Here is a 144,179-nt window from a genome sequence, read left to right as displayed (position 1 = left end):
AATCTCAAGTATTTTAATGTGTTTTTAAAATATAGAAGTCTAAGTGATAGCAAGATGATGAGTGTCTGTCTGGAGAGTGACACCCTCATGCTGTTAGGAAAGATTTTTTAAAACTTGGCAGATGTTTATGGAGAAAAGAAAAGTGGTATCCTACAGTGCCCATGAACCCTCCCTGACATGAAGAACATAAAACAGAAAGACTTCTTTATCTCAACTGATAGGCAAGAAATCTATCCACAAACTCATCTAGCTCAGAATCTGAAAAGGGCAAATTCTATATTGCCACTATATAATGTATTCAATCACATTTCCGTTTCTGAGAGCAGACGAAAAGTGTGATGTCTGGGATTCTAAATTAATTCCTTTTATTCCTTTTCAAGACATAGCTTCTGTGCTGTAGAAGGGTATCACTGCTCCCTTCACATTTCTTATTTATAAGTCAAACTTTCTGTCCTAATCAGCTCCAGTTCTTCCCCAAAGCTAAACAGTCTCAAAGAAACTGAAGTTTGACATTTCTTTTGCAGTATGCCTACTGCTTCTCTGCTTAAGTACTCATATTTACTTTGCAGTTAAACATAAAGTAAGTAAAATTAGTATTTCAAGGGTAACTCCATATCCCCACCACTTTATCTGAATCTGCTTGCTAATCCAATATAGTCATTGAAATTGAGCTTTTTGATTTGAAACAATGGAAATCCAACCCAAAGTAGTTTGTCTGAAAGGGAGATATAATAAAACTACAAAAGGAAAGTGGCCAGCCTCAGGAATGACTGGATTCAAAACCCCTCCAACATCTTCTTGTGTGTGTATGTGTCTGTGTGTCTGAGTGTCTGCGTGTCTGAGTGTTTTCTTTTCTCTTCTCTGTTTTTAGGTCTATTCTTCCCTATTACTTATAGGGCATTTTTCACAAGTCCATGCATATAGTAATAAGAAACTCTAGGCTTATATTCTTCTGCTAATAATCAGAGAAGCAAGAATGCTTCCTTCCCACCTTCACTTTAAAAGATGTCAAGAAAGGACCCTACCAAGAGTCTAAGGTGTTAAAATTTTCAGGCTCCACTAAAATCACATGGTTTAGGTGAGGAAAGAGGAAAAAAGGAGAAGAAAAGAGAAGATGAAAAGGCAGAATAGGAAGAGGAAGAGGAGAGGGGGAGAGAGTTAGTAAATATAGAACCACTATAAGAATAGTCAGAAATTAGAAATTAGTGTACTGCTGTCATCAACCACTTTATTAACACACATGTTCTCAAAACTCACTCACATTACTTGTATATTTAGATTTGCTTTCTCACAGGTTTTGAACAGCACCAGTGTTAACACTAATATTTGAACACGCTGCCTTCAGTAATAGCAGGTGTCTTAACTGCATATCTACATAAAAAGAGCTCAACCACACAGTTTAACTTGAACTACAGATCACAGTTCTCTTCTTAACCATTCTAAAAGTAATAACACCAAGATTTTGATATAGATAATCCATAGATCTTAAGTTTCAATCCTTACATGAAATTTGGTACTCCCATGTAACTTCTTCATTATTAGTATTCTGAGACTTCTGTCTCCTTTTATAAAATCTATTTGTCTTATCATCCTAAGAAGCATCTTAAACCAGGTCAAATGCCCACCTACACCTTCTTTTACTTTATAATTTCAAAGAGCTTCTCTCATATTTACCTTTATGTCTCAAAACCTTGGAGTTTGAATAGCAATTTTTCAAAATATTCTTTCACCTAGAGTAAATATATAAAGTGTTCTTCAAAGTGATGGATCAGGACTTTTTCTCTGTCTCAGTCATGGGAAGAATGTGATCAGATGAGAAAAGGATGTCCTCTGTGCTCACATTTGAAAAACACACAAGAAATTCAAACTCCACAAATGTAACCTTATATATTATAATCACCTAATGGGAATTTCATCATATGTAGAATGAGAACTTCCTTCCCCAAGTGGCATATCCAGTAGATGATGCTCTAGCATGGATCAAGAATTGAAAAAAGGAGCCTGCACTGTGACATAGTAGGTAAAGCTGCCGCCTATAGTGCTACCATATAGGCACCTGTTCAAGTCCTGGCTGCTCCACTTCCAATCCATGGGTAGGCAGAAGATGGCTGGAGTGCTTGGGCCTTGCACCCACGTGGGAGACCCAGAAGAAACTCCTGGCTCTTGGCTTTGGATTGGTGCAGCTTTGGCCATTGTGGCCATCTGGGAAATGAACCAGAGGTTGGAGGACTGACCTCTCTCTCTCTCCCTGTCTCTCTTCCCCTCTCTCCCCCCATCTGCCTTTCAAATAAATAAATAATCCTTTTCTTTTTTCACAGGCAGAGTGGACAGTGAGAGAGAGAGAGACAGAGAGAAAGGTCTTCCTTTACCGTTGGTTCACCCTCCAATGGCCACCGCAGCTGGTGCGCTGCAGCCAGCGCACTGCGCTGATCCGAAGCCAGTAGCCAGGTGCTTCTCCTGGTCTCCCATGGGGTGCAGGGCCCAAGCACTTGGGCCATCCTCCAGTGCCTTTCCGGGCCACAGCAGAGAGCTGGTCTGGAAGAGGAGCAACCGGGGCAGAATCCGATGCCCAGACAAGGACTAGAACCCAGTGTGCTGGCGCCAGAGGTGGAGGATTAGCCTATTGAGCCATGGCGCCGGCCCTAAATAATCCTTTAAAAAAAAGAATTGAAACAAAATTTTGCTACCTCTTGTGAAAGATAGTCCTAGATAGTCTATGAACTTCTGTAAATTATATCAGCAGGAAAGAGCTATATGTTGTGCTCATAAACACCTGTAATCCCTTCCATCAGAAATTCTCTTACTAATATTTACTCCTATGTTAAAATGTTTCCTATGAAAAACTAAAAATACAAAAAAAAGAGCACATTTTGAGACAATTATGTATGTCAGCTATTTTCCTTTGACATTATAAGCATTTTTCATGTAATTAAATATGAGTGTGAGGACTATATTGGCTGCAAACTGATCCAGACACACTAATGTACTATAATTTAATCACCATTATTCAATATGCATTTCCATGTTTTTCCTATTATAAATAAGATTATTAAATATCCATATCCATAAATCTTCCTACAGCATTGATTACTTTTGGAAGAGTCCCTGGAAATGGAATTCTAGATTGAAGGCGATAAGCCAAGTTTTCAAAGATTTATTTTATTTATTTGAAAGGCAGAGTTACATAGAAAGAGGGAAAGACAAAGACAAAAAGAAATATTCCATATACTCATTCACTCCCCACATGATGATAACAGCTGGGCCTAGCTCATGCCAAAGCCAGGAGACAGGGACTCTATCCAGGCCTCCTACTTAGGTGGCAGGGGCCCAAAGACTTGGGCCATCTTCCACTTCTTTCCCAGGTACATTAACAGGGAGCTGGATCAGAAGTGGAACAACTGAGGCTCATCAAATAGGGTTAATATCTGTGGTTTTTTAATAAAAAGAGATAGGAAAATATTTGTACTATAATTCATGCTTCTTTTTAAAAACTATGTATGTTTATATATAATATATACATATATTAATATATGTACAGATTACTTTAAAAACTTTGTAGGAAAATGGAATTAAAAGGTTTATTTTAATGTGAAAACCACATCCATTCATAATTTTTTCATAATTTGTCTTTTTCATGACCTCTTTGAAGATCTTTCAAATGCATGATTTTCAAAATTTTTACTGAAAAATAAATTTATTTTAATTCAATTTTCTAGGAACTTTCTGAGGTTCTTTTGTATGTGTGTTTCAGTATTCCTATAAATATAAAAGGTCCAAGGACATAAACACCAAATCACTATGAATAGTCTTAACCTAGGAGAGTTTTTGTTGATGGGAAGGAGTTTCTTGAAACGGAAACTTCAACTTGGATTTCATTACAATGAGCATATCTTACTTGTGCAGTGATGCCCTACTGACAGTAAATACAGCATTACTATAGAATTAATAGGTTTTTTTTTTTACTATTTACAAAGAAAATTGTATTTTACGGATTTGAAGCCATGAAAAAATTTCAGAGGGGTATGGGAGGGCATACTAGAATTTTATTTGATCTTAAATTAATACTATTTGGTATCTTGGAATGTAAAGAAAAGCATCAACTAAGAGTCGGTGAGCTTAAAAGGCTTCCATAGCCTTGGCAACTCATGACAAGAGCCTAGGGTGATTACTGATGCCATAAACAAGAGTGTCAATTTGTGAAGTCAACAACAGGAGTCACTGTGCACTTACTCCTCATGTAGAATCTGTCCTTAATGTGCTGTACATTGTGATTTAATGCTATAACTAGTACTCAAACAGTATTTTTCACTTTGTGTTTCTATGTGGGTGCAAACTGTTGAAATCTTTACTTAATGTATGCTAAACTGATCTTCTGTATATAAGAGAAATGAAAATGAATCTCAATGTTAATTGAAGGGGAGAGGGAGTGGGAAAGGGGAGGGTTGCGGGTGGAAGGGAAGTTATGGGCGGGGGAAAGCCATTGTAATCCATAAGCTGTACTTTGGAAATTTATATTCATTAAATAAAAGTTAAAAAAAAAAAGAAAAGCATCAACAACAAAAAAGTCAAGACAAAAATATGTTTGATTTAGAGTATACCCCCCAACAAGGGAAGAAGGTCAAGTGTCATTAGAAATGTGTAACTCTGACTTTCAAATAAATAAATCTTTAAAAAACAAAAAAGAGGTATGGAAGTGGGTCAGCTGAATTCCATACATATTCCTTCCTGCTCATTTTGTATGACAGCAAACTCACCTCCTAAGCTCACTTAGTTGCCAACTGGTCCCTAGACATAAGGAAACCGAAGTGCCCAGGAGACTGCTATGGTTCTCATTCACTACAATGCTTTCTAATGTCTCCATGTGAGAGTACACCCCTTTGGGAATCAGGGGGAGCCCAGAGTTTTGGGAATAGAAAGACAGTCTCCTGGTATGTCACTGGGTATAAATTCCTCACACTAGAAATGCAGCATCACATACAGGTCTCTGATTCAATGAGTATAGTATGTTATGGACAGTGGTGTTCCCACCCTGGCAAAAGTTGTTGTTCTCCCAAGAAACATGAGAGGCCCATAGAGAACTGTCACCCAACATAGCTCAGGTCTCCTTATCTCCAACCCTCCTTTTTCCTTTCATGGCCCCCAGTTGGCCAAGACATCTGTATATGCATTCTAACTGTACACTCTACCTTTAGGATACTTCTCTTTCACACTAAATGGATGGTCAGGTTAACATCCAAAACTCTGCCCACTGGGAAGACTGTCCTTGCCACTATCTTTAAAGGCACAGAAGGGACAATTCATGTTGGTTTACAATGCCTGAGGAGACTCAAAAGCTTCTACAGCTTCAATGAAGTCGCATATCTGCAGCAGGTGTGGCATCATGGCTGTGCTGACTCAATAATAAAAATTCTCCTTTCCGGTTTGGTTCTCTGTTGATGTCACCTTGAAGCTCTGAACAATTATTTTAACAAGGCCCTCACATTTACATTTAGCACTTGGTCCCTCACAAAAAAAAAAAAAAAATGAAGTGTCATGTTTCCTAATTTTCCATTTCTCCCAAGGGAAAGATATACAAATCTATACTAACAATGCAACTAAGGGTAGAGGGCATCCTAGGAAGGAAGCCAGAATGTGAGTGGGCACAAATTAGTTCCCACATTGAATCCTTAGTGAATGGAAGCTTCCTTGGGAATACAGGCAGCATTAACACTACCATCCATTCCTTTGTTAACTCTGTGAGTGACAATGACTTTGACAAATCAAATACATTTTTTTTTTTTTTTTTTTTGGCTACAGGCCAGCTTCACCAGCCAGTTTTCATCCACAATAAGATTCTGGCATGAGCACTATAAGGTTTACATGGTCACATGAAATAAATGCTTGTGGTGATCATTCCCACATACCAAGAATGGAAAACAACTTCTAAATCCACACACAATATCTCTATTGCATTTACTGTCTCTTTGGTAGAGGAATACCACACTATCCTCGGAGTTCATGTGTCCTTTCCCATACACATGTTGCATACAACCACCTGCTCATTCTATTGTCTTCTCCATCCTCCCAAGCCCAGAAGAGAACTCCTGTATCTCTAAGCCTACTCTACTGCTTTTCCTGCTAAAGGCTTACTACACTTTCACTTGTTCTGTATACGAATCTTGATGCTATAGTCTACTCAGCTTTCCTTTATTTCTCATATCCAAAATGAATTGTATCTCACAACTCATCTCAGATTGGCACCTACTTTCTGCTCCCACTACAGTTAAGGTCCTTATTGAGATCCACATTCCTCTCACCCTTGGTAGTTTCCTAAAAAATCTTTTACCTCCAAATCACCCTCTGGCTCCTTCAATTGAAGTGATTTAGCAGTTTGGTCTCCAGGACTTTTAACAGATTTTCAATACCCATAGAGTTAAATTTTAGTTGCTTACCATGCCATTCAAGGACCCATACAATGTGCTGCTCTGTGAATCTTCCAGCATCACTGCCAAACAGATGTGCCTTTACTTCCCACTCCATGCTATATCCCGCTTAACCAATCCATATTCCTCTAAACTTCCCCTGAGTGTTTTGTCTCTGACTTTGTTTTGACAATTGATGGAGACTCTAGTTTCTCTAACTTAGGAAGTATTTTTTTCCTGAAAAACATAAGAACAGAGGAGAAAGCAGAGTGTAACTTAAATCCAATTGTAAAGCACAGAAGCTGATTTTTTTAATTTAAATTCAAAATTCAATGAAATTTTTAAAAAGGTTATAAGTGTGTTTCCAAATATTCTTTCCACCACCAGTACCCTGGCAGTTTGTGGTCATTCCTCTTTGTCTTCAGAAGTCCTATAATGGACATTTTTAAGAAGCACTGCTGTAGGTGAAAATTTTCCAACCTCTCTTTTTATTTTTGGTAATATGTGCCTGTTAAGAGCCAACTCCAGAACTTTCTTCTGTACAAAGCTTTTCATATCTTTCCAAGTTAGAAAAACTCCCTTCCTTCCCTTCCTTTACTCCCATGGTATATAGTAACTATTTCAAACTCACACCAAACTTACGCAGGCTTTCGTGATTCCTAGTCCCTGCGCACAAGGTAATGCATCTCAGTAGAGAGACAACTTGGATGCTATGATTGTTAGTGGCTTCTTCATGCCAGCATACTATCTTACCAAGGGGTGGTAACATAAAACTTACCAAAATTTCTCAGTGCTTCTGTATTAGGGCATAGCCTCCTGAGTGACAAAAACATATGCTACAAAACATAAATCTTGCTTTTATTTCTCCTGGAAACATTTCCACATTTCATAAGTATTAGATCTGTAGCCAAAAATCAAATTGTTTCATCCCTTGATGGATATCTAGTTAAGCCCAGAATGTGACTGAGGATGGGTATAAGTACCTGTCTTACCATGATTTGACTTAATGATTTTTAGACTTCATGATGTTACAACACACATTCAGTAGAAACCAAATTTGGAATTCTGAATTTTGATCTTTTCCTGCACTAGTCATTTGCTGTAGGGCACTCATTCACAGATGCCAGGCAGTGACAGTGATCCACAGCTCACAGTTTGCTCTGTGTTCATAAGGGTAAGTAACCAATACTCCACAGCGTCATGTGCTATTAAGCTTTGCTGTTCCCTAGCGTAGGTGTGTTAAATGAATTTTCAGTTCGAGCTATTTCTAGTATACAATGGTTTATCAGGTCCTAACCTGATAAAAGTGGAAGAACAATTGTATTTCCATTTCAAAGAGGAATGTGCTAGAGCTCCAAGTCTCAAAAGCCTAGGGTCAAGGGGCTATGAGATTCCTGGAGAGATTTTTATTTGCATTTTATTGGACTTGAATCAGGAAGAAACTCTTCAGGAACGATAGAGGATAGCTGCCTGCTTCCCCTTCTGAAGCAGAGAAAAATCAGCTTTGCTCATCCCTTGCTTAAGTGTTATCCAGCTACTTACCTACTTGGGTAATCCAGTTAACATAGTTCTCATTATGTCACCCAATAAGCGAGGGTGGCATTCTTATTATTCATTGTTAGAGGTTTAGTAAGGAACCTGCCTCTGAAACAGATCTTTCATATGAATGTTCAAGCCAAAAGTGATACAGGCAAATATTATAAACCCAAAGTAAAGCCTTTAGAAGCTTCACTGTGCCTATTATTTGTTTTTGTACTGTTCATGTTGCTCATTCTCCTACTTCATATATTCATGGAAATTCTCATACCTACTTAACATATTCATGAAACTTAGAATTCTTTTAAAGTAGTTATGAAACTTGCTCATTTTCAGTCTCAGGGTGGTCACAAAAGATACTACACACACATAAAGTAGGAAAGGTGATGTGAGACCAGAGTATTTACACCTCCCTGCATGGTGTTAGTATCTAGCTGGAGCAGAGACTGTGACTAATGAATTTTTACTTCTCCAAACATCTAATACCATTGTTCACACACAATAAAATTTTATGAGATTAAACATTTATTGAATCAAGTCATTACTAAAAACAAATGTGACCAATAGAGGATGAACTAAATACTGTCAATGAAAAAATAGTGCTCTTCAAAAACAGTAAATGTTCACAGTGTTAGGGGTGCTGGTAATTACATATACACAGTTATTGGCCACATAAATTTATTCTTCCTCTTTGGAGAATTGATCCAGCAATTAAACTTTTGAAAATTCATCTTATAAATATCTGTAAATGTACTCATATATTGAAAAGGAATGTGGACAGATAAATATTTGCTCTAATTTTTGGAGCAGGAACAGGTATTGGGTGCTGCAGTTGGGTCCCTGTTTATGATGACTTTGTCCCATGTCAGAGTGCCTTTGTTTTAGTCATGGCAATATTTTCCATTCCATTTTCCTGATAATGTGCACCCTGAGAGGAAGTATTTGATGGCTGAACAACTTGGATTCTTGTCACCCATGAAAAAGACCCAGATTGAATTATGGGCTCCTGACTTGTGCCTTGGCCCAGTAATGATTGATATGTGCATATGGGTAGGAACCAGTGGATGGGAGAGCTCTGTCTTTCAAATAGATCAAACAAATAAATTCTTAAATGTAAAAGAACAATAACTTATATTCCCATTAGTGGAGTATCAATTAAATACAAAAATGATACAACTTCCTTTTAGTTGGAATTTAATTCAGTTATTTCTATGTCTTTGACATTAACCAAATATGGCAGATGCATATGCCCTGATATGGAAAGCTCCTCAAAATAAATTGGTCTGTGGGAGAAAATCCATTAAGATGTTAGACAATGTGTTTAGAATAATGCCCTACCTTATTGTATGAAACACACACACATGCACACAGATAGCATGGAAGATCCTTGAAATAATACATGAGAGTAGTTACTCAGGAACCGTAACTCAGGACAGTAAGTAGTTACTAGTAATACAACATAGTAGTTAACTAAGTATCTGGATGAGAGGGACCCACATGTCATGGCCAATCTACTGTTTAAATTTTTTTTCTGTATCTGTATTTTCTTTATCTTAAGTAAAAATTTAAGAACAGAAAGCAAGTCATAGTATTCCAAGGTAGAAGGAACATTAGTGATCATTAGCTCAAAAAGGACAAGTGACAAGTGACATATTTAAGGTCACACAATTGTTTGGTGGTAGAGCTACCATTATGACCAGGTCCTCTGACCCCTACTTCAAACTTATCCAGATTTTTTAAGTGCTATGCATTTTGTCAGACACATTATAGATAGTATATCTAATTCTTACAAAACCCCTCCAAGGTAGGGGCTGAAATTATGTTATTCAACCTTTGAAACTTTTTTTTTTACAGCATTAAGCAAATATTGTTCCTTTTCTGTTAACATTCTATTCAAAAATCACATTATTGTCCAATTATATCATCTCAGATGTTACACTGCCATGAACTTTTTTCTCTGATTTCTCAACCAAAATCTTCTGTCACCAGCATTGCCACTAAACATGAAAACTGCAGTTTAGTGAAGAGAGATAAATCTAATAAATTTCATTCACAATATCTGCAAAATTAATCAAATACTTAGTAATAAAGTTAACTGAAGAAGAAAACTATTTATACAATGCAATTATAAAACATTAATGAAAAATCATCAAGAACACAAAAAAATCAAAAGATATTCCTTACTCATGGATTGGGTACGGTGAGAAGAATCACTATGTTTCTAAAGTTGTATTTACGAAATGCATGATGTCTGTAGTCCTTAAATAAAAGGTTTCTAAGGGGAAAAATGTCTATACTACCTAAAGCAGTGCACAGATGCAATGAAACCCACATGCAAATACTAATGGCATTCTTTACAGAATTAGAAAAGACATCCTAAAATTCATAAAGAATCACAAAAGACCCAGGATAGCCAAAGTGATCTGGAGGGGGAAAAAAATCAAACTGGAGGCATCACAATACCTAACTTCAAAGCATTCTACAAAGCTGTAGTACATAAAACAGCATGGAACTTGCTTAAACAACAATGAACAGAAAAGAGAGTCCAGAAATTAATCCATATACTTAGAATGAACTAATTTCTGATAAAAGTACCAAGAACATGCATTGGAGAAAGAACATTATTTTCAAAAAATGATGCCAGCAAAATGGATGTGTATATGTAGAATAATGAAATTGGATTTCTTTCTTTCTTTCTTTCTTTTTTTTTTTTTTTTTTTTTTTTTTTTTTTTTTTTTGGACAGGCAGTGTTAAACAGTGAGAGAGAGAGACAGAGAGAAAGGTCTTCCTTTTCCGCTGGTTCACCCCCAAAATGTCCGCTGTGGCCGGCGCTGCGATGATTCAAAGCCAGGAGCAAGGCGCTTCCTCCTGGTCTCCCAAGTGCAGGGCCCAAGCACTTGGGCCATCCTCCACTGCCTTCCTGGGCCACAGCAGAGAGCTGACTGGAAAAGGAGCAACCGGGACAGAACCGGCGCCCCAACTGGGACTAGAACTTGGGGTGCTGATGCCGCAGGCGGAGGATTAGCCTAGTAAGCCACGGTGCCGGCCATGAAATTAGATTTCTATCTCTCACCATATACAAAAATCAACTCAAGATGGAACAAAGACCTAAACTTAATACCTGAGACTACAAAATGCCAAAAGAAAACACAGGGGATGCACTTCAAGGTGTAGCTGGTGACTCCCTAGATCAGACACCCAAAGCTCAGGCAACAAAGGCACAACTAATGGGATTATATCAAATTCAGAAGCTTTTACACAAAAAAGGAAAAAATCAATAGAATGAAGAGACATCCAACAGAACGTGAGAATATATCTGCAAGTTACTTACCCAACAAAAGATTAATATCCAGAATATATCAGAAATTAAAAAAATCAAGAACAAAAACAACCAAACCAGTTCAAGGATATGAGTAGACAATTCTCAAAAGAAAAAACACAAATGGCCAACAAATATATAAAAAGACTCTGAATATCACTAGCCATAAGGAAAATGCAAATCAAAATCTTACCTCTATTATCAAAAAAATAGAATAGCAAATGCTGAATATGATTTGAAAAGAGGGAAACACTTATATACTGTTGGCGGGAATGTAAATTAGTACAACCACTGTGGAAAACATGAGGGAGAGGTCTTTAAAAACTAGAAATAGATATGCCATATGATCCAGCAATCCTACTATTGAGTATATAACCAAAAGATATGAAGTAATTTCATCAGAGATACCTGTTCTACCTTATTTACAGAAGCACTGGTCACAATACCAAGTTGTCCATCATCAGATGAATGGATAAAGAAATGGTGGTATAGATGCACATTGGAATACTTTTCAATAATAAAGAAGAATGAAATCTTGCAATCCTGTCATTTGCAAGAAAATGGATGGAAATGGAGAACATCATGTTGAGTGAAATAACCCAGACTCAGACAAATACTTCATGTTCTCCCATATGTACAGGAACAGAAATTAAAAAACAACCTCATCACAGAATGTTCACCACTAGAGGCTGGTAGGGAATGAGGCTAAAGGAATTTGTATTAAAAAAAGAGGAAAGTTGGGTGTTGTTCATTTGTTGTTATAAAGATACTAATAGGAAATACTAATAGGTAGAATGTGGTAAGGGATATGTGAGAACTCCTATTACTACTTCACAACTTTTGTTTTGTAAATTTAAAATTAATTTTAAAAAGCACTACAGAATCTAAATCAAATTCCACCTTCCATACCTAGTTCTCCTATTTGGAAGGTATTGCAAAAATCACAAAAGTCAGTGTTACAAACTAATTACTGTACATTTGCCACAATAATTACTATGTTCAGCACTTCACAATTACAATTCAATTCCTTTATAATTGGGCTCCACACAGCTCATGGTGACAGCTATTCTAGTTTCAAAACTTAAAATTCAACTCAACAATTTTGTTCATCATTAACATTATGAAAATGCATGATTTCAACTATACATATGAACAAAGTTTCAATAGGAGCCAAGTTTTCAGCTCCTAGAATCTACATTTTTGAGGGGGGCTTCCATTTTTGGTTCTGGAATCCTACTGTTATGACTTAGTCTTATTTTGATAGATATCTCTAAACAATGAAAATATTTCTAAATATGGTTAAATTTCTGTTTTGCCTAACATATTTCTCATCTTTTTTAAAAAAGATTTTATTTATTTATTTGAGAGGTAGAGTTACAGACAATGAGCGGGAGAGACAGAGAGAAATGTCTTCCGTCCATTGGTTCACTCCCCAATGGCCCCAACAGTCGGAGCTGCGCTGATCCGAAGCCAGGAGCCTCTTTCCGGTCTCCCACGTGGGTGCAGGGGTCCAAGCACTTGAGCCATCTTCTACTGTTTTCCCAGGCCACAGCAAAGAGCTGGATTGGAAGAGGGGAAGCCAGGACTAGAACCGGCGCCCTTATGGGATGCCGGCACCGCAGGCGGAGGATTAACCCACCATTCCGTGGTGCTGGCCCCACATATTTCTCATCTTAAGCATGGATACAAATAATGAATTTTTTCATGAAAGTTATCGAAAATCAGCTACACTGAGACACAATCAATATAGTAAGAGGCACATATTTACATTATAAGATTGATATCACATGTATATACCTTTGAAACCATGACCACAATCAAACTAATAAACACATATATTATAACCAGTGAAACCCTCATGGATCTTTGCAATCTTGTTTCCTACCATTTCCAGTTGCAGGCAACTACTGATCAGTTTTCTGTCACTCTAGTTTAACTGGACTTATCTAGAATTCTATATAAATAGAGTCAAATGTTACATATTTCTTTGGTCTGGCTACCCTCACTGAACATGATTATTTTGAATTCATCCTTGTTGTCATGCATATAAACAGTTAATTCCTTTTTACTTCTGGATACTGTTCCACTATATGTGAACAACACAAATGATCCAGTAAGTTACATATTCATGACGAGGTTGTTTCCAGTTTACTGCTCCTAAGAACAAAACTACTGTGGAAATCCTTGTATAAATCTGCATAAGATATGTGTTTTTATTCTCTTGGGTAAATACTTAGAAGTGGAATGACTGAGTCATATGTTAGGTTTATTATAACTTTTAAGGAACTGCCACACTGTTTTCCAAAAATGGTTATAACATTTTACATTACCACCAGTAATGTATCAGAGTTATAGTTCCTCCATATCCTTGCCAATACTTGGTATGATCAGCCTTTTTTACTTTTAATCATTTTCATTACTGAATTTTGAATGTAGTTCACATATTCTGAATGAAAATTCTTCAACAGATATATGATTTGCAAATATCTTTTCCCAGTCTGTGGCTTATTTAATTCCTTTAACTACATCTTTAAAAGAGCAAAAAATTTTAATGAGTAAAGTCAAATATAACTGTCCAATGTAAATTTTTTTCTTGTCATATGGATCATGGTTTTGGTATTACATCTAAAAAAGTTATATGAACCCAACCAATGTTATGATATTTTTTCTAGAAACCTTGTTGCTTTAGATTTTATATTTGTGATTTTGAGTTGATTTTTTATATGGCATGAAGTACAAATTGAAGTTCAATTTGTTCCACCACTATTTGTTGAAAACACTGCTCTTTTTCCACTGGATTGATTTTGCACATATTTCAAAACTTGATTGTCCATATGTGTATAAGTGTTTCTAGACTCACTATTCTTTTTTTTTTTTTTTTTTTTTTTTTGACAAGCAGAGTTAAGACAGTGAGAGAGAGAGAAAGGTCTTCCTTTTTCCATTGGTTCACCCCCCAAATGGCTGCTACGGCCAGCGTGCTGCACTGATTCGAAGCCAGGAGCCAGGTGATTCTCCTGGTCTCCCATGTGGGTGCAGGGCCCAAGCACTTGGGCCATCCTCCACTGTACTCCCAGGCCACAGCAGACAGCTGAACTGGAAGAGGAGCAACCGGGACAGAACCGGCGCCCCAACCGGGGTTAGAAACCTGGGTGCTGGCGCCGCAGGCAGAGGATTAGCCAAGTGAGCCATGGTGCCAGCCTATTCTATTTTATTGATATATGTTTTAATCTTTCTATGCTTTGTTCCTCTATACATTATATTTCTTAGCTTTATAATAGTAACCAACATGTATCTATATTTAAAACACACTTTTACAGATGACACAGTGCGCCATCTTTATTCAATATGACAACTTCTACCTCTTAAGTAGTATATTTAGGGGCCAGCGCTGTGGTTCACTTGGGTAATCCTCTGCCTGCGGCACTGGAATCCCATATGGGTGCCAGGTTCTAGTCCTGGTTGCTCCTCTTCCAGTCCAGCTCTCTGCTGTGGCCCGGGAAGGCAGTGGAGGATGGCCCAAGTGTTTGGGCACCTGCACCCACATGGGAGACCAGGAAGAAGCACCTGGCTCCTGGCTTCAGATCAGCGCAGCCCCAGCCGTAGCAGGCCATTTAGGGGGTGAACCAATGGAAGGAACCTCTTTCTCTCTCTCTCACTGTCTAATTCTATCTGGCAAATAAATTTTTAAAAAGTATATTTAGATCATTTATATTTAAACTGATTACTAATATGGTTAGGTTTGATCTTGCTACTTATTCCATATATTCTTTGTTACATTTTTTCTTTCTTTCTGTATTTTTCTGGAATGATATTTATATGATTACATTCCATCTATATTGCTGATTTTTTAGCTATTATTTGGGGACTTTGTTTTGTTTGTGGAGTTTCTTAGTAATTGTTTTAGGAATATTGATATACATCTTTTACTTATCACAGTATACCTTCATATAACATTATGCCACTTCATTCATAATATACTTCCATTTCTCTCCTACAGGCCTCTGTACTATTATTGTCATATATTTTATCTACATTATAAACTCTATATTATATAGTTTTAATTTTGGTTTTAACTATTAAAAAATACAAATAATAACCTTTTAAAGATCTCCATAGTAAGAAAACAAATTTATATGTGAAGGCTCACATCATGCTCATAGGCTATATGTATATATGACGTGGTATAGGATAAGTGAGGAAATATAAGCCAGGAAGCCTAGATTCAAATCTCAGCCATGCTTCCCCTCCTGTTTAGTAACTGTGAAATGGTAAGGCAATATTTGATCCCTCAATGTCTCTACTTCATATCCCTAAAATGGAGCTGTTGGTGGTTCTTTCAAGATTATTGTGAAAATTTTGAGGCAATACACAAAGTACTTACTGCTCATCATATAATAAATATTAGTAATCAGAACAGATTCTCTACCTCTTTTGATCACCACTGCTTCCTGGTACACAGTACATTCTCAATTAATGTTTAGTGATTAGCAGTAAAAAAAAAAAAGTTCTATTTGTTAGATCTAAAAAACCAAGATGGGTAATACACTAACAAACCATTTCTCATCTCTGCGTAGAAAATAATTTGTCTATAATCCAAGTATTTACCCTACAGAAGGAACTACCTCAGCAACCTGCCAAGAAACATGCCCGGGGAAGAGCTAGCTATCTTATGTACAGCTACAGGAGTAGGGAAACCCATGGGGAAAATGGAGAAATTAATTATTTTAATCTCAACAGCCTTATCGGATTATCAGTTACATTTAAAATACTTGGGGATTAGAACTTTTTATAATTGATCCTTATTCATTCTGTTTTCTTTGAGGAAATTTGCTAACAGCTTTTCAACTAGTTCTTTGTATTCCTAATAAAAAGAAAAATGACCTATAAATGATTCATTATCAAAGACTTCACATTATTGCTCTACAAAAGCCAACATGAGCAGGGACCAAACTGAGACTAATGGAACTCTGTGATATTCTAAGCATTTTACCTCACCTTCTTCTTCACAGCCATCCTGCCCCTCGGGGCAACCCAGATCCCTAGTCTAAATTTGTAAAGCCTGCTAGGACTTTTGAGCTACATGGAGCCAAAAGAGTGGAGAAAGAGATGCCTGAAAAGTTTTAAAGCAGAGATATTACATGATTAACATTCATAATTTAAAAAAAAAAAGCAAATAAAACATTTTGTGTTCACTTTTTACTGACCAAGGAAAATTATTTTTCATTCATGTATTTAAAAGCAATATGGTATAAGTTAACCATGATTTTGACTTTTTTCTTAAGCAAGAGTCAATCACAAACAAGATCCTCTAAGAAAAATCCCTCATATAGTCAGTTACCTGCTCCATTTTGTTCTTCTCACAAGAGCTCATGCTAAACCTTCGATAAACATGTATTGATTGAATGGCTGAGGAGAATTTTAAGACTGAATTTGTTTAGGAGAACTGAAAATAATTCAGAATGGCTGAACCACAGAGTGAGAAAGGGTCAAGAAAGGAAACTGAAGCACAGACCCTAAAGGGCTTTACCATATTTTGCCCAAAGCAAAAAGAGGTAGTTCAAAAGGACAGCAGAAGAGTATGCTGGTTTATAATTCCATGAACTCAAGTATCTCCTATGTTAAATCCTACTGTTCATTTTATGGTGCTTTATTAACATTTGTTTTTTGTCCTTAAGCAAATATTTACTATGAGTTCATTCTAAAAATTGTAAAAGTTCAGAGATTCCAAGATGACACTATAGGGAACAACATACTGCACTAGGCTAGGGATAAATTAAAAAAAAAAAAAAGTAGGAAGTGCACTCTCAGGGGAGAAGTAGAGAGAAAACCACACTGGAAATTCCACAAAAGGAAGAGAAATGCCATGGACCTGTGTGGAAAGTGCAGATGTGCAGCATGAATGTGGACACATTACATGACTGTAGCAGCCAAGAGCCAGAACAGACAGCAGCTTGGAGACTGAGATGAGAATAGACTACAGCAGCCTGTTGTGATATAGCCGAAGTGAGAATGTGGCATGAGTCTGAACTGGAGGCCTAGGGGCTATGGTTACTAGCAGTTATCCGCAGACAGAGTGGAAATAAAGAGGACACGTTTATTTCACCCCATGCTCCCCACAACTGTGCTAGCAGTCCAGCTGAGAAAGCACAGTACTCTCCTCCCCCCTCTTCTTCAGATGGCAAGTGAAATTTTGTTTCTATGTGGATAATTACCCAAAAGAAATGGATGACTTTGTTAATAGCTTAACTTTAGATTGCCAATTTTTCAGTGGGAGTGAGGTAGGGCATATTTTGAGATAGGGTACTTACTCATATCTGCACACTGGTAATTTGTACCACAGAAGCAGTTAACATTTAACTTACCATTGTTGCCATTCAATCATTTAACCAACCTGTTGCTGCAGGACTGCCTGCATTTGACAGGAGCTATCCTAGTAACTGAGAAGCAAAATGATTTGGACATCCAGAAGATGGCATATAAGGGCTGTTCCCAACATGTTAGATTCTTTTTTGACTATCACATTCACTACTATTATTGTTAGCTCTGTTATGGTCTTCTCTCTTCTCTTCTTGGACAAGGGATTGTTCTCAGATGAGATTGACACAGTGAGCTTTATAACATTGAATGTTATGTTATATGAAACACTTTGCTTAATATTCAATGAATCATTCTCTGGTATGGCATACTGATATTCTAGATAGTCATTTGGAACATGACTGGAGTCTTTCAAACCAAACTAATGAGACTTAATTTACACTTACCTAGGGATTTTTCCCTTAGGTTCCCTAACACACCTCAAGTTATCTCTATTCCCTTCCTGAAGTTTATCTTTAATAGAGAAGCAACAATCATCGTAGGAAGAATGAGTTTTTGTTGTCAAGGTAAATCAAGTCATGAAAGTGAAAGGCCGGCGCCATGGCTCACTTGGCTAATCCTCTGCCTGCAGCACTGGCACCCTGGATTCTAGTCCTGGTTGGCGCACCAGATTCTGTCCCGGTTGCTCCTCTTCCAGTCCAGCTCTCTGCTATGGCCCCGGGAAGGCAGTGGAGGATGGTCCAAGTCCTTGGGCCCTGCACCTGCATGGGAGACCAGGAAGAAGCACCTGGCTCCTGGCTTCGGATCGGCGCAGCGCACCTGCCATAGCAGCCATTTGGGGGGTGAACCAACGGAAGAAAGACCTTTCTCTCTCTAACTCTGCCTGTCAAAAAAAAAAAAAAAAAAAAAAAAAGTGAAAACAGGGAAGAGAATCCAGAAAGTAATGGGGAAATATGAGTGCTTTTGAACATCTCTGCTAGTTGTCACCAACCCAATGTCCACCTTCCACACAATCAATTTTCTTCCAGATGACACAGACTCAACTTTGCTTGACTCAGCTTTAAACATGGTCTCCATCTGTGTGGACACGTACCAGAGCTTTAAGTTCCATTTACTTTGGCAAAGCCTACACAGATAACTGGAAAATGTCAATAAGTCAGTTACTGCCTTCGGATATGGCCTGGCCTATGGTCCCCTCCACTGATTTACTACTGAAATATAACTGCTCCTAGGTAACAGTGAAGCAGAAAGTTTTGTTCAAATGACCTACCATTCACTATCACACTATTTCTTACATGTATTCCATAAAACTACAAAAAATATCAAAGAAATCAAAGAAATGAGGTGGAGTCTTTGTCTTTTCTCCTTGAATTGTGACTTACCTGTGACTCCAATGGAACGTTGTAGGACAGAATCTTTAAGACGGTTAGGTCTCGGCCAGCGCCGCGGCTCACTAGGCTAATCCTCCACCTTGCGGCGCCAGCACACCGGGTTCTAGTCCTGGTCAGGGCACCGGATTCTGTCCCGGTTGCTCCTCTTCCAGGCCAGCTCTCTGCTGTGGCCAGGGAGTGCAGTGGAGGATGGCCCAAGTGCCTGGGCCCTGCACCCCATAGGAGACCAGGATAAGTACCTGGCTCCTGCCATCGGATCAGCGTGGGGCGGGCGCCGGTCGCAGCACGCCAGCCGCGGTGGCCATTGGAGGGTGAACCAACGGCAAAAAGGAAGACCTTTCTCTCTGTCTCTCTCTCTCTCTCACTGTCCACTCTGCCTGTCAAAAAAAAAAAAAAAAAAAAAAAAAAAAAGACGGTTAGGTCTCAGAAATACAGCTTCAGCTTTTTCACTGGAATAGTCAACTTTGGAGCTGTAGACACCATGCAAGGACTTCAACTTATTTGAGTCTACTGTAGTCTTACAAAGTCCAGGTCACATGGAGAGGCTACATGTAGGTATTCTGGTGCACAGTACCAGCTGATGTCTTAACTGATGGCCAACACCAACCACCAGATACGTGAGTGAAGGTAACTCCTTCTGAGTCTAGCAGCAGCCATAAAGGCAGTGAGACAAGACATTACCACTATGAGTTGTCTGGAATTCCTGACACACAGAATACAATGCCATATAAAATGGTAGTTTAATCTTCTAAATTTTGCATTAATTTGTAAGCAGCAGTAGTAACTGAAGAAAATAATGTGACATAGTATTTAAATTCAAACAGGCCTGCATTTAAATTCCAACTCTATCCCTTGCCTGAAGTTAGCATTCCACTCAACCACTCAGCCTGTTTCAGATCTGGGGCCTGTGTTTCACTGCAGGTCTGTTAAGATGGTCTTGCTTATTGAGCTTGGTAATAGAAATAGGAATTCTAGATAAAGGCAGAAAACCTATGGGCATTATAAGCCGGGGAGGACAAATGAACTTGATGAACTTGAGGGCTTTTTTTTTCTCACTGGAGACCAAGACTAGAGGTTAACATGTAAAAGGGAGAAATTAAATAGAACACAAATCAGGATTTATGAGGATTAGATGCAAGATGGCAGCATGCTGTGCAACCTCTCAATGGCAAAGAGAAAAGGGGCAGCAAACAGTCTCATTTATATCAAGATTGTGTGTGCGTCTTTCATTTACTCAGCATCTTAAGTTTTACGAACAGATCTAAGCTAGCTGAAGACAAGAGGATTAATTATAAAGAATCAAGAGTACTTCATGGAATGCAGTGACAGGAAACACAGCTGAGCCTCATGAAAACTGGGAAGTCTGTGAGCTTCTGGCCCCTTTGTCTAGCCAGCTGTCTCTCTGGGGCCACAAAGTATCTTGTCTCTGCTGGAAAATTATTACATTCCCTTCTCTCTGTCCTTCTGTCACCAGGGACAGACCCCTTAAAAGTCTCATCTGGGATACCATATGATATCAGAATATGGGGTGCCATTTATATTACCATGTGCTTATTAATAAATTCCAAATATTAATAAGGCTCTGTGGGTTCTTGCCTAATATTAGAGAAGAATTCTGAATACTAACATAAATGAATGAGGCAGCATAAGTTTTTAAGCTTTTTATTCAGTGGGAGAAATGCATAGGAGAGTGAGGATCCTATCTAAAAGAGAGAGGGAAATCTGGGTTCATACTGAGTACCAGGAGCCAGCCACATGGAGGAGCATGTAGACCAGGAAGCATGGGGCGGGTGGCCCAATGCCCATGCACCCCAGAGGCACAGGGGGAGGAAGGGCCCAGCACAGAAATGAAAAGGGCCAAAAAGGGGACCAAAAGGCCAGGCCCACCGTGACCCAGGCCTTTCATCTGCTTCTAAAGGGGAGTGGTTAATTAGTCTGGCCATTGGGCACACAGGTGTGGCCAGCTAGGGGCACAAAGTCACACAGGGGCATGGTGAAGGCATGGTCTTCCAGCTCACAAACCTGATCAGTTTTATCCTATATGCCTGCCTACAACACTTCCTCTCTCCCCCTTACCTTGTGCCCCTTTGTCTGCAAGACCCTTCTTCCTGAAGGGTCATAACATCCATTTACATGAGGCTCTGCATTTCCACTGTGCTAACTGTACTGGCAACATGGGCTTCTAGCTCCGCTGCTCATTACCATCAGACAACAGCTGTACCTCTTTGTTAAAGTTGAAGAGAAAATTTGACATTCTGTTCAGAGTCAGTTATGACAAAGTTACCTCATCCAAACATCTTTCCATCTTTTTGGAGTCTGAAGTAGCTGTGGGGTTTGGGGAGATACTTCAAAGCAGAAAGCCTGACCTTAGTAGACTCCCAAAATATATCTACCTGAGGGAATGGGGAGAGAAAGAGACAGGATGGACTCTAGCCTAAAACCCCAAAGTAGCATAAATAGAACAAAAAATTTCCAAATATCTGCTCAAGTGCTCATATTCTATGGTTGTTCTCCTTTTTTTGTACAAATGACCTTTATATATAAAATACAAGTCTTGCTCTATAACTATCAGACTCAAACCTGGATTCAGGTGCTAGCTGTGTGTCTCCCGGACTTCTCTTTCTTTATTAGTTAATAAAATCAGTAAGACAATAACTTTTCTCCCTGGCTTTCTAGAATTGTGTGCATTTGGTATCAAGTTCTGAGTTCAGCTCTAGAGACACGGCTTATACACAAGGAGGCTAGTATAATTGCAAGGGAAATAGACCAGGAAACAGAAATATTATTCCACTGAATTTTTCAATGTTTGGCCAATAACTCTCTTCACCATAGAGAAATATTCAAAAAGTCATGGAAATACTTATTATAAAAATAATATGCATGGCCAGCACCGCGGCTCACTAGGCTAATCCTCTGCCTGCAGTGCCGGCACACCAGGTTCTAGCCCCGGTTGGGGTGCCGGTTCTGTCCCGGTTGCTCCTCTTCCAAGCCAGCTCTCTGCTGTGGCCCGGGAGTGCAGTGGAGGATGGCCCAAGTGCTTGGGCCCTGCGCGCTCGTGGGAGACCAGGAGGAAGCGCCTGGCTCCTGGCTTCGGATCAGCGTGGTGTGCTGGCTGCAGTGGCCATTGGGGGGTTAACCAACGGAAAAGGAAGACCTTTGTCTCTCTCTCTCACTGTCTAATTCTGCCTGTCAAAAAATAAAATAAAATTTAAAAAATAATATGCATGATTTCAAATTTTTTGGTACTAAAAGAAACTTGCTTTTAGATCTTTTAGAAGTACTCTCATAGGATAACTCATATGGGACATCAACATAAGGATACATGAGAATCTCCCAAGTTTCTGCTTAAAATATAGATGTCTTCGGCTCACTTTAAATATACTGATTCAGAAGCTCTGGGGTCGGAGCCCAGAAAAATGTCCTTTAACCATCTCCCAGATAATCCTGGGAGTGCAATGTTGGAGAACCACTGCTTTACTTCATAAGAAGTGTTACAGTTGAGACCCTGTTGTAGCAATAGAGAAGAGTGGCTCTCTGCATAAAGGAATGACCTATTATTTCCCCAAGAAATGATCGAGTGTGTTTACCAAGAAAAGAATGGGATCCACAGAACTCTAGGCAGATAGAAAAGCAAACACCAAGAAAACCATAGCATGCTCTGAAGGAAAAGAGAATGGACTCATCTGATTGGAATATGGAATATTTATAGACAGAATGGCAAGTTGTAGGAACTGGACTGGGAAGGGTCAATGTACAATGCTAAAATAGATAGATAGATAGATAGATAGATAGATAGATAGATAGATAGATAGATAAGATTAGATAAATAGCCCCCGAGGTCCTTCAACACAGTTTCTTTTACTTAAATTTTTCTTTAATACCTTTTCTCTGGAATTCACTTCTACCACTGCCCTGGCACATGAAAGGCCTCCATAATCTCAAAGTGGTTACTCACCCAACAAAATTGTTGAAATAAATACAGAGAACCTGGAACCAATTACATCAAATGCCACTCACTAGAAGAAGAATGGGATAACATTGAAGATCTGTCAGTTCCCAGATCCACTTTCCACAGAGAAGGAACAGGACCAAGGAAAACAAAGCCCCTAGTTCTGTTTCCAAAAACATCAAGCAGATGAAGCATTGTCTTAGCCAGAATCATCCCTCCTATGCTAACTGAGGTCTAGGAGCTGTTTTGTGTTTACCCTCCCCCTCGACAATAAAGTCTGGAAATCTCCAAAGATCATCACACCAGGACTCTCAGCTGACCTGAAGCCCAACTTGCCTCTGCTTCTCTTCTTCTTAAGACCTGGCATTTTTATTTATAAAGTATTCCAAACAGCCATGCAGAGTAAGGATAAGGGCAAAAACCAACACCCAGAAATGCTCTTTCTTCTTTTAATATCAACAAGGACAATTTGCTTTTAAAATAGTCACCTGAGGTGTGATTGATAGGAAATCACTACTTGTCATTTCCGGCTCCACAGGAAATGCCATTCAGTCAAACTTAACTAAGCCTTTTATTTCCCATATTTGCTCCCTCATGAATTGGGGCCTGTCAGCTGCCCATTTGAGAAACAGCAGAGAGCCTGTGTCCTGTGGTATTTTTCAGAGAGCAATTCCTCCAGCCTAGCAGATCAAATTTCCAGGTCTCTTTGTTCTCTTTCCTTTAAAAGTTACCCCTCCCAGAGCACCACGTCCAACCTTATTTAGGTACTATTTAGAACAAAGCCTAAGAGCTTAATTTTCCTCTTTTCTCTTTCCACACCTCTTCTATTCACCTCCTCCACCCAAGGACACCACAGGAAACCAGGCTTCCTAATAGAAGCAATTTCCTGAAGACCAATGTTTTCTCTCACTGTTACAGGCTTCAGGATAGTTCTCCATGGTCAGCCTGGAGATGTGCATGGCCCAGGTCAGGGTTCAATGTTCTGGGGCCCACACGAATGACAGGAGCTTTAGAATCAAAATGACCAAGACTTACTCTAATTCTCCCAAATACTAGCTATTTCATCTTGATCAATATATTTTCCTAATGAAACTTCAATTTTCCCACCTATAATAGTGAAATAATGGCACAGTCCAGTTTTAATGTCAGAAGTAAATAAATTAATTGAGGCAGACATAGTTGGTTGCCATTCTCTATTTCATTAGGACCTTCTTCCTCACAGACAGGGAGGAACTAACAATTTCCTGGCTTTCACTCAAACATCACCAAGCTGTGGCATTTGCTCCTGTAAAGTGGTGGATAATGATACCTATTTTGTAGGGGTTTTATAAGAATGACATAAAGTGACACATCTATTGCACTTAGAGAAGTGACTGACCAATAGTAAACTCTCAAGAAATTCTTCTTTCCGCTTTTGTTTGTGAACAACAGAAATTTAATGCCCATCCCTTCCACTGGACATTTAATTTCAAAAAGGCAGAGGCCCAGTCTGCTTAATTCATGCCATATGCCCTGTACCTGGTGCAACACACTGAAACCTGAGGTTTTTTCCTCAATAACTTCCTATTCCATTTTCAGCAGCTATAACAAAATCCTGAGCCTGGGTAACATATAAAGTCAAGAGGTTTGTTTGTTTCATGCTTCTTATGGTTGAAAGTCTAAATAATACTGCACTGGCAACCTAGTAAGGGTCCCCACCTGTCTAGCAACATGGCAAAGAAGCAGACAGGAAACTGGCAATGTGAAGGGTGGCCAAGCATGTGGGGTAGCCTCATTTTACAATAACTTGTTTTTGAAAGAATTTAGCAAGTCCTGGAAGAACTACATAACTCTCTTCAGAGAGTGGTATCCCCATGACTTAAGCACCTGCTACTGTGGGGAGCAACTCGGACTATACTGTTACTGGAATTAAGACTTATTCTATGCATCTGCTCTCCCACAATATGGCGCTGGGAGAAGAGGAAACAGCTTCTACACAGCTGCCTCCAGTTCAACCAATAAACAGCAGGACCTGCTCCTGATTGGAGGAGAGCAGCGTACTCGGCCTGTGGGTAGCAGAGTTGGGATTGGTGGAAGAGGACTATAAAGGAGGAGAGAGACAACATGCACCAGGAACATCTATCTGAAGGAACACCTGTGCAGCCCCCGAGAGAGCCGGCCGGTGGTGTGCCGCTCCCCCGAGGAAGTGGGGAAAGTGGCAGGGGGAACCGCCCTTCCATGGAGGTGGAAGGGACGGTAGCCAACCTGGGAAGAACCAGCAGGAAACCCGGGGAGGGCCGAGCAGACAAAAGAACAGCGCAGGGTCCTGTGTCGTTCCTCCACGAAGATGGGGAGCAACATGCTACCAAGCCCCACTTTTAAAAGATTCATTGCCTTTGAATTAGTCAACTGCTTGTTAATTTAAAATTTCTGAGAGGAGCTTCTTCCAAAAGAAAGCATTTATCTCAGTTCACTGTTTGTGGGTTCACAGTGCAAGACCAAATGATCTCATTAGTCTGGCATCTGGTAGAGGTTGACAATGACAGAGTGTGGGTGGAGGAATGATCACTGGGTGAGCCAGAAAGCCAAGGGACACTGAGACCGTATTTTTCTACTCACTCTGGGGGGTCTCTCCTTTTTAAGTAATCATGTGATTGGATTAAAATGGAGGAGTGGGGAGGGAGTTTGCTGCTCAAGTCTAGGAGAAGATAGTTTTAAAAAAGTGGAAAGAGTGCAGACTCAGGCAAGAATTAGGGAGAAAACAGCAGAAGAAACTCTACATAAATTGCAGGAACACAGTGGACCCATGTGGAGGGCAAAGATGTGCACAACTTCAGACCCCAGCAGCTGCGAGCCTCTGCACCTATGCTGGACAGTGAGATGAGACTAGACTGCAGCAGCCCAAGATGCTGGTGAAAAAGCTGCAGGAAGACCTAGAGGGAATAATGCAGCATGGAGCCCCGTGGGGAATGGTTTACCTGCCAAACTAGAAAAAAACAAATGGTGGGGGAGGGGGCTTTTTCTCTCTCCCCTATCATCCTGCAATGGTGTCCTGTAACAAGTTGCCAGAGAGCAGGTGCCATTTTGGACATGTGTAACAACTGTGCCAGCTTGTGTCCATGCTCAGCAACCAGCCAAGCAGAAACTCCTGAGTCTGATGGGGAGAAAAGACAGGGGCTGGGTGCTTGTGACTGTGGGAGGCTTCTGTGCTGGAACTGTGAAAACAGAGGCTGCATGGGAGGACTCAGGGTGTGCCTGAGACATTGGGCAGTCACTGTGGAGGCTACACATAACCAGGGCTTCACGGTTACCTGCTGGGGAATCTGAGCTTACATTGAAGACTACACAGATTCTTTGCGTGGTCCTTGTAGCAGAGCAGACAAATAATATACTCACTGGGGGCTAACACCCAAGCACTGTTCTCCTTCAAGGAAAGGATCTCAGCAGAGTCTACACCAACAGAGAAATAGAAACCTCCCCTCTGATTTAAAAAAAAAAAAAAAAAAGGAGATTTACAATGCCAAACCTGGGTGTGTCACCTCAGACATGCCCTCCAACCTGGAGCACCCAACAGGACTCCCTGGCCACACCCACCACATGCCTCTAGATACTCCCTGAAAGTCAACATTCCACTAATCTGCTCAGACATAGTCCAAAGATAAAAGCCTCCACAGCAAAAAAAAAAAAAAAAAAAAAAAAAGAAGAAACAAAGAAACCACATGTCCACACATGCTAAATAACAAATGCATCAATTCAAGAAACAAGAATAAGGAAGACAACATGACAGCCCCAAAAGAACAATGACAGCCCCAAAAGAACACACACTTCAATACTAATTGTTAAGATTATGAGATTGAAGAAATGCCAGATGGAATTCAAATAATTGCTCATAGGATTATTTAGAAGTAATTAGAAGCAAATGCACAAACCAATGAAATTCACACATGACATGAAAGAAAATTTGTCCCACAAAATTGAGACCTTAAAGAGAAAAGAAAATGAAATCTTGGAAATGAAGAATTCAACAGAACAATAAAAAATACAGTGGAAAGTCTTAAAAACAGAATCAGTGAAGCAGAAGTAAGAATACCCAACGTAGAAGATAAAGCATAGGAAATTATACAGTCAGACCAAACACAAGAAGAAGAAATTAGAAAACTACAAAAACACTGTTGGGAATCTATAGGATACTAAAAAATGACTCAACATACAGGTTCTAGGAGTTCCTGAAGGCTTGAAAAGAGAGAAAGGATTAGAAGGCCTATTTAATGAAATAATAACAGAAAATTTCCCCAATTTGGAGAAAGAAAGGGACATCCAAGTGCAGAAAGCATATAGAACTTTTAATAGACATGACCAGAAAAGATCTTCACCACAACACATTGTAATCAAACTCTCCATAGTAAAACAAAGTTTCTAAAATGTGCATGAGGAAAATGCCAGATTACTTTCAGAGGATCTCCAATTAGACTCAAAATGCACTTTTCATCAGAAACCCTACAGACTAGGAGAGAATGACAAAACATATTCTAAGTCTAAAGAGAAAAAAAAAACCTTTAAACTCAGAATATTATATCCTGCAAAGCTCTCATTTATGAACAAAGGTGAAATAAAGGCCTTTTATGACAAACAGAAACTGAAAGAACTTAGCACCACCCATCCAATCCTGCAGAAAATGCTTAAGGATGTGCTACACACATACAAACACAAAAACATGGTCATCACTACAAAAGAACATAAAGGAAGGAAATCTCCCAGTAAAAGTACAAAGGAAACCCAAAATAAAAAATAGGAATATTTATGAAAAAAACAGAGAAAAGTCATTACTTATCTGTAGTCACCTTGAATGTAAATGAGTTTACTATCCAGTTAAAAAACACAACTGGATGAATGGATTAAAACACAAAACCCATCTATTTGCTGCCCACAAGAAACACATCTTACCAACAAAGATGCATGCAGATTAAAAGTAAAAAGGTGGAAAAAGATATTCCATGCTAACAAAAACCAAAAAAGAGCTGGTGTAGCCATCCTAATATCAGACAAAATAGACTTTAACACAAAAACTATTAAAAGAGACAAAGAAGGATACTGTGTAATGATTAAGGGATCGATTCAACAGGAAGGTATAACTATTATAAATGTATATGTACCTAATTACAAAGCACCAGGCTATTCAAAATAAATGTTAATAGACCTAAAGGGAGACATAGACTCCAATACATTAGTAATGGGGGATTTCAATACTCCACTTTCTGCAATGAACAGATCAATCAGAAAATCAGCAAAGAAAGAGCAGAATTATTTGACAGGATAGACCAAATGGGTCTAAAAGATGGCTACAGAATGTTTCATCCTACAGTTGCAGAATGCACATTCTTCTCAGCAGTGCATGGAACCTGCTCTAGGACTGACCACATGTTAGGCCATAAAGCAAGTCTCAGCAAATTCAAAAAAATCAAAATCATATCATACATCTTCTCAGAACACAATGCAATGAAGCTGGAAATCAGCAACTCAGGAATCTCTAGAACACATGCACTGTGTTTACATGAAGACTGAGCAACATGTTCCTAACTGAACAGTGGGTCATAGAAGAAATCAAAAGAGAAATCAAAAATTTCTGGAAACAAAGGAAGCTGACAATACAACAAATAAAAACTTATGGAAAACAGGGATACAGCTAAAGCAGTGTTAACTGGAAAGTTTATAGCAATTGATACCTACATCAAGAAACTGGGAAGACATCAAATAAATGAGCTATCAATGCATCTCAAGGAACTAGAAAAACATCAAACCAAACCCAAACTTGTGGGATAAAAGAAATTAAAATTAGAGAAGAAATCAACAAAATAGAAACCAAAAAAAAATACAAATGATCAAGAAAATGAAGAGTTTTTTTTTTGAAAAAATATACAAAATTGACATACCATTAGCCCAAATAACCAAAAAAGGAGAGAAAAGACCCAAATCAATAACATTAGAGATGAAAAAGGAAATATAACACTACAGAAATAAAAGGAATCATCAGAAATTACTGCAATGAGCTATATGCCAACAAACTGGGCAACCTAGAAGGAATGGATAGCCTCCTAGACACATACAACCTACCTAAATTGAGCCATGAATACATAGAAAACCTAAACATACCCATAACCAAGGCAGAAATTGAATCAGTAATAACAGCCCTCCTAACAAAGAAAAGCCCAGTACCTGATGGCTTCTCTGCTAAATTCTTCCAGATATTTAAAGAAGTACTTCTTAAGTTATTCAAAGCAGTTGAAAAGGAGGGAACCTTTCCAAATTCTTTCAATGAATCCAGCAGCACCTTAATTCCTAAACTTGGAAAAGACACAACAGAGAAAGAGAACTACAAACCAATTTCCCTGATGAACATAGACACAAAAATCCTCAACAAAATTCTTGCCAGTTGAATACAACAACACATCAGAAAGATCATTTACCTGGACCAAGTGGGATTAATCCCTGGTATGCAAGGATGGTTCAACATTCACAAATCAATCAGTGTGAAACATCACATTAACAAAATGAAGAAAAAAAAAACATGATTATCTCAATAGAGGCAGAGAAAGCATTTGATAAAAAACAATACCCTTTCATGATGAAAACTCTAAGCACATTGGGTATAGAAGGAACATTCTTCAACACAATCAAGGCAATTTATGACAAACCCACTGCCAGTGCCATATTGAATGGTGAAAAATTGGAAGCATTCCCACTGAGATCCAGAACTAGAAAAGGATGTCCACTCTCTCCATGCCTATTCAATATAGTCCTGGAAGCTTTAGTCAGAGCCATTAGGCAAGAAAAAGAAATCAAAGGGATTCAAGTTGGGAAAGAGAAAGTTAAACTATCTCTATCTGCAGATGATGTGATTCTATATATAGGGGATCCAAAAGACTCCACCAAGAGATTTTGGAACTCATAGCATAGCTTGTAAAGTAGCAGGATATAAAATCAATACACAAAAATCAACAGCCTTTGTATACAAAGACAATGCCATTGTTGAGAAAGAACTTCTAAGTCAATACCATTCACAGTAGCAAAAAAAAAAATCAAATACCTTGAAATAAATTTAGCTAAGAATGTCAAAGAACTCTAATATGAAAATTACAAAATGTTAAATAAATAGAAGACAATAAAATGGAAAAATCATCCTTGTTCATGGATTTTAAGAATCAATATCATCAAAATGTCTATTCTTTCAAAAGCAATTTACAGATTCAATGCAATACCAATCAAAATACCAAAGACATTCTTCTCAGATAGAAAAAAAATGATGCTGAAATTCATTTGGAAACACAGGAGACCTCCAATAACTAAAGCAATCTTATACAACAAAAACAAAGCTGGAGGCATCACAATACCAGATTTCAAGGCAACTACAAGGCAATTATAATCAAAATAACCTGGTACTGGTACAAAAACAGATTTATAGACCAATGGAACAGAATAGAAACACCAAAAGTCAATCCAAAAAGCTATAACCAACTTATATTTGATCATGGAGTTAAACCAATCCCTGGAGCAAGGACAGTCTGTTAAACAAATGGTGCTAAGAAAACTGGATTTCCAACTGATGCCGTAGCTCATTAGGTTAATCCTCTGCCTGCAGCACTGGCACGCTGGGTTCTAGTCCCAGCTGGGGCACCGTATTCTGTCCTGGTTGCTCTTCTCCCAGTCCAGCTCTCTGCTGTAGCCCGGGAAGGCAGTGGAGGATGGCCCAAGTGTTTGGGCCCTGCATCTGCATGGGACACCAGGAAGAAGTGCCTGGCTCCTGGCTTCAGATCAGTGTAGGGCACCGGCTGTAGTGGCCATTTGGGGGGTGAACCAACGGAAGGAAGACCTTTCTATCTCTCTAACTCTGCCTGTCAAAAAAAAAAAAAAAAAACTGGATTTCCACATGCAGAAGTATGAAGCAGGACCCCTACCTTTTATCTTACATAAAAATCCACTCAAAATTATTAAAAACCTAAATCTATGACCTGAAACCATCAAATTGTTAGAGAACATTGGGGAAACCCTGCAAGACATTGGCACAGGCAAAGACTTCTTGGAAAAGACCCCAGAGGTACAGGCAGTCAAAGCCAAAATTAACAAATGGGATTATATCAAATTGAGAAGCCTCTGTACTGCAAAGGAACACTCAGCAAAGTGAAGAGGCAATCAAAAGAATGGGAAATCATTTGCAAACTATGCAACTGATAAAGGATTTATAACTAGAATATATAAAGAGATCAAGAAATTCCACAACAACAAAACAAACAACCCAGTGAAGAAATGGGCAAAGGACTTAAACAGACTTTTTCTAAAAGAGGAAATCCAAATGGCCAACAGACACATGAAGAAATGTTTAGAATCACTAGCCATCAGGGAAAAGCAAATCAAAACCACAATGAGGCTTCACCTCACCCTATTTAGAATGACTTACATACTGAAATCAACAAGCAACCAATGCTGGCAAGGATGTGGGGAAAAAGTTATCCTAATCCCACTGTTGGTGGAAATGTAAACTTGTAAAACCACTATGAAAGAAAGAATGGATATACCTCAAAATCTGAATATAGACCTATCATATGACTCAGCAATCCCACTTCTGGGAATTTATTCAAGGGAAAACAGTAAATAAAAGAGTTATCTGCACCCCCCAAGTTTATTGCAGCTAAGTTCATAATAGCTAAAACATGGAATCAAACTAAATGCCAAACAACTGAAGACTAAAGTAATTATTGGATATGTATTCTATGGAATACATGAAATCCAGTCATTTGCAACAAAATGGGAGAATCTGGAAAACATCAAACTTAGTGAAATAAGCCAGTCCCAAAGGGATAAATATCATATGTTCTCTGTTATTTGTGATAACTAATAGAGCACCTAAAAGGAAATCTGTAGAAGTGAAATTGACACTTTGAGAAGCAATGACTTGAATAGCCCTTGTCTTGACTGTTGAGGAACAGTTTATTTTTTTCTTAATGGATAATGGGACAGGGAATGGGAGAGGGAGGAAGAAGTGGGGTGGGAGGGCAGGTATGGTGGGAAGAATCACGATATTCCTAAAGTTGTACTTAAGAAATTTGTACTCATTAAATAAAAGGTTTCTTTGGGGAAAAAAGTAATCAAGATTCAATCATGGGCTCCACCCTAGCAACCTAATTCAACCCAATCATTTCCCAGAGGCCCTTCCTATAGACACTATAATGGATCAAGCTTCTACCCTAATCCATCAGCTATTAGTGTTAATCCATTAACCATTAACACTTCTGGATTTAAGCATCTACATGAGTTTGGAGAGCCAAGTCCTGTTCAATCTATAACAAGCTTTCAATACCATTACATTGATGAAAACAAGCCACATTCAAGCCACAACAATAGGTGTGTTGTAAAGATTAAAGGCAATAATGTCAACAGTCAACACTAAAGCAATTAGTGTAGGGCTGAGTATGTGGGCAAGTGTTTAACTGATATTATTATTATTAATCCAAATGCAGTAAGCACAATGTTCAAAAGTAATATAGTAAAGGTCAAAAGTAATATAGTAAAGGAAGTAATTTTACCTGGGAACAGGGAAGGTGTTACCTAGGAAAGGGATGGCTTGGCTGAGCAGGGTTTTAAAAGATGAAAGAGATGAGCCAATCAGATTACATCAACAGATGAACTACTGTCAGCTTCCACAAAGTGAAAAGCTCTGTGCTCACTTGTGGATATTTACAAATAAGTATAAACCAGTCCCTGCTCTCCAAGGGCTTACAGTATGGAGGAGAACATCTATAGTCCATAGTTTTTGGGGGCTGTACAATGAGCAATCCCTAAACTAGGATTTCAGGTCAGAAAGGCTTCCAGGGGGAGGTAATGTATCGTAGTAATGTGAAGAGATAACCAAGCTATAAAACCAGAAGAACATCCAGGCAAAATGATGGCAAGTGAGAGTGGGAATGCTGGAGAACTGAAGCATCCCATTAGTTTAGATTTTGAGTATTTGAATAGGATTGGAAAGATCTAAACTGGAGGGGCTGGCATTGTGACCCAGCAGGTATGCTACTGCCTGCAATTCTGGCATCCCAAAGGGAATCAGTTTGAGTCCCGGCTGCTCCACTTCGGAGCCAGCTCCCTACTAATGGGCCTGGGAAAGCAGCAGAACAAGGCCAAAGTCTGTGGGCCTCTGCACCCACATGGGAGGTCTGGACGGAGTTCCAAGTTCCTGGCTTTGGCCTGGTCCATCCCTGGCCAATTTGAGGAGTGAATCAGTGGATAGAAATCTGTCTTTTTCTGTCTCTCTCTCTCTGTAACTCTGCCTTTCAAACAAATACATCTTTCTTAAAAGAAATAATGAAACTGGAGAGTGATATCAAGAGCCAGGTAAGGAAAAGCCTTTCAAGCCTTGCTGAAGAATTTGAGTTTAATTCAGTGGCCTATAAGACTAGCTGAAGGATTTCAAAGAGGTGGAGGGAGTAACATGTTCACATTCACATTGTAGATGGGTCATTCCAGGACAGCTAGCAAGTCTGCAATCAGTCAAAAGGCATTTGAAAGAGTCTAGACAGATGAAGGTGATGGCTTGATTTAATTCAGTAGAGAAAGAGAACTGAATGAAATTGAAATATAGTTAGGAAATTTAATTGCAGGGCATACAGACTAATTTGATGCAGGAATCCACAAAAAGCAAGCAATCCAAGATCTGGCTTGAGTGAACAGTTGGATAATGTGACAATTCACTGACTCAAAGATAACGAGAAAAAGAGCAGTTTTCAAATGGAAAGGGACCACCACAGTTTTATACATGTTCCTTTTGGGCTCTCTCTGAAGCCCATCTTAATCATGATCCTTACTATCATGTAACGTATCATTTCCTCGTGGCCAGGCCAATTGCAGGTTTGCAAGTCATCCTAAACCTTTGTCTTTCAGTTTCTAACAGATCACACATTAATCTAACATTGTCATTGGTTCTCTCCAGCTTCCCAACCTTTCATCAGTCAATCTTCCTTCTGTAGAATTTCACTGGTCCACCAACCCCACCAAGAGGATGACTCAGGCTTATGGGCAACCAAATCTCCTGCCAGAAGTTTCATGAATGCAGCTGGAGCTCAAGGCAGAGATCCGGGCCAGAAGTATTTGTTTGAGCATAATCAGCATAGTATTTATGTAAGGATAGCACTGTGAAAAGATTAACTCAACCAAAGAAACTTACAAGAGGTAAGAAGATTTGAATCCAATGGAAGTCTAAGAAAGAACTATTAAGAGGAGATCAAGAACCAAGGTGAAGAACTGACAAAGGCAAATAAGGAGAAGCCAGAGACCTAGGAAGGAAACCATGAGAAATCCAAGGCAGGAGGGAATTGGACAAACAGTGTTCAAGGACATCAAGGGCCACAGAGACATCAAGAAAATTCAGGGCTGGCACCGTGGCTCACTAGCCTAATCCTCCACCTTGCAGCGCCAGCACACCAGGTTCTAGTCCCGGTCGGGGCACCGGATCCTGTCCCGGTTGCCCCTCTTCCAGGCCAGCTCTCTGCTGTGGCCAGGGAGTGCAGTGGAGGATGGCCCAAGTACTTGGGCCCTGCACCCCATGGGAGACCAGGATAAGTACCCGGCTCCTGCCATCGGATCAGCGTGGTGCGCCAGCCGCAGCGCGCCAGCCATTGGAGGGTGAACCAACGGCAAAGGAAGACCTTTCTCTCTGTCTCTCTCTCTCACTGTCCACTCTGCCTGTCAAAAAAAAAAGAAAAAAGAAAATTCAGGACTGAAATCTCAATGAAGGATGGGTGCCTGGGTTTCAGCAGATTTGTGGAAGTGGTTGAAGATGAAGAAACAGAAATCACATTTTGTAATAACAGCTCTCAAGAAATATGTGAGAAGGAAATAGGAAAGTAGCTGAAAGTTGCAAGAAAGGCTTTGGAGTTTTTGCTTTGAATATATGTGTAGGAAATGAAACAGCTTGTGTAAGGCGTATACGGTAGTCATCAAGACTCAGGTTCTGGAGTCGGGCTGTAAGGTTGACTCCCAGGGCCACACAGAAGCCGTAGGCAGCTAGGTATGTTCCCTGACTACTCATCTGTAAGGTGGAGATAAGAACAACTTAACTCTACAGTGACTAAGCCATCATAAATACTTGATAAATATTAGCTGCTCCTGTGTTGGGTGTTCCTGTGTTGGATGTGGCCATTAAAAGGTAAATACTGAGGATAAACAAACAATAAAGTTTATGGGATAAAGTTCTTGATTGGCCTGGAAGAAATGGAGCAGAGCACTGAGGGAACCTTCAGCCTGCATCAGGAGCAGGGATCACTCTCCTCATTCCCACTGGCAGAAAGTCAGAGGAAAGCACCACTGGAGTTAGATTCGGGTGTGTGCATCTTGGAGAAGCAGGATACAAGAAGTGGAGAGTATTTCCCTCTGTGAACTAGGAAACAAGTTATCTGCTCAGAATGGAGAAGGAAGTGGTACAATGGGGAAGGTCTGACATTGCTAGTGTGGAGGGTGAAGTCAGACCACGTTAGGTTGAGGTGTGGTTCTGGGGAGGGATCTGAGATCCCAAACCCATCCCAGACAATAATGGATGCATGTATTATTTCCTTGGTGTTCTCAACAGCTTGTGAAGGAGGATCCAAGAAGGCTATCACAAATCACAGAAAGGTAAAGGGACAGAGACATTGAGAGTAGCAAAGTAGTGGACCAGGAAGTCCAGACTGGAAGAGGGAGATGTAAAGCCAGGAAAGGGGAAAAAAATACACCAAAGGAACTGAGTTCTCAACAATTAGGTGCACTGAAATAAGGGAATGGCAGATGGAAGGAAAGGAGCTGGTGACCAGAGCAGTCAACAACAGTGCATGTGAATATCAGTTGTATTTGCCAACTTGACTGGGTCACCGGTCACCCAGACTGCAGGTTAAATATTATTTCTGTGTGTGCCTATGGCAGTAGCAAAAGCAAAGCTATCCCAAGAAACATACTCAGCCACTATTTAAATTGAGTGTCTGATGTTGTCCTAGGTGATCATGCAAGAAACTTGAAATGATAAATTACATTTCTTTAAAACGGTATTCTTAAATATAGATGTCCTATTACTCAACTAATTCTACTGCCTCCCCCTCAACCCCCATGTATTGCCACATATAGTCGTGTTTCTCTTTCTTGTGACGAAAAATATCCAACAAGTGTTTTGAATTAGCATCTGCTATGTACCAGGCTCAAGGTTAGGTGTAGGACTTAAATTTGTGTTAAATAATGTCCAACTTTATCAACACTTAAGATAGGCCAGGCCCTGTGCTATGTGCTTTACAAGCCTTATGTTGAAACAATAATATGAGGGAGATACTGTTTCAGGTGCTGGTTCTGGTTCTGGAAGAACCAGACCACTATAATATAGAAAGTGAATTGTTGCAGAGACTTGATTTTATGCAATTGTGAGAGCTGGTTTTCATCAGATATGATGCTGGAGTGTGAAGTCCTCAGAGCAGGCTGTCAAGAAGAGAAGATGGGTGTAGTTTAGAAACAGCAAGATTAAGCTGGAACTGTAAGGATGGACAAAATCCTCTGTCAAATTTCTGTTTCCAATCTAGGTGGTATGAGTGACCTGCAGAAGCTAGGGCCCTTCTTCCTAAAGCTAAATAGACACACCTGGCCCAGGGGTTAGAGAAGCCAAAGGGCAATCCAGAGGAAGGTGGAGCAGTTGCAGGCCTGATCTCTATCCCATCCCCCGGTAAGGTGAGCCAGCAGATAAGCAACCATGTGTGTGAACTACAAAACAGCTGCCGCCTCACCTGTGCCTTGGAATTGCTCCTGTGGCCCACACCCTCTAACTGGACACATGTAGGGAAGAGAATTTCTAGAAATGTAGGTTAGCCTTGATGAACCAGCATGTCAAAAACCGTCTCTGAAACTCTTCAAACAGCACTAACGGGCATGTGCTGTCACCACCTGAATGTCAACAAATGTGGAAACTGTCTCTGGTCACAAAGACCCCAATCTGATAACAAAGCCTGTGTGTGAACCCTCACAAAGCAGCTGTCTTCAGGAAATGTCAAACTGCGGAGAGACAGGAAAAAGGCCTTGAGCATTTCCACCCACTTGGCCCAGGGTTGGCTAGTGTCATCTGCCAGTCTCTACAGACACAGGACGCATGGTCTTCTGGCTTTTTGAAGTTCCCCCCCTTACAAAAAAAAAGTTTTAAGACTTGATGTTAAAAATATATTGCCAACAAAATAAAAAAACCTCAAAATCAAAATTAATAAACTTAATTATATGCCTGTAAATTTTCAACTAAAGAACAACTTCCTACATGAAATCTAAATAAATTATATAAATTATAAATATATGAATTATATAACATTTAAGATTTAGATGGATGAGTATGTCTGAGATAGTGAAATGACAGCTTCAAAACAAAGCATACCTAGGGCCTACCAAGTTTCTTCTGGACAGAGTAAAATTTAAGGAGGTCTAGTGTTGTTCAAATCCATTTCAGAGACCCCATTTCTGGCAGATAACACAGTCTCTTCTCTTTCCAAAATGTAGAATTGCAGATATGGAGAGAAAAAGAAAACACTACCTGAAATTCACCAGGGATATATATAAAATGAAGCAGAAATGGGCAGCCTTGGTCTTGGCACACTGCCCACCTTGGTGATGTGTCGGGAGCATTTTAAACATATCACTGCAGGTGGCAAATGAGAACAGAAACCAGAAATGTACAGATTAAATTTAGCAGCAGATTGAATCGCACTCACCAAGATGTTTGCCTCCCTGCCTGTTCCGTTCCTCCTCTCAGCTCGGGCTGCAGGACACCTAATCACAGAAGGCAGCCTTCTAAAGAATTCAATTAGCCAGAGAGTTGCCTTGCGTGGGTTAATGGATAAGAGAAATGGAAACAGACATAGCTTATTCACAGAAATGGCCAGCAGTGAGGGAAGGACTCAGCGCTGGGTCAGACAAGATTTTCCCTTTTCTTGGAGCCAGATATTCTCACAAGCATGGCAGCTCCATGTGCCAAACTGGGTAGAGAGAAAGCACTTAGTTCTGAGAAAGAACCGGGCTCTTCTGATTAAGTTCCTGCCTTTAGAGAACTTTATGAGAATGTACAAGTGCCAGTGTCCTGATGTTGGTGTCTGCATAGCATTTGCTCTGAATGCTTGAAATACTCTCAAAGGGTGGTGATGGACAGCTGTCCTGGATTGAGCACTTACCATGTGTCAGGCTTTCTGACTTTATAGCTCTCTTGCTCTTAAACTGTATGATAGACAATATGACCTGAGACTGTCACTCTACCACCATTACCAACTACCAGGAACTTACTGTTTCCCCAGCACAAGGCACCCTGCTTGAGTTTATTTTTGTTAAAGATATATTTATTTATTTGAAAGTCAGAGTTACACAGAGCGGAAAAGCGGGGGGGGGGGGGGTCCTTCCATCTGATGGTTCACTCCCCAGATGGCTACAACAGCCAGAGCTGCGCGATCTGAAGCCAGGAGCCAGGAGCTTCTTCCGGGTCTCCCACACAGGTGCAGAGGTCCAAGGACTTGGGCCATCTTCTTACTGTTTTCCCAGGCCATAGCAGAGACCTGGATCAGAAGTAGAGCAGCTGGGACTAGAACCAGCGTCCATATGGGATGCTGGCACTTTAGGCCAGGGTGTTAACCTGCTGCACCACAGCGCCAGCCAACCCCCCCCCCACCCGACTTGAGTTTAAACCCCTGCATCAGGGGAACTTGTCCTGCTCCCTCCTCTCTTCTAGACACCCACGTTCTAAGGTATAATAATGTCTGCCTAATGGCCTAGATACTCCCTCACCTTATCTAAAAGTGTCCTCCTTTCTCTTGGACCCTAGACAGGGCATACCCATTAATCTCTATTTACATTGAATGAAAATGATATATTGAGTAGCAGTATTGGTTAAGATGTGATTTTTAGAGCTATACATCCTGAGTTTGAATCCATTCCTTATTTATGGTTTGGTATTTAAAATCTTTAGTAAGGTACTTAAAATTCCCTGTTACTCTCAGTTTTCTCATCTCTAAAATGGTTATAATAGTGGTATCTACTTTATAGGATGTTGTGAAGAATAAAAAAAAAAGTATATAAAATGCTTAGTGCAATATGCAGCCCATAGTCAGTGCTCAACAAATAGTAGTAGTTTTAATTGTAACTGTGTGCTAGTAAATGTACTTGTCAATGAGTAAGACTCTATCCCCAGGCTTTAGTAGCTGACAGTGCAATAGAAGAAGCAGTTATGAAAATATATCACCCTACTAGAATAGGATGAGTACTAGAAGAAAAAAAAGAAATGTCTGTGTGTATCAGTATTGCCGCAAATATAATTCTGTAAAACGTTTTTTTATACTTTTGTCAAACCAATAATTAAGAATGTTATACTATGATAGTTTTCATGATCTGTGATTACTTTAAAAATTATTGAATATATGAACTGGCCATTTTTCTAATTATTGTTTATGGCTGCTATCTATATTCCCACTAAACTAGGCTCTTTGTTTTTTTATTTGTTAAACTTCTTGACAAAGTATTAAGCCTTTTTACTTTAATGTAAATTTAAAATATGTTATCTAAAAACTAAAAAAAAAATTAAAAAGCAGTAAAGAGAGAAGGAAGGAGGGTGGAAGGGAAGTGGGGGAGGGAGGGAGAAAGGAATATTACTATGTTCTTAGAAATTATATCTACAAAATACATTGAATCTGTAAAAAACTAAAATTAAAATAAAAAAAAAAACAAATAAAATGTTAAGGAAAAGAAGTCTAGATATATAGTAGCTCGTAATCTACTTTCTGCCCCTAAACTCCTGAGGAATAATGTGAATTCTTACCAGGGCCATGTCTCACTCAGGGTAAGTCATGAGGGGTGTCTACCACAGTGGAGTATATGAGAGGCTACCTATGCCCCGTTTTCCAATCTCCAGTCAGCTGGTGACAGGATATGGGAGATGATAGTCCATCATTTCTTTAAAAGAACATTCAATAAACACAAATGTACAAAACTCTTACAAGCATTGCCTAGTATTTGCAGTCTAGCCAGAAAGACAACACTGAACACGAAACTTCAAGTGTGGAGCAGACATTTGACTCAGCAGTTCAGATTCTGCTTAGGACACCCATGTCTCATATCACAGTGCTTGGGTTCAAAGTTCTAGCTCTGTTCCCAACTCCAGTTTCCTACTAACTCACATCTTGGGAAACAGCAAGTGATGTTCAAGTCATTATATTCCTGCCAAGCAGGTGGGAGATCTGGATTAAGTTTCCAGATCCTGGTTTAGAGCCTCCAGTTGACACAGTCATTTGAGATGACTGTCATTCATCTCATTTGTTATTTTCTCATTCCTCATTTGAGGAATGAACTAAGGAATATTAAAAATATGATTATCATAAAGAGACCTTACCCAAAATTATTATCCATATATCCTTAAGGTGAAGACATATAAAGCTGATCCAGAACCCCTTAAGATGCAGATTGAGAATCAGATTCTAGCTCATTCATAATAGTATGAGAAACTATTTTAGGAATAAAACTAATAACTAAAATACTAAAAGATACTATTGTAGCCTTTGATGTGGATAAGGAAAATAGTAGATAGTTATAAGTCAGGATATAGCTATCAACACATTTGGGTGTAATTTGAATCATTCATAAGAATATAGAACAAACATGTAGGCAGATATGCACACTACATCTTGGATCTCTTCCTCTGCTCCTAGAATTTCTCCTACAGTTGGAAATGAACACTCTCATCTCATGAATTATCAGATCATCACCTTATATATTCTCTCTGTATGTAACAAATCCATAAACTAAATAAAGTTGCCAGCTTCCTTTTCCTTCTAGACCGAAGCCTTCTTTCGTGAGCAGCCACTGCAATTGAAATTCCAGGCATGTCCTCTGGCTGTCTTCACTGTCTGTTAAGAAATGCTGTCTGGGGCAGTCACATCCTCCCTCACAGTCTGGGAGATTAATGGACTCATTGCAGGACAGGTCAGAGGCAGCCTGGCAAGGAGACTCTTCATAGTCTCTGAGTTACTTACAAAGGGAGTGAGAACAAGTTTAAACATGAAATACCTGCCAAAATGGTTGAATTAGACAAAAAGAGAGTTGACTAAACAAAGGGGCTCCTACCCATGATTCTGTGAGGACAGGTGTGCACAGAGAGACAGCATACACAGTGGCATTTAGGAAGATCAAGGGCACAAGCAGATATCAGAGTCACATGTCAACAGAAGCAATCAAAGCAGCATGGGTTGAATTTAACCCATGACAGGATCCCTGCACAGGTCACTGTTTCTATGGCCTGGTTTCACAACTAAAAAGAAGAAATGAACAACATCTCTCTCATAAGATGGTGTTAAAGATACTAAAGCAGATATTCAAGTTCAGTGAGTCCTGAGTAAAAACTGAGTCAAAAACCCCAACTCAAACTATTTTAAGGGAGGAATAATGAAGGAATATATAGATCACCTGTGGAGGAAGTGCAAGGAAAGATTAGGTCTCAGGGACTCACACATTGTCAAGACTGTTTTCTCATGCTTGTTGACGACACTCTCGCCTGCTATAGATGGTTTCCTCTGTGTAGCAGTGAGGAGAGGAAGTAAAATGGCCACAGGATGATAAACTCCCAGCAGAAAAGACAGCCTCTTTCATCCAAGTTCCACACATACATTTCAACAAAGGACTCCTATTGGTCTATCTTGCATCCTGTGCTCATTCTAGTAACAGCCACTATGTCCAGTAGTGTGTAAGTCACTAGGATGAGCTAAACCAATTTCAAGTATACCCTGAAGGAGGGATGGAATTCCCAAATTCCAAAACAGATTAGTACAATCTGTAAAGTACTTGAACTTACTAGTCTTTCACCATTTGAAAAGTGTAACCATGATCATACTAAGAAAAGGAGAAATGCAGTACTGAGAAACAATAAACCCCTTGATACATCAAACTGCTCAATAAATGTGAAGACATTCACCTGAATGCCATGATTTCCACTGTAAAATAATTACCATCAAGTAACCAAACATACCAAGTCAAAGTTTCCTATCATGAGTCATTCTTTTATGCCTATTTTTTTTATTTCATGTATTTACTCATTCACCACAGGAAAGAGAGACAGACACAAGAGACCTTCCATCTGCTGATTTACTCCTCTAAGGCTCACAACAGCCAGGACTGAGCCATGCCAGAATCTGGAAACTCAATCTCTCACTTGGGTGGTAGGGACCCAAGTTCTTGAGCCATTGCCCGCTGCCTCCTTTGGCATGCATTGACAGGAAGCAGGAATCAGCAGCTGAGCCAGGACTCAAACCCAGACACTGTGACAGATGATGTGGTTGTCCCAACCTGAATCTAATTATGAGGCTAACCATCTTCTGCCCATTTGTTCATTTATCTATCATTTACTGAGAATTTATCTGCCAAATGCTCTGCTAACCATTTTTTGTCCATTATATCTGGTCTTCACAATGACCTTATAAGCCACTGTTATGAACTGCATTACATAATAAGCAAACTGAGGCCCAGAGATGTTAAATAATTTACTCAGTATTTCACAGAAGTGGACTAGAACACAAGTCAAATCAAATTGCCTGCTCTTACCCTCTGTGTTGCCTCTTGGTAAATCACAGGAAAAAAGTGATTTTGTCCCAGGGAAGTCTCCACAGGGGAGAAGTGACATTTGAATTCCATCTTAAAAGACAAGTTAGAATTTGCCCAGCAGGGAATATGATAAAGGGCATTTGAAGCAGGGGAAAGATGGTGCACAGAGGCACTATATGCACAGCAAATGCTGTAGTTCAATGTTTCGAGTCAAAAATTCAATGAATCCTATTAGCTCAAACTACTGGACAGCTTGAATTATTCAAAGATATGAACTGTGTTCAACTATAAACAAAAATAAATGGAGTCTTATTATATTTAGTATGCTTGCAATCATACTAAATTTCTAAATTGAAAAAAAAAATTGTCAAGAGATCTACCTGTTTAGTTTCAGTACAAACTGTCTTTGCCCTCATAAACATCAGGGAATAGACCCGACCCTCACTGAGCCATCTTATTAGGCACAACACAACCTTTCCCTCTAGGAATTCTCCCAACTGCCTTTCCCAGCCTAGTTATTAGAAGGTCATTCCATCTGTTAACCTGCTATTGAAGACCTCTGTTAGTTAAGGCATCACCCATTTCAGATATTATAAATGAAGGTTTATTTTGATTGTGAGTTTTTAAATCAAAAGTGACAATTACTTTTGAAAACTAATCAGAGAAAATGTTTAAATAACAATGGGTAGTAAAATATAAAGATTAAATTTCCTATTTCCCCAAATAAACTGCCCTATACCTCAGTAAATTAGACCACAATGTATCAGTTTGTCAAGTAAGGAACTGAAGCAACATTACTGCTTATACCCTCATTCCTTTCCCATCTCCCTCCACATAATCCCCCAGTTAGATGATCTCTGCCTCCTTTGTGTCTTTGACCCCATCTGTCCTCACTATTCCTTTTGTCACCGCATCAGTCCAGGACTGATCACACCCTGCTGTTCTCATACCCATCCTCTGAGGTGAGCTTTTTCATACCCACTCTGTCGGCAGTGATTGGTCTGAGCAAAGCCAATCAAAGTCTTTCCCTAGAACAATAACACAGATGCTGAGAAATTAGACTTCTTTCCATAGCTTCTGCCATGTGGGAAAGGCTGTGTATAGCAAGAGAGGCTGTGGCTGGATTCGGAGAAGAGGGATAAGCAATGAAGGATCCTGGCAATGTCAAGTCTTTAGTTCTCATCCCTGAATGCTTATAGTCACCCTGTATCCTTTTCAACTTTAGAAGCCAGTAAATTATTTTTTTCTTTAAATTTAAAACATAAATTAACAAAAATCATTGATGTCCATCCCTGGGTCTTCATTACCTTGAAAAGGCAATACAAGCTCATTAGCCCAGTAAATGTATCCCTGATGGTATGCCTTGTGTCTCCCATTATCGCACCACACTGGAAGTTCAAAGTTCCATCCCTATGGAGCTGTGCTTTGTTGTTGTTGATACTGTTGCTCCAATTGTTGCTGCTGCTGATGAAGTGACTTCACCATACTCTTTTGTGCTAGAAGTCTGCACAGCACATAACCAGGCCTTGATCTACATGGCTAAATCGTATCAGTCCTTCAAAAACACTCTTGTGGACTGCACCTTCTCTCTTCAACTCTCACATCTAAACACAGTTCTGCTATTGAAAAATAAACACTTCTTTCAAGTCTCTGTTTACTTTTCTGGCTCCTCATACTCAATGAAAGCAAGGAAGTGTTGCTGTGGATTTGTTCTGAGAGAAGAGGAGGAGCACAGTGGGGGCAAGAGGCACAGAATCACCACACAGACCCTGGGAGTCGGGAGAAAGTGGGCCAGAAGCAAGCAGCCCGCAGACTCATTTATTTCAGTTGGTACAGCAGCTTATATAGCCAAGGCAGCCAATCTGGTCAAGGGGTGGTATATGCCCTAACCAATCACAGCCTGTTGCCAGGCAGGCTCCTTTGCCATGTGGTTTCCGAAGCCATTCCTGAGTAACTGATGCTGGCTTGCCAGCAGCCATTTTCACATGGCCTTCTCATTCTACCACATTTCCCCTTTTTCATTTATTTTTGAGCAATGGGAGGCATGATTCTTGGTCATACCATTGTTGACCCCGTTTCCATGTGGTCTCTGTATGCAGATGGGTATCTGTCTTAGGTTGTTCCCCAGGGGATCTTACCCGTTGTTGACTAACCAGCACTCAAAACTGGAGACCACAGGATTGCTTGCTCAGATAGGGGTAGGAATGAGGAACAATGGTAATCAGGAATAGCATGACTGTACGCAGACTGAGGGGAGTTTGAGTGGCTGATCAGAGCTAAGTAGGGTATAAAACAGTAATGGATATGGCTGTGGGCAGTTCCTCAGGGCAGGATGATAGGGCAGCAACTTGATAATCGGTAGCAGGTGCATCCGCTAACAAGGCAGACTCTCAGTCTTGTTCTGCTGGCTCTGGTTGACTGAGTTTCAGGCTTGATGTTTCTGGCTTGTACTCAAATGGGCTGTCCCACATTCTCTAGAAAGACATAAGCATATCCTTGACCCTTGGTTAGCAGAGGGTGTGGTCCCTTCCATTCTTCTGTCAGGGAGTCTTTCCACCTTTCCACCTAATCATAGGGGCTGGGGTCTGGGATGGAAAGGATCCCCAGTGTTTATAAGCTGGGCTGACCCTTTGGGAATCAAAAGTAAGAAAATTAATAGTGAAAAGGACCTCAAAGCAAGCTGTGGGTCTAGGGGCATATGATTGTTTTTCTTTGTAAGAGAGCTTTAATTATCCTATGAGTTCTTTCCATGATTGCCTGTCCTTATGGGTTGTATGGGATACCTGTAGCAGACTATGTTCCAGGACCTCAGGAAGGAATTAAATTCCTGTGATGTATACACTGGCCTATTATCAGTTATTGTCCAGGGGACACCGAGTACCAACATGGCTGACTTAACCGCCTTTATCACATTACTAGCCTTTTCTCCACATTGTGCTGTTGCAAATACAGCCTTTGAATAAGTATCTACCACCACATGGGCAAACTTAAGTTTACCAAAGGAGTTAATGTGGGTGACATCCACTTGCCAGAGCTTATTAGGAGCAAGGCCTCACAGGTTCACTCCTGCTTGTTGCAGTGAGCCTAACAAGGGGGGGTGGGGCACAATTCTTGCAAGAGCATATTAGGTGTTTGCATTGGCTCATTGTTAGCTCCAGGAAAAGCAATTTTATGTTGCTTGCTGACATATGAAATTTTTGGTGTAGAATACGGGCTTGTTCTAGGTGTCCAATGGAAGCCATGTTGCTGGAGATAAGAAGATCAACCTTTTCATTGCCTTGGAAAATAAAGCCAGGTAACTCAGTATGTGATCTTATGTGTGCGATATACCATGGGTGTTTTCTATTCTCAGCTCTTTAAGTGTTGTGAACATCTGGTCAATTGGCTTATTGGTCAGGTTAAAGGGATTGTCTTTGATACTTGTACTGAGTATTTGCTGTCAGAAAATATATCTGCCGGCCCATTCTGGCTAAGGAGTAGAACCTTGACTATTGCCCTTATTTCTCCCAACTGTACTGATCCCCTGTGGGGTTCTACATGGATCTTATCTTTTTCTGTTGAGAATTTGATCACTATTCCAAACAGTGACTTGTTGGTGTCCATGAACACACATGGTGCCATGGGTATAGGTTGATTAGCAGGGAAAGCATGTTTTAGATAGTCTATTTCTCAGGTTTGTAATGTCTGGAGTAGCCTGTCCACTGGCAGGTATTATCAACCTGTCCTGGGAAATTCATCATTAAAGTTTGGAAGAGCATGCTATTCTACATCAATGACATACATCAGTTTCAACATCTTGGAAATTATTTTCTACAACCTTGTTTTAGAAAATACTAAAACATGTACAAAAATATTACTCCCATATCCCTGAAAATAATATGCATATATTCAACTCATAGGTTAAATTTTCTTGCAATTGTACTGATTCTCTTAAAGAGTTTAATATTAGCTTTTAATTACATCCTGCCATCCAACTAGTTCTTTAATAAATGCAATAGGAAAAAACTGCTCTGCATAGCAACAGAGTTGAATTCAATTCAATAATTCTATTTAATTAAGCATTTTTGTGCTCTATTAATCAAATTGCTAGAGGAGATGTCATTTCCATAAACTTGTTGATAGAGAATGCTGAACAATTACTTGAATACCTTTCAGAGGTTTCCTGTTTCAAGGGGTTTCAAACCATTCCAAAGGCAAACGGGTTCCTCGATGCCTTCTCAAGGGCTCTCTGAATTCTCTCATTCCCCTTCCCAAAAGCACTAGTCTTGGAGTTTAGGGACTTCTTTCATCCTGCCTCCCCTTACTCCTCTGCACTATATACCCACCTCCTTACCTCCAATTTAAACAGTCCTAGAGTGGGTGTTTGGTGCAGGGGTGAAGACACCACTTGGGATGCCCAAAGCGCAGATTGGAGCATATAGATTTGAATCCCTAAACTATGCTTCCAATTCCAGCTTCCTGCTAATAAACACCCTGAGAGGTACAGGTGATGATGGTTAAAGTAGTTTGGTCCCTGCCACCCATCTGGAAGACCTGATTTGCATTCTCCATTCCTGGTTTCTGCCTGGCCCAGCCTTTGGGAAGTGAACCAGGAGATGGAGTTTTCTCTGTTTCTGTCTTTCTGTCTCTCTGCCTTTCAACTAATTTTTTAAAAAATTTAAATACTAACACATATCATTATTTGAAAAATATACATGGTATCCTCTCAAAGCTCAAACCAGAAGTTACTTCCTCCTTAAAGCCTGCCCAGACTTACCAGAAATTGGCCTGAATTGATCAAATCAACTTGCTGTGGTGTGTTAAGGCATGATTGTCAGGGTAATTTAATCCAGCTGATAACCTCAGTGAACTGAGCAGATTCTCTTAATTCACCTCCTTGAACTGCAGGAGAAAGAAATCTGAACTTGGAGTTAGGGAAACTCTTGGGCAAACACTAGGTCTGCCAAACGGCTGCACAATTTAAGCATCTTTCTGAATCTGTTTTTGTGTCTGTAGAGTGGAGAAAATCTTGCCATTTTATAAGTTGTGGAGAGGATTCATGGCCTGACATGCACGAAAGTTCAATCGCTGTTCAAATCACTATTTACAGCCATGGCACGTGGAACTGAAAAAGCCCTCTGGTAGTCACACTAAAGAGGACATCCGATTATAGACACATTCAATTGTCCCTGGACAGTCACCACTCTGTGATTCTTACCACGTGGAATGGACTAAGTCTCTGACATACTATCCATGTGACTCTCTAACAACCCTGTGAGGCAAACATTATGAATATCTCCATTTTACACAGGAAGTACAAAGAGCTTGAATGACTTTGCTACTCCACAGCACTGCTGGACCTAACCAGAGATCTGTCTGACTCCAAGCTCTGATCTAAGCATCTGGGGATTGTGGCATTGTTCAATTCTACGAGCCTCCATTTCTTAATCTACAAAAACAATTTTACTGTTTTGAAGAGTGAGGTGAGAGGTTGGGAAGGCCACACAGCCATCAATAAGCATCATTGTATAATATTGGTAAATGATTCCACTGAACTGTGACATGTAGGAAAGAGTAGACATTTCCAGAGAAAAGTTGAAAGCCAGATTTACCTCTTTAAGAAGATGCGTGGGGCAGGTGTTGTGGTACAGCAGATTAAGCCACTGTTTGGGACACCCACATCCAATATCAGAGTGCTGGGATTGAGTCCCTCCTCTGCTTCCAATCCAGTTTCTTATTAATGCACACCTTGGGAGGAGGGGGGACAGCAGGTGATGGCTAAAGCTGTCAGGTCTCTGCCACCCAGGTGGGAGCATTGGCTTGGGTTGCTGGCTCCTGGCTTCCACCTGGCTGTTTGGGAATTCAGAGGTGAACTACTGGAAGAAAGATCTCTTTCTCTCTCCCTTCCAAATAAATAAAATCAGTAAACTTTGAAAGAAAAAAAAAGATAATGCCTTAATTAAGATTTATAAATTACTTATTGACAGCATACTTTGCCATTCCCTTTTTTATTAACTCTTGGAAAATGATTAAATGTGTATTCTAAGTAGAAAGGACCCATAAATTAATGAAGTGATTTAAAGTTGAGAAGGTAGATGCACAGAACACCTTGTGAAGGGGCGATGTGACGACACCTGTACAATCTCCCCCACAGAAATGTGATTCTGGACATTCCTCACTCCATGGCATACACAGGTTCCAAATCCTGCTGCTCGCCCTCCCTGGGGAATAATCTGTAAAAACCCTTTCCCCAGTGTGCCTCCTGCTGAAGGTCAGCGGCAGCTACTAGGTGTCTCCACGATTCCCATTTGTTCTCACCAGCTACTATGGCATTCCATCGAGTTGTAGACCACAGTGCCCCCTGTGGGGCAGGAACTTCCATGCTAGCTAGTGCAGGCAAGAAGGCAAACAGGTTGTATTGGTTACAGTTTCCCATCATCCCCAACTTTGGGTTTTGCAATTTGATCATTTCAAGCCCACTTATGAGTCTGAAACAGCACAAAACAGCTTGTGAATTGCCGTTAACACTATGAATACTACACATATTCGCACACTCAGAAGAGTGTGAGAATGCGTTAGGCAGCACCTGAAGCTCCACAGTTGAGACTGAGACCAAAACCCTGTGGCTGTGAATCCCACTGTGTTAAGTACTATGCCTTCCTGCTTTTTGAGAGAATACAGCAAACATAAAGTTCAGATTTTAGAGAAAAAAAGATCATAGAGATTTATAGAATCAAATACACACATTTTATTTGATATTGAATAAGAGCCAGAGCAAAATTTCTAACCATAGCCATCACCCTGAGTGGTGAAAAGACCTGGGTGGATTGGAACTCCCATTCTGTCTCAAGTTGTGTGGACTTGGGCATATCACTGAGTTTCTGTGAGCAACAACTTGTTTTTGACATGGAAGTTCTCTTTGGAATGCTGGAAAAGTAGTCTGTTCCTATAAATCCGTGCCAGACTGAGAGGAGTTGTACATAAATTTCCTATGACAATATCACAAAATATATGCTCAACAAATGGTAACATTTATGTTTTATGTTTCTCTGTGTTTGCACATGTTTTCCTATTACCTCCTGTGTATCACAAACTGCTATTTATCCTTTAAGACAGCAACTTGTGAAATAGACCCTCTGTGAATCCTGCCCCTCTCTCCATCTCTATTTCCTGGCAAAAGTTATCATTCCTGTCTTGGAACCATGACGGCATCTGGATGTAGCGGCAGGGCTCAGTAATAGAGAAGGAACATGCTCTGGGGACAGGCCCTCATCCAAAATGAAAAGTTAGGAAAATGAGATTATAGAAAAAGTATAATGATTCATTCAGCATTTATTGAGCACTTGTCACATGCCAGACATATTACCAACCTCTGAGGAAACAGTGCTGAACACCATGTAGTCTCAGGACTGGGTAGAGTTAAATGCTAGTGGAGGAAAAAGAGCAACTTCTGAATTATGTTCAGGGTAATATGTGTGAAGTCACACTGCAGGTCAGGAAAGTCTGAAGAACCTTAGGACTGCACTTTGGAAGATAGGAAAGAGTTTGCCATGAAAAGAATTTGTTGAACTATTTAGTGGAGCATTAAGCCTGTGATTATAAAGTAAATCAAAAATATGCTATTGCAAAACTTAAACAAGATAAAAAGAAGGCAAGGAAGGAGGGGGAACTATCATTATATTCTTTGAATTGTATCTATGAAATACATGAAATCTGTTCTCTTTATAGTAATTGTAAAAAAATAAAAGGAAACAAAAGGCCAGCAGGGAAATCCTTGCAGTGGAATGGCATGTTTGAGAAATTGTGCCTCCAGAGTGACCTCCATAAAGCATGAGTACGACAAACTGTACCCCAGCCTTTACCCTAAAAGTGGGAATCTCACAGGAGAGTACAATAGTGAGATTTGCTTCTAGGTAAGGGTGATAGCCTTCACGCCATCCTGGATAACTCTACATTTAGCCACGCATCATTAAGACAACATTTCTCCCAACTCTCCTTTTGAGATTTCTGTTACTTTCAGTCTCTCAGATACTGCTGAGGACCAGTCTTGCCTAACAAAGTAGAGATTAATTTAGTCTAACCCCACAGCTCCAATTACACAGAAAAATGTGATAAAGTGGTGATGAAAGCTGGAAAGGATTTTTTTCTAAAAATGGGAAATATCAAGACACTTGGAAAAATCTACTTTATCATTCTATGTTCTTATCAGACAGATAGAGCCAGGTCTCCCACCCTAGAGCCCTTTCCACCACTGGTACAGTGAATGGTTTGCAATCAATCAAGGAGGTGGCACTTGAATTCTGGAGGTCCCATCTCTGACTGTCTCCTCCCCATGTGAATTACAAAGACTGTAATACAGGGCCGTTTAGTAGGAGCAAGATGTTGATACTTCTTTCTGTGATAAAGCAGCCAGAGTCTGCTTTGTAACAATGCTGGGATCAAGATACCTACATCTTCAAGCTTAACATAAAGACTTACAATCAACAGAACTATTTATCTAAAGGAAAGGCAATTCTCCTAAAAAGTTCCTCATCTGGATATCTTCATTTTTTTAACTTTTATTTAATGAATATAAATTTCCAAAGTACAGCTTATGGATTACAATGGCTTCCCCCCTCCACAACTTCCCTCCCACCGCAACCCTCCCCTTTCCCACTCTCTCTCCCCTTCCATTCACATCAAGATTCATTTTCAATTCTCTTTATATACAGAAGATCAGTTTAGCATATATTAAGTAAAGATTTCAACAGTTTGCACCCACACAGAAACACAAAGTGAAAAATACTGTTTGAGTACTAGTTATAGCATTAAATCACAATGTACAGCACATTAAGGACAGAGATCCTACATGAGGAGTAAGTGTACAGTGACTCCTGTTGTTGACGTAACAAATTGACACTCTTGTTTATGGCGTCAGTAATCACCCGAGGCTCTTGTCATGAGTTGCCAAGGCTATGGAAGCCTTTTGAGTTTACCCACTCTGATCATTTTTAGACAAGGTCATAGTCAAAGTGGAAGTTCTCTCCTCCCTTCAGAGAAAGGTACCTCCTTCTTTGATGACCTGTTCTTTCCACTGGGATCTCACTCGTGGAGGTCTTTCATTTAGGTCATTTTTTTTTAACACCTGCTTTCTTCTTTATCTCTTCAACTTGGTTTTTGCCTTGCTAGTTCACAGACATTATTATTTCTATAGTCAACACTAAACTCATTTGCCACAATGGTGTCTTAATAACATCTTATCATTAAGTAGCTGTCTATTATTTAGAAAATTCTTTCACTCGCATTACCTGGTTTCCACACCAAATGGTGTCTCTGATAACAATTATCTTGATTTATTCACTGCATTTGACAATTCTGGTAAGCTTTAACTTTTTTACTCTCTTAGAAGATACTAATAATTCCTGATCTTGCATCTCAGGGCTAGATCTGTCCATGCACTTGCCAGTTTATTGTATCTGTGAGCTTTCACTAGGTAGTGTTATGGTAACAGTTAATCATGTATCTCAGTAGCTTAAAACACAGTTTTCTTTCTCAATCATACTGCATGTCAGCTATAGCTCTACTCCATTTGTGTTCTTTCTTGAACCCAACCTGAAGGATAAGAATTATCTGGGACATACTATGCTTGTATAGTGGAGAAAGAAATGATGGCAGAACCATGTAATATATCTTAATGATTTTGCTCCATATATATATATCATCTACCTACATGTCATTGGCCAAAGTAAATCACAAAATCCAGCCTAATGTCAATGGGATGCAGAAGTGTCAAACAGTCTTTTCACAGGATACGTATCAAATAATTGTAAAGGGTAATGTAATCTACTATATTTGGAAGGCCTTAGTGATAGTCACTGCTGAGTTGCTCTCCAAAGATAATACTCCCTGAAGTCCACCCTGTACTGTGTCTTTGTTTTTTACCTCCTCTGTGGAATCTGCTTATGATGATTCAGAAATTGAATTAGTGGTCACTGGTAACTGCAAGAGATTTCTAAAAGCTAATTATGGCAGAAGTGTCTTATTTATTTTGTGAGGTTATTGGGTTGGATTAGGAGATGAGCTGTATTAGAATATTGGAGCTAGAAAAGATTTAAATCAAATCCTGAGACCCAGAGAAGTATATTTATTGCCAGTGTGCACAAACCTAGAGAACTATAAAGCAAAGACTACAGCTCAGATTTTTTTTTAAGATATCAAGGCCCTTTATATCAACTCAAGGCACTAGATCTGCTGCAGACAAACTTCAATAAGAGCTTTCCCTTTATGCCTCATAATACACTGTGAAGAAGATGAGAAATGTTGGGGACAGCATTGTGGCACAGTGGATTAAGCCAACACCTGAGACTCTGGCATCCCATATGAGCACCAGTTTGAGTCCCACCTGCTCCACTTCCAATCCAGCTCCCTGGCAATGTACCTGGGAAAGGCAACAGAAATTGGCCTAAGTACTAAGGTCCATGTCATCCATGTAGGAAACCTGGGTGGAGTTTCAGCTCCTGAATTCAGCATGGTCCAGCTCTGGCCTTTGCAGCCATTTAGGGAGTACCAAATCGAGGATTCTTTCTCTCCTCTCTCTCTCTCTCTCTCTCTCTCTCTCTTTCTCTTTTCCTCTTTCTCTCTCTCCCCTCTCTTATTCCCTCTATCTTTCAAACAAATAAATGTTTTAAAAAAAGAAAAGAAGAGTGATTCAGTTTACAGTACACTGAAGTGAAAATTAACCTTGTTGAAAATATACCTAAAGACTCCTGATTAATGCATCCATACCCACCTTAAAAGAAATCTCTAGCAGTATACTATAGGAAAATTCTCTAGGTATTATCTTAGTACAAATTTTTTTCTGAATTACTGTGTCAAAAAACATAACAAAATGCTACAAAAGTCACTGGCACTGCTCACAAAGTATCTCTGAGAACAGGATACAATTGCTACATATTCCCTGTCTTCTGTTACATATAACCACTCCCATTATCCATATCCCACATCTGAGTGGTATATTTGTTACAATAGATGAACCTGTATTAATATTATCACCCAAGGTACATATATAACATTAGGATTTCTTTTGATGTTGTTTCTTCTTTCAATTTGTTTTTAGGTTCATTTTTTATCATGATTTTTTAAAATTTTTTAAAATCTAGCAATTAGCATTTTGCAACATTTACTTCAAATGTAGACATTATATACAAACACATACATACTATTTTTTCTTGAAAACATAAATGCTAGCATCGCAAAGTGAGGTATTCATAACAATGATTGTAATGCAGGGAGCTGGATCAGAAGTGGAGCAGCAGGACAGGAAGCAGCTCCTATATGGAATGCATTGTAGGCAGTGGCTTTACTCACTACTCCTCAGTGCTGGCCCATCAAATTGTATTTTTAAAATTCTCATGGGACCTCTCTCTGGCTCATGTGTACTTTACAATTGCATTCTTTATTATGCAATCATCTGAGGATTTTCCAAGTATCTTTCTGTTATTGAGTGCTAGTTAAAGTTCACCATGGTCTGAAATCATGTTGTCTTTAGGGTTCCCTATAAGCTCTTTCTTAAACAGTGTCTGTGTATTGAAGATTTATCTGTTTTAATCCATAGTTTTACTGGATTACTACAGATGTAATGTTAATAAATTGGGAATGGGAAACATTTAATAATCTTTTGATGAAATCTCATTTTCCTCGTGGACTTGTGTCCCTGGGCTGTGATCTTCACAAAGTTTCTTGAACATTCTAGGCAGGAATGCTAAAGGGTGCTGGAGCTAGATAGCTACATATTTCCCAGGTCATATAAGGCCTTTGTAAAGTAGTTTCCTTTAAAGGAGAGGCCTTTGGTTTTGGTATAGCTCAAAATCGTCTTTTTGCCTGCCCCAGACTGTAACTTGTGGTTATTTTCTTTTTTCACTCTCCATCAAAAGAAACAGGATTGCAGATTTTATTATCCAGATTCCCAGATAATGAAACCTATGAAAGTGTAGGGGTTTACCTTATTAATTAGCCCTATTGAGTTTTTACCTTTCAAGATAGTCCACACTTTGCTCCAGCAATTCATTAAAATGATGAAGCATTAATAAGAGGAAAACAGTGAGGGGTATTTGAGAATTCTTTGTATAACAAACTCACAACTTTTGTTCTGTAAATTTAAAATTATTCTGAAATAAAAGTAATGTTATTAAAATAAATTAACACTTAAGAGGTGGGCATATGGTGCCAGGGTTGAGACATCACTTAGGAGAACTACATCCCAAATGAAGCGCCTAGGTGCAAGTCCTGATTCCAGTCTTCTGCTAATGTACACCTTGGTAAGTAGCAGATGATGGCTCAAATAGTTGGACAGCTGCCACCCACATGAGAGACTTGGATTAAATTCATGGCTCCTTATTTCAGCTCCTGATTGGTCCAACCCTGCCTGTTGCAGGCATTTTGGGAGTAAACCAGCAGATGGGAGTTTCTCTCTCGCTCTCTCTCGCTCTCTCACTCTCCCTTCCAAATAAATAAAAATATTTTTAATTAAAGTGACCATTCTTAACAGTTACTGACCCTAGACACTTCTGACTTGTGTAAGCTGATCTCAACTAAGAATCTTTGTATCACTTTCCTCTCCATATATAGGAGTGATAGTTTGCCCTGTTGCCTTTGATGAGCCTAATACAACACTGTTCTCCTGTTTCTTTAGCTTATTTTTCTTTTCTTTTTTGACAGGCAGAGTTAGACAGTGAGAGAGAGAGACAGAGAGAAAAGTCTTCCTTCCATTGGTTCACCCCCCAAATGGCCGCTACGGCTGGCGCGCTGCACTGATCCGAAGCCAGGAGCAGGTGCTTCCTCCTGGTCTCCCATGTGGGTGCAGGGGCCAAAACACTTGGGCCATCCTCCACTGCTTTCTCAGGCCATAGCAGAGAGCTGGACTGGAAGAGGAGCAACCGGGACAAAATCTGGTGCCCCAACCAGGACTAGAACCTGGGGTGCTGGCGCCACAGGCGGAGGATTAGCCTAGTGAGCCGCGGCGCCGGCCAGCCTATTTTTCTTATCATGAAGATGGGAGTGATGAGTTGTAAGCTCTTTACATGTCAGAGCTGAATGCAGAAGTCATATTTTTTTAACATACAACCTCTACAGATATATGTTAAAATCTGGTTTAAAAGTATATTTCAGGATAGTTACATGTTCAATATAATATCAACTAAAAAGCACATTACAAAATAGTGTATCTATAAAGAGATGAATTTGAAAGTATACCAAGTCTATTTACATACATAGAAAAATTTTGAGTTCATTTTTCTGATTTTTATTGTTTCAAATGTTATAATTAATATTTATATATTTTACAATGGGAGAGAAAGCAGTCAATGCTAATTTGGGGAAACCAAAGGAACTTTCCTAATAAAGAAAATATCTAATGCTGAAGTGGAGGATGTGTCAGATGCTGTGTGATCACAGTATGGGGCAGCTACTTCCTGCCCTGGATCAGGAAAGGTATCTCATGACCACCCTTGTTTAACCCCAAGGCACATCCATCTCACATGGTGCCTCAGATATGGCACCAATGCAGGGTACTTGACCTATTTGAACTCCACCCCAATGGTTTGAAGAGTACACTAAATATCCCAGTTTTCCTTGAGGACTGAGAATACATTAGTGTATTTAAACCTTGCATCTTTTCTTCAGCCAATAAAAATCCTAAAGTTGTAAATTTCTGGGCTGCATTCCGATGCATAAACTGGTAGTTCCTTTTATTTCTCCTTGTATTTTACCATGCAGAGCCATTTCTATACTCTGTTTCCAAACCCATCTTTGGCATGCAGTCACAGAGAACAGCAGCTTTCCCAGGTCATCTGTGACTGGCCACATGATTAAAACAAACAGTGGAAAGAGAGGAGGCAACCCCTATGCTGATCAGTGCAAAACTGTTCTATCACTCACACACACACACACACACACACACACACACAGTTTTTGTGGGGGAAATAAAATTTCCAACTCCTAGACAAATAGGATAGCAACACATTTCCAGAATCAGAAAAATTCTTGGATGAGATAAATTTCAGCACTTCAAACTGAATCAGTTGGAACTCTAGTCCAAATTCAAGATTGTCTTTTTAATGTAAAAAAATCTGCAGATAGAGAATTTAGTTATCATAGGGAAAAGTTCTAGTTTAGCATTGTATTTTAGATTATTGTAAAGTGACTTATAGTATAAAATTTCTCAGGTATGATAGGATAAAATCCCTTTAATAAAATGGTCTTCTAGGCGTCCAATTTTAAAAGATGGATTGAAATCATATGTTTGTCGCTGTTCTCACTTACTATACCTTTTTAAAATAATATTACAAGAACTTTAAAAGTATAAATCTACAAGGGCAATGAGTGGAGAAGACATAAGAATAAGAGACAGAAGCCAAAAGATTTGGAGGAAGATGAGAAGTAGAAGAGGACATTAGTGCAGCTGAGAAAGCTGAGTGAGTGCAATAAAAAGGCCGTCAAGAAGATGTGGCACCTTCAGGATACACAGTACCAGAGAGTATGGTATGTGGAGGTGCCAGATTCTACCACAAGTGAGTGTGAAGACAAGGTCAGCGCAAGTCTCTTTATCAGGCAATTAGAATCCCAGGACTCCATCTCCACTCTTAGAAGCCAGACAATTACCTGTTCCTTTCAGGAAGAAACAGAGGAAACTGGAAAACTATTGTGTGAGAAACTGGTGTGGAACAGCTCCTCATTTGGATTACTCAGTGTCCTGGGGAAAGGCTAGATTGAAAACAAGGAAATCAAATGAAAATGTACACACTGAACTGTGAGATGCCCCATTCCACTCGTACCATTGACCTCAGGATTGCTGTCAGCCAAGTGCTTTTCTTTCCAGGAAAGAGACTAATTTCCTAGAGAAACCAAATGGCCCGCTGTAAAGACCTATAGGCACAGATTTTTTAGTCTCCCAACAGAAAGGCCTAGTTCCCACAAAGTAATCCATAGTGAAATGTACGCAGGAACAGCTAAGCTCCTCCCACTAATGCTAAGGGTTCACTCTTAACCAGAAATGGACAACTAACATCACCAGGGATTGGTGGAAAAGCTTCAATGTGAAAAGCAGAGACCAAAGTAAACATTTTTTAAAGTAATTCAACTCAAAAAGAAACAGAATAATATAGGAAAAACATAAGAAACTATCATCATTGACATTATCCTCATATATCCATGAAAAACAGAACAGGATGCCATTTTGTGAAAGCACATTCATGACAGAACAGTTAGAAAAAGATGGAGCCCTTGTAAATTAAAAGCATGATAGTAGAAATACAAATTCAGGGGCCGGCACTGTGGTGTAGTAGGTTAACATCCTGGCCTGTGCGCCGGCATCCCATGTGGGCGCTGGTTCAAGTCCCGACTGCTCTACTTCTGATCTAGCTCTGCCTGGGAAAGCAGTGGAGGATGGCCCAACTCCTTGGGCCCCTACATGAGCATGGGAGACCCAGAGGAGGCTCTTGGCTCCTGGCTTCGGAACAGCACAGCTCTGGCCGTTGAGGCCAATTGGGGTGTGAACTGTGGGATGGAGGACTTCTCTCTCTCTGCCTCTCTTCTGTGTAAATCTGAATTGCAAATAACTAAATATTTTAAAAAGAAATACAAATTCAATGGCTGAAATAAAATGATTGAAAGAGGAAATTGAGGACAGCACCTGGAAAGTAGGTCAAATAATGAAATACATGGATAAAAGATAAGGCAATTGGAGGATCAATCTGAGAGATCTAATAGATAGTACACTGAATCATGAGAAGGATAAAAGGGACAGGAAGATTAGAAATATTACACTAGAAGTGTTCCCACAACAAAAGGATATATGCTTCCAAACTGACTGTTCCCAATCACAGCTTGGGAAAAAATAACAGAAAAAGCATATTGTACAGAAAAGAAAAGAAATACAGAATATACTAAAGACCAAAAATCCGTATTTTGTTTAGGGCAACAAGGAAGCCAAAAAGTCAATGCAACAAAGCCTTCCCAATTCTGCAGTTTCTAATCCAGAGTCACAAGCAGGAACACTGATCTTTCAGTGTTAAGTGTAGTAAAAGGCAGGCACCGAGGCTCACTTGGCTAATCCTCTGCCTGCGGCACCGGCACCCAGGTTCTAGTCCCGGTTGGGGCGCTGGATTCTGTCCCGGTTGCTCCTCTTCCAGTCCAGCTCTCTTTGTGGCCCAGGAGTACAGTGGAGGATGGCCCAAGTGCTTGGGCCCTGCACCCCATGGGAGACCAGGAGGAAGCACCTGGCTCCTGGCTTCGGATAGGTGCAGCATGCTGGCCACAACACGCCAGCCGTGGCAGCCATTTGGGGGGTGAACCAATGGAAAAAGGAAGACCTTTCTCTCTCTCTCTCTCTCTCTAACTCTGCCTGTCAAAAAAAAAATAAGTGTGGTAAAAAATGCATTTTCATATTACTCAGCTTCTCAAAAACAATTACTTTTCTTAAACCTCTTTGATGGGAACTACTACATGATATTTTTCATCAAAGTGAGCAGGAAAAAATTGAGAACTTTTCAAAGGTAGGTTCAAAGAAACAAGAAATGTAGTATAAAGGAGGAGTGCAGGGAAGTCCCAGCACAGCAGCTGTGAGTGGGCTTGGAGAGCCACCAATTGACCTGGATCCAAAAGACAAAGGACTCCAAAAACGGGCCTCCTAGAACAAGAGAGCTGATAAAATACCTGATGAGTTTTACCATGTGACTGAAAGTATTTGGATAGATTTTTTAAATTAATTGGAAGAGGGACTGGCACTGTGGCATAGCAGGTTAAGCTGCCACCTGCAGCGCCAACATCCCATATGGGCACCAGTTCAAGCTCCTCTTCCATTCCAGCTCCCTGCTAATGTGCCTGGGAAAGCAGTGGAAGGTGGTCCAAGTCCTTGGGCCCTTGCACCCACGTGAAAGACCTGGAAGAAGCTCCTGGTTCCTGGCATGGACTGGCCCAGCTCCAGCTGTCCTGGTCATTTGAGGAGTGACCCAGCAGATGGAAGCCCTCTGTGTGTGTGTGTGTGTGTGTGTGTGTATGTCTACCTCTCCCTCCCTGTAACTGTCTTTCAGCAAAATACAACTTTAAAAAAAATTGGAAGAGTCTTGAAGAGTTGATAGCAGGTTCATATATCCAAAGCACACAAAAAACTACAATTAACAAAGCCAGGGGGAAAAACAAATTTACTCCAGAAAGGTAATCTGATCGTATCTCAAGAGTGAAACACTCCATCTGATGCTCCTCACACAGTTACTGGTATGACTTAGACCCATGTCATTTTCCTCTAAAACACCTTCAGTGACTCTCCATGTCTTTCTGGAAACTCAGTGTTAATAAACAAAATTAATTCCATCCCTTTTGAATGAGTAAACTAAGTTTTCCTAAGGGTGACCTGATTTACTCAAGTTTGTTAATTAAGACAGGGGTAAGCCTGAAAGAACCCAGGTGTCCATCTTCCACTTTACTGCCCTTTCCACTGCCAGCACAGATGACAAGAACACATCTCCTGTTTTCATTTTATAGTGATTTGTGTTCTGAAATCACCATACATACAATTTCCAATCAGAACATTCATTTGATTCCAAGAGCTATTCACAATCATTCGGCTATCTCTATCCATTAGATACAGAACACAGAATTATTCCTTTGATGCATTTCTTCTAAAACTTCCAAAGATACTTGAGGAACCAGAATGAGCTAGCATGAGATGCTCATTGACCCTATGTGGGCTCTGGCCAGTCTCTGCCATGCTGGGGCACCTATATTGCATCTGCAGTTGATCAAATGCATGAAATAATGGGCGGTCTAAAGGGACAATAATGGGAACAAATGGCTCCTGTACCACCAAGCTTGCAACTTACAGCTGCCACAATCCATCTAGAACATCTATCTTCATTCTTCCATTCACCAAGACCCAGGTTACTGCTGCAGCAGAAGAGAATTTGGGGAATTCTATCTTTCCTAGCACTTTTTCATTCAGTCATCAAGCGTTCATGTTGTCTGCTCTGCGGAAGCCACACGCTAGTAATGGGTACTCAGTGGTGGGCAAGGTAAGCACGGCCCATCACAAATGTTAAAATCAAGACTCCAGTGAAAATTGACAGGGTGGATGTGCAAATGCAGAGAGTGTGGGTTAGAAGAACCCAAATGAATCATCATATACACCAAGTCCCAACCATGGTCTACGTGCCTTTGGGTGGAAAGTTCCCAATTATTGAAAATGTTCAAGTACAAGTTGATCCCATGTAAAGGATTCAGGCCTAAGAACAGTTTTAGACGGAAAGGCCTCTAAGATTCCCATCTTTTCTGTACTTCTGATGCCTGATGAAATTCTACTCACCTATCAGGATTAGGTTCAAACGTGCTATGTTCAGACACTTTCCTGATAACTCCCAGCAATTACCCACCGCATCCTGCTCTGTTTACCACTATTTTCCCTGCACTATTTCCCAGCTGTACCTGGTACATAATTGTTTTGTTTGCAAATCTGTATGTTCCACTAGAAAGAGGATAGTAGTTTCCTAACTGCAAAGACCTGATGCATTGTATTTGCTCAACTTGTGTTTGGTGAATGAATGAATCCAAAGCTTAGCTGTAAAGTCATTCTTACTCCTCAAATTAGATCATATTCAGTCAGTTCCCTTGCCCTCACACCAAGGTCAATCCCATTTTCTAACTTCAGTTTATGCTAAAGTTATTTTACTCCTCCCTGGAATGCCCTGATGTTTCATTCTTTCAATCAGTATTGTTGAATGGCTACAGTGTGCTATATACTGGGCCAAACAGAAGCAAAATACTTTCCCTTCTCCCACAGACAATACAGTTTAGAGGGCAGTCAAGTCAGTAAACAAGTAATTATAGATTGGACTAATGAGTGGTGATGTGCTAAGCAAGCAGAGGATGCAGTGGAGCCCCAGAGGTAACCACAGCTCATCTCAAGGAGTTGGAAAACCCTCACTAGAGAGTGTGTGTGGGGGGGGGGGTGTTGCTGAATCCTAAAGGTATAGGAAAGACCAACCAGGTCAAAGTGGAAAGCATTTGGGGGGCAAGCCCTCTCATCACTCTTCCCACCTCAAGGCTTACCTCCTCCTCCAGGAAGCCAACTCCTTTCCTCCCCAGCCATTTTGGCCCTCACTGAAAACCCTCTCCATTGTACTGCTACCTCTGTTACCTAAGACTGTGGTTCCAGTATGGAATTGAGGCAGCTGACTGAGAATTTTCAAAGGAAGCCTACTAAAAACAAAACAAAGCAAAAACGAGCATTCCAAGTTTATTCCCACATATGCTAATTCAGTAGGACTCTGTACATTCTATGGCTCCCCAGGTAAGTCTACTCTCCAAATTTGGGACTCCTCACCATAAACCATCCCTTTTAGAATATTCCCCATCAGCCTATGCTTATTTTCTAATGAGATGTTAGTACTATTTTCTCACCTGTTAATACTGACATAAACTTTCTGTCACATCTCCTGTCAATCCTGCCTCTAGTTCAATGCTCATATCAAATAGGCACTCAATAAATATGTAATTCAATAAAGAATGAGTATGCATAAGTTAGAATATTTGCCCTTCAAGACTAAAATCTATACTATATCATTAAATAACCCTGATATGTGATAATTATATAGTGCTTTATAATTTATACACTATATTCTCAATTGACACTGTAGTTAAACCAGCTACCTCATGGAATACCCAATAATTTAACCTAAATAACAAAATACAAAATGTTCCCTCTCTCTTTTCTTCCCAATCCCATCACTTTTTCAAAGAATGTTTTATAGTAAAGTAAATGTTTTCTTAGTGTAGATGGAAGACAAAAAAAATGGGGGTTTAAATAAATCTCATGCAAGGGATATACTTGTCCATGAGCTATCAAGTGATTAATTTGTAGACATCAGGGAATCATTCCAGTCTGCCACAGAAAGATAAATGTTTGCATTTGTCAGGAAGAAAGGATGATGGTGGCAGATAAAGGCCCACCAATCTCCAGATTTTGTCATTGCCTGCAGTGATAGGATATCTGTAGTGATTAATGGAAACTTTTTGAATGGTGATGTTTAATCTCTGAGATTAGAGAGTTGCATTTGAGCATTCAAGCAGTGGACAAAACTTCTCAGCAAAGATGAGGTCTTGATTCACAGAGTGTGTGCATATGGAGAAATTTGAACAGCACAACAGGTTATAGGCAAATGTGGAAAACATGTCTCAAGTGGCCCCGACTGCTAATTCTGGTGGGAATTTCTATTGAGGAAGATGACCTCAGATTGCCAACTCCCTAACAAAATACTCACCCTGAAAGTTAGTACAACCGTGGATTAGATGGCTCCAAACTGGGGTTTTTAATTGATTGAAACATGTACTGGGAAAAGGATAGCTCTAGGGGTCAACTCAAGGTTGCTTGGGAACTGTGAGTCCATCAGAGTCTGGGAAACTCAAAACTTCTGTCAAGTTAGCAAGCATACTACATACTTTAAGCACTGGGGATTTCTTCCCTTCTACTTCGAGATTTCAACAAGCTTAAATCAGAGTCGTCTCTCACTCATTCTTTGCATTTGTAATGGAAGCACATTTACAGAGTCAGACAGGCTGAGCCCCAAAACCACCTCAATGCCTTCCTCATCCTACTCAGATCAGTTGAATCATAGAGTGTGTCAGCAAGTCCCCTTCTTACCTTCGCATCCCATAGCACTCGTTTTCACTTCAGAGTTTTGGGAGTGAGTGGTGAAGGACAGTGGTGACCATCATAACAAATGGTTTTCCTCCTTTCAGGGCTTTCCTCCTCTACTCTTCTGCCTGAGTCATCCTTCCAAAGCAGACACAACAGGCTGCTTACCTTCTTAAGTTTTTCAAGAGCTCTGTTATTTTGAGAGGGAGGGAAAACCCTGATTGCTTGCATGCCTGTCAACTCCTTCATAATCAGAGCCCAGCCTTCTTGTCCAAGCATCCCTACCCTTTGCCCTCCTCCTCTCTCTCACAACACACTCTGGGGCCCCTGAGCCCGTGTTCTGTTCACCTTCCTACTCACATTATACTCGTCCATGTCAGATCTTCATTCTCAATTAAATGCCCATGACCTAGCAATTAATTCTGCCTAGGACAGACCTACAGCACTTTTCTCAGCTTCCCTTATAGTTGGGGGAGGGAGGGCACATACTGAGTTTCGGCTGCAGGAGAATTAATGAATAATGAATGTGCCATCTCCAGGACTGGTCCATAAAAATCTTCAAAATGTGATTCCTCAGGCTTTTTTCCCCAGGTCAGAGACTGAAAACCAGGTGCTGAAAAACTTTAGTGCATTTTTCTAAGCCTTTAGCTTAGAAAAATAAAGAAATTGTAAGCAATGTACTTATGTTCTCTACATTTGAAAAATGTAAATAAATTGCTCAGGCTACTTGATTCCTGAACTGTGATTCTGTTACACCCCTGTGTGATTTCACCATATGCCTAACAGTTTCCAAAGGAACACAAATCATTCAACAAATCTTTAGTGAAAAATTGCTGTATTTCAGGCCCTAGGCTCTGTGTTAAGGAAACACAGTTGAATATGACACAGGTTCTTCCATCAAGTCACTCAGATACTAGTGGAAGGAACAAAGTAATAACTAAGTACAGCAGAGTGAGATGTATACACTCCTTAAAACTCAAGCTTCTTCCTTCTCATGGCTCAGCCATCCTCAAGGGGATAAGAGTGGGGAAGAGGGTACATGGAAAGACTCTCTGAAGGGAGTCATGGAGGAAAGTAAGTATTAGCCTGAATAAAAAGAGGGAGAGGTAGAAAGAGCTGACAAGAGGAGCAGTGCAGAAAGGCTCAGACCAAGAAGAAGGTTGATAAGAAATGGAGCCTGCGGGTGGAGCAGCAGCTCCTCTGCGCTCAGGTGCTTCACCTGGTGCTCCTCAGTCCCTCCAGGCTCTGACTGGTGGCCACAGCACCCAGATGCCCACAGCTAGTCTCTAGTGTCAGATAAGCAAAGCCAGACACTAGCTAAGTTGATAAGGACAGAATTTCATCAGCAAAAACTACTGCAATAGAGAAAGGTCCTGTATGAACTTGGATCTGCACAGAAGTGATTAAGCATTTTAAAAGGAAAGTGAGAGACTAGGAAAGGGGATACGTGGGGAGTTAGTGGACTCAGGAAAGTGAAAAATGACAAAGGATAAGTTGGTCAACATGTGATCAGGGCAGTTACTGAAGTTAGGACTCTCTCCACCCACACACAGATACTGGGAGACAGAAGCCCTGTGCTCCGGTGTCGACTGAAATCACAAGATTATTTTAGCAGTCCTGACTTTTACTGTAGGAGCTTTTAGCAGGGCTAATGTCATCTGAGGGATGTTGTCTTGAGCTGTTAGAAGCTATGTCGGTATTTGTTCAAGTATATAAGGACCTCAGTTGAGACCTGGCCTCAAAGAGAGCTCAGAGGAGCCTGGCTAGGGTTTGACCATGGAAACAGTCTTTGTCACCACACTACTCATCACTGGCACATGCCCCAGCCAAGTTGTGTCAGACCAAGACTCAGTTTCGCTCACACCCATAGCTGTTCATTCCAAGTGTGCTGGTCTTGTAATTAAATCATTTCATGAAATCCTGGGTAAAATTATGGATTTCCAGAGTAAAAAGGAAGAGAGTTGTTATTTGTATAGAAGACACATTAAATTATCTAGAAAAACTTTACCAAGGTGTGGGAGAGATATTGGTAAAAGATGCATGAAGGAATCATAAAAGTTCAGAAAGATGATAAACCTAGATGAGTTGACTTGCAAGTAGCCTTAGGTTCTTTTCAGAGTAAGTGATCTATACTAGAAAGCATATATCATTCAAGGTAGGCATGGCTTGTGCAAGAAACATAACTGAATGTTCAATACATGCCGCAGAATCAATAATAAGGATTCCTATCCTCTATGAGTAGGCACAGAAACCCCAGGGCAGCTCTCCAGCATCACTGAGCATCAGCACCAAGTCAGCCGGGACTCCTCCTTAAATCATCATCTTCTACCCACCTCCCCTCTGAGTGAGTGCATTCATTTCCTGTATCTGGCTTTCCCCTCCCATTTGTTTAAGATTTATTTATTAATCTGAAAGTCAGAATTTACAGAAAGAGGGGAGGAGAGACAGAGAAAGAGAGATCTACTGTCTGCTGGTTCACTTCCCAGATGGCTGCAACAGCTAGGACTGGGCCACACCAAAGTCAGGAGCCAGGAGCCTCACTTGGGTTATCTTCCACTGCTTTTCCCAGGCCATTAGCAAGAACCTGGTCTTAAGCCACTGTGAGACAACTCTGGGTAATCAGGGGCACGATGTTTTAGTTCATTTTTATAGCAGCTCAGTGGGATAGGACTCAGCATCCCCAGTCTGCAAGCGAGAAAGCTGAAACTCAGACTAGATGATCTTGACAGATTTCCCCAACTGTAACAATTTGATGCAAATGAGAATGTGTCAGAATGCACTGTTCATCCTTAAAGAGCTGTTAAAATTGTAAGGCTATTACAGTGCTTGACCCAGAATATGCTTAAAAATAATAATTACTATTATGAGAGAGGTGCTACCAAAGAGAATACCAGCATGTGAATCCTTTTGTTTAATCTCAAATTAATCCTCTGAAGCATCGCTGTTATTGTCTTCATTGTACAGATCAGAACGCTGAGGCTTTAGAGATGCTAATGACCCAGGTTGGTCTGTCCCCAAACCCAGCTCTGCAACCCAGGTTGCTCCTTGCCTGGCTCCTTACAATATCTGCCTGTGGATTTCTCTCTTAAATCATATTGAGATAATTCTCAGTTCTTCATTTCTGTGTCTCCGAAACTCACTTCACTACAGCTTGCCAAGTGGGCCAAAAGTGGCTCATCATCAACCCCCTCTCCACTCCAGCATCCAGGGCTTCACCATCTGCCTCCCAGCAAGGGACCTGAGGTTGCTCTCTCGCTTGAGGGAATGAGCCTATGACAGTCTGCCTCAAAGAACCACCTCAGAGAAGACTCTGGCAACATCAACCACCCTGACGACTTCAGCCCTTAGCCTTACCCTGCAGCATCTGAGAATTCCATTTACTTTGCAAGTAGACAATAAAGCGAGAGTCTTGAGACCCCAGCACACTTGGTGAGAGTTTATCCCCCAGATGAGAGAGTAGGGAGAGCCCATTATCAATCCAGATTGAGAGTCGCAGAAGCAGACACCTGGCAGAGATGCTCCATGAGCCAGGCCGATCATGCCAGGAATCCTCAGAGCACAAAAGCGCAAGGTCTCCTTCCCCTGGAACTCATACCTGTTACCGACAAGACAGGGCTGAAGGTCAGAGAGACAGTAGGAGATGCTGAAGGCTGAAGGGACCCTAACCATTACCAAAGCCCAACCAAATGCTTTACAGATGGGGAAGCCCCCACTTCAGACCTAAGCTAAAACACTGCCACTTTCTCCAGAAAGCTTTCCGCGAGTCTCAGCAAATCAGGACAGGATGTGCATGCCATGGTATCTGCACTTTCCCCAACACTGTTCCACCTTTTTGTCTGCAAGCCAATTTCTTCTTAGATTTCAGGTTCTTCGAGGGCAGGACTGTTAGCCCAGACCACAGCTGTAGCAGCCCTAGGACCTAGGCCAGCATCTGGCACTTGAAAGCCATCCAATAAATGTCAGGTGAATGAAGGATGAGCAGCAACCTTCTCAAATTTCCCAGGGAAACTGGGATTTAGGAGTCAGCAAATGTACCTGAGTCACAGCCTACTTTCCCATCCAACCTCAGGACCCCTGATTCCCTCCCCAACAGAGCCAAAGTCCTCACAAGAACTTCTGTCTGCTCAGAGATTTCAAGGTGCCCCACTAAAGTCTTTGCTGGGTGACAGCCCCGTACCTAGATCTCTCTTCTTACCCTCTCCACTCCCAGAGTCCAAGGTTCATACTTCACAATCTCATAGAGAACAGTCCAAGAAATGCTGCTTCCTAGGAATATGTCCACAAGAACAGGAAAGTCTTAGAAATTATGCTTCCATTAATCTCTATGCTCACTCCTTCGGCGTGTATTGTCCTTCACGACCTTGATAGTTTTGAAACCGTTTCTATAAATGTCCTTCAGTTTATGTTGGCCTGGTATTTCCTCATTTACTTTTTTTTTTTTTTTTGAATACCACGTAAGTGATATTGAACCTTGTCAGTGGATTATTTCAGGAGATACACAATGATGGCAATCAAGTAAATTTTTATATTTGTACTAGAATATATTTTCATATCTCCTCACCCAGGGAAAAAAGACAGGTATCATCCATGGGGCAGCTCCAGCACCACATTGTGGCTGCACAGAGCAGAGCAATGAATAGGACCATAAGGACCTGTCAGTACTCAGCGGGAAAGAGGCCATCCTGTCCGCCTTGAGAGCGGGTCCTGACTTCAGTTCATTCAGTCTTTATGTGAAAACTGAGGAGTAGACAGATCAGGGATCCATATTCACCCCTCACACACTGTATCTGAGGACTCCAAGGACAAACCCAGATTTGATTGCTTGAAATTGGGTAGAAAGTAGTGACTGATCAATGCACTTGACATAAAGGTCATCCTTGGGTGGGGAGATACTTTTAAATTTCTCATATTTATAAAAACCTTTTTCAGGAGTGAATTTAATGAACAAGAATAAATGCTTTTCCATACCCCTGCTATAAATAAACTTTTATGGAAATGTATGATTTTTAATTAAAATGAGAAAATTCGAGTGAGTTGCTAAGAAACAAGACTCTTATTTGTAGCCATAGGAGGTTGTGCCAATAACATCTGGTTATGGATGGGGTTTCCTTGGAAACAATTTCTAGGCATTCTTAAGTATTAAGGCTGAGAAAGAATAAAATCTTCTTGATAAATGGAAATGAAGACAGTAAAAAAAGAGTTGCTAATTGAGCAAATTGATCAATTACATCAAGATGGTATGCCAGTAAAAAATGATACTCCAATACAATAACTTCTTTGCAATCTATTTTCTGTTCTATTTTATTCTGTTTTCTTAAATAAAAGTCATACATGCTCATGGGGAAATAATTCAAATAGCGAGGAAGACAATGAATTTATAAAGAGAGCCATCCTTTCCTCCATAACCCCTTCAGTTCTCCCCTGGCATTGGCCAACATTAACTGCTTCTTAAGTGTCTTTTGAATATATTCTAGGTTGGCACAAATGTGGCTATAATATCTCTATTTTACACAAATAAAATATTGCATATCCTTTTCATAGATTTGTCACTTTCTTAATCAATGCAGCTTGTTCCAGATCTTGTACTATCAAGGCAGGAGAGCCTGGTGTAGAAGCACAAACTTTGGAATCTGAAGAATCTAGCTCAAATCCTGGTTTTGCTATTTGCTGAGGAGACACAGTGATTTAATGGCCTTCATTAGGAACCTGTCTTTATATGTACCTTTAGTCCTATAACCTTTGGTCCCTTCCTACTGTGACTTTGACCTCAGGAAGGTGACTTGCTTTGGCCAATAAGACAGCAGCAACCTTACAGCAGAGACTTGAAAAACTGCTGTGTGTTTCTGTCTCTGCTATTGCTTCTCTTCCATTGCTATAAAAACATATGCAGGTTAGCCTGAAAGACCATGCACAACAGAACTGAGTGACCTCTGCCAAGCTTCCAGTCATGTGAGAGACTCCCGACAGTATCAATAAACTTACTCAGCTACCTATAAACTCATGACAGTAATAAGTCACTAATGGGAGCTAGGGCATCTTTGACCCAGTGTTACATAACTTATACACTTATACACAATCTGTGTGATTAACCTCACTACATCACAGACTTCATATTTATTAATGTTAAGAATAGTATCGCCGGTGCCATGACTCACTAGGCTAATCCTCCGCCTTGCGGTGCCAGCACACCGGGTTCTAGTGCCGGTCGGGGCGCCAGATTCTGTCCCGGTTGCCCCTCTTCCAAGCCAGCTCTCTGCTATGGCCCGGGAGTGCAGTGGAGGATGGCCCAAGTGCTTGGGCCCTGCACCCCATGGGAGACCAGGATAAGTACCTGGTTCCTGCCATTGGATAAGCGCGGTGCGCTGGCCACGGCGGCCATTGGAGGGTAAACCAATGGCAAAGGAAGACCTTTCTCTCTGTCTCTCTCTCTCTCTCACTGTCCACTCTGCCTGTCAAAAATAAAAAAAAAATAGTATCAACTTCATAGGCTACTACAAGAAATAATAACTTAACCCTGCACTGATGACAGCCCAATTCTTATGATCAGGCAGGAAACTCACCTGTGAGAAGTGTTGGAGAACTTCAGAAGTTGTTTCTGCAGCCACATGAAGTAAAGCTATTGTCACAGCACTGTATGTTTACCTTTAAATCATGTACCAAAAACTTCTAGGTCTGCCAAAAGCTGCTTTGTATCCTTAGGCAAGTTGCATACCACTCTGGTTTCCCACAGTCTCCTCCATCTCCTGCTGCTTTCCTGTCTAGCACATTTCCTCTGCTCTTGAGCTATTCTAGGTTTGGAAAGATTCATCTTTGTTCACAGTCCTGAGTGTCCCCATCCCTTTCCCTCTAACTCAGAGTATCCCTCAACCCAATACCAGAGTAACAGCTCTAAAAATTTAAGTTTACTTTTGCAGTTAACCTCTTAGACATCAGTGGCTCCTCCTTGCCTTGAGGGAGAAATCCACTCTCCAAGTCAAGGACCCAAGTCCCACTCAACATCTCAAGCCTCATTCCTCACTGCTTGTGCCAGCTTGCATATTGTCACACCACTCCCAGGCCTAGCCTGCTCATGGTCTCCTCTGCTGAGGAGTAACCTTCCCATCACCAACTCCCCACCTTGTGAGCCTTGTCAGTATCAACCCCTAAGAAGCCCTTCCAATCCCAGAGTTTCTCAAGCATGGCATTATTAACATTTTGAGCCAGATAATTCTTGGTTGAGGGTGCTCTGCTGTATATTCTATGATGGTTAGCAGCATCCTATTAGCTGCTTCCTCTTCCAACTTGTGGCAACCAAAAACAACTCCAGACATTACCAAATACCTCCTGGGGGCAAAAATCACCCCCAGTTGAAACCAATCCCTTACACCTACTCCTGAAAATAAATTCCAGGTTCTCAGCCTCTTGGGCTTAATTCTAAGCAAGCAGTTAGGAATTGTATGGTCATTGTCTGTTCTCAGGCTATCTTTTCTATTAAACTGGATGACCTGTGGGCAAAAATCATGAGTCTGATCCCTAAAAAGTCTATATATCTGCCCACTTTCTAGATCAAGGAAATTTCTCAACGAATATGTGTGAAACACACACATATACACATGTGAGGGAACTTCAAAAAGTTTGTGGAAAATTTGCATCATATTTAATTATATTTTTCCATGTATTCTGTGTATATGTGTGTGTGTGTGAGGGAGAAGGAGGGGAGGGAGAGAGGGGGGAAGAGAGAGAGGGGAAGAGAGAGAGGGAGAGAGAGGGAGAAAGAGAGAGAACATATGCACAACTCAGAAATGGGAAATCAAGATTCCTAAATGTGACTGCACATGAGAAACAATAGATCATTTTAAAATACAGATTCTTAGATGCAGGTCCAAACTTCTGAATCAGTATTGAAGGGAGCAGAAACTCAGAAATGTTAACCCTCTAAATTGGTGAAATAACTTATCCATAAGACCCAACCTTTACCATTTTTGCAGACAATCTGAGAATGTTCACCTGCATGACTGCAGAAAAAGATAAACTATCCAGAGAAACTAAAAAGGAAAAAAAAAAAGGGTAAAAAATCCTCCAGAGAAATCTTTCTGGCCCCAAATGTAAATTAGTTGTCTTGCAAGGTGATCGAGAGAGTCTGCAAGAAGCCTCCGAACAGGGCTCAGAGTCTCATGTTAGAAGGATCCTCAGCCAGGAGAGCAGGAGGCATTTATGAAAAGCCTCCTTTCTGAGGTACAGCATTGGAATCTGCCATGGTTTCCTCTTCCCAGGGCCTCCCCAGGGCCAGCAGAGCCCCGCTCCTCCACAGAGCACAGATGGCTCCTTCCTCGGGTGGCCTGCTCTTTCTCAGCAGCTTTTCTCTTCCAGTAGAACTCGGAGGAATTTGTAGTGGAAGATCTAGAGTGCCTGATTGCCCCCTGAAGGGACTGATGAGGGGCTGGGCTAAAACAACGTTCATTGCAAAAGCACATACCATCCCAAGCAACTCTTGAAATACATTTAAGGCTAATGAAATCATGTCTGGTGAAAATGTCTTTGTAACAGGGCTGTGGAGCTCAGGCTTGAAAGAATGACTGATGGCTCAGGAAGCAGAGCAGTGGGGGTGGAAGTGGGCAAGATTGACAAGCTTGCAAAGAATGCCCTGGTTCCCTGGGCCCTGACAGACTGGTAAGTCAATGTTAATGGTGTGAGAGGTTGTCAGCAATCTGTGCAAGCGGGAGGTCCTCTCCCTCCCACTGAGCGAAACCAGTCATCTCTGCAGTGTGTAATGATGTTATCATGGTCTGAAAGTTGTGGCTCTGTCCATGATGTCTGTATCAGTTTTCTGGGGCTGCTCTAACAAAGTACCATAGTCTAGAAGCTTAAACAAATGGAAGTTATTGTGGGTCAGTGCTAGAGGCTAGAAGTATAAGATCAATGTGGCAGCGGGGCCGGTTCCTTCTCAAGGACCTGTTCCAGGACTGTCTTCCCGGCTGTATGTGATCCATCTCCAGATTTCACCCTCTTATAAGGACCCCTGTCATATTGATGCTGGGTCCATTCTAATGACCTCATTTTAACTTGAAAAGACCGTATCTCCAAATAAGTTCATGTTCTGAGGTATTGAGAATTGAACCTCAACATATAAATTAGGATGGAGGGACACACGCCAAACCATAACAGTGGCTAGCAACCACGTCCCACTCTCATCTCACCCTCACTCGCCTCCTGAGCATGGCTGGTTGCCCTTCTCTCCTCCCCTCTGCCAGTCCACTCAACTCTCCAGAGATTGTGTGGTTGCTTGGCAGGACAGGATCTTGGGAATCAGCCTTGTCCCACCAAACTAATCATAGCAAGCTGGAAAGATTGTGAGGTCTTAGAGGAAACAAACCTTGGTTCTAAGCTGCATTAGCTGCATGCCTGAGACAAGTTACTTGATTCTCAGCCCTAATTTCCTCATTTTAAATGTGAAGACTTTCCTGGTGAGCCACATATTTGAAATGTTACTGATTACTTCCTTATTTGGAAGTGAGATCCTGCAATCACAGGAGCAAATTTTGCTATTCTTGGGGGAAATAAAGTTTGCAAACAGGAAGTGTAACCACACCTAATATCCTAAGGAAAGAGCATATGAGAGCCATCAGAGTGAGATCCCTGAGAACAGAATTCCAAAGCACTACGATGGATCCTTAGCATGAAAGCATAGAAATCAGGCCGGTGCCGCGGCTCAATAGGCTAATCCTCCGCCTTGTGTCGCCGGCACACCATTTTCTAGTCCCGGTCGGGGCGCCGGATTCTGTCCCAGTTGCCCCTCTTCCAGGCCAGCTCTCTGCTGTGGCCCGGGAGTGCAGTGGAGGATGGCCCAAGTGCTTGGGCCCTGCACCCCATGGGAGACCAGGAGAAGCACCTGCCTTCGGATTAGCCCGGTGCGCCAGCCGCAGCGGCCATTGGAGGATGAACCAACAGCAAAGGAAGACCTTTCTCTCTGTCTCTCTCTCTCACTGTCTACTCTGCCTGTCAAAAAATTAAAAAAAAAAAGGATAGAAATCATCCAATCCCTCCATTTCAACTACAAAGCAGCCCTTTCAAGCAGCCAGTAGCAAGTGATTTTTTTTTTCATTTCCCATCTATCACAAGCTCACACTTTTAGAAAATACAATCAAAATGTATTGTCAAGAAATTAAATTAAAAGGACAAACAAAATGCAAGCAACTGTTTTTTTTTATTGCTAGATATAATAGACGTAAAATAGTCTGTAAAACTGCAGTATAGTAAGTCTGGATGCTTATTGTCAACTGCTAAATTTATCTTTTTACAGGCTACTAACAAAGTTTGTTGACAGATCTCTGTCCTAGGACCACATTTCACTTAGCATAAGTTTAATGTATAATAGAGTCTTCAGCCCAAGATATCTATCTGTAGAATTATGGGTGTTTAGCCTTGTGATATTAAAATGACAATATTGGGCTTCTGATACACAAAACCATTTTTATCACCCCCAGCAAGAAAAGAGATTTGACAGTGAAATTTTACCAAGAGAAGGAAAAAACAGCTAGAGTCGTCCCTTTCTACCTTGAAAGATCAGTATGCAACTGCTTTGTGCCCAGAGTAAGAGGTGGTCTACCAGGCTGTGAATATGAATATGAGGGTTTAATACCTGAGGAAATATCTTTAACATCTAGAATGGCTGACAGCTTAAAAATTGTTTTTATCTCTATCATTCATACTTATGCCTCATGCAAAAGTCACATTTTATCCCCAGTTATGGATAAGGCAATTGAGACAACAAAAAGAATCAAGGTGCTTTCTTCTTTCATGGACCTAGAAGGTAGGTTGAGGTATTTCCCTAATTGGAGGACCTTCAGATTACAACTGGGGACAAAAAATGCCAACTATTTTCCAAAAGGAGAGAGAGGAGAGAGAGAGGAACTTCCCAGACTTTCCAAAAGACACTTCTGTGCCTATGAATATGATTCTGTTGGGACCACTCCACAGGATTCACACCCTGACAGAAAGAAGACTCTCCTAGCCAGAGCCTCTTAACAGAAGGCCCCTGGGTGACTTTCCTCCAACACCTCGCCCATGATCCTCTCACCTTAAACATGGTCCTAGTTCCTTCCACGTGGCCATCTTGACAACTAGAGATGGGACCTTCAAATGATTCTAAAACATCCAGCCTTCCCATCACTGTCCTTAGGGAGAATCATTTGTAACCTATTGCTCGTGTGCACTGTTAAATCATCTTCCCAGTGAGGAACCAGGCAATTGCCCTTGGCTATGAGAAGTCATCAAAAGGACCACAGGTTGAAAAATGTAGAGAGGAGGAAAAGCTTCTCCTATGGGCTCCATATCACTTCAACTTCCATTCTCTAGGCAGAGGAGATTTGATTTCCCTCACACATGTCCCCAATGTTCCCTTCCTGGCCATTTGTTCCTCCCCAGGATTTCTTTTGTTTCCTGGAGCATCCTTCCATGTGCTAAAGTCTATCAGGAGATGTAGGCTAATAGAGAAGGAAGGACTTCTTTCTGAGCATAGGATGCACGGCTTCTGGTGCTGGCTCTGTGACTGATTTGCTATATGTTTGGCACTGGAGCTTTTTCCTCTCTGAACCCAAAGAGTTGACCTGAGGTCCTTTATGATCATCTCAACTGCCCCATCACAGAATTAGACTGTATTGGGTTGCTTTGATTTTATTGGGTTTGACGGAGGGGAAGGTAATTGTAGGGAGAGCATGTGAATATGAGCTCTACCCTTTCAACACAATATTAAGTGTATAATCATAGTAACTAAAGTCACAATGTGCCATCCACATTGGAGACCAGCATGGTAGTCTATGACTTGAGATTGATTTGGGGGAAGGGAGAGGGGGAAGCAGCGGACAGCAAGCAGCCTCCTGTGCTGGCACCCACAGCACAGGGGAAGGAGCAGGAGGTTCTTCTCACACCACTAGGTGTCACTGTCCTACTTTAAATGCCCCCTCCCTTAAAGTCCATCAGATTAAATGGAAACTGTCCCAAGACTTTTTTGAATTCTAGGCCCTTGGATGGCATTTGTGTCTGTCTCTCTGGACCATTCCCCAAAGACTCAACATGATTATTTACAGGTCTCTACTCACCTCACCTCACCACCTGCTTGCCGGGTCTCTGGATGTGACCAGTGACATGGAATATGAAGTACACGTCTGCCTAAGTTAATGTACCCAGCCTCTTTCATTCATACACATTCAGACTGATCATGTGATCATGCTTGTTTTCTTTTCTCAGTTAATTAGTTGGCTATGCGGAGACAACAAAAACATAAGTCTGTGCTTCCATTGTCCAACTGGGAATGAGCAGATAAAATGATTCCTCCAACTGGACAGAGGACAATAAGCAAGGAAATATCATGGTTTGCATGGGAGCCCAGATGGTGGTGCCCTGGGCAGTTGGATGATCTATACAATAGGGACTGATATTGATGCCTCTTTGCAGAACTTTTTGTGAGGAGTAAATGAAACCAAATGGATAATAAGGCCTTGTAAATTGAAAATCAAGGACAAATGTGGGTATCCTGGGCTTCACCAGCCTGTGAGCACAATGATAATCTCATTAACTTTATTACAAATTCCTGATGGCAGGCAAGTTCTGATTCGGGCTTGATTATAGGAAGGCAACCAGATCACAAAATTCTCCTTTCAATATATTTTTTTGGAAATTCCTAAGGGTGCTTTACACTATTCTCAGAATTGATGAAAATCACCACTCCAAGATGTGGCCAGCACTGCCCCAGATCTGAAAAGTTCCACAGAGCTTCTGTAATAGCACTGAATCTGTGTCCAGAATGCCATGATGATATTGGACAAAAACACTGTTGCTGGAAGCCAAAGGAAATAGGTACCTCTAAGGGACACCCAGAGTGAATTCTAGGCTCCTGGCTTCAGTTTGGCTCAAACCTGGCTGTTGGGAGTAAGCTAATAGATGAAAGATCTGTGGTGTGTGTGTGTGCATGTATATCTCCCTGTCACTCTGCCTTTCAAATAAATGTCATTAAAAAAGCAAATCCTTACAGACTCTTCATCACACAAATTTTGAGTAGGCACCATATAGTAGGCACAGTAATAAATACTGGATTATACAATGATCGACCTGGAAATCCCCTGCTTTCCTTGAGCTTGCAGTATGGGGTATGGTGGAAGAAAACAATAAACAAGTCTATAATTACAAATTTTAATACATGCCTTTGAGATGAAGCATGGGGCACTATTAGGACAAGCAATGGAGAGGACAAACTTCAGGTGGGAAAGACAGAGAATGATTCTTGGGAGAAGTGATGTCTGACATGAACACTGAAAGAATAGATTTTTAGTCCAGAAAAGAGAAAGGAAGAGAAAGAAAATGTACAAAAACACTTGTTCAGAAAAGAAATTGCTGTCATCAAGTAACCCCCCCCAAAAAAAAGCATGTATGACTGCACATAATGTGATTGAATTTATGACTTAAAAAAGACTCAGGGCCAGCACTGTGGCACAGTGGGATCAGCTGCCACCTGCAATGTCAGAATACCATATGGATGCCAATACAAGTCCCAGATGCTCCACTTCATATCCAGCCACCTGCTAATGTGCCTGGGCAAGCAGTGGATGATGTCCTGAGTGCTTGGAATCCTGACACCCATCTGGGAGGCCTGGATGGTGTTCCAGGATCTTGGCTTCAGCTTGGCCCAGCCCTGGCTCTTGTGGCCTTTTGGGGAGTGAATTGGCAAAAGGAAAATTGATCTCCCCACCACCACACCTCTATCTCTCTCTCTCCCTTTCTCTCTCTCTCCCCACCCCACCCCCGTGTGTGTGTGTGTAACTCTGCCTTTCAAATGAATAAACATTTTTTTAAACAAAGAAGGCTTTGACTACTGTGCGGATGATCATTTGGAAGGTCCCAAGAAAAGTAAGATATCCATGGAAGCAAATGACAAGTCCCAGAGACAGGTGGTGGTTCCCAGTTGCATAATAATAGTTGACATAGGACCAGAAGGTCTTTGAGCGACTTGGTCCTCTCAGGCAGGAGAAGTCTATATCCAGGGAGGGGCACGGGCTGACACTTCAGGAGACCAAGTATCACTACTTGAACAACTTCTACAAGTTGCAAAATCAATACTCACCTTTCCTGCTCAGCATTTCTATGGAGAAGACCACACACATCATGAATAGATGTCTTTCCTACATTGCAACTAGGTTTTTGCTGCCTTGTCAGTTGGCTGAAATATTGAGTGGCTCTTGTTTATTTATTTATGACTGGGGGATAGAAGGAGGGAGGAATAAATGGCTTGTCACAACCCAATTTCTTATGCTTCCAAGAGTCATTCATGACTATCTCGGGTCAATACCATTTCTTCCAAAAGTCAAGCTGATCAAGAGTAGCCCCCAGCCAAGGTCTTGAGATCTTTTCACTGGACACCCTCACTGTGAATTCCAAGCACGACCTTCTGGAAGTTAGGTGTTCTTACCACCAAGTTGAGCCCTACCATGAACAAGTTCAGTGACCTCTCCTTCCAAGGCAATACTGGTGACCATTCTCAGTGGGTCATGTCAGCACCAAAGAACCTGAACCCAACAGCTTATCTGCCTTTCTTGCAATGAGCAGCAAGTGTCATCTGTCCGGAGAGCGCCATCCCACAGGTCAGAGCCTCTATAAATCAGGGCACATGGGATGACAGGCATGGACCTGGATTTATGGGACAAGAGAGACATACCTATAGCAGGGATGACCTACCTGGGAATAGCTGAGCCCCAGGGGCAGTACAGAGGATCCCCAAAACTTAACTGTGTTCGGGTCAATGCCAGGTCTACAATTAAGGCAAAGTCCAGGTAGGAGAATCTAGTGAACATGTACAGGTAATGAGTGCTGATAGAGATGAAAACCATAGTCCCTGCCCCCAGAAAGCTGACATGTAGTTGGGAAGTGAACAGCTAAATTAATAGTAACAACAAGATGAGTACAGGGCCGGTGCCGCAGCTCAACAGGCTAATCCTCCGCCTTGTGGCGCCAGCACACCGGGTTCTAGTCCCGGTCGGGGCGCCGGATTCTGTCCCAGTTGCCCCTCTTCCAGGCCAGCTCTCTGCTGTGGCCCGGGAGTGCAGTGGAGGATGGCCCAAGTGCTTGGGCCCTGCACCCCATGGGAGACCAGGAGAAGCACCTGGCTCCTGCCTTCTGATCAGCGCGGTGCGCCGGCTGCAGCGCACCGGCCGCGGCGGCCATTGGAGGGTGAACCAACGGCAAAGGAAGACCTTTCTCTCTGTCTCTGTCTCTCTCACTGTCCACTCTGCCTGTCAAAAAAAAAAAAAAAAAAAAGATGAGTACAATGATGGAAGTGAACACGTAGCGTCATGGGGGTGGAAGGAAAGAAAAGTTCCAGCACTTCCTGGAGAATCAGGAAGACCTTCTGGGAGGAGGTGATAACTCTCTGCTCCACAGATATCCCTCTAGAAACATCAGAGTTTAATTAGCTGCACTTAGAAAAACAAACAGAAATGCCAACAGTACATTTTTGAGGCTACACTAGCTCTGTTATTCATTTACACAGAATTATCAAGTGCAATTAATTTCCCTCATGGATTTTTTGCTATAAAACTATTGTCCCTGAGGGGTGAATTTTCAAACAGAAAAACATTCCCTTAAAGGTAGATTGCTTTAGATTTGGCATTTAAATCCCAGCTCCACAAGTATTGATGCTATCCAGGAAGTCTGTCCTTCAGGTACACTGGAAGGGGTTTCAGGAAGAGGAGGCTTGGTGGGAGGAAACAGGAGGCAGATAAGATGTGGGGTGGGCCACACCTGCTCAGCCCAGGTGTCGCATTAGGGACACAGTTCTGTGGGGAGCAACTCGGACTAGACTGTTACTGGAATTAAGACTTATTCTATGCATCTGCTCTCCCACAATATGGCACTGGGAGAGGAGAAAACAGCTTCTACACAGCTGCCTCCAGTTCAACCAATAAACAGCAGGACCTGCTCCTGATTGGAGGAGAGAAGCGTACTCGGCGTGTGGGTAGCAGAGTTGGGATTGGTGGAAGAGGACTATAAAGGAGGAGAGAGACAACATGCACCAGGAACACCTGAGGAACATCTGAGCAGCCCCCGAGAGAGCCGGCCGGTGGTGTGCCGCTCCCCTGCGGAAGTGGGGAAAGTGGCAGGGGGAACCGCCCTTCCACGGAGGTGGAAGGGTCGGTAGCCAACCTGGGAAGAACCAGCAGCAAACCCGGGGAGGGCCGAGCAGACAAAAGAACAGCGCAGGGTCCTGTGTCGTTCCTCCACGAAGAGGGGGAGTGACATAATGGTGCCGTGACTCGGATATGAAGCCTAGGCAGGGTTTAGTGTCGTTCCTCTATGAAGAGGGGGAGCGACACAGTTCCAGGACTGATGTGTGCAGAGTAGGGTTGTGAAGCAGTAGTATCTTTGATGTGTATGGGCTGGGATGCAGAGTAAACTTCAAAAGCTATAGTCAAAGATTCCTTTTTCATAAGTTAGGAAATTCCTGGATTATTTTGTCTAGAAGCTTTTGCTTTTAAACAAAATTTTAAGTGGTAGACTTCATTATGTTTGTCCTACAGAGAAAACATGATGCAAGAGTGGGCTTTTGGCACAGTGTCATTCCTAGATTTGAGTCTAAATTCTATTCCTTGGAGGCAGTAGATGATGACTCAAGTGCTTGGGATGCTACCACCTGTGTCAGAAACTCAGATTGTGTTCCTGGCTCCTGGTTTTGACCTTACTCAACCCTGGCTGTTGCAGTCATTTGATGAGTGAACCAGTAGATAGAAAATCTATTTACCGATCAATCAATCTATCAATCTATCCTATATCTCCCTTTCAAATACAGAAAACAAAAAAAAAAAAAAGAAAAGGAAGAAAGCATGATGCAAACTGACACTGACATGAAAGATTATTTCACTTCCCTGCTACCTTTCTGTGCCCAAGTTTCAGAAACCAGTAAGTGAACTCACAAATCTTCCTTGCACACTTTTGGAGGGAGATGCACTCTGTGGATTCCCAGAGGGTAAAGGGTGTTGGGAGGATGAGATAATTATATCAATTTACAGGGCATACCCCTTTGTCATTTCCAAAGCCTCTTCACTTACTCTGTAGGCATTCCTCCAACAGCACCCACAGGTAGCAGGATAAAGTAAATTACTGATTAAATAAAGTGAGAGAAGATTCAAATAAATAAGCTATAAAGTCAACAGATATTATCCTTATAATGAAGTACAATGATAAGCAAAACAAAATTCGGATTTTAAGCAAATGTGATCCTAAAAGAGATGAGATAAATTCCAAATAGAACAAATAGGCTTTTGGATTTTATTTTTTGACAACCTAATGAATGAAGATAACAGAAGTATATGAACACATTGGTACATTTCTTACTGATTGACACATTGACAACACCAACACAGGACATTGATGACAAACTAGTTAAAGAATATTGTCAGGGGCCAGTGTTGTGGTGCAGCAGATTAAAGCCCTGTCCTGCAGTCCCAGGATCCCATATGGGTGCTGGTTTGAGTTCTGGCTTCTCCACTTCTGATCCAGCTCTCTGCTAATGCACCTGAAAAAGCAGCAGAGGATGGCCCAAGTCCTTGGGCCCCTGCACCCACATGGGCGAGCTATAAGAAGCTCCTGGCTCCAGGCTCCAGATGGGCCCAGCTCCAGCCATTTAGGGAGTAAACCAGCAGATGGAAGCTCTCTCTGTCTCTACCACTCTCTGTAACTCTGTCTTTCAAATAAATAAAACAATCTTTTAAAAAAAAGAATATTGTCATAGAGAGTATTTAATACAAGTACTATACAAGAGTAATTGAAATCTTACCATATACACAGGTACTTCAAAAAGTTTTGGAAATAGAATTAAAATTAAAATATGTTTTATTTCTGATATAAAAATTTAAATTTATGCATAGCTTTTTCATAATATGCATTCTCTATAGTTTTTTGAATATCCCTCATACATACTTTTTGCATCTTTATCCTTTAATTATATTTTCCAGGAACTTTTTATTTATTGTTTAATTAATTAATTTATTTGAAAAGCAGAGAAAATTTGAGTGACAGAGAGATCGTCCATCTGCTAGTTCACTCCCCAAATGGGCACAACAGCTGAGGCTGCACCAGGCTGAAGCCAGGAACCCAGAGCTCCATCTGGGTCTCCCATGAGCATAGCAAGGGTCCAAGCACTTGGGCCATCCTCTGCTGCCTTCCCAGGCACATTGGCAGAGAACTGTATGGAAAGCAGAGCAGCCAGAACTCAAATCAGCACTCCTATATGTGATTCTGGCATTGCAAGCAGTAGCTTAACTCCCTGGACCACAACACTGACCCCTCACGGACCTTTTAAGGTACACTTCTATATAGATTGATGATATAGATATAGATATAGATGTAGATATAGATAAATATGAACTTGATAAAGGTTTCCCCAAAACTGATAATTCTAAACACTTATACAATAATTAATGAAATGAAAATCTCTCAATATTCTCAATAATTAAATTAAATTTTGATCAGCATGAAAGAAGAAAGAATAAAATAGCTTTTCACTCTTTCTAAAGACAAAATCATTTCCTATAAAAAGATAATCAACAAAAAATGGTAACAAAAAAGAATATTATAGAGACCTGTCAGGTAAATAATAAAATCATATACTGTTATTTGAAATTATATTATGTTTGTGGTGTTTTTAATTTGTAATAATTTATTTTCACATTATAAATATGCTTTGTACTTAATTCTGTACTCATAATTTTGTTTCTTTTCTGAGAAGAACACATTTGTCTAAGTTTCAGGCCCCACAGTTCCTAGACTTTTCCTGGTTTATACCTATTTTACAGGTGAGTAACAGACTCAAGAAAGGTCTTACAGAGGGGTCAGCAGTTAGATAGTCACAGACTGGGACTTGAGAAGCCAGTGCATTTTTTTTCATCTAGGATATCATCTGTGCCCTCAGCCTTATTGCATTAGGTAAACCTCAATATTTCCTTTAGGGAAATAGAAACAAAATGAGGCAGAACATTTTAAAAATCCAGAGGACCCCTCAGATTTCTAAAGAGAGATTCAACGGGGATTAAGAGGCTCTTCCTACCCTCCATCTAGGACCTGTGTCTGGACAGAGGACTTCAAGTTACAGTCAGTGCATGCATTGCAAGCCCAAAGCAATCCCAAATTCAAATATATCCATGGGTGGAAAGATGGGTCATATCAACACAATCTGTCATTACCTTAATTGATACCTGGATAGATGTATTGAAATGTCACACTGTGCCACATAAATATGTACAATTATTGCTAATAATAAATTTTAACAATGAATAAAAGGAACCATTCAATGGGAAAATCGCACAATCTGGAAGTGCAGACCAAGCCTACCCGAGTACCTACTGCATGCCAGGCAATCACACCTGCTTGTCTTACTCCAAAGAACAATTCCAATTTCTGAAATGGCAAGGAAATGCAACCTTAGAGATAATTTACCCAATTGCACAGCACAAGATAGTCATAAACTACAAAGCCAGGTATGCCCTGTCCCAAAGCCTATCTCCAGTTCTCCAGGCATGGTTTTTCCATTGGAACTGGTTCACTACCAATCAGGTGAATGCTGACCATGCCAAGCATTCTTGTTTCTTGGTCCCACACATGCCAAAGCAGCCAGGCACTCATGCTCTGCGTTAGCCAAGGTGAGCAGATTAAAGCGAACAACCTTAATCCACGTCTGGCACTGATTCTCCCAAAGATGCAGAATTATTCCTTCCAACCTCACCCAAGACCACAGCCATCTGAGCAGGGTAGGATGACCCCAATGTCCTTGGGCCACAAGACAATGAACAAGTAGGGTCACTGAATGGTAGTTCTTTGCTCTCGCTCCCACCAATGTTAATAGCTGGAAGTTCAGGCCTCCTTCAAAAGCTTGGCTACTGGCCTCCTACAATTGCCCCAAGATCTACCCACATGTGTGTCTCTTTAGCTTTTACCATCCTGACTCTGTCCTCCTCCTGTGGTGCCAAGGTCATCTCAGCAGACTTGATGTCCAGTGCTTAAAATCCATGCCAAGAGGTATCAGTGCCCTCCTCTGACAGAAAACTCCTTCTGTGTTAGTCCTCAACCACCATATTCCTCAGCTGTTCCATGGCCCTCCACTTGTTCCACACATTCTCTCTGGATGATCATACACCTTCCAGGACCAAACATGTGCACCAGGAATCCTGATGACCCCCAAACTCTTTTGCTAGTCCAGGTTTCTCCCTTGAGCAGTTTTTGCAATGTCTAAAATTGGGTGTTCTACAGTCATTTCAAACTCAGCACACCCAAAACTAAATCCACACCTTCCCTCCCAACCTGCTTCTCCTTAAATGTTACCTCCCTCAAAACCTAGCACCTGCCTGCACATAGATGCCCCAACCAAAAGTAGATGTTGTCTTTGGCCCTTGTCACTCTTCCACACCCATATTTAATCCACTAGCAAGTTCTGTCACTTCTACCTCCTCATTATCTTTCGATTCTGCCCAGCCCTGTCCATCACCACCTCTCTTTACTGAGTACTGCCATCATGCTGGCAACTGGCTTCCACACTCCTGTACTTCTCAAAGCAAAGCACTTAGCCATGTTATGTAAATATTCAATTGCATTACAATCATTTGCTCAATTGTCCTGCAATAAGAGGCCTGTTTCCCTCCTGTTAAAGGTCTGTCACATGTTCCTCGGATCGAGCCTGGCATGAAGTAAGCACTCAGCATGATGAATGATTGAAGCACACCTCTCTTCACACCCTCGACCACTTGGTTCAGGCCAATGCCATCTTTCACCTTGAGTGTTTCGAAAGCCCTAGTGGAGGGCTGTTCACATCTACAGTCATTATTTGTGGGGTAATAAATCTCTCAGGCTAAAGGTGTGAGAAGGCTTCCAGCTCTGCACCAGTCATTGGGACACTGGGATCACTGTACCTTTGTGCCTTTTCCATTCATCCACGTATCAGTAGAAATTTGTCATGGCATTGATTCACTACATTAAAGAGGTTATATGTGGTATATTCTCATTATTCCCTTTGTAACCAATGTAACAAAGAGTCTGACATCATTTTTGAGACTTGATTGATGATTCCTTTCTGGCCTCACCCTCCCTTCCTCTTCAGCTCCACAGCTGGTCAGGCTGATAAGGCACATGCCCTCACCTCCTCCATCAGGGCCAGCAGGAAATTTCAACTTCCCACGTGCAAGAGTGCAGGAGCATTCTCTCAGCCCATTGCTAAGCCACAATAGAAGCCCCAAACCGAGCCCCTCTATTTTTCCCTAGACCACCTGGACCTGTTTGTAGCTGCTCAGTTCTCCCCAGGTCTCCCTTATACAAGTAATAAAACTCTCTCTCAAATTCTCAGGGCACATGCCATGTCTGAACCAAACCTATATGAAATCCCACCTGCCTTGCAGGAGGACTATATATTACCAGTGAAATTAAATACACATCTGGCCGGCGCTGCAGCTCAATAGGCTAATCCTTCACCTTGCGGCGCCGGCACACCGGGTTCTAGTCCCGGTCGGGGCACCGGATTCTGTCCCGGTTGCCCCTCTTCCAGGCCAGCTCTCTGCTGTGGCCAGGGAGTGCAGTGGAGGATGGCCCTAGTGCTTGGGCCCTGCACCCCATGGGAGACTAGGATAAGTACCTGGCTCCTGCCATCGGATCAGCGCGGTGCGCCAGCTGCAGCGCGCTGGCCGCGGTGGCCATTGGAGGGTGAACCAACAGCAAAGGAAGACCTTTCTCTCTGTCTCTCTCTCTCACTATCCACTCTGCCTGTCAAAAAAAAAAGAAAGAAAAAGAAAGAAAAAAAGAAAGAAAGAAATTAAATACACATCTAACACACACACCCCAAGGTATCCCAGATGTTGCTGTCATTTTTACATTGATTAGGTTTCAGTATATGCCATTTTGCTGTGCTAACATGGCCAGCAATGGGTTCCCATTAACCTCATGTCTGTTAAAGTGAAAATTGAAACAAGGCGAAATCTAGGAAGCTTAGAAAGTATCTAGAGAGTAGGACAGTGACCAAATTCCTGCCTGTGATGATCTTGCACTGCTACTCTCCAGCCACACACTACATGAAGCACCACAAGCCTCAGTAGCTAACAGTAAAAATGGCAACACTGAACACTCACAAAGTGCCAGATGTCAAGACCAGCATTTTAAACAAATTATTTCTTTTCATCTTCCAAGTAACTCTACGCAGTAGATGCCATCATAGCACGTGCATTTTACAAATTTTAAAAGTTAGCTTTGGAGAGATTTCCTGATCATCAAGCAGGATAACATAGATCCAGAATTAAACCCAGTTCAGCTTCAAAGTCTGGTTCAAAACCACAATGCTGCTAGATCCCCAAGACTTTCTTGGAAACCAGACGCAGGTGATCAGGACTCTGTGTTGTGTATCAGTGTGTCTAATGGCAAACTGCAGGCTTCACAGATGAAAGTCTTACTCTCCAGGATGCAAAGCCTTGTTGCTGTGACGTCTTCCTGTCTTCCACCTGGCACTTGGGTGATGTGCAGCTGATCTTGCACACTGCCCTCATGCCTAACCTCACACCTGGCTGTGTGTAAACTGGGACCTGCAATGGGTGATCAAGCATTAATCATAATCCTTCACATGTGCCTAGTCAAAAAAAAAAACAAACAAACTGTGATCTAATGAATCCCAAAACCCTCTGCCTGGTGAGCAAATGAGGGGAGTGCCTGGCCCACACAGCTCCTGAGCCCCAGGAGCATCTCTGCTTTCTGCTGTGCAACCACAGGCATTTCAAGGACTCTGCTTCCTACTCCGGTATAGAAACGGGCTCAGTGCCCTCACCTGATTCCACGCTCAGGCAAGGCTGCAACATGTAAAGGAATACTGCACTCAAGGTCATGGATTAAGAGGGGAAAACAGAACACTACACCTGGATATTGTTATCACAATGTTTGCCGAGCCTTCTTCCACTGGGGGCCCTACTCGTACAACACCAGGCTTTTACCCTCCATGAGCAGCCTCCTGGAGTCCATTTACTTACCTCCTGGTCAAGATTCAGAGAACAAGGCCCACAAACTCCCCTCCAGGCCTGGCTGTGGATTTAATTCCAAGGCCTGATTTGTGGCTAATGATCAGCCCCTGCGCTTCAGGAATGACAAGAGGAATGTCACTGCCTTCAAGGAGAACCCCACCTCTGCCACTAGGCATCTAGGCATCTCCCCTTGACTTCCATAAGGTTATCACTTTAGGATATTGCTAAGCAGACTCCACAACCTAAAAAGGGTACAAATGTCAACAACAAAACAGGTCAGTCCTAGAGAGTACCTATGAGGGTGTTTAGTTCTTAGAAAACACAATTAAAAGACATTATCTTTGGTGTAAATTTTGAAGGCCATGTGTAGGAGAGAGCTTCAAAAAATTCAAGGATAAGAATGCATCATGAAAATTCTATCCTGGGTTTCAAAATTTTTGCAGCAAAATAAACTTACCTTTGATTTGCATTTTCCATGAACTTTCTGAAGCACCCTCATATTTCTCACGGCTCTGCTGGGTCCCTATTGAACCTTCAGCATCTCTTCCTGATTTCTGCAGGAACTTCTCATGGACCTCCTCACCTCTATCTTGGTCCCACGACAGTATTTGCTCAATACAATGGCCATAATAATTGTTTTAATTAGGATAAGAATGCTTAATGGGAGGTCTACTAACCTACCCTCTAAACAGATTTTTAAGTGTACATTACAGCATTGCCAACCTTAAGCACAATGTTGTCTAGCAGGGGATTAGAACTTCCTCACCCTAACAAACTTGATGCCCGTTGAATAGTAACTCCCCATTTTCCCATCCCTCAACCCCTGGTAACCAGCATTCCACTTTGACTTCTGTGAGTTTGATGATTTTAGAATCCTCATGTAAGTGGAGTGCCCCATGTGTTTGTCCTGACTCATTTCACTTAGCATAAGTGACATCAAATCAGTCCCCTGCTCAGAATCTTTCAGTGGCTTCACTCCTGGGCAAATGCAAAGACCCTGCAGTGCCCTGTACCATGTACCTGTGGCCTCTGGACATCTTGCTACTTCTCTGCCCCCTGCTTATGTAAACCATGCACACTGGCTTCTGAGCTGTTCCACAAACCTGCCAGGTCTGTACTCACCTCAGTATGTGACACTCACTGGACCTTCTTCCTGTAAATCTTCCTTCAGAAAATTGTAAGGCTGTTTGTTTCACTTCCTTGGAGTCTGCTTCATGTTCACATTCTCAATGAGATTCAACCTGACTCATGTTCTCAGTGAGGCTCAGCCTGACCACCCAAACTGAAACAGCAACCTGGCCCACATCTCATCCCCTTCTACACTTGGATTGGTTTCTCTTTGCTGATTTCCTTCTATTGTTCTTACAATCTTCTAATGTGAATGCTCTATGAGGACTGAGATTTTATTCTGTTTTATTCCCTAGTGCATCCAAAACTCACAGAAGAATATCTAGCACATACCAGGCACTCAATATATGGTTATTGAATGAGTAAAGAATGGTGTTGAGGGGCTGGCACTATGGCATAGTAGGTAAAGCCTCCACCTCAAGTGCTGGCATCCCATATGAGCGCTGGTTTGAGTCCCAGCTGCTCCATTTTCAATCCAGCTCTCTGGGATCCAGCATGGGAAAGCAGTAGAAGATGGCCCAAGTTCTTGGGCCTCTGTACCCATGTGGGAGACCCAGAGGAAGCTCCTGGCTCCTACTTCGGATTGGCACAGCTCCGGCCATTGTGGCCAATTACAGAGTAAAACAGCAGATGGAAGACCTCTCTCTCTCTCTCTCTCTCTCTGCCTCTCCTTCTCTCTCTCTGTAACTCTAACTTTCAAATAAATAAAATAAAATAAATAAAAAATAAAAAGAATGGTATAGAACATAAGAGCTCCAGCTCTGGAGTCTGCTACTTAGAACTGGAATTTGAACTTACCACCTATAATCTGTACTAATGTGGATAAATGTTTTAAATTATCTGTGCATCCATGTCCTTAACTGGAGGAAGTCCTTTTGCCTTAAACAGTGTCACCACACAAGCTTCTTTTTATTCCTGAGTGCTATTCCACCTTGCTTTACTACTGAGAAAAATGAGTCTCCACGAGGTTCTGTAACATGCCCAGGGCTGTTGAGCTGAAAATGTATAGCTTGGATTTGTCCCTCATCTTCTGACCTATGAGACTGTTGTTCTCTCCTCCACAACACAACAGCTTTATTATCACTTTAATGTCTCAATGTCAAGAATACTAATAACCACTCACATTGAATGGAATTTTACAGTTATGAGGAGTGGTAGTTGGGGGTGAATTGAGCTGCAGCAGAATAGACTGGGGAAGCTCCATCAAAATATTGATACCTGTTTGCTCCTCTGAAACTTTAGGGAAGGGACCAATGCATAGCTGGTTAAAAACTTTCTCAGATCAATCTCATATCTTTCCTGTTTAAGAACTACTGCTTCACATGACCGAAGTTTGTTTTCAAAATAATTCCATAAGGTATATCTTCTTTAAGGTATATCCCCAAATTCCAGTTTTGTGGATTAGAAAAATAAGACTCAGAAACAGGAAGAGATTCACACACAACCACACAGCAGGGGAGGGCTGTTGCTAGCAAGCCAAACTCCACTCCTCTGGCTCAGCTCTCCAAGATGAGAAGTCAGTAGTAGGTATGGATCCTAGTCTCAGCTCCTCACCTCAAAAGATAAGTGGGTATAGCAAGTCATTTAACTGCTTCTGCTTTTTGTGAGAGGAAAACAATGTGTTCCTTATTGCTTTGCAGTAAACAACGTGAGGAACAAATGAGATAATAGCTGTGAAATAATAGGCACTATTTATCGATTGCCTATCAGAGAAGAGAAATACACTGAGATTATTACACTTAATCTTTATAAGTGTCCTACATGATTCCATTTATTATCTTTAGACACCAAGGAAGACACACAGATCCTACGCAACAGTTCCTATGCAACAGAAAGGGATAAAAATGTATCTTTCAGACCCCAAATCCCTCAAGCTTTGTAATCTGCAATATTCCTATCACAAAAGACACATTGAATATGAAAGATTAAGTCCAAATTCAGAGCAAAAGATCTTGAGTCGATGTCAGGGACAGGTGGAAAAACAAGGTCAAAAGTTCCAGAGAGCAAACTCAATAACCTCACCTTCAGAAAGTCATCAGCCAAACCCTTTTTTTTTCTGATCATGTTAAATATTATGTTTATGTGCATAATAAGAAGGAGAAAGATTCTATTTTATAATAAATACTTGCTATCCATGAATCTCTCACATGTGAGGCATCATGATTGTCATATACTGGCCTTTTACTGACTATAATCCCTTTAACATAGACACAGGGAGGCACTTGAGGACAAAGCTATGAAATACCTTATCTCCAGAGAATCCAATGGGATTTGATGCTCAGTTCATAATAAAACTTGACAGCAACTCTATGGTAATTTTTATTTGTTTTGTCCAGCTCTTGGACATGTTCCTATGGTCTTGTTAATAACACAAATCCTGGTGGACACTATGTCCTGAGTAACCACTTTTGGACTGGGCTGAACCTATTGCAATTGTTCAGAGAGTTAAAGGCATGAGGGAGACAGCCAATTGTGACTTCCAAGTACTTTAACTGACATACAGCCTCTGGAATTCAGACAAGATAAGCCTACAGGGAGGCCCTGCTCTGTAGGGGAACTGGGGAAAGGCCTGGAAGCTTTTCCAAGCCCAGAGGAATTTGGATGAATTCAGAGGATGATGAAAGGTCATTCCTTTTGTAGCCCCAGCACAGCCTGGGGATCTTGGGAACCAAGGTCAAGAAAGGAACAGCTCGTCCCCTGATGGGGTTCAGTGGGGGCTTGGGAGCTGTTTTGTTTACCTTGGGAAGACTTTTTTTCAACCCTTTCCCACAAATTCAGGATGACCTTCCCTTCTCTCCTGTAGAGGAAAGATTCTGATCCTTAACCAGACATTCCAAACAACTCCTTAGATTCAGGAAAAAGGCCCGGCATCATGAAAGGCACCTGTGGCTGAGGAGAAACTATTGACTATAGAAGCCAGGCTCCTGGATGTGTGTAGTGCTTTCACCCCTGCTCACCCTAACTTTATGCCTTTGGTCTGTGAGCTCTTAATTTTACTCCAAGAAAGTAATACAAATTTCAGCACATTTTCCATTCTAATAAAAATTAGTGGTAGAATGTATTTCCACAAAATACAACAATAAAACTGACAGTGAATATGTTAAGGACTAATATTTGTTATAGATCAAAAGTCCCAGGAAAATTATACATTATTGGGCATATAAAATACAAAAAGAAAAAATGATCTGAAAAAATCTGTATGAAGAAATAACATCAAAAATATATTGAATTGTCAACAACAAAAACCTCACTCAAAAAATCCAGCAGAATAATAAAATCTTCTAGAAAAACTTATATCTAAAAATTTCTGTCTGGAAAAATTGACTTCAGTGACTCTAAAAGCCAAAAGGAAAAAATTGGAAGAAATGTTGATCAATAAAACTTGACAATAATAAAACAAATGACAACAAAAATTAAGGGCTACAGCAAGGTCTATTATAAAATATACACAGGAATCATTAATGTAGATGAATAGCAGCAAAGTAAAAGTAAAATTGGAACTGGTTTAATGGCATTGGATAAAAAATTGATCAAGGAATTAAGTTGGATTAGTGCAGAACATGAAAGTGCTTTTTAAATAGACATACATTCACTAAGGCATTGTCCTGATACAGATATTTATTTTCAATAAGATGGGGACATTAAGTATGCTTAAGGCCAAAACAGCCAGATCAAAACACATGCAGAGTTCAATTAAGAGTCAATACAATAGGATCAAAATGTCCTGTGTTCAATGTCTATGATTGAATCTTGGCTCTGGAACACATGGCTTTGATACCAATGAGCTGTGACTTTGAAAAGCTATTTAATGCTTCTAAGAGTCAATTTCCTCATCTGTGGAATGAATGTTAATTCCATAATACCCTTCCTCATTGTGTTTATATTACACTATTCAAGCAAAACCACGTGAAAGCTTGCTCACATCTCTCTCCTGCAAACATCCTAACCTCTAAGTTTCTATGCTTTATATCATATAATCTCAGGCAGTAGCCATGACTTTCTGAACTAATGTTGAGTGCATTTCTCAGTAATGTATCAAAGGCATTGACCACCAAAGATATATTATGCTCATGACCACTGGCTAATTAAATCCACTTTTGGGGAACTTTAATATCATATGTACCAGAAAAGGGAGCTGAGAGTAAGTCTGGTAATGGTAGAGAAGGGCAACAAGAAACGGAGAGACAGAAGCCATGAGATTGCAAAAAGCATACGTAAAAAGGTTGAGAAAATAAGGAATAATTGGAAATGTAATAGGAAGAAGTTGATGGAGAAATAAACAGAGATGAAGTCGCTGCATCATTGTGTTAGGGTTCTCCAGAGACTCAGAACAAATAGGACATGCATAGATACATAGAAGAGAAAAGTTACTTTGGGAATTGGCCGAGAAGTCACAGAGTATGCTGTCTGCAGGCTGGGGAATGAGGAAAGCCAGTGGCATAATTGAGTCCAAGTCCAAAGGCCTGAGAACCGGGAGCTCCAATGGTCAAGAGCAGCAGAAAGTGGATGGTGAATGTCCCATCTCCCGAAGAGAGAGAAATCACCCTCTCTGTCTTTTTGTTCTATTCGGGCCCACCCACACTAGTGAACAGGAGCTCCCTTACTGAGACTACCAATTTAAAAAATAATCTCATCAGAAAATACATCCACAGACATACAGAGAAACATTTTACCAGTTAATCAGTTTTACCAGATTTTTTCAAGATGTCATTGGGGCCCAGAGCTCCTGACAGGCTCATGTTGCTGCTGAGTTATACCTGCTGAATTACACAATATTCCAGTCTCCAGGTCCTGGTTGTAAAGCCGTTCTTATTTTCTCACACATCCTTGAAACTAATCTCCATTGCAAGTGACATGAACAACAAACAAAAGAAAGGACCCCAAAACACATGAAAAGCACTCATCTTCACTTCAATAAGATAAATTAAAAATAAAGCTAAGCTGGTATTTTCTCATCTACCATATCAGAAAACATTCAAAACTTTTAGAAGAAACCTTGTTATCAAGGCTATGGGAAATAGGTACTTTTCTGCTGATGGGAGAACAAATTAGTACAACCCTTAGGTCGGGAAATTTGGCAATATCTAGCAAAATTGCATTTGTATTTATACTTTGACAAAGCAATTTCACTTCTATTCAAGGACACATTAAAATTAAAAACATGCATGCACAGGCTATATAATTTTAACTAGTCAAAATTATAATTAAAAATAATTTAAATTTCTATCAATAGGGGAATGGTTGAATAACTGGTAGCATTATGGTGTACTGTTCTCTTAAAAACTAAGAATGTTTATATTCACTGCTTATAGAATGATCTCTAGGATTCAATATTAAGTAAAAATAAAATTAAGGTGAAGGGGGCTGACACTGAGGTGGCAATTGAGGCCCCACCTGAGACTGCAACACCAGCAACCCATCTAGACACTGATTCAAGCCAGCTGCTCCACTTTAAATCCAGCTCCCTGTTAATTTCCCCTGGGAAAGCAGCAGAAGATGGCCCAAGTGCTTTGGCCCTTGATACCCTTGTGGGAGACCTGAAAAAAGCTCCTGGCTCCTGACTTCTGCCTTGCCCAGTGCTGGCCATTGGGATCATCTGAGGAGTGAACCAACAGATGGAAGATATTCTTTCTCTAACTGCTTTTCAAATAAAAAAGTAAATCTAAAAGAAGTTAAGGCAAAGAAGAATATGCATGATAGGCCACTGTTTATGAAAGAATAGTATTTAGTACACATACATGCACATACACACACTTACACACACACTGTAGATTATCATTATTTGTGGTAGATGTGTCCTATAAAAATTGTAACCAAATTGGCAAATACTGAGCCATCATTGTTCCAAGTGGAACTGTAGAGTTAGATACCTGCAAGCTTCTGTTCACAACATTTTCATTAATTTTTCAAAATAGTTTCATTTTTTACATGCTTCTGTTTAAAGACATCTTCTTTAATATACATTATTGGTTCATTAACATTGAACTCATAGGCAGAAGCACAACAACTCATTCCTGAATGAATCTTATCTAACACATGTATTTTCTACATAAAGCACATTACAGCCTATGCTTAGGAACATTTAAACAGCATTTCAACATTATGGTGGGGGTGGCATTTTAAACAGTGAAATCACACACAAAAAAAGAGCACAAAAATGTAAAAACATTATTAAACACACTGCATCAAGGATACTTGTTTATATATGACAGTGATATTGAGAAGACAGAGAATTGCCTTCTTTGACCTCAACTAGGAATACGCACATTCAGTGAGTGGAATTTTTCAGTGTCCAGTATACGTCCATAAATGATCACGTAAGTGCTGAGTACTGATTTTAAGGTTACAAATCTTAGCATGTAGGCAAATTTGCAATTATAGAATCTGCAAATAATGAATATTGACTGTATATAAAATCTTTTTAAATCAACATTTAATTTTTTTAATTTTTTTTTTTATTTGACAGAGTTAGGCAGTGAGAGAGACAGCCAGAGAGAAAGGTCTTCCTTCCGTTGGTTCACCCCTCAGATGGTCACCACGGCCAGAGCTACGCCAATCCAAAGCCAGGAGCCAGGTGCCTCCTCCTGGTCTCCCATGCAGGTGCAGGGGCCCAAGCACTTGGGCCATCCTCCACTGCCCTCCTGAGCTACAGAGGAGAGCTGGACTGGAAGAGGAGCAACTGGGACTAGAACCCGGCACCCATATGGGATGCTGGCACTGCAGGTGGAGGATTAACCAAGTGAGCCATGGCACCGGCCCTAATTTTTTAAATTTAGAAGTGGCATAGAAAGCACAAAATAAGGAGACAGGAACAAGACTGAGACAGAACATAAATTCTCTATATTCATTGTTTCATTATTTGAATTTTAAATCATGTAAAAGTTTTATAAAATTATGAAAAAATTAAATAAAAAGGAAATTAAATAAATATCTAAATATGAATTGGAAAATTGGTATGACTTCATGATGTATTTTTTTAAAATGTTTTTTCTAGCTCTTTCTACTGAAAGACTTGGAAGTAGTTATCAATTCAGTAGCATTGAGTTCCCTCACACCTAAACTGTGGTCCCCAAATGTCACTTATCACTTCAAAAGGCCAGAACTCGTTGAAAAAATGGCTTATTCCAAATTTGGAACCAGAAATGCATAAAAAAGGTCTGAAACATCTTTACACTCAAAAAGGCAGGGAAGCTAACAAGGATTGCTAATGTCAGGTCAACAGAACAAAAGGGGGACAATTTAAAGATAGTCCTCCTGGCTAAAGATGAAACAATTTAGGTATAAATAAGATTAATTGCTGTAACATATTAAAATACATCAAGTATTTTCAAATCCCTCGAGTTGATAGTCATGTGCATGTGCACACACGTGTGCGTACACACACACACACACACACACATGCCCTTCATTGCCCACTTGGGAGGATGCTGGAAATTTACTCTTCTGAAAGTACATGAAAATAATCAAGCATTTTTTTCTGCATTTTCTATATAAAATGGACCTTAAAGTAATCAAGCACATATTGATTTTTATACTAGCTTTTTATACTGGTATTTCATAATATAAATACAGAAAGAATGAGAGAATATCACCCTTTTGCAAACTTCTGATAACATAAAGACATTGGCAATGAACATCAATGTTCATTAACTGTCAAGGACCAAATTGTGTCCCCAATTTCTCCAATTCATACATTGAAGTCCTAGACATTAATGTGACTATATTTAGAGGTAGAGCATTCAAGATGTAATTTAAATTAAATGAGATCACTACAAGGGATCAAATGGGATCAATGTCTTTATCAGGAGAGGAAGAGACCCCACCTGAGCTTTCTCTCTCTCTTTCACCCTCTCCCTCCCTCCCTCCCTCCCTAAGCTCACACAGAGGAAAGACCATGTGAGGACACAGTGAGAAGGCAGGAATCCACTATTCAGGAAAACACCTCACCAGAAACCAGCCTATTGGCACACTGATCTTGGACATTGAACCTCCAGAGATGGAAGAAGATAAATTTCTATTGTTTAAGCCATCACTGTGGTATTCTGTTAAGGCAGCCTAACAAACAAATACACTAACATAACCAAGAAAAAGACCAGTCACTGCTGCTTCCTGATGGAAGACTGCACCACCACCTATGAAGCGATTTTATTAGGAAAAATATACAAATCTGAATCACATCAAAGTTCAGCTGTAACCACTGATAACATGCAAATAGAGGGGACAGAGGGACATGCTTCATGATACTAGGGAGATGTACCCTGCAAAACTCTGACACCTATGGAAAACTCCATAGCACAAATGACTCAGTTCCTTCCTAAATAAATTTCAAGGAAATAATATGTATATGTGTTAGGTAGGAAGTCAAATATGAGCTTATGTGTATGTGACAAAGGCCTGAAGAGTTGAAATCTAGGTCCAGCACATGCATCTCAAAGTCATCCCAATAACCTTCTAGAGGAAGCCCAGTATTTGCATCCTGCCCTGCCGACTCTACCCAATAACCTGCCAGGTGGGGGTCCCCGCCCCTTCTGCCTGATAATCTTCCAGGTGCAGCCCAGTATCTGCATTTCAAATCGCATCCTGCTCTGCCCCTTCTACCTCATAACCATCCTTCCTCTAAGGCTCCTCTAAGGCAGGGCGATGCCAGACAGGCTTCCCCCTGTCTGATAACTTCAGGGGAAAACTCAGAAAGGAATTTTTCATATTTACATCCAAAAAGTCCTTTGTTTCAGGAGAAGAAGAGGCAGGAAAGCAGGACCCATCCCCTTAAAAACCCCTGGCCTCAACCAGACATGTGCTCAGCCCTCTGCCTCTATGCTGAACTGCCCACCTGGCCTGGCCAGGTGTACTGTGGGGACCTATGAGCCAGCCATGGGCCCACATGCTAAAGCTTGGCTTGCTGACCATTGGCATTAGTTACTGCTGTGTGGATGTTTATGGTTTCTGTTGAGCTGTGATATCAGGACCGTTTCTTAACCCCAGGCTAGAGTCAAAACAACTATGGCCTTGGGGCTTCCCGTACTTCTTTTCTCACTGACCAAGGCTGAGAAAACACCAGGTGGAAGCTTGTTGTTAGCACCCGAGTCACCTGCTACGTGACCAGGAGCTTGATTGGATGAAGACGCGTGATCACCTTTATAGTTGGACAAGGAGTGCATGGACTGTGCATAATCAGGCACCTGATTGGAGCACCACCGCATGGACTGTAGCATGGACTAAGCTTGCATTACATGCTTCCGCAATGTTATACTATATAAGCTGTTTGTGATATGGTACGGGAGCTTCCCCTTTCTTTCGGAGCTCCCCTTGCTCAAGGGTTTCTCTTTCTATCCTGTTTAAATAAAAGTCTACTGAAGACCGATCAGCTGGGAGAAGTGTCGTTCCTTTGCGGGCAAGGGAGCTACAGTGTACTCTCTCCACTCAACCATGTAACCTCGCTCTCCCCCAGTCTGAGTGACTGGGCACTCTCTCTCAGGTTCTGTCTGGAGAGGTGCCCATCCGTTCTTATGGATGTCCCTACCCTAATAAACCTTGCTATTTTATTTTCCACTACTCTCTGTCTCACGCCTGAATTCTTTCTTGCGCAAATACAAGAACCCTGCCATTCACCGATAACATATGGATGTGAACATTTTGATTGAAAAATATTGAGACGTGTCAAGCAAATTTGGGAAATTCAAACTTTTACTGGATATTATATGTTATTAACTGAACCTTAAGCTATATTTTAAATTTTTATATAATAGGATATCTGGAATTTGCATAGACAACACACTCAGTTGCTCTGTCTTGACCTTTTATCCACTTGGAGCTAATTTAATTTTTCCACACCCATTAGTCCCCCCAGGACAAACTTTCCAATCCCTAAGGCATGTGTCTCCATGCTGCCAGCTTCGTCCTGACTTCCCACAGCAACCCTGACAATCTTCAAGATGCCTTCTTCACATCTGTCCTCCCTGCTCTGGCCATCTTGCTATCCAGCCCATCTAGGAACAGGATTTTGCTAACATCCTTTTAGCACCTCTCATCCCTCAATGCTGACACTTTGCTCCAATTTTGCAACATAGTTTGAATTTTACAAAAAGCAATGAATTTAGGACAATAAGAAAAATAATTTTGTGTGGCCTCCCTAAGATTGACACCATGTTTTTGTTGACCTAATTATTGTATTTCACTGTTTCCAGAAATCCACTGATTAGGCAATTTGGGAAGTATTTTACATCTATTTTTTCTCATTTTCACTAAGTAGGATGACCTTGCAGAACTCAACTGGTTATTCCCAAAAGTAGGTTTAATGGCTGGCAATCTTAACGCTTACATAATTTCCAAGAAGCCTGGATTCCATATTCTCTTTAAAGTCAATAATTCAACCCTCCAATTTTCTATCACTGTCTATTCCAAGTGGACCAAAGGATCTAAAATGATGTAGTGCCCAAGCAGGATATATAGTCAGTATGGAAAGAACAGAAAGGCTAACTTTAGAGCTTTGCTTAAATAAACCACCTCCATTTTCTTGTCTGGATTTCATTACCAATAAGAGGATCTCTTATTCCTTTCTCCACTTTTATCTATTTTCTAAAAGCGTAAGAGTCCTTCAAGGTCAAGGATTACATTCCATTTTCTTTGTAACTCCAGGGCATATTTGTCAAATAGTAGGCATTAGATTAATCTTGAATGAATGAATGAATGAATATTTAGGGTTTTGTGAAATCAGGTTATGCCCAAAGCCCCTGACACCATCAATAGCCTTACATGTCAGCAACTGCCATTCATTTGTGATTAGAAAGAACCCCTGACCCATTAAAAGTCTGCCCTAAATTGTGAGGCTCATGACACTAGAGCACTAATGGGGTACAGTAGAGAGTGTGCTAGATTCTGTTTCAAAACAGCTCTTGATTTTGTGCCATCTTGGGCAAGAGACTGGACAAAGGAAACCACAGATTTTGGTGTCAGAGGTGCCCAAATATGAGTTGGGTTCCATCAGTCTTCTGTTTAAGAGTTTTTGGTTATAAGGAACAGAACTTATTTGAGCAACTTTAAGCAAAGAGAAATTTTAAAAACAACAACAGAGAAGTATCAACAAGAACTTAAGATCAGAAATGAAATGAAGCCAGGCTGCAAAGACTTGGTGCAAAAGCTGAATACGCACCCTCCAAATCAGATCACAGACCCACCCCAATACTGGGTGCCCCATTCTCTAAGACCTTCTTCCCTCTGCAAGTGATTTTTTCCTCTTACATTTGTGAATAGGCTAAACATGGTTTCTAGGTCCTATTTTTCTCTCAGTGCTGTGTCCAGGCAGTCACAGAAGCACACAGTCTGGAGACCCATTTCTAACTTCCTGGGAGATGGTATTTGATTCTCTCCTCACCCAGGTCCAAAGATCTCTGTCTATCAACCCAGCAGGGGCTGCAGGAATCTTTTTTTCTGAAGAATGATGGTTTTAATCATGGATACAAAATGATCAGTTCCCAGGGCCCACATTGGCAGGTGCTTGAAGGATGCCCAAGGCTAAGAGATCAGTTCTGTGGGTGTTGCATTAACCCAGAAAAGAAATGTCAGCAGCTAAACAAAATCAGAAAGTTTTCAGGGGATAGAGGATAGGAAAGGAATATGAGAAGTGTGAAAGAGTTAGAATCACAAAATGAGATGTTGGGGATAAGAAGAGAAGTTTCTGATCTAAGAGAGGTGAATGGCAGAACAGATCAAGAGGACCAAAAATAGGGAGTTTGGATGAAGCTGAGGTAAGAAGAGTGAACAATGGTATCATGTTTAACCAGAGCCAAGAATCTGAATACAAAGACTAGGAAAAGATGTCAAAGGTGAACCAGTGAAAGAAGGCTCCTATGCTCAGTTCCAGGCAGATTTCTGACCCTATTACTGCCCAGATTAGCACTCACCCATGGCTCCTGTTACAGGAGAACAATCCAACCTCCCACACATGGGTCTCAGAGCTCTTCTTTATATAGCCTCCAACCACTTCTCCAACCTCTGGTTCAATCACTCAAGCAATAAAGCCATCTGCAATTGAATGCATTGCTGTCTCACATCTTTGTGTATTAGCACACCCTGTCCCCTCTTTCTAGAATTCTCTCCTCATCCAGCTGCTGGCTTCTATTTGTCCTTCAATACACCTTATCCATCCAAGGCTAACTTACATCCTCCATTCACCCAGCAATTTCTGCAACCCTCCCTTCTGGCCCTAGTGAACTGCTAAACTGCAGTCTCTGTCTCCACAGATTGTGAACTCATGAATTTGGGAAATATTACTTTTATTTCAGTATCCCCAATGCCTGGACATGATCATACCTATCAAATATTTGTAAAAATAATATGACTTTCACAAAAACAGCACACAACAACCCTATAATATTTCCCTCTGGGTCTGAATCATTTCTCCCTCCCTATCTTCCTCCCTCCCTCCCTCCCTCCTGTATTTCTTCTGCTTTTCCATTGCTGCCTATTTCTTCTCTGAACAAGGAAAAGAGAAAATGAATTTCTGCCTCAGTACTTGCATCAGATGGGCATCCATGGATTTTGCTGGTGGTCTTAGAACTAAAGACCTCATTGGCCTTGTGTAATTATACAGGGAAAAGAGGACAGACTTATTTTAAGTAAATTAAAATGTATTCAGAGTAACTGAACCTACATTAGCTATAAATAAGTAAAAAAAAAGAAAATGGCATTCTTTAAAATTCACAGTGGGGCAGACTAAAAAAAATTATTCATAGGTTTTAGATTAAAATGTTGAAAAGTTGATGAAGTCTTAGTGCAGTCAGTTTGCAATAACAGAATACCACAGACTGGGTGGCTTATAAAATAACATAAATTGATTTCTCAGAATTGCAAGGATGTGAAATGCAACATCGAGTTAGTTTCATAGTTGGTGTCTGGTATGCACCTGCTCCCTGGTTTGTAAACAACTTCTCACAACTTCATACGGTGGAAGAGATAGATAGGAGATAGCTGAGGTGTCCTTTATCAGGTATCCAATCACCTTCCAAAGACCCCACTTCCAAATATTCCCCACAATGGGGATTAAGTTTAAACATGAACTTGGGGGAAGCGGGGGGGGGGGGGGGGGACAAACATTTAGACCATAGCAGATAATGTAACCAAACACAGTCCTCATCATTTCAAGCCAGATGACAATAGGATTGAGAGAACTGAAGGTGAACAAATAGAGAAAGTTAGACAATTGCTTTTTCAAAGACTGGAAAATAAATGTTGAGTATGAACTCCGTGCTTAAAGTAGAGTGAAATGACAGCAGACTCATAGAATGGCAGATGTCCTAAACAGCACTCTGGCCTCAGAATCAGCCCTAAAGGCATTCAGATCTGGCTGAAAAGCCCATGAGAGTATTTCAGGCATGGAAAGCCAAGACACTCTGGAAAAAAAAAAAAAAAAAAAAAGGACCTAAATGAAAGATCTCTGCGAGTGAGATCCCAGTGGAAAGAACAGGTCTTCAAAGAAGGAGGTACCTTTCTCTGAAGGGAGGAGAGAACTTCCACTTTGACTATGACCTTGTCTAAATGAGATCAGATTTGGCGAACTCAAAAGGCTTCCATAGCCTTGGAAACTCATGACTGGAGCACAGGGAGATTACTGATGCCATAAACAGGAGTGTCAATTTGTAAAGTCAACAACAGGAGTCACTGTGCACTTACTCCTCATGTAGGATCTCTGTCCTTAATGTGCTGTACATTGTGATTCAATGCTATAACGAGTACTCAAACAGTATTTTTCACTTTGTGTTTCTATGTGGGTGCAAACTGTTGAAACCTTTACTTAATGTATACTAAACTGACCTTCTGTATATAAAGAAAATTGAAAATGAATCTTGATAAGAATGGAAGGAGAGAGAGGGGGGAAAGGGGAAGGTTGAGGGTGGGAGGGAAGTCATGGCGGGGGGAGCCAATGTAATCCATAAGCTGTACTTTGGAAATCTATATTCATTAAATAAAAGTTAAAAAAATAAAGTAGAGTGAAATGAAACTGATGAAAGAGAGACAGACAGACAGAGTGTGTGTTGAGGCAAGGTAAGATTTGAGCATATCCCTGAGCTGCAAAAGAAGATTGAGAAAAGAAAGGGAATCCAAAGGGGATGTTGTTGAAGTGAGAGGCTGAAGGGAGTGGGGCCATGAGCCCAAGGAGGAAGGTTGCTCCTTCCCCCTAAGTGATGGGGTCCGTGCCAGGTTGTCCAGCTCCTCCCCAAACACCCACTTCTTCCTGGCCCTGTCACACTCCCTCTGATCATGCCACACTTCCCCATACTGGCATGGTTTTTGCCCATCTTCTTCTCTCCTCCTGAAAAGTCACACTCTCAATGAAACATTTAAAGAATGAGAGGGGAAGGAAGACCCTGGGTGCTTTAGGAGCTTTGAGATGGAAAAAATGAAAGTTTTTTGTCCCTTGGTGCACTGAAAGGATGGAAGGGCTGCAGCTGGTGAACAAGCAAGCCCCCTAGAGCAGCCCTGTGGGGACTTCAGGGGACAGTCAGTGCTGATGGTGGGACTCAGAGGCTCAGGGAGACCCCAACTGAAGCAAGCATGCCAATGGCATCAGATAATAAAAAGAAACCCACATAACTGAAGTTCATGACCTTCCTGTGAAGTAAGAGGCAACTCTCTTCATTCCCACAGTCAATAGCTTTCTCTAGGAAAAGTTGAGTGATCAAGCCAGATTTATGACACCTCTGAGAGCTGGGAATTTCTAAAAGAAATAAAAATACCAAAGTGAGTATTCTGTCCAAGTCCATGATCAAAGACTTGCAAGACTCACTCTCAAAAAGAAAACTTGCTTAACAGGATTAAGAAAATCTTTGTTTCTCAATCTGTTGCTATGTAAAAATATCTTTGTCCATAACATACAATTAAATATCAATGATAATATTTTAAAGTCTCTATTATAATTGTGATTTAGCAATACTGAATTGTATAGCTATTGACAAAGCATCAGATATAAATAGAATATAAACTTGAGTGGACATGTCTCATCTCTCTCTCTCTTTTCCTGGAATTCTGCAAGCCAGAACATCATAGAATAAGAAAACTTGAAGAAAATCTAAGCCAATAATCTCATCTTATCAGAGATCAGGATGGAAAAGTGAATTCTTAGAACTCTCATCTCATTAGTGGTAGAACCACTGAGCTAGAAACACAGCTTTTCTCATCTTCTCACTAAATAATCTTCACTTGAGAGCATCTTATAAAAATGATGTCAAATCATATTTAATGTTCTCTGTCAAGTCAGTGTACATCCAAATATTTCAAAGATTTACTGTCCAAAATAAATTAGGCAAAATAATGCTTTTGTGCCACAAATGGTAAGCCCTAAAATAGTCATTAAAGTATCTGGAGCCCCTATTTCCTGAGAGTGTTGAAAAGTGGTGGTTTTACTGAATACGAAATTTTCTAAGAGTTCTGAAGGAAAAGTTTGAGATTGAGGTAAGAGATGGTAAGCAGATTATGAAAGAGAAGATTTGGGGCCTGCGATGTGGCTTAGTAGGCTAAGCCTCTGCCTGTGGCCCTGGCATCCCACATGGGCAGCGGTTCGTTTCCCAGCTGCTCCTTTTCTGATCCAGCTCTCTGCTGTGGCCTGGGACAGCAGCAGAACATGGTCCACGTCTTTGGGTCCCTGCACCCATGTGGGAGACCCAGAAGAAACTCCTGGCTCCTGGCTTCAAATTGGCTGTTGCAGCCATTTGGGGAGTGAACCAAACAGTGGATGGAAGACTCCTCTCTCTGTCTCACTCCCTGTGTAATTCTACTTCTCAAATAAAATAAATTAAAACTCTTTAAAAAAAAATAAGATTTACACAGAAAAGCTGAAAGAATAAGAGAAGGGCTAGTATGCTAAAGGAAACCAACAACCAAACCTGGATTTGCGTTCATTTGCTTATAAAAACTTCCCAGAGCATATTCCAAAGAATACTCACTCCAAAATACACTCTGCACAACAATAAAAATGAGGAGTGTGGTGGGTCTATGTTCAAAGAAGGTTGAGAAATTCTGTGTACTCTCTTAAAGATGCCCATGGTAGGGGTCAGCATGGTGGCGTAGCAGGTAAAGCTGCCTCCTGCCATTCAGGCATCCCATGTGGATGCCGGTTCGAGTCCTGGCTGCTCCACTTCCAATCCAGCTCTCTGCTGTGGCCTGGGAAAGCAGCAGAAGGTAGCCCAAGTCCTTAGGCCCCTGTGCGTACGTATGTGGAAGACCTGGAAGAATCTCCTGCTCCTGGCTTTGGTTTGGCTCAACTCTGGCTGCTGCAGCCATTTGGGGAGTGAACCAGTGGATAGAAGACCTCTCTCTCTCTACCTCTGTAACTTAGCCTTTCAAATAAACTAAATCTTAAAAAAAAAAAAAAAAAAAAAAAAAAAAAAAAAAAAAAAAACTTATAAGTTTAAAAAAAATCCCCAGGGTTCTTTGGCATATTAAATGTGCCCAGTCTCCTTATGGTCAAGAAGCTTATCTAACATTTTCTAAGCTTCTGTTGAAGTATAGTGTGCATAATGGTACTGCTTGATTAATTCTCACCAGCCAAACACATGCAGCGTTTAGATCATGAAACAGCACTCCAGAAGTATTTAACCTTTAACAACACTTTTGAAATTCATTTGACCACAGAGCAGAGGTCACTAAACTTCTTCTCTGAAGGATCAGATGGTAAATATTTTAGGTCTGCTGAACACATGAGGCTCTGCTACATATTCCTTCCTTCTTTTTCTTTCCTTCGTCCTTCCTTTTTTTTTTTTTTTTTTTTTTTTTTTGCATAACCATTTAAAATTTAAAAACCAGTCTTACCTCAAGGGCTATGCAGAAAGAGGCCACTGCTCTATTTTTAGCTCTTTTCAGACTCCCTGCCATAGACCACTCCTTCAAGTTATAACACCATTCTTTATAACACCATTCTTATTGAGATCCCATTGCCTCTGGTTCTGCTAGAGACATTTTAGAAAATAGAGATATTGTTCTCAAATACTGAGCATAAGCATCCACTGAAAGGCTGGTTAAATGCAGACTGTTGAGCCTAAAATCTGCATTTTTCTCAAGCACAGTAGGTGATTCTGATACAGGTAGTCCAAGAATCACACATGTATAGAAAGGCTGACAACAACAGAAAATCAACAGTGATGAGAACATTTGGGTTGAAGACCAACAGATGACAATACACAATGAGGGAAAGGAAGGAGGTGGGCCTCAATTATCTCGGAGAACACATTCAAAGATTTGGGGGGGAAAATTGCCATCTCCCTCAAACAATGCAAGACAGACAATGGAAGACGATCCTTTGAGAGGTGGGCAGCCACAGGGCAAGGTTCCCATGCCCTTGGGGATACCTCACCCCCCATCTCTGCCACTACCAAAGCTTTCCCCATTTCCTGGATCCCTCGTTGTAGAGTAGAGCAAGGAGAGGCATTCAACCGCAGGCTCCAATACAGACTTGGAGAAAACAAGGAAGACAGCAATATGTAGCTAAATGAACTAGTGGCCAAGGGTTCAGCCAGATCAATAACAGGCTTTATTCTCCAGATCTTGTAGCTTCCACCCCTTTGAAACCTCTGCTTGTCCCTATGGAATGGATGATTCACTCCTGAGGTATGCTGGAGACAGCTCACAGCACCTGCCAGCCACGCCTACCTCTTCCCAAAACCCTGCTCAGTATCTTCATGATAGTGGCTTGAAATTGTTCACAGTAGGAGAATTTATACCACAGAAATCAGTAAGAAGGTGTTGCTCATTTTTGAGAACTAGTTGTTAAACAGTTATTATTAGTACATTACTGTGCCATACCCATCACTCAGAATGGATAATAGTTCCAAGGGCAAAACTGCAGTCTCTATGTAAAAAACAGATCTTTGAATCCTAGCACCACCCCTTACTAGGTATAGAACTCTTAATCTCTCAGTCTCAGTTCATATTTCTGTAAATGGAGATAGTCCCTTCCACTTTAGGGCTTCGGGTTGTAAAGAAAGTACTGTTGTAAGAGTTCCTGATACATGGTAGGTCTCCACAGGTGAAGCTGACATTTTAATTCCTTAAAAGTAGAATCATGGGAGACTCTGAGAGAATGGTAGTGCTCTGCTTTTCCTGCCTGGAGTCTTCCAAGGTTCACTTGTCTGAGAGCCCTGCCTCTTCCATGAGGGATTGTCAGTGAGGATAACAGGGAGCATTCACTGTACACACAAGACCTTTTCCTGTGGAATAAAGCCACTTGTCCTTTTGGGTTATAATCAAATAAAATCCAGCCAGCAAAAATACACACCCACACACAACCCAGATGTGGTAGATTTTATCACCCTACCTCCAAAGTCATAACTATGCCTGGTCTATGGTACATCCTATTCTATTCATCAGACACAGGCCTCAAGGACAAGCACTACTACTGGAATCATTCATTCAACATTGGTATAGCAATTAATAAAGCAGTTATCAATAAAAATATAAAATGAATCTTAATATATATCTTGCATTCTTACCTAAGTGGAGCATTATCAGAGCCAAGTAAGCCATTCCCAGTACTCCAGGGAACTCCATTGTCAGCAACAATTCTCCTCACCTGTTACCATAGCTGGAGAAGAAAATTGCATACAAGCTGCCATGAGGTAGGTCTAAAAAGCTAACAGTTCAACTTAAATCTCTGAAACCCACTTATTTTCTTGCTATTTATTTCCTCCAAGGGCTAAGAAGATTCACAGTGAACTGTGAGGTGTAGTTGTTACCAATTTGCTTATTAATAATCTGAAATTAATAGGCTATGTGGACCCTTGCCACATATTTGGAGAAGAATTCTGAATACTAGCACAAATGCACCAGGCAGCATGATACGTTTTAAGCTCTTGATTCACTGAGAGAAATGCATAGGAGAGTGAGGGCTCCATTTAAAAGAGAGCGGGAAATCTGGATTCATACCAGCACTAGGAGCCAGCCACATGGAGGAGCATGCAGGCCAGGAAGCATGGAGCGGGTGGCCCAGTGGCCCGGTGGCCCGAAGGCCTGAAGGCGCAGGGCAGCAAGGGGATCATGGGAAGGGAAGGAAATATAAGGGCCAAGGGAAAAAAAAAAGGATGGGCCCACCTTGCTCCAGGCCTTTAATCCACTTCCAAAGGGGTGTGGTTAATTACCCTGATTGGCAGGTGGATGCACAGATGTGGTCAGGCAGGGGCATGGGATCACACAGGGGCGTGGTGAAGGTGTGATCTTCCAGCTCACAGATCTAATCAATTTTATCCTAAATGCCTGCCTACATCAGTTCCACAAGACAAGTTTTCAAAATCCATATCATACTCACCTATCTTTCCGTTAGCCATGGCTTGGTGAAAGCAGAGCTGGGGGACCTACAGATTCCCTCCTCTTTGTCCCTCTGCAAGACTCCAGCTGCCTCCATTTCTCTCATGTCGGCTCTCAAGGGGAGAGAGTTTTCTCCATAGGGCTTTAATTGATTTAGATCAGAAATTAGTATGCAACACACAGTCCCAGATACATGAGCAGTGAGACAGTCAGAATGCCACTTATTTCATTAGGTTATAATTTAATTACAAGCAGAAATTCTTTCCAGTGTGTGTTTCCCATAACCCTTAATGACCAGAGTATAAGGACAACTTCATCTGGAGGAGGACAAGTTCTCCAGAAGAGCTTCTGGAAAGTCAGGGTTGGAGAAGTTGGTGTCTACAGGACAAAGCTTCTGACACACCAGCAGCCCAGTCGCCTCAACATCCATCCTATTTTCCAGTTAACAATTACCTGTCAAATGCCTACGATGGTACTATCTTAGTCCATTACAGAATAGCACAGATTGGGTAATTTATAGACAATGGAAGTTTACTCAGTTCACAGGGTGTCTGGGACAACCATTATCAAAATGTTGACATCCAGTGAGGGCCTTCTTGCCGCATCATAACACCATGGAAGGCACGCAAGAGAACAAGAGGGTGATTTTGTTTTCAGAGAGGACATACAAGTAAGTCAGAGAACTGAGTGGGGGAAGATCTATCATGAACTAGGACAGGTGCCATCCAGTCACCTGGGGACCTACTGGAACAGGAAAGAATGGGAAAAATCTATCCTTCTCGGGATCTTCCTGCTGGAGCAAAGCACTGTTCTCTCCTACTGTGTCCTAGGAAATTGCGCTCCAGGGTCTTTGGCCTTTGCACTCTGGGACTTGCATGAAAGGACCTCTGGGGCTCTCAGGCTTTTGGTCTCAGACCCGGGGCTTCACCATCGGCCTGGGTCTGAGGCTTTGGCTTCTTAGACTGAGAAACACTGCCAGTGGTCTGCAGCTTGCAGATGACCATGTGGGCCTTTTCAGCCTTTCTAGTTATTCCATTTCTCAGAAGAACCCTCGCCATTGTGTGGTAAATGGGCTGGAGGGAGGCAAAAGAGATGTGTGGGAAGTCAGTTAGGAGGCACTGCTGTGGTCTAGGAGAGTAACCTAAGTGTACTGCAAGCACCATGATGCTGAAGGAGACGCCTGCATGAGGGAAAACTCAGAGACTGTTGGCATCTTTTGAAAAACCAGTAATAATCTCCTGTACCTGTGTGTGTGGAGGGGGCGTGGAGTTGTGGTGGAGAGATTCTATTTAACCACAGCTTCAAGAACTACTGGGGACAAGCTGTATGCTGTCCATCAAACCAGAACCCTGTGACTCAGTGTCACATTTCCATAGTTTGAGTCCCAGGGTCCCTAGAGTCCCCAGGCAGGGCATAGGTGACCAGCTACCGGATGTCCCAAATCATTCTGACTGGTGATAGGGGTAAAACGGCAGCAACTAAAGGTGATCTTGGTTCTTGTCTCACATGAAAGAAGACTTTCTACGTTGACAAGGAAATGAGCAAAGCAAGAATTATTTAGTCAGAAACCTCCTGCGGCAGCCGCCAGGAGGGGCCTCCAACAGGCAGCCCTGAGGAACGATAGCAGCCAAGCCTTTTAAGCACACTTTGGGGAAAAAAACAGAACAGCCACTAACAACCAATCAGATGGTGGGGAAAAAAGTCATCAAAAAGCTGGATTTGTAAGCCCACCTATCCTGTCTAGCTTGCTTATGATAAAACAAAAAGCCACCAGAAAGGTGTGATTGGCAACTTCTCCTTTCTATTTTCAGGATAAACCAAAACTCAGAAGAGTAGGATCACTACTTCCTTGCTTATAATAAAACTGGAAGCTCAGTAGTGGAATTTGGTACTTTTATCTTACTAAAGGTAGCTTTAGGGGAGAAGCAAGCATTTTGCATCCTGTTAAAAAGACTTCCCTTTCAGGGCCGGCGCCGTGGCTCAGTCGGTTAATCCTCTGCCTGTGGTGCTGATATCCCATATGGGCACCAGGTTCTAGTCCTGGTTGCTCCTCTTCCTCTTTCTGTTATGGCCCAGGAAAGCAGTGGAGGATGGCACAAGTGCTTGGGTCCCTGCACCAGCATGGGAGACCAGGAGGAAGTGCCTGTTGCAGCCATTTGAGGGGTGAACCAACGGAAGGAAGACCTTTCTCTCTGTCTCTCTCTCTCTCACTAACTCTATCTGTCAAAAAAAAAAAAAAAAAAAAAAAAAGACTTCCCTTTCTTCATTCTGGGACTGACCTAAATGCCTATTAGTCCATCTATCTCCTCACACTAGGTCAGGTACTTACCTTGAGGCCCTTTAAACAGCTCTTGCTCTTGAGGAAGCGAAGAGATACCATGGACAGAGACTAGAGTTGGAGTGACACACTAAGATGAAGCCATTTAGTTGTTTGAGGACCTTGCACAAGCTGCTCCCCTCTTGTGCCCCAGTTCCTTCATCTCACCACACACTAGGACTAATCTACCTGCTTTCCAGGTTTCCGTGAGGATTAACTTAAAGGAAATGAGCTCTGAGAAGCCTCAGTAAAAGAGACTTGCTTATGTTCTTATTCAAGAGGTACTGTGGCCCCTTGGGGAATGTGGGCCCAGGCTCATGTTTGAATTCCACCTCTGCCCTTTATTCTCTGTGACTCTGGGCCAGTTAATAAACTTCTCTGAGTCTCCCCTCATTCACCTGGCCAATGGGGATGCTAAAGCCTCCCCCAGAAAGTGGGCACAGAGGATGAACGACTCAGTCCTGTTCATCTGTGCTTCCACCTGCACTTCTCTGCAGGGACATGCTGGGGCAGCCTTTTCTCGAAACAAACAGGAGTGCAGCTCTGAGGACTGGGAGGCACTCAGGCAACACCCTCACTGGCTACCTGAATTTCTCTGCATCAAGCGGATGAAGATTATTCAGAGTGAAGAGTAATCATTCTGTCAGATATCCCTGGGGAGAGACTCTAATTAGCATTTAAAGAGACGCTGGAAATGGATATCGCTGATAAGGTAAAACCTTACAGCTTGGAACTCTGCACTAAAAATGTGCATCCTGCTCTGACAAGCAAAAGAAAGGAAACCACCACAAGTTGTTTTCCTGTTTTTCAATGGAGGAAGGGTGACTTGTGCTTATTCTGACAGCTCCAGACTTGTGGTCAAAAACAAGCTTGCTCTGGCAGTGCACTTGTGTTCACTGATCCAGCACAGTCCCGGAACACCCAGTATGTGCAGGCACCCTGCTGCATGTAATAGAGATATGCCATGCACCTCCAGGAATTCACAAGAGTCAGACGTGGTAAAGGCCTCAAGGACCAGTCCTCAGAGCTACAGCAGCTCAGGCATGTAGGTAACGAGAATTTCTTCTAGGATATAACATTTTAGCTATAGCCCACATTATGAGTGGGAGAACAGAATGCAAAGTAGCCACCCAGATCTGGGCATTGCATGGACGTCACCTATCTGGTGGGAAGAAAGGTGGGGCACGTGGAGAAAATGTCAGGAGCCAAGACAGGAAGGCATGGACGGGAACCTCCAAGGGAACCTTGAACTCAGCCATACAGCATCCCCAGAAGGAAAAGTCAACTTGGTTAATCAGAAAGGGAGAAGGAATAAGCTAATGAACAGTGGAGTTAGAGGGCCACAGACTAACTGGCCATTGTCTCAAGAGAATGTAAACTGTAGGGCAGGGCTCAGTCAGAAGGGTGAAGACACATACCTAGTGTCACACAGCAGCTGCATGGCAGAGCCAGCAATGGAAGTCAAATTTCCTCTTTGCCACACAGCCCTATACCCCTCCCTGTGCTCTGCACTAAAAGCAAGGACCTCTGGGGTGTGAAACTCTACAGCCTGGCCAACAGAATGGGAGTTGTGCTTTGTATTACTACAGCCCAGAGTCAACAATAATAAGAGGACCATCCAGGTCCCTTATTCATATCAAGCACTGGGAGAGGGAGAAAGCAGGAAATGCAAGCCCAGACTTATCAACAAACTTCCAGAGAAACAGAAGGCCTGGATGATATCCAATACTAGAAGAAGTCTAAACATCCGATTCTAAGTGAATGATAACAATAATGAACCCACTCAATTACTCCTTAACTCTTTAACATTTTTACAAATATTATAACATTAAAATACCAATGACATAGTATTAAGATAAAAAAGGATACCATGTACTGTTAACAATAATGAATTAACACTGTCTCAAAGATAAAATGGAAAAAATGGTAAATACAAATAACCCAGAAAGGTTGGTAAAGATTATTTTGGTAAATATGATGAAGTAAAAGTATTTTTAAGACTTATCTATTTGTTTCAATGGCAGAGTAAGAGAGAGAGAGCTCTTTCATCTTCTAGTTCATTCTCCAAATGCTCACAATACCCAAACCGAGGCCAGGTCGAGGCTTGTAATTCATCCTGGTCTCCCACATGAGTGGCAGGAATTTAAGTACTTGGGCCCTTATTGGCTGCTTCTAAGTGCATTAGCAGGAAGCTGAAATGGAAGAGGAGTTGAGACTTAATTCCAGACTCCTCTATGGGATGTCCCAAGCAGCAGCTTAACCACTGCATCACAATGCCCACCCCAAAGTATATTTTGGATTTTGTTTTTTAAATTATCTTCAATTAATATGTTGTATCTTTATAATACTAAGGTATACAAAATATACACACACAAATATCTATCTATCTAGATAAATGTAAATTATATTTCTCACTTCACTCTCTTCCACTGAAAATAGCTGACTAGCTATGTTCAAGATCATTTAAATCGGGGCTGGTGCTGTGCACAGCGGGTTAATGCCCTGGCCTGAATTGCTGGCATCCTATATGGGCACCGGTTCGAGACCCAGCTGCTCCGCTTCCGATCTAGCTCTCTGCTATGGCCTGGGAAAGCAGTTGAAGATGACCCAACTCTTTGGACCCCTGCACCCATGTGGGAGACCCGGAAGAAGCTCCTGGCTCCTGGCTTCGGATTGGCGCAGCTCTGGCCGTTGCGGCCAATTGGGGAGTGAACCATCAGACGGAAGACCTCTCTCTGCCTGTCCTCTCTCTGTGTAACTCTGACTTTCAAATAAATAAATAAATCTTTTAAAAAATCATCTAAATCAGTGCACATCTGTATGTGTGCCTAGAATTATGCCACATACTATGAAAAATATTGAAATATGGGGCCAGTGCTGTGGCTCACTTGGTTAATCCTCTGCCTGTGGTGCTGGCATCCCATATGGGCACCAGTTCTAGTCCCGGCTGCTCCTCTTCCAATCCAGCTCTCTGCTGTGGTCCAGGAGGGTAGTGGAGGATGGCCTGGGTGCTTGGGCCCCTGCACCAGCATGGGAGACCAGGAGGAAGCACCTGGCTCCTGGCTTCGGATCGTCACAGTGCTGGCTGTAGTGGCCATTTGGGGGGTGAACCAATGGAAGGAATACTTTTCTCTCTGTCTCTCTCTCTGTCTCTGTCTCTCTCTCTCACTGTTTATAACTCTATGTGTCAAATAAATTAAAAAAAATTAAAATATACTGACCTGTATTTAAAGACTTAGAGATACAACACTGGTTACAGACTCAGGTGTGTAGCAGGTGCTAGTTAACTCATGAATGAGTAAAGAACCATGTACAGGATTGTCTGTGATGAGCTCTGCAGCATTCTTACCCTGTCTACACAGGCAAAAAACCTGGAATTTCTTTTCCAAGAGTCTTTTCCCAATTTGGCTCTGAGTTTGTTCCGTCAAGCAGAGGCTCTTGAGGGAGCACCCAGAGCCTGAGGGGGAAGGGTCACTATTTCCCAGTGGCAACTGTCTGCAGACATGTGGGCCTTGGCTAAAGGTGGATGTTTGGGACAGCACCCTGAGAATCATCCTCCTTGGTGCTGAAGCATATTTGATCATCCACCACAGTGGCCAGCACCTCTGGACAGCCTCCTAGGGGTTCTCCCCTGGGAGCTGCAGCTGCTGAGGTCAGTAGGGCAGCTCCCCTGGGACCTCTGTGCCTGGTGGTTTCATAGAAACAGAAATCTGTCTTCTAGTGGCCATGGAAAAATCCAGTTCCCTATATTAAGCATCTTCCTGTTGAAATACCTAGAGTGGCTTCTGTTCTAAACACCCTGACTATATATAATGGTCTACATATCACGAAATGTGGTACCCTAATGGTATCTGAGTGGGCCCTAATGTCCTACAAACTCTAGAAATACTGCCACAGTAGGAATCAGGGGATCCTTTCTAAGCCAGATGAACCAACCTGACATGTGAATTATTGGAATATGAATGAATAACTCTCCTTCCTGCTTATTTCATTCCAATATCCTCCCAATCCTTCTCTCTCTCATTCTAGTTTATCTAAGACATCTGTTCTCTTTAACACCAGAAAAAGTGGGGGGGGGGGGGGAATCACATCAAAGGCTTTAAAAAAACCTGCCAATAACTAGTGATTCTCTCCAGGAGAAGATGATCTCATTTGAGCCTTTAATGGTTTGGTTCCCAGGCAGTGGTTGCCAATACCCTGAAATATGCCTAGGGAAATCTCACCAAACCATTGAGACATCTTCATCCCAAGACACTCACTTCCTAGAACAGATCCAGTTCCTTTGTCAACAAAGAGTGACACAAAGCCCACTCCAGTTGGGCAAATTCACTCAAGGTCCACAACAGGTTCTGGCACATCATTCATGTTCATTGTTCATCCATTGAATGCACGTATGTTTATTATCCAATATGTGCCAGACAATGGTGGTGAGTGATAGAGATGCAATAGCAGCAAGTCACAGCCTGATCCTTGAGTAACTCGGATAGCCCAGGGTAGCAACAAAGACTAAAATCATAATCATAGCAGGATGCTGCTTTTAGAGTCACACTGTTTTAACCTAAGTGCTGTTATACAAATAAAAACCAAGTAACTAAAGATTTAGTGCTGTGTGGAAGTAATTTTACTTCCAGGCAGGAAATATTGAGCACACAGTTAAGTGCTAGAGTAGGAGGTTTGGGGAAAAGGAAATGGAATTAGTCTTTTAAAGCCAAAGAGCTATAGCTCCCTTGCTTGCTCACTCAGTGTGTGTGTGTGTGTGTGTGTGTGTCCCCCACTTAGGAAACCAAAGCTTCCAAGTGCTGTCTACCTGCTATGATGTTTAGAACTCTCAGGTGCATGCAAGTGCTAAGGTGGCTGCAGTGGTCTCTGCTGTATTCAGGATGCACCTGCCTTGGGACTTGGGCTTTCCTTGGCACCTTACCTTGTTTAATTTAGGATGAAGGCCCTCAGTTGTCATTTTATCAGAATCCAGGTCTGCAGCATTGGCAGCAGGTTAGCTGGCACATCAGGGCTCATTAATAAGGTAACAGTATAATCTTTCATCCCAACAAGGACACTGTTTAAAGTAAAGCAGTGCACTGCTGTTAATAATTACAGCAGGACAACACTAAAGCTGTAGCCTGGACTGCCCCAGAAAGGATGGTCAGCTGCCTGAAGTGAAATAAAGGGGACAAAAAGTGTGTGTGTTCTGTGTAATACTCCACCAGCTGTTTCCATGGCATTTCTCTCACTTGAATCCTCACAACAACTCTATGAAGTAAATGTTATTTATTCCTTTTCTACAAATAAAGACCCAAGGCTCAGATAATTAGTAAATTGCTCAGGGCCAAAGAGGGAGTAAGAGGTGAGGTCCAAAGAGGGAGTAAGAGGTGAAGTCATAATCTGAACTCAGATCAAGAGAATATCCATTCTCCTCCTAGTCATTGTACTGGCTCTGAAACGCAGTGGCATTTGTCTTAGTAGGCCCTCACTGAGTTTGGCAAAGACACAGGCTCTAATTAACAAGTGTAACATGGTTGCTCACCGCAGTCTTCCACTGCTTTGTTAAAATTCAAACACTGGTTTACTTCAGTTCAACACACATTTAGGCTGGGTTTGGTACTGTGGCTACTCAGGTAAAGAATAGATCTGGCCCTGACAGACAAAAAAAAATCAATAATTAAAGAGCCACATGATCAGTGCCTTGGGACAGAAGAACTCCCAAAATCCTATGTAATCATTGCAAGGAGTGACTCATCCAATGTAGGCAAGAAAGAAGAGTTGCCAAAGCAGATGACTTCACCAAAGGATAAAGGATGAGTAGGAAATGGGTAGAAAAGGAATTAGGACCGAAGCATAGGAACTATGTGTGAGAGAATAGTGACATGAAAGTCTTTAGGAGATCAGAGAATAAACCAAAGACTATTTAGCCACACAGTGTGGCTGGCAGGATCTAATCTTGTCCTTACAGGCAGTCATTCACAGAGGATGCCATCCACGACTCAGATATGCCAGCCATTGTACCCCAACTGAAGCAAATGCGTCAGCGGCAGGCACATTACCCTTAATAGGCCATTAGAAATCACTCCTGAGACTTTTCTTCCTGATGTAATGCTTAAACATCTTCATTTGGCTGAGGCTGCTAAATTGGTAGCATGTGCATAGAGACTGCCAGGACCACCTTGCCACTCTGTGGAAATAGCCTGTGACTGAAGCCAAGGTGAGAAGATACAAGACATGTGGGCACACCTGGAAACCCTGAGTGCAAGGCTGCCTACAATTTGGAATTTACCCATTTGGGAATTGCCAGTTATATGACCCAATAATTGTGTTTGCTTGATTAAGTTCAACAGGTTCTTTGTCCTAATACATTGAGTCTGAGATACCATTGGGCCATGGAAATGGGAGTTTCTAAAACATGTCTGTAGCTCAAGAGATAAGTCAGGAGACATAAATGAATCCAGAGATATCACTGTAAGAATTCAAACCCCAGCAGTGAATGTCTTCATCAATGAAGGGAATGTGGGTGAAAGGGCAGTGAGCCTGCTTCTTTTGGGGCACATGACTGAGCCCTGGGGAGAACTGAGCAGGAGCCATCAGAAAGGCAGAAGGAGAACAAAGAGAGAGGTTGTACCAGAAGTTGAAGGAGGAGCACATCAAAGAAGGATTGCTCAGTAGGGCCAAACATCACAAAAAAGTGAAAGGATGCCCATCTCATGGGAAAATTGGGAAACACCACATTCCCCCAAAGCTACAAAGTATTGTAAGGATTGCCATAGGAAGCGTCAAGTGGGAATTGCACATCAAGTTCAAATTCCCTGGTCATTTCTGTCCTCATCTCACTTGATGTTTAACATGCCCTCACCATGTTGACACGTCTCTCCTTGAATATCTCCTCTCTGAGTATCCAGGCTACCCACTCTCTCTTTTCTCGCCACAGATTTATTTTCCCTACCTGCTCAGTGTTTTTAGTGATTCATCATTTCTAACCAATCTCTTAACTCTTACTCTTTCCGAGGCTCTCTTGGATCCTCTTCTTACTATACATTCTTCTTGGGCCATGTCATTCAACAGCTCATGAGTGCTAAATCCTTAATAAAATCCCTGTATCCCCAAAACCACACCAACTAGATGGGAACTGCTGAAGCTGTTGAGTCCAGTAAGGGAATCTTCTCCTTTGAATAGACCTCAGATGCCCATAGAGGATTGTGAACAAAAAGAAACTCCCATGAAAAGGGAGTTAGGGACAACCAAGACCACTTAGAGTTGTACATGTTGAGTACTGCCCAAGAATTCCTAGCTGAAGGACAAGCAGGTAATGAAATTTAGCCTATCCTCCATTCTCCAAGCAACTCACTGCCATGGGGCTGTGAGTGCCTAGAAGGAGGGTTGTCACTTACCAGTTAGCACACAAACACTATCTATTCGCCAAATCCATGCACCATCAGGGCTGCCAACACCCACAGAGTCACCCTTGCTAATGATATAAAGATGAAGGATTGGTCAGCAGTGGCCCTGGGACCCAAGACACAACACATGAAGGAAATCCTTTCTGAGGGCAGAACTGGGAGTTGACAGGCAGGAGCCTGAGGAATGTACTCCTCTGTGGAGGTAAAACTCTGTCCAGGAGGACTGACCTCTCCTGCGGACTAGTGTCTGTGCCATGTTTCCTGTTCTTGCCTTTCCCGATAGAGTTTATAGTGTTTATCTTGCTCCTGGTCCACTCGCACACTAAATATGCTGAGAAGTATGGAGATGTTTCTGATGTTGAGATCACTAGATAGCAAAGACATCCAGATGTGGTAGAATAAGAATAAGAAATACACACTTACATCAGTCTCTACCCCCAATTCGTGACATAGAGCTCCTAAAACTCATGTAGATGGGGTACTGGGAGTCCATTTTGTTTGAATAGTTGGTGATCTCTTCTAGTTCCTGACACAAACTTTTATAATATCTTGAGTGCTAAGTTAGAAGCATCTGGCATAGAATTCCTAATGTTATGGAATTCCCTGATTGTTGTAGGAGTGGGTTTTTTGTTCTACTGAGGCGGCTATTAGTGAGTTCCTTCAAAGCTTTAAGATCGGGCTGTTTGTCAGGGGAATAGCATTTGTGGTTAGGAGGTTAGAACATTCAGTCCTAAGCCCAGCATCCAGGGATAGGGCAGGGGCTTAAGGTTGAGCTGAGCAATGGCCCATAATATAATCAGCCACACCTATATAATGAAACCTCCATGAAAACCAGAAAGGGCAAGATTTGGAGAACTTTCTTGGTGCTGAGTATGTGGACATACCTGGAGGGTGGCATGGCCATAGAGACTCTGTGGCCCTCCCTCACATCTTCCCCTATGTTCTTCTTCCATCCTGCTGCTCTTCTGCCTCTCCTGTAATATCTTTTACAGTCAATGGAGAGACAGAAATAAAGTAGTTCCCTGAGTTTTTGAGGTGCTCTAACAAATTAATCACACATAAAATTGGGGATCCCTACTCGTAGCCAGTCAATCAGAGGCATGGGCCATAACCTGTGGCTTTTGATTGGCATCCAAAGGGGAGGGGGCAGTCTTGTGGGACTGAGCCCTTAATTTACAATAAAATTTAGTCTTATTTAAATCATGTTTCTTCTTGTCTTTGATTCTAGTAACTATGATGTTCCTTACAAATACAATATAAATATGCAGAAAACCCCCACGTTTTCTATCATCTGCCTTTGAGATCTCTCCCATTGACTCCACAACTACCCTACACAGGGATATACCAGCTGTCTCAAAATCAACATTTTCAAAACCAAACTCATTACTACTGTGCCCATCCCCATCCTCCACTGAGCTTGTTCCTCAACTTCGGGGACTCAGAACTGATTTGCTTACAATCTACAAGCACTGGGTGTCAGGAAGAGGGATGAGTACCAGAAGGAGGACTCCCAGGCACAGTCCAGGGCCTTACACTGTGAACACACTCCAAGCTTCCTTTTCTCTGCATTCAGGTTCTACCTGATTGAATTTCAGAACCCTAGAGTTTATGTTCAAAATGCCTTCTAAAATTAGCAAGCACAGCCCTGCCGTGTCTGCAGCGCTCTCTTTATTAACGGCACCCACCCTTCTCAGCACTGCCCACGTTCCAGAGAATTCTTCCAGCTGGAGGGAGCAGGGAATTGCCAAGCCTGGTTCTGATGTCAGCTCCTTATGGGAGAGGCAAGACTCGCCCTCTGGATCTCTGTTTATCCCAGGTAAACTTAACAGGAAGGTGAAGCTATTCTATTGGGGATTGGGGAAAGGACAAGAATTCATGTGACGCTATGTCAAGCTCTGAACACAGGGACATCCTTGTCAGTGGTGCCAGGCCTGTGAGCTTCTGGTCACAACCACTGCTTGTTTTTTTTTGACTTTCCAAAAGTTGTCACATCGTTTTGCTAGATTCTTCCATCTTCCCTTCAAGAAAGGAATCTACTCCAATACTATTCTAGTGGTGAAGTTTCAGAGCTTGGCAGGCTGGCCCGAAGCCTCAGAGTAAGTCAGGGGAGAAATGAGACGTCAGGCTCAGGACCCCCAGCTGGAAATGCCACCTTCCTCACCTTCCTTCCACATCCCTTCTGTGAACCAAGCATACGGGACCTGCCTGGGGAGCAGAGGGGGGCGAGCACTCCACGACATCTTACAGTAAGATGACCACGGAGCTGCAGGGCTGCAGAACAGTCTCCACTCTCAGCCAGCCCTGGGGTACTAGGAACCATTCTGTGCTTTGCCCAGCCTGCAACACAGTGGGAGGAGTGAGACATGGCACTCAGCCAGCCCTGCTGTCTGCAGACAAAGGTCCCTCTCAGCGTGTCTCCACCTGTCTCCTAACACTAGCTTCCCCATTGCTCCCAGTGTCCCTGCACATCCAGGGGAGCTCTGCCCACCACTCTGTCCAGGAGCCTCTGCTTGCAGGGGCTCAGAACCCAGAAAGCTGCCCCACGGCCCTGGGCCTTGGGACATTTGAGGACCCAGAGTTAAGTTTGAGAAGGTGCACCCTTCTTCACTCTGTCTCTGCTGCTGGCAAAGCCTGCTCACATTTCTGAAATAGTTTTATCCCCTCCCTCAAGGTCACTCTGAGTTTTCTGTATAATTTCATTTTTAACTATGTAGATTATTTTTCCCAGTTCAAATCTGTTCCCAACATTAAAGCTATTGAAAACATTTTTGGATTCTGTTACGGTAAATGTCGCGAAGTGAAAATGTGTTATCTAGGCTGGCACCACAGCTCACTTGGCTAATCCTCCGCCTGCGGCGCCGGCATCCCGGGTTCTAGTCTTGGTCGGGGCGCCAGATTCTGTCCCGGTTGCTCCTCTTCCAGTCCAGCTCTCTGCTGTGTTCTGGGAGGGCAGTGGAGGATGGCCCAAGTGCTTGGGCCCTGCACCCACATGGGAGACCAGGAGGAAGCGCCTGGTTCCTGGCTTCGGATCAGTGCAGCACACCGGCCATAGTGGCCATTTGTGGGGTGAACCAATGGAAGGAAGACCTTTCTCTCACTGTCTAATTCTGCCTGTCAAAAAAAAAAAAGTATTAACAGCTGGCCTTAGAGTTTTTCTTCAGGATGGAACTACTTTTACTTTGGGAAAATACCTTGACAATCACCTTGGGATAGGTGAGACTGACAGGGACCTACACAGCCAGTGGCTGAAGAAGACTTATAAAAAATAAAGAGAGAGAGACAGCTGCTCTGCTTTAATTAAGACAGGTCTGTATATGAAGGTTAAGTGCAGGTCACTGGCATTCTCCGAGTAGGGTAGAGTTTGGTGCATACAAATCAAAAACAGCAATGCCTAATATTCAATAGCACTTCATTGCTCCGATATCGTCCCATTCATCTCCCTTCAAAACCCCAGCAAATTCTCACATTCATGTGCACTTTGTGGTCTCCCAAGGTCTGTTGTAGTATGGGTTCACCTGGTGCAAATATCCCCAGTGAAGGGCGGGTCCTGGCCTCGGCACCCAGCTCTTGCTGCTCACACAGAATTGGTGAGAGTCCCAGGCATTCCTGCATCCGAGACCCTACTCCTGGGGTCTGCCGCATCCCTGCTTCTCCCCCGGGGCCTTCAGCTAACCCTCTGTCCTGAGCCACAGGCTGTTCCCATCTCCCTCAGCTCTCAGGGGTGGGACCCACAGAAGGAATTACTCCTCTCCTGGTGCCTGGAGAGCCCACCAGCTTGTCCACAGAGCTGCCCAGGAGGTGCAGCGCCATCTCTGTTCCCTGTTCTGGTCTTGGGTTCCTCTCGGGGATTGTTTTCTCATTCTGAAGTCTGCCTTGGTGGGAGGGATGGTATGTTAAGCCTCGTGGGGCTGAGGAGTAAATCCCTGGCTGTGATCCAGGCTCTGAAAGGCTCCCATAGCCCTGCTTCTCTCCAGTCCCTCCCAGCCTGCGCCCATGGAACTCACAGGCAGAAGCCCTCCCAGCCCAGCTCCTCCTGTACAGTGCATCCCACCCCCAGTGTGGGGAGATCCAGGGGTGGGGATGAAGGCGCTCGGTCCTGAGTCGCCCAGGCCACAGAAACACCTCACAGGCGTCCTCTCCACAGGGCCTTGCACAGAGGTGGTTGACAGAATTTAAAAATCGATGGATAGTTGAGATCCTAACCATCGCCCTTTGTTCTGCAGCAGGAAACAGCACAGAGAAGCGCTGTTTCCCGAACTCACACACTATTAGAGTAAGAGGTACAGCTCCCAAATGAGAACTGACAGCTCCCAGCGGCCTTTGAGGGGGAAGTGTGAGCAGGCCGTGCTTAGAGCTGTGGGGGTCCAAGAACCACCCTCAAAGCCTCTGCACCCAGGAGGCACAAGGCCTGTGCTGGGGAGAAGAGCCTGGGAGAAGACCCCAGCAGTGGGATGGCTCCGGTGGCCACAAGTGGCCCCGGCAGCACCCAGTCCACCTGCCCGACCACAGCCTGACACCCTCTTCGTACAGGGCTCCTTGTCTCCCTCCCTCGCTAGTCAGCTGTTGCTCAGAGGCGGAGCAGGGCGGTGGCCGGGTGGTGAATGACAGGTGGGCGGCTTTCCGAGGGTTGGGTTGGTGGAGGGAGAAAGAGAGTGTTTTACAGATCTGTGGCTCGGGGTAAATACCACTCAGGGGCTGAGGGCTGGACAGGGAGAGCGGACAATTCAGCGTGTCTGGTGGGGTCTGAGCCTTCGACCTCCCCAAGCACTTCCCGCGAAACCGACAAAAGCCAGACGGGCCGCCTCGGAGGAAGGGCGTCACCTCCTCCCAGCGGCAGACAGTCAACACAAAGCAGTGTGCAAGGAGTGTGCAGTCTGCTGGGATCGGGAGCTCGCAGGGGTTCAGTGGGGACGGATAGGGACATGTGGTGCCGGGCGCTGTTTGTGGCCCCATGATCTGACCAACCGCGGGGCTCAAGGGAGAGCATGGTTTAACTCCCATCAGACCACAAAGGCGCCGGGAACCTGAGCCGAACCACAGCTTGAATCCCCATAGTGCGCTCTGATCAGCATTCGTGGAGCTCGGGTGCCACCTCGTGGCCAGAACTGGCGTGACCGGTGTGACCAGCGGCCAGAGGACTTGGAATCAGCGCGTGTGGCCAGGATCAGGATGCATCCATAGCAGTAACTCAGTGATGTCATCACCACCCATATTTCAAGCTATCCTGAAGTCTCTCCTCTGTAGATTTCACTCAAGTTTGCCCTCGATTGTGAAAACCATATTGACTACAGTGATAAAGTAATCATCTCCATTAAAACATTCAAAATTAGACTCTCCAGCTGGGCATAGTTGATCTCTCTCTCTCTCTCTCTTTCCTTTTTCAAATGAATAAATAAATCTTTAAAAAAAAATTAGATTCTCTCCCATGTAATGGGCGCTTACTTTGTGCCATGCCCTGAGCTGGAAACAAGGGATTAAAAATGACTAAGCCATGGTCCCTTTCTCCAAGGGACTCCTATGTGCAGATATTTGCAATTAATCAAAATATAAGACTTCAGTGCAAAAACAGATTTAATAAGATGCAGGAGCACAAGATCAGATCAGGTGGTAACTCACCGAATCTCAGGAACCTTTCTTAAAGGCCTCATGATGGATGTGAAAGATGGGTAAGATTTCAGCAAGTGACAAATACAAGGACATGCCAATCAGAAGGCCAAGCCTGTGCAAACACAGCAGTGAGTCCAGGATAAAGCAAGTGAGGTTGTAGAGCTGGGGTTGGGGGATGGTATATAGGAGCCGTTGGAACTGGAAGGATAATTTGTGATGTAAATTGGGTTCTGGGTTTTTATTTTTCATCTGAGAACTGAGACAAGCCACTGGAAGATGTGAAGCAAGGAGTGACTTGGCTGGATTTTACAGATCTGTTTCTGAGGCAAATGTGCAGGGAAACTGGTTAGGAGACATGGATGCCACATTCCAGCGACCATTCATTCCAGGGACAATGACAAGCCCATTGTGTGTCAGGCATATTCATACACAAATCACCTTCCTATATTCTGGAGCTGGAGAAGAGACAGATGGAAGAAGACAGTAGAAGTTGCTTCTCCAGGACCTTGATGGCCAGAGGCAGGGGTAAAAGATCTCTCACCTGGGTAACAGGGAAGGAAGTGAGGCCACCCAGGCTGGAACAGAGGGGAAAGGGCAGCTGGAGGGCATGGAAATGAATCTACTCTTGTATAATCACAAAACACACCAAGCAGGTCTGAAGCAAAAACTCTTGAGTCCATAAAATCCACATTACTTACAGCAGCAGCCTCCTTCTATCTCATGAAAATTCAGACTGAGTTTCCTAGAAAACTCTCTTGCCATTAGAGGTTAACATTGTGTTGCGCCAATCATCAAATACAAAACCCTATACACAGAGAGAGTTCCCTTGGGGAAAAACTGAACTGCTCAAATTCTGAAGAGGGAAATGACCTGCCTATGAGTAACTGGAACCACGGACCTGGAGAGGAAGTCCAGCACATCACCATGGCAGGCGCAGAAGGCACAGAATGCCCTCCATCTGCAGCCATTTGTGTCTGATTCTTTGGTTAATTCTGCATTGCTGCTCCTACACTTCCTCTCCTCTTCCCCACTGACCACTCACCAGCTGCAGTGTTTCTGCTCTCTGTTCCCCAGAGTACCCTGAGTTTGTATCTCTCCTAGGACTGTAAACCCTGAACTGGAATATTTGTGTGACAGCGATTTTATGCCTGTTTTTAAAATGCAGCCCTAAAATTCTTCAGCATTTTCCCATCAAGAAATGGGGTCAATCTTGTAAGCCGAATCGGCAATCTTGCAAGTGCATCAGTAAATAGAATGTAACAAGGGGCAGGTATATGGCACAACAGTTAAGTTGCTGCTTGGGATACCTGTATCCCATATCAAAGTGCTTGATTCTAGTTAGGGCTACTCCACTTCCGATCCAGCTTCCTGCTAATGTGCACACTGGGAGTGAGCAAATGACACCCCAAGTTCATGGACCCCTGCCACCCAGTGGGAGTCCCAGATGGGGTTCTGGGCTCCCAGCTTAGACTTGGCCCACCTCTGGCTGTTGCTAGCATTTGGGTGTGAACCGCAGATGGAAGTCTCTGTCTTTCTGTGTCTCTCTACTTTGCAAATGAAAATAAATTCACAAAAATTTTAATAGAATGTAGCAGAAATGAGACTTCTGGGGCTAGACAAGACCTGGTAGTGTCTTTCTAGTGCTCTCTGAATACTGGCTGTCCAGGGGTACCCCCAGGACATTTCCTGAACCCATCTGTCATGGCGAGAAACCCACCCTGTGGTATGAGCCCATGAGAAGGTGATCTGGTTGACAGCCTTGGCTGAACCAAAAGCCTTCACATCATCCTGGCCTGGGCACAGATGTGTGCATGCAGAGATCATCTAGAAGGGGCATCTTCTCACCCAGCTTTTCAGTTCCCAGCTGTCCACCCAGCTGAGGCCTTGAATTCGTGAAGCATAGAAGATTCATTTTTGCTATGGCTTTTCTGAGTTTCCAATCCACAAAACAGGTGACCATGGTAAAATGATTGCTTTATGTGCTAAGTTTGTAAAATGTTGTTACACAGCAATAGCAGATTTGTCTTCCCTATTGGACTATGTACTCTTTTAAGGTAAGAGAATTACTTTCATCTACGTAGCTCCCACAAGGTTGGGCATGATACCTAGACATGTTTCATTCATGAAGGGACAAATGAGGGAATGCAAAGAATGGTGCATGTGGTGGCCCACATTGCCCTCTAGTTCTTGTCTACAGCTTAGGTCCTGCCAGTATTGTGCGCTCTTCAAAAAGTTGTTTGAATTCTTTTGAACTTAGGGAATGATATTTATCACACAGGAAGGCTGTGGAAATTGAACAAGCTAATCAGTGTGAAATTACCACACACAGCTCCAAGCCAAATCAATGTCTACTGAATGTTTGCTGAACTAGCTTATGGCAAATAACATCTCCTTAAGTGCCTCCACCATATCTCATCCTGACACCTACCTTGTGGGCTCTGCACTATCTTACCCAGGAGGACACGAAGAGGGGAAGGAAGCAGGTCAGGCCACATACATTGCAAGGAGCAGGGCCAGCCAGGATCTGTGTGAAGGTCACGGGCTCCTCAAGGGGACCCAGGTAGGAGCTGAATGCAGCAGTCACTGTTGGCAGGACTTCACGTCCAGCCATCTCCCCATGGTGGTCAACCCTCCTTGAAGCCTCCTCAGAAGCTTCAGATCCCTTCCTGCTTGGTGACAGCTTGGGAAGGAAAGATAAGCAAAAGTTAAAATTACAGAGAAAGGAGGGATCCAAGTGTTCTTCCTCTTGGAAAAATGAAAAAGTCAGTGTATATTTCAGAGGTAGTGTACAGGTGGAGACTGGAGAGCACAAGCCACTTCCTACTTCTTGGAGGGTCGGACTCTCAAACATGCTGTGAGTGGCACCACCCTCCCCTGGAGGGTCATACACAGAAGCCCATCCAGGCAAGGCTCTGGTCACCCGTCCCGGCTGTCACTCCTGGATAAATGACTCTTAAGTCGATTTAATTCCTTATCTCTGGCAATGCTAAACTCCCACTATTCTTATTATTGTGAAATTGAAAAGATCATTCAACCAGTATAAAGGTATTCACAACAACACTGAAGAAAAAAAAAAAAAGAAACTTCTAATTGGATGAAACCTTATAATTAGAGTAATGGTCCCTTCTATAGCCCCAAGAAAATTCAAAACTGTCTACAATTCCTGTGGGTTATGTTACCAATGTGATAAATAAATATGGTCAAATTGCTGTTTTTTTCCATTGATTGCAAAAGGGTTCAAAATAGTCTTCTGGGGGCTGACAGATTCCGCTTCTTGATTTTTTAGTGTATAATATTTTATATGAACATTTCACAATAAAAGTTTTAAAGCTATGAACATGTTTCATGTATTCATATTGCCAACTCATTTTTTTTTATTTCTGCAAAGTATTTTATTATATGGATCCATCAAATTTGTTTATCCATTCACCTATTGAAAGATTTAGAGCCGGCACCGCGGCTCAACAGGCTAATCCTCCGCCTAGCAGTGACAGCTCACCGGGTTCTAGTCCCAGTTGGGGCACCGGATTCTTTCCCAGTTGCCCCTCTTCCAGGCCAGCTCTCTGCTATGGCCCGGGAGTGCAGTGGAGGATGGCCCAAGTGCTTGGGCCCTGCACCCCATGGGAGACCTGGAGAAGCACCTGGCTCCTGCCTTCAGATCAGCACGGTGCGCTGGCAGCAGCGCGCCGGCCATGGCGGCCATTGGAGGGTGAACCAATGGCAAAGGAAGACCTTTCTCTCTGTCTCTCTCTCTCACTGTCCACTCTGCCTGTCGGGAAAAAAAAAAAAAAAAAAAAAAACCAGAAAGACATTTAGGTTGTTTCTACTTTTTGGTGATTACAAATAAAGCTACCAAGAGCATTTATGTACAAATCTTTAATATGGGCCGGCGCCGCGGCTCACTAGGCTAATCCTCCGCCTTGCGGCACCGGCACACCGGGTTCTAGTCCCGGTTGGGGGGCCGGATTCTGTCCCAGTTGCCCCTCTTCCAGGCCAGCTCTCTGCTGTGGCCAGGGAGTGCAGTGGAGGATGGCCCAGGTGCTTGGGCCCTGCACCCCATGGGAGACCAGGAAAAGCACCTGGCTCCTGGCTCCTGGCTCCTGCCATCGGATCAGTGCGGTGCACCGGCCGCAGCGCGCCGGCCGCGCCGGCCATTGGAGGGTGAACCAACAGCAAAGGAAGACCTTTCTCTCTGTCTCTCTCTCTCTCACTGTCCACTCTGCCTGTCAAAAAAAATAAAAAAAATTAAAAAAAATCTTTAATATGGTCATAGACTTCATTTCTCTGGACGCAATACCTATGATTTGAATATCTGAGTCATAGTCTACTGCATGTTCAGCTTTCTCACAGACTACCAAATTCTTTTCCAAGTAGATTTTTCTATTTTACATTCCCACTGCTGATATATGAGAACTCAAGATACCACACATACTTACCAACACTTAGGATAATCAGTCTTTTTAATTATAGTGAGAAAGTAGTGCTGTCACTCTGGTTTTAATTTGCACTTAATTTGTATCTGTATTAAGTTGCAAGGGTGTTGAAAAGTCTTTTCCTGTGCCTGTTGCTACCATGTATCTCCTTTTGTAAAGTGTTCAAAATTTTCCCACATTTTAAAAGTTACATTCTTTCTTCTGCTAAGTCAAATATGTTGCTAAGCCCTTTTAGTTAATTCTTTAGTTGTTATTGTACTTTCAACTCCATTTAATTTTTAATAAAATCTTTTTACTGATATTCTATTTTTTAATTATTTATTACTTATATGTGAAAAGCAGAGATAGAGACATTCAGACAAAGAATGACCTTCCCACCACTGGTTCACTCCCTAAATGCCCACAACAGCCAGGGCTGGGCCAGGCTGAAGCCAGGAGTCTGGAAGTCAGTTTGGGCCTCCCACATGCGTGGCAGGGACCCAAGTACTTGAACTATCACCTGCTGCCTATTAGGGTTCGCATTAGCAAGAAGCTAGATTGGAAGTGGAACTGACTCAAGCCCACACATTTTGATATGAGATATGAGCATCCTAAGTGGCTTTCTAACTGCTGCACCAGTCAACCCAATATTCTTTATTTGCTGCAATGTTGTCATCATAACACCCTTCACTCCTTTTAATCTAGCTTTTCTTTAGTTCTGTGAACACATTTATAACAGCTCCTCTGACATCTTTTCCTAGTAAATGCAACATTTGGCCGCTCTCACAGGAAATTTCTATTGCTTTCTCTTTCTTTGTCCAGTGTAAGCATCATAATTTCCCCTTTCCTTGAACAACACAGATTTTTGAATTGGAAACTGGACAATTTAGATAACATACTATAGCAACTCTAAGCAATGGATACCCCACTCTGGGTCTAATAACTTGTTTGATTAGTGACTGGCTGAGTATTTCAGTGAAGTTTATTTCTCTCACATTGTTAAGCCTCTTTTATTTTTTTCCCAAAGAAACCTTTTATTAATGAGTACAAATTCCATATATACACATTTAGGAATATAGTGATTCTTTCTTTTTATTTTTTCGACAGGCAGAGTGGACAGTGAGAGAGAGAGAGACAGAGAGAAAGGTCTTCCTTTGCCATTGGTTCACCCTCCAATGGCCGCCGCGGCTGGCACACCACGTTGATCCGAAGGCAGGAGCCAGGTGCTTCTCCTGGTCTCCCATAGGGTGCAGGGCCCAAGCACTTGGGCCATCCTCCACTGCACTCCCGGGCCACAGCAGAGAGCTGGCCTGGAAGAGGGGCAACTGGGAAAGAATCCGGTGCCCCAACTGGGACTAGAACCCGGTGAGCTGGCGCTGCTAGGCGGAGGATTAGCCTACTGAGCTGTAGTGCCGGCCAGGAATATAGTGATTCTTCCCATCATACTCGCCCTCCCACCCCCACTCCCACCCCACCTCCTCCTTCCCTCTCCCATTTCCAGTCCCACTCTCCATTACGAAAAACAAAAACAAAATAACACTGTTCTTCAACAGCCAGACAAGGGCTGTTCTAGTCATTGCTTCTCAAGGTGTCAACTTCACTTCCACAGATTTTCTTTTAGGTGCTCTATTAGTTATCACAGATCAGGGAGAGCATATGGTATTTGTCCTTTGGCACTGGATTATTTCACTAAGTATGATGTTTCCCAGATTCACCCATTTTGTTGAAAATGATTAGATTTCTTTTTTTTTTTATTATTTGCCACTGTGTAGTATTCCATAGAGTATGTATCCCACAATTTCTTTATCCAGTCTTTAGTTGATGGGCATTCAGTTGATTCCATGTCTTAGCTATTATGAATTGAGCTGCAATAAACATGGAGGTGCAGATAACTCTTCTATTTATTGATTTCATTTCCCTTTGGTAAATTCCTAAGAGTGGGATGGCTGGGTCACATGGCAGGTCTAAATTCATATTTCTGAGGTATCTCCAAACTGTGGTTTTACCAGTTTGCATTCCTACCAGTGGATTAGGATACCCTTTTCCCCACATCCTCACCAGCATTTGTTGTTTGTTGATTTCTTTATGAGAGCCATGCTAACTGGGGTGAGGTGAAACCTCATTGTGGTTTTGATTTGCATTTTGTCAAACCTCTTATGCTGCCCCTCAGGGTGGTATAGTCACCCTGGAGTGACAGCAGTATTGGAAGGGCTTACTCTGGAACAGGGAATGAAGACAATGCAAGCTACTATCCAAATGACTCTCGCATTCTAGAAGCTAAGCTCTCAGTGTGGATGGGGAAGGGCTTCCTGGTCAATCACCACTCTCACTCCTACATAGTGTTCTGAATTTCCTCAACTTTAGATTAATTTGTCTATTCTAGGGAACTAGTGTGACACAGTGGACCTACGTGGAGGGCACAGGCACCAACGGCTCCAGACTCCAGCCGCAGAGTCTACGCTCTAGCGCTGGAAAGGGAGTTGAGGCGAAACTTCAGTAGCCCGAGACACTGGTGGGAAAGTGGCAGGAAGAGCCTAGAGGGAACGAGGCTTGAAGCCCCATGGGGGATAGTTCACCAGGCTAACTAGAGGAGAGAAAAAAAATAAAATAAAAGGGACCGGTACAAACACGATTCTCTCTCTCCACTCACCTTACAAAGGCAAGCAAGACAAAGAGCAGGCGCCATTTTGGACATATGTAAAATCTGCGCCACCTCAGGGCTGTGCCTGCCCTCGGCCAAGCAGAAAAACCTGACTCTGGTGGGGAGAAATAACAGGAGGTTAAGACCTAGTGAATGTGTGGAGCTTATGAACTGAGACTGCGAAAAAAAAAAAAAACAACTGAGGGTGTGTCGGAGAACTCACAGTGTGGCTGAGACGTGAGTACTCAGTAGCAGACACCACAAACTCGGTAACCTTGGCAACCCTTGGTTGGAGATTGCAGGGGAAACTGAGCTTACTCTGAGGACTGCACAGATCCTTTGTGTGGTCCTTGGGACAGAGCAGATGAATAGTATAGCCACAGGGCCCAGTGCTCAGACACTGACTGCATTCAAGAATAGCTCAGCTGTGCAGAATTACTTCACTTCTGAATAAAAGAGAGAGAGAGAGAGAGAGAGAGAGAGAGAGAGAGATTTACCATGCCAAACCTGGGTGTGTCACCTTTGGCACACCCTTAACCCTGAAGAACTGAACAGAGCTCTCTGGCCACATCCAACACAAGCCTCTAAAGATCCACCAAAAGCAGATAGTCCACTTAATCTAGAGTCATAGTATAATGAGAAAAGCCACCACAACAAGGAAAAAAAAGAAGAAACCAAAGAATATCTCCACAATGCCATGCAAAAATGCAGAAACTGAGGAAACAAGAACAAGGAAGACATTATGACACCCCCAAATGAACAGGACACTCCAATTCAAGATTATGAAGATGATGAGATAGAAAAATGCAAGATATGGATTTTAAAAAATTTATGATGAGAACATTTAGAAGTTCTCAAAAACAAATTCTTGAACTACAAAAATCCTTACTGGACAGGATAGAAAATCTCTCTCATGAGAATGAAATCTTAAGAAGGAATCAAAATGAAATGAAGAAACTAGTAGAACATGAAATTGTGATAGTGAAGAAAAATCAAAATGAAATGAAGAATTCAATAGATCAAATGACAAATGCATTTGAGAGCCTTAAAAACTTCAGAATCACTGAAGCAGAAGAGAGAATATCGGATTTAGAAGACAGGGCACAGGAAAGTATACAGTAAAACCTAAGAAAAGAAGAGGGAATTAGAAATTTTAAAATATTGTTGGGAATCTACAGGATACTATTAAAAAACTCAACATTTGGCTGGTGCCATGGCTCGCTAGGCTAATCCTCCACCTGCGGCACCAGCACCCTGGGTTCTAGTCCCAGTTGGGGCACTGGATTCTGTCCTGGTGGCTCCTCTTCCAGTCCAGCTCTCTGCTGTGGCCCAGGAAGGCAATAGAGGATGGCGCAAGTGCTTGGTCCCTGCACCCACATGGAAGACCAGGAGGAAGCACCTGGCTCCTGGCTTTGGATCAGTGCAGTGTGCTGGCCATAGCAGCCATTTGGGGAGTGAACAAATGGATGGAATACCTTTCTCTCTGTCTCTCTCTCTCTCTTTCTCACTAACTCTACCTGTCAAAAAAAAATTGGGGTTCTAGGAGTTCCTGAAGGCATGGAGAGGGAGAAAGGATTAAAAGGCCTTTTTAGTGAGATACTAGCAGAAAACTTCCGGGTTTGGAGAAGGAAAGAAACATCCAAGTACAGGAAGCACATAGAACACCCAATAAACCTGACCAAAAGAGATCCTCACCACGACACGTTGTAATCAAGCTCACCACAGTGAAACATAAAGAAAAGATTCTAAAATGTGCAAGAGAGAAACGTCAGATTTTTTTCAGAGGCTCTCCAATTAGACTCACAGCAGACTTCTTTTCAAAAAACCTATAGTCTAGGAGGGAATGGTGAGATACAGCCCAGGTACTAAGAGAGAAAAACTGCCAGACCAGCATATTATATCCTGCAAAGCTCTCATTTGTGAATGAAGGTGAAATAAAGACCTTTCATAGCAAACAGAAATTGAAAGAATTTGTCACCACTCATCCAGCCCTGCGAAAGTTGTTTAAAGATCTGTTACACACAGAAACACAGAAACATGGTCATTAATATGAAAGAAGGTAAAGGAAGAAAACCTCACAGCAAAAGATCACAGGAAATTCAAAGCATATATTAGAAATATCTTTGGGAAATGGCAGGGCAAAGTTACTACTTATCAATAGTCACATTGAATGTTAATGGCCTCAACTCTCCAGTTAAAAGACACAGACTGGCTGAATGGATTAAGGAACAAAACCCATCTATTTTCTGCTTACAAGAACACATCTTTCCAACAAAGATCCATACAGACTGAAAGTGAAAGGTTTGAAAAAGATATTCCATGGCAACAGAAACCAAAAGAGCAGGCGTAGCCATCTTAACATCAGACAGCATAAACTTTAACACAAAAACTGTTAAGAGAGACAAAAGGGGGCACTATATAATGATTAAGGGATCAATTCAACAGGAAGATGTAACTATTATAAATGTATATGCACCTAATTACAGAGCACCAGTTTATTTAAAAGATATGTTAAGGGACTTAAAGGGAGACTTAGACACCAAAACAATAGTATTGGGGGACTTCAATACTCCACTTTCAGAAATAGACAGATCAACTGGACAGAAGATCAACAAGAAGACAGCAGACTTAATCGACATTATAGCCCAAATGGATCTAACAGATACTATAGAACTTTTAATCCTACACATAAAGAATTTACATTCTTCTCAGCAGTACATGGAACCTTCTCTAGGATTGACCACATACTAGGCCATAAAGCAAGTCTCAACAAATTCAAAAGAATTAGAATCGTGCCATGCAGCTTCTCAGACCACAGTGGAATGAAGCCAGAAATTAGCAACTCAGGAATCCCTAGAGCATATGCAAACATATGGAGACTGAACAATATGCTCTTGAATGAACACTGGGTCACAGAAGAAATCAGAAGAGAAATCAAAAACTTTCTGGAAGTAAATGAGGATAACAACACAACAAATCAAAACTTATGGGATACAGCAAAAGCAGTGTGAAGAGGAAAGTTTATAGCAATAGGTGCCTACATCAAGAAATTGGAAAGGTACCAAATAAATGAGCTTTCAATGCATCTCAATGATCTAGAAAAACTGCAGCAAACCAGACCCAAAACTAGTAGGAGAAGAGAAATAATTAAAATCAGAGAAGAAATCAACAGAATTGGATCAAAAAAATTACAAAAGATCAGCCAAATGAGGAGCTGGTTTTTTGAAAAAAACAAACAAAATTGACACCCCATTGGCCCAACTAACTAAAAAAAGAAAAGACCCAAATCAATAAAATCAGAGATGAAAAAGGAAATGTAACAACAGACATCACAGAAATAAAAAGAATCATCAGAAATTACTGCAAAGAGTTGCATGCCAGCAAACAGGGAAATTTATCAGAAATGGATAGATTCCTAGACACATGCAACCTACCTAAACTGAACCAGGAAGACATAGAAAACCTAAACATACCCATTTCTGAGATAGAAATTAAATCAGTAATAAAGTCCCTCCCAACAAAGTAAAGCACAGGACCAGATGGATTCACTACTGAATTCTACCAGAATTTAAAGAAAAACCAACTCCAATTATTCTCAAACTATTCAGAACAATCGGAAAAGAAGGAATCCTCCCAAATTCTTTTGATGAAGCCAGCATCACCTTAATCCCTAAGCTGGAAAAAGATGCAGCACTGAAAGAAAATTATAGACCAATAGCCCTGATGAACATAGAAACAAAAATCCTCAATAAAATCTGGCCAATAAGATGCAACAACACATCAGAAAGATCATCCACCCAGACCAAGTGGGATGTATCCCTGGTATGCAGGGATGGTTCAATGTTCGCAAAACAATCAATGTGATACACCACATTAACAGACTGCAGAAGAAAAACCATATGATTATCTCAATAGACGCAGAGAAAGCATTTGATAAAATACAACATCCTTTAATAGTGAAAACTCTAAGCCAATTGGATATAGAAGGAACATTGCTCAACACAATCAAAGCAATTTATGAAAAACCCATGGCCAGCATCGTACTGAATGGGGGAAAGTAGGAAGCATTCCCACTGAGATCTGGTACTAGACAGGGATGCTCATTCTCACCACTGCTATTCAATATAGTTCTGGAAGTTTTAGCCAGAGCCATTAGGTAAGAAAAAGAAATCAAAGGGATACAAATTGGGAAGGAAAAACTCAAACTATGCCTCTTTCCAGACGACATGGTTCTTTATTTTGGGGATCCAAAGAACTCTACTAAGAGACTATTGGAACTCATGGAAGAGTTTGGCAAAGTAGCAGGATATAAAATCAGTGCACAAAAATCAACAACCTTTGTGTACACAGGCAATGCCATGGCTGAGAAAGAACTGCTAAGATGAATCCCATTCACAATAGCTACAAAAACAATCAAATACCTTGGAATAAACATAACCAAGGACATTAAAGATCTCTATCATGAGAATTACAAACTCTTAAAGAAAGAAGTAGAAGAGGATACCAAAAAGTGGAAAATTTTTCTATGCTCATGGATTGGAAGAAGCAATATCATCAAAATGTCCATTCTCCCAAAAGCAATTTATAAATTCAATGTGATGCCAATAAAAACAGCAAAGACATTCTCTCAGATCTAGAAAAAATGATGCTGAAATTCACATGGAGGCACAGGAGACCTCGAATGGCTAAAGCAATCTTGTACAACAAAAGCAAAACCAGAGGCATCACAATACCAGATTTCAGGACATATTACAGGGCAGTTGTAATCAAAACAGCATGGTACTAGTACAGAAAAAGATGGATAGACCAATGGAACAGAATAGAAACACCAGAAATCAATCCAAACATCTACAGCCAACTTATAGTTGATCAAGTATCTAAAACCATTTGCTGGAGTAAGGAGAGTCTATTCAATAAATGGTGCTGGGGAAATTGGATTTCCACGTGCAGAAGCATGAAGCAAGACCGCTACCTTTTACCTTACACAAAAATCCACTCAACATGGATTAAAGATCTAAATCTATGACCTGACACCATCAAATTATTAGAGAACATTGGAGAAACCCTGCAAGATATAGGCACAGGAAAAGACTTCTTGTAAAAGACCCTGGAGGCACAGGCAGTCAAAGCCAAAATTAACATTTGGGATTGCATCAAACTGAGAAGTTTCTGTACTGCAAAAGAAACAGTCAGGAAAGTGAAGAGGCAACCGACAGAGTGGGAAAAAATATTTGCAAACTATGCAACAGATAAAGGGTTAATAACCAGAATCTACAAAGAGATCAAGAAACTCCACAAAAACAAAACCAACAACCCACTTAAGAGATGGGCCAAGGACCTCAATAGACATTTTTCAAAAGAGGAAATCCAAAGGGCCAACAGACACATGAAAAAATGTTCAGGAGCACTAGCAATCAGGGAAATGCAAATCAAAACCAAAGGTTTCACTTCACCCGGTTAGAATGGCTCACATACAGAAATCTACCAACAACAGATGCTGGCGAGGATGTGGGGAAAAAGGGACACTAACCCACTGTTGGTGGGAATGCAAACTGGTCAAGCCACTATGGAAGTCAGTCTGGAGATTCCTCAGAAACCTGAATATAATCCTACCATATAACCCAGCTACCCCACTTCTTGAAATTTACCCAAAGGAAATTAAATTGGCAAATAAAAGAGTTGTCTGCACCTCAGTGTTTATTGCAGCTCAATTCACAATAGCTAAGACCTGGAATCAACCTAAATGCCCATCAACAGTAGACTGGATAAAGAAATTATGGGACATGTACTCTATAGAATACTATACAGCAGTAAAAAAAAAAAAAAACAATGAAATCCATTCATTTGCAACAAAATGGAGGAATCTGGAACACATCATGCTGAGTGAATTAAGCCAGTCCCAAAGGGACAAATATCATATATTCTCCCTGATTGGTGACAACTAATCGAGCACCAAAAAGGAAATCTGTTAAAATTAATGAACACTCTGAGAAACAGTGACCTGATCAGCCCTTGTCCTGTCGATGAACAACATAATACTTTATCCCTTTTAGCATTTTTTTTTTGTTCTACTTAAACTATTGGTTGAACTCTTTAATTAACACACACTTATTCTTAGGTGTTTAAATTTAACTGAAGAGTGATCCCTGTTAAATGTAAGAGTGGGAATAAGAGAGGGAGGAGATGTACAGTTTGGTACATGCTCAATTGGACTTGCCCCAAACGTAGAGTTAGAAACGTGCCAGGGGATTCCAATTCAATCCCATCAATGTGGCAAGTACCAAGGACATCTCACTAGTCAAAGTGATCAGTTTCATTTCACAATTGATCATAATGACAGGTTTAAGAGTCAAAGGGATCACATAAACAAGACTAGTGTCTGCTAATACTAACTGACAGAATTAAAAAGGAGAGAATGATCCAACATGGGAAGCAGGATACACAGCAGACTCATAGAATGGTAGCTGTCCTAAACAGCACTCTGGCCTCAGAATCAGCCCTTAAGTCATTTGGATCTGGCTGAAGAACTCATGAGAGTATTTTAGGCATGGAAAGCCAAGACACTCTGGCAAAAAAAAAAAAAAAAAAAAAAAAAAAAAAAAACTAAATGAAAGATCTCTGTGAGTGAGATCGCAGTGGAAAGAACGGGCCACCAAAGAAGGAGGTACCTTTCTCTGAAGGGAGGAGAGAACTTCCACTTTGACTATGACCTTGTCTAAATGAGATCGGATTTGGCGAACTCAAAAGGCTTCCATAGCCTTGGCAACTCATGACAAGAGCCTAGGGTGATTACTGAGTCATAAACAAGAGTGTCAATTGTTAAATCAACAACAGGAGTCACTGTGCACTTACTCCTCATGTAGGATCTCTGTCCTTAACATGTTGTACTATGTGAATTAATGGCATAACTAGTACTCAAACAGTACTTTATACTTTGTGTTTCTGTGTGGATACAAACTGTTGAAATCTTTACTTAGTATATACTAAATTGATCTTTTGTATATAAAGATAATTGAAAATGAATCTTAATGTGAATGGGAGAGGGAGCGGGAGATGAGATGGTTGTGGGTGGGAGGGAAGTTATGGGGGGAAAAGCCACTGTAATCTAAAAGCTGTACTTTGGAAATTTATATTCATAAATAAAAGTTAAAAAGAGAGACTGAGAAAAATATTTGTCTGTTCTAGAACTTTTTATAATTTAGTGTACAAGTATTGAACATATGACGGGTCTTTAAAAGTTCATGCAAAATATGTTATCATGAAAAATGTACATGGATTTCAATTTTTTGCACCAAAATAAAGTTATCTTTTAATTGTTTTTTCACAAACTTTTTGAAGTAGTTCTGTATTTTTGTAATTTACATCTAAGTAGTCTATGTTCCTCTTTAAATTAAACATTTAAATTTGTATTTAAATGTTTTAGCTTCATTTTTCAAGTTTGCTGCTAGTATATAAAACTACAAGTAATGCCATATATTGACCTCATATCCAGTATTCTTAGCTGCTTTGAAATTGCCTTAGCATTTTCTACAATCATTTATCTTGCAATAAGGGACAATTGTACTTTTTTTCCTGAAATTTAGTGTTTATTAACTTTCATGCCTCATTGCATTGACAGAAAAGCCAGTAGAGTATTAAATTAAAGCATGCAAGTAAATTATTTTGAATTTAACGATTAAATGATATTGGCAATAGGTTGTTCATAAGGCCCTTCTCAGTTTGTCTCTTCTTACATGGAACCACCACCCCCCACAAACTGGGGAAAGGGTTATCTGGTCCCAACATTCTCAGCATACTACATGCAAGATTGCACTTCTGTATTAGTCAGCTTTTCATTAACAAAATGAAATATCTGTGGCAAGGTACTTATACAATTTATTTAGCTCACAGTTCTGGAGATTCAAGGCCATGGCACTGGTAATCAGCTCAGCTCTGGTAAGGGCCATCTCTTGGTTGTCACCTCATGGTCGTTCACATTCTGCTGAAAGTGCCTGCAGGAGCAAGAAAGCATATCACCAGGCAGGAAGCCAGAGAGTAATTCAGGGGTTGGGTTTACTTTTACAACAAACCACTCTCATTTGAACAACTCAGGGTCCCACAATCCCTTCTGAGAGCATGCATGCAATGACCCATAAAGACTTCCCAGTTGGCCCCACTTCGTAAAGGCATTATCACTGAGGATGCTGCCGCTAACACATGAATCTCTGGAAGACAAACCACCAACTATAATAGCAGCCTTCATCTCATGCTTAGGGCTGGGGTAAAAGAAGGGAGATTCCACTCCTCCACTTGCCCTTTCCGGGGGCTTATCCTCAGCAACAAGCAACTACAGGCAGGACGATAGTCACTCACATCTTGCTCCTCCTGGAAGAAAGCCTCGGCCTGGGATCTGGGGATAGATGGTCCCTGTCTTCTAGCTACAACAGACTTGAGTGGAGCAGCAACTCGCTGAGCTGGAAGGGGAGAGGGTGGAAGCAGTCTTAGTTCAGATTCTCAACTTGTTTATTGAATTTTCAGATTTTCTTGAAGAGGTGTTTCTTAATTTGTTGCTTGTCCTTAAGTCCATCGCCCAAGACTTTAATGGTTGTTTTTCTTTCATTTTTTTTTTATTTCACCAATTCTACTGTTAAATTGATCAGTAGAGCTCCTTACACTATTATGCCAGAAATCAATCTCCCTACTGAATTCTTTAAAATATTTATTTATTTGAAAGGCAGAGTTACAGAGAGGTAGAGAGAGAGAGAGAGAGAGAGAGAGAGAGAGAGGTCTTCCATCCGCTGGTTTACTCCCCAGGTGGCTGTAATGGCTGGAGCTAGGCCGATCTGAAGCCAGGAGCCAGGAGCTTCTTCCAGGTCTCTCAGGTGGGTGCAGGGGCCCAAGGACTTGGACCATCTTCCACTGCTCTCCCAGATGGGAAGTGAAGCAGCTAGGACTGGAACCGGTGCCTATATGGATGCCAGCACTGCAGGCGGCAGCTTTATCCGCTAAGCCACAGCACTGGCCCCTCCCTACTGAATTTCAAGTTTACTACACATCGCAAATAAAGCTCCTTACTGGACAAATCTTTGTGATTTGCAAATATTTTTTCTGACTATATAGGGTACCTTCATTCTCTTTAAAGTATCATTTGAAGAATCAGAGATTTGTGGTTTGATGAACTCCAATTTATCAAAATTTTTCCTTAATAGATTGTACTTTTCGTGTCATATCTAAGAAGTCTTTACCTAAGATTTTTCTTCTAGTTTTTAAATTTAGGTCTATATTAGCTCTATATTTGAATTAAATTTGTACATAAGGTATGAATTAATTTTGTAATGGTTTGCAATAGGGGTAAAGGTTTTTTTGTGTTTGTTTTGCATTTGGAAGGCCATTTGCTCCAGCACATGTGTTGAAAACATTAGTGTTTCGCCCATTAAATTACTATGGCAACTTTGCCAAAATTCAGTTAACCAAATATGTCTAGACATATTTCTGGACTCAGTAGGATGTTCCATTAATCAATTTGTTTACATTTACACCAATTCTGGAATGTCTTGCTTATGGTGGCTTTACAATAAGCCTTAAAATGAAACAGCATAAATTTCCAAATCTGTTCAAACTAATTTTGGCTATTTTACATTTCCATATGTATTAGAATTCCGTTTCCACATGCATATTAGAATTGGCCTGTAAAATTCAGTGCTTGTTCTAGTAGCTTTTCTTTTAGATTCATAGAATTTTCTATGTACATGGTTATCTGCCATTAAAGGCAGTGTTACTTCTTGCTTTCCAGTCTAATGGCTTTCTTTCTCCTTTATTAATTATTCCAAAGACTAGATTCTCCAGTACAATGTGGGATACAAATTGTAAGAGCAGACATTCCTATCTTATTATTTGACCATAGAAATAAAGCAGTTAGTCTTTCACAATTAAGCATGATATAAGCTGTAGAGTTTTTGTAGATGCTCTTTATTAGAAAATTATTTTCTGGTCCTCATGGGATATGATATTCACAGTTTGCTGAGAGTTCTGAGAAATGAATGTTGGATTTCATCAAAAGCTTTTCCTGGTTCTACTGATGTGATCACATGATTTTTCTTTTTAAGTTAGTAAATATGATAAATTGCATTGACTTTCCAACTGAATCATCTCCAAACTTGTTTTTTTTTTTTTTCAGAACAAAGCCCACTTAGTCATGATGTGTTATGTTCTTTACTTATGAAAGTCAATTTGCTAAATTTTTGAAAGAATTTTTGTCTTTATGCTCAGGAGTTTCATTTGGTTTTAATTTCCTTGCCTGATTTTGGTATTAGGAAAATGCTGGCTTTGTAGAGGGATATGGGAAGTTTCTGCTCCTCCTTAATTTTTAGAATAGTATCTATAAATTGGTATATTTCTGTCTTCGTTGTTTGATGGGACTCATCAGTGAATCCACTTGGGCCTAGAGCTGTGTTGGTGGGAAGCCTTTTAACTAAGAAATTCAATTTCTTTAATGGATACAATTTTGTTCAGATCATCTAGTTCTTCTTGCATGAGCTTTGTTGGTTTGTGTCTGTTTCATGTGCTGCTATAATATTACAGAAAGGGTAATTTATAATGAACAGAAATTTATTGGCTCACAGTTCTGCAGCTTGGGAAACATAAAATCTAGGCACTGGTATTTGGGGAGGGTCTTCTTGCTGAGTCAATGTATGGCTAAAAGGCAAAAGAAAGTGAGGAAAAGAGAGGGCTGGTCTCTTCCTTCCATAAGGAACCCACTCCTGTGGTAATAGCATTCATCCATTCGTGAGTTGAGAGCCCTCATGACCTAAACACCTGTTCAAGATCTCACTTCCTACTACCTCTGCATTGGAGATCAGAAACATCAGGGACTCTCAGATCATAGCAGCAGCATTGGGGACACATTCAAACCACAGCAATTTGTCAATTTTGTGTAAGTTGTCAAATATTGGCATAAAGTTGATAATTGTATCTGATTATATTTTTGTATTGTATTATTTAAAGTTTCATTTGTTACACAAGCTTCATGGGATAATTCCCTTCCTCCCTCCCATACTCCAACCTTTCTTCCTCCTTCCTCTCCCAATCCCACTCTCACTTTTTACAGAGATCTACTTTCAGTTAACTTAATGATCGTAAGGTTAACCTACACTAAGTAAAAGAGTGCAACAGATAGTAGGAAGGGTAAAAACATAAAAACAAAAGCAAAAACACTGTTCCTCAACAGAATAGACAAGAGCTGTAACAATCATTGAATCTCAAAATGTCCATTTCACTCCAATATGTTATATTTTAGGTACTCTATTAGTTACCCCTAATCAGGGAAAACATATCTGTCTTTTGGGGACTAGTTTATTTCACTAAATATAATGGTTTCCAGTTGCATCCATTTCATTGCAAAAAACCAGGACTTTTTTTTTTTTTTACAGCTGAGTAGTTCTCCATAGTGTATATATATATATATAATAATTTTTTATCCAGTCAAGAGTTGATGGGCATCTGAGTTGATCCCATATCTTAGTTATTGTGAATTGAGCTGCCATAAACATGGGGTACAGATAGCTCTTTCATATGCTGATTTCAATTCCCTTGGATAAATTCTCAGGCGTGAGATGGCTGGATCATATGGTAGGTCTATAATCATATTTCTGAGGAATCTCCATACTACCTTCCACAGTGGCTGGACCAGTTTACATTCCCACCAAAATTGGATTGAGGAACCTTTTCCTCACATGCTCACCAGCATTTGCTATCTGTTGATTCCTGTATTGAGAGCCATTTTAACAGGTGTGAGGTGATCTCCAATGATGTCACTTGTTTGTTTCTGATATTCCTTTTTTTCCAACTTAAATGGTCGTCAATTTTATGAATTCTTCTGAAACAAGAGTCAGTTTTGTTTTTCCCTTTTCTTTTCCATTTTGTCTTTATTTCATTGATTTCTGATTTTAGCCTTATTAACATGTTTTCTGTTTTGGGTATAATTTGCTCTATTTTTTCTCTTTTTTTCTCAAGATGGAAACTTGAGATCATTGATTTGAGAATACTGTGACATTTTAAGAAAGGATATTTAATAATGGCTTTATTGGGGTCAGCGTTTTGGTAAGGTGGATAAAGGCAATGCCTGCAACATGGGAATCCTTTATGGGTACTACTTCGCATCCTGTCACTCCAGTTCTGATCCAGCTTCCTGCTAACTGCCTGGGAGAAGCAGATGATGGCCCCAGCGTTTGGATCCCTGCACCCATGTGGAAGAACCAGATGAAGCTCCTGGCTCCCGGGTTAGGCCTGGCCCAGTTTTGGCTGTTGCAGCCATTTGGGGAGTGAACTAGCTGATGGAAGACCTCTCTCTGTGTGTCTCTCCAGCTCACTCTCTCTGTAATTCTTTCAAATAAATAAAAAGTCTTTTAAAATAATAAAGAACTGCCTTATATGTATCTATTTCATTGTGCTATATTTAAATTTTCATTCAGGTTAGTGTACTTTCTAAGTTATTTTGGTACTATTTAGAAGCATGTTGTTTAGTTTGCAAAATCGGAGTATTTTCCAGATACTTGTTGTTGCTTTCTGAACTCTTTCATTCTTCTATGGCTAGAACCTTTGTTAATCCTTCTTTCTATGGCTAGAAACCTTGTTAATCATTATTTGTTTGGTGTTCCAGGATACCATCTCTACTGGACCTGTTATGAATGCATGTGAAAAGAACATGTAGTATGTGGTTGTTGGGTACAATGTTCCATAAATGTCAATTAAGATTGTTGATAGTGTTTTTCAAGATGTCTATATACATTCTGATGTTCTGTTTGCATCATTTATCAATTTTTGAAGGTATTAAAATCTCCAACTATGATGGTATATTATTTCTCCTTGCAGCTCTGTTAGTCTTTTTCTCATGTATTTTGATGTTCTAATGCACAAAAATACCTAGGGTTGTAATTCTCTCTTGTTGAATTTACCAATTTGCCATCATAAACCACCATCTAATCTATAATAGTATCAGCTCTGAACTCATAGCCAATCTGTTTATTAGTGTAAGCATCATATATCTTTCTCCATATGTTCACATTAAACCTTGTTTTGGCTTTGTGTTTAGTTTTGAATAGTGTATCATTGGGTCTTGCTTTTTAAAAATTCCATCTGACAATCTCTGCCTTTTAATTAGGTGCTTAGATCATTTACAATCAATATGATTTGATATAGTTTGGCTTAATGCTATCATGTTGCTATTTGTTTTCTTTTTGTGCCATCTTTTTTTCCCCTTAAACCAAAGTATGCATGCCCTCAAATGCTCAGATACCCATTTGGTTTAGTCAAAGTCATCAGGAATAACAAAGTGTAACACAGAGGAGAAATGTGTCCTACCACCTCACCTTGGAAGAAACTAAAAACACTTCCAAAATATATGCCTGGAGGGGGATGTTTAGTCCACCAGTTAATACACCAGTTAGAATACTGGAGTATCTGGGTTTGATACTCCAGGTCCTGACTCTAGGTCCTGACTCCAACTTCCTGCAATGCAGGCAGCAGTGATAATTGCAGTGGTTGGGTTCCTGCCACTTATGTGTGAGAACTGAACTAAGCTTCAGGTTTCCAGGTGCTGGCTTTGGCCTTGGTTCAGTCCTGGTCTTTGTGAGAACTCGGGAGCAGGAATTTCTATCCCTGTATCTGTGCTTCTCAAATAAATAAATTAAAATATAAAAAATTATTTATTTGAAAGGTGGAGCTACATAGAGGCAGAGGCAGAGAGAGAGAGGTCTTCTATCCACTGGTTCACTCCCCAGATGGCTGCAACAGCTGGAGCTGAGTCGATCTGAAGCCAGGAGCTTCTTCCGGGTCTCCCACGTGGGTGCAGGGGCCCAAGGATTTGGGCCATTTTCCACTGCTTCCCCAGGCACATTAGCAGGGAGCTGGATTGGAAATGAAGCATTAGGGACTTGAACTGGAGCCAATATGGTATGCTGGCACTGCAGGTGGGTGGCTAATCTACTACACCACAGCACCGGACCCTGTGTACCATTTGTTCGTTGTCCCATTGTTTCCACTCCTCTCCCCCTTTCCATCCTTCTTTTTGACTAGCTAAATATTTTTTAGCAATTCTACTGTATCTCGTTTGTTGGCTTACTAGCTATAATATGTGTGTGTGTGTGTGTGTGTGTGTGTGTGAGAGAGAGAGAGAGAGAGAGAGAGAGAAGGGAATAACTTAGGGTTTATAATACATAATTAACTAATGAAGTTTTCTTTCACATAATAATATACCTACTACATAGTATTAAAAACTTCTGGTAGTGTAATTCCATTTGCCTCTTCTTAAACATTGTGTGATTACTGCTACTTTTATTCTAACATTATAAATACAATTGTCACTATTTTTATATAAGCAATAAATCTGTATCTATTACATTTCCTTTATTTTCTTTAAATTTTTATTAATATAAAGAGAACAAATTTCATGCATTCCATAGGTACAATTCCAAGAAAACAACCATACTTCCCTCCCTTTCCTCTCTTCCTTTTTGTCAGTTTTTGTAAAGCCATAATTTTAATCTATTCTGTATTCTTAGGTTTAATTCACCATAATAACCATAATATTCAACAAGTAAAAAGTAGGAAGACCACCACAGTTCCACAGAAGTATAAACAAGGGCTAAAAATGACAATCCTATCACCAAATGTCCACTTCATTCCTATACAATTTTTTGTATTCTGTATTAATTGCCACATATCTTTTTGAGACTGGCTTATTTAACTAAGCATAATGGTTTTCAGTTGCATTGATTTTGTTGCAAATGACACGATTTCATTTTTTAATGGCTGAGTATTTTAGATTTTTTATATATATATATAAAACTACATTTTCTTTATGCAGTCATAAGTAGTCATCAGTTGATGGACATCTGGGTTGATTCCATATCTAAGCTATTCTGAATTGACCTGCAATAAACGTGGGGGTACAAATAACTCTTCCATATGCTGATTTCATTTCATTTAGGTAAATTCCGAGGAGTGGGATGGTGGGGTCATATGGTAGATTTATTTTCAGAGTCCTGGGGAATCTCCATACTGTCTTGCATAATGGCTGTACTAGTTTACAGACCCACCAACAGCAGATTAGGGTACCTTTTCCTCCACATCCTTGCCAGCATTTATTGTTGGTTTTTTTTTTTTTTTTTTTTTTGGATGATAGCCATTCTAACTGGGGTGAGGCGAAATCTCACTGTGATTTTTACTTGCAATTACCTGATGGTTAGTGATCAATAAATCATCTTTCACAGAAATTT

General features: G+C 41.4%; 1 long non-coding RNA gene across 1 annotated transcript; it reads right to left on the bottom strand.

Annotated features, from left to right (window-relative positions):
* Positions 1-38,279: 38,279 nt before the first annotated feature.
* Positions 38,280-106,296, bottom strand: LOC149128472 (uncharacterized). Its single transcript, XR_016213009.1, has 3 exons — positions 106,183-106,296; positions 105,750-105,841; positions 38,280-38,468 (listed from the first exon to the last, which is right to left on the bottom strand). It is a non-coding gene; the product is annotated as an uncharacterized LOC149128472 (long non-coding RNA).
* Between the last annotated feature and the right edge of the window lie 37,883 nt (positions 106,297-144,179).

The sequence above is a fragment of the Oryctolagus cuniculus genome, chromosome 1 (genome assembly GCF_051225735.1).
Source record: "Oryctolagus cuniculus isolate XC-2025 breed Fujian yellow rabbit chromosome 1, ASM5122573v1, whole genome shotgun sequence".
Taxonomy (NCBI): Eukaryota; Metazoa; Chordata; class Mammalia; order Lagomorpha; family Leporidae; genus Oryctolagus; species Oryctolagus cuniculus.
The sequence above is the reverse complement of the archived record's forward strand: the minus strand, read 5'-3'. Positions and strand labels throughout refer to the sequence as shown.